General features: G+C 41.7%; 1 protein-coding gene and 1 long non-coding RNA gene across 7 annotated transcripts; one reads left to right on the top strand and one right to left on the bottom strand.

Annotated features, from left to right (window-relative positions):
• The first annotated feature begins 10,952 nt into the window (after positions 1–10,952).
• LOC148223566 (uncharacterized) lies at positions 10,953–13,201 on the top strand. Its single transcript, XR_015804168.1, has 2 exons — positions 10,953–11,114; positions 11,731–13,201. It is a non-coding gene; the product is annotated as an uncharacterized LOC148223566 (long non-coding RNA).
• An 11,404-nt stretch (positions 13,202–24,605) lies between these two features.
• PRR5 (proline rich 5) lies at positions 24,606–113,097 on the bottom strand. 6 transcript variants are annotated; one of them, XM_088164883.1, is made up of 11 exons: positions 112,929–113,078; positions 112,539–112,557; positions 88,435–88,573; positions 74,026–74,139; positions 65,618–65,698; positions 60,017–60,065; positions 59,303–59,360; positions 54,101–54,192; positions 51,852–51,992; positions 28,457–28,595; positions 24,606–25,748 (listed from the first exon to the last, which is right to left on the bottom strand). In XM_088164883.1, the coding sequence occupies exons 4-11, from the start codon at positions 74,127–74,129 to the stop codon at positions 25,198–25,200; spliced, it is 1,215 nt and encodes a 404-aa protein (XP_088021009.1). In that variant the 5' UTR covers positions 74,130–74,139; positions 88,435–88,573; positions 112,539–112,557; positions 112,929–113,078; the 3' UTR covers positions 24,606–25,197. The 6 variants fall into 6 exon arrangements, with proteins under 6 accessions (XP_088021009.1, XP_088021008.1, XP_088021005.1 ...); XM_088164882.1 differs by having other exon boundaries at positions 112,472–112,557; XM_088164879.1 differs by having other exon boundaries at positions 74,026–74,285; positions 112,472–112,557; positions 112,929–113,058.
• Between the last annotated feature and the right edge of the window lie 31,082 nt (positions 113,098–144,179).

Raw genomic sequence — 144,179 nt, forward strand, 5'->3', positions numbered from 1 at the left:
AGGAAGCTCCTGGTCTCATTCAAATCAGGGCAGTGATGACTCTAAGGACCACAGGATTGTTGCTGGAAGACCTCGGTGCCAGCTCAGCTGTTCATTTCAATGAACACAATGTGCAAGATGTGTACCACTTGTGTTATGTTAACTGTGCTGACAGATGATCAGGAATCTGTAGGTAGGACATAAAGCTAAGTATAGACTAGACTTCTGACACTAAAAGCAAGTTTTACTGATAAAATAGTGAGATGGCATCAGGCTGCAGGTTTTTACTTGGCAAAAGATCATCTCTCCTTCCTCTCAGGGTACTGCAGGTTTGCACAGTGTGTCTCTGAGACAGCAGTGAGGCCAGCTGACCTTATGCAAACAGCAAGGTTATGTTTGTGAGCTGGGACATCTCACCAGGTTACCCTTACTAAGTCATTCAATTTTTCAGTAAGAGAGTACTATATGGGAGGGTTCACCCCTTTTGACTCTACACTGTGCATATATATTCTAGCTTTTCAAATGAACCAGAACCAAATGCATGCTATTTGGCATCTCTAAAGCTATAATTTATAAACAGGTATGCTTAAGGAACATAATTCACTATTGCTAAAAGTTGCTTTCTCTGAAGTTGAGAATGAGAGGTCTCTAATGCAAAATGACTTAGTGTGGATCGCTGTGTCATTTTATTAACAATGTATAATGTATCAGCAACATAAACACACAGATCCAGTGGAACCTCCAGTATTCTTTTAAAGCATCTCAAATTTCTAAAATGGCAGTGCATTACTGCTGTATGGATAATAAAGCAAAAACATTATTTTAAAAGAAGAAAAAAAATCCTGTTTCACCACTTAGAGTAAAAAAATATACATCAATAGAAAAGAACTTCTTCATTTCTGAGCTTATTTGTGTGATATTTCCCCCATTCAGGCAACTTTCATTGTTACAAAATAAAAATGAACACTGGAGAAAAGTTGCAAATTAAAAGCAAGGTTCAAGGGACTGAAAAGTTGTTTGAATTTTGGTTTTTGCTCCATTGCTTTGACACATTTATGAACTCACAGTTGGACTTCCTAAAATAGGAAATTCCACAGTAATTATCATTAGTGAGCCATGTTAATAGCAGTCCTGTGAAACCATAGGCTCTTTTTGAAGTCATTCCCCCTTATAAGAAATAAATGCTAATATGGGCCAAATCCTCCTTTGCTTGCTTAGCATCACTGAATTTAGCAGCAAAACAATTCACTCTGGCAAATCATGCATATTCTCATTTCAAACAAGTGAATTATGAGGCACAGGATAACTGCAAGAGTCATGTGGTATGACCCACAGGAAGCACTGCTGTACAAATACCTTTGCTGCTTTGGTAGGTCTGGCTGGTAATTCCTGGAGGGCCCAGATAAGTGATGATCAATGGAGAAAGAATACAGATTTTTCTGAGAAATACTTTCTGCAAGCATAGGCTTCAGAAAGAAACATGCTGGTCCAAAGCAGTGGTACTCCCAGCCTCTCGATTCATACCAGATGTGTCCAAAAAGCCAAATGTTTCCTAGAAGGAAGACATTTCAAAACCTGTTCCTCAGGCAAGTCTTAATGGAATCCATCAAATATCTGGTCTTCAACCAAACTGTGAAACCTAAATCCCTTTCTGAATGTTTTAACAACTGACAAACAATCTCAAAGTCAAGTTCTCGTCACCATTGTCATCAGTCCTTGTCCAGAAACATTTCATTAGTTTCTTTCTACCTCATCTTTATCAGAATTACATCTAAGGTCCTGACTTAAACTTTGCTTTCTGACCTGAGTTCATTCATGAGAATTTGTTCCCATGTTGTGAATAGAGAACTGGCTTGTTTCAGGTTCAACCCGAATTTCTACCAAAGTTTTGCATTAGTTTGTCTCAAGAGCTCCCTTTCAATAAGGACAGTTTAGAAGCATGGCCGTGAATGCAGTTTCTATAGGAAAGTGTCTCAGTTTGGAGACAAATTTAGCAGAAAACGCTCTGAAATAAGTGTTTCCTCTAAAGAAAAGGACTCCAGTACTCCCTTTTGCCAATGAGACATGAATACCAGTGCACGAATACCAGTGAAAGTGAAAAAAACCCCAAACTGTTTACAAACAAAGAAAAAAACCCACAAAAACACCAAAACAACAAAAAGAAAACCAAACAAAAACCACAAACAAACAAACAAACAAACAAACAAACAAACAAACAAACAAAAGGAGCCCACAAGGCACATAAAAGGATTGAATAAAGGCTAGATATTGAAATTTTAAAACCTTAACCCACCAGACCACATGGCCAGGAGGCAATGATGATGGCTGCCCTCTTTGTCTCAGGAAAGGGAGGAAGTGGAGGATTTTAGTGTTCTTTCTCGTGTTGGTTCAGCTTCTCTGAAGTCCCTGGTTCAGGGCAGCCCTCACCAACTCCCCAGACAGACAAAAAAAACCTCACCAAAGCCAAAAAAGTTCAAGAAAAAAATCAAAACAAAACAAAAAAAACCCTGTCAAGAGGATCCCAGGTACAGCCTCCAGGCTAGAGGAAGGGGAAAAAACATAACTTCTTACTTAAAGATAGCAAAAACATAACCCAATGAAAGGAGCAAGGTAGAGTGTCCCGATCCACACTGCAGCCCAAGCACTCAGAGAGAAAGTTTTAATCAAACCATAGGAGCCCAAGGCTCCCCACCTCACCCTTGGGGTCCATCTTAAAGCTACAGCAGCTCTTCTGGGCCTAAAGCAGATGATTAGGTAATGAAGTATCATCATAAATTCACCCCAAGACAGAAAGGACATTATTAGTATCCTAACAAACCAGAGAACAAAAATTCCTGGGTCAGTTTGCATTGTAAATACAACAGTGAACAGTAGAATCAGCACATATGGCAGTAGATTTTTATTAATTGGTTAACAGCTCCAATAACATAGTTGCCTACACATAAACGTTATGTAAATAGAGCTCAGTCACCATATGGAACTGGAACAAGATGATAATGGGCAACAAAGCGAGACAATCCCATTCATTCTCCATGTGGCTTCTGTTGACTTCTGTCTATTATGCTGAAACTTCTCTGTACACTATTATGGAATAATGTGTTTTGTTTTTCAAAATGATGTATTTAATTAGGAATCCAAGTTTGCACTAATGTCCTGGAAAGTATATAAAGAGAACTCAAAGTGGATTTTCTTAATGCATTTTTTTTATTTCTATATCAGTGTCATGCTTGCTTGACTTCATTTTTTTCAATTTGATGAAGATGGTTAAGCTAAACCTTATTCCACTGACAGGAAAACCCTTCCACTCTAATGAAACAGGTCCTTTTGTTACAGCACAACTATTGCAGTATTGCATGTTTTATTGCACAAAGGCTGATGGCAGCAAATGCAAGCATATCTCTATTTACACATTCCTCTATCAGCACCATTGGAATTGTATATACAACATTTATTATTTTCCTCTCTAGCAAGACAAATGGTATTAGATTCTTATTCTACAGTGAAAGGGACAGAAAGATAGTTTGAGGAATTCTCTTGGAAGAAACAAATCATTACTGAGAAAAACCTGATAGTTTTCTTGCTTTCAGTTTCAAAATAATTATAATTTGGAGCCAATAATTAATGGTTTGGACTTTTCAGGCAGATATGCTAAGTACACCTTTAGAAAATCAGACAGACAAGATGGTCCTTGCAGAGTGAATTGTTGATGCAATGCAAATGCTTTTCCAAGTGACATGAGAGTGCAATCAAAGCACAGTGGCTTTCAGGTCCCAGACTCAGTGAGGTGGGGAAAGAGATGAGGAGCAAAGAGAAAGAAGAGCCTTCCACCTAGTGGAAGTTGATTTTTTAACAGCTGATTCAGGACTGTCTGCAGTTTTAACAGCAAGCTCTGTCTCTTGTCAGCACCACTGGCAGCCCTTCTGTGCACCTCAGTATAGAAATACAGAATGGAAAGCTGCACTGAGACACGCTCCAGCCTCAAACCACTTTCTCACCTTCTGTGCCATGCTCAAAACTCCTGTTAAGTAGTCAGTGTTCAAGTCTAAATTATTTCAGAAATAAGGTGTGGGGAGCACGGTATTGCCTTTATATTTAATCCTAAAATAGAAAAGTGATTTGAACTGCAACGCCCGTTTGAACTGGGAGCTTCCCTTGAGAGCATGAGAAGCGCTTAGGGGCTGGTTATTGAACCACATCTTCATACACTGTCAGAGACCTCTCATGATTGGTTTAATGCTGTTGCCCACTATTTTCTCATTTTGATTGGAGTGTTACTGCCTTTTTAGCTGGACCAAAGCCATTTTGATGTCTGGTGTGCAAAGTTTGGGAAAGCAATAGAAAATAGGGCAGCAGGATATTCTGGAATTCACTGACTACCCAGCAAATAGGTTTTATATCCTCCTACTGCTGAAAAACTAAGTGAGACAGCAAAAACCTTTTGCAGGAGAAATTGTCTGCAGTGGAGAATGAAGGAGATATGACAGCTAGCACTGAATCCCATAACTAATTTCCAACTTGAATAATTAACATTAGTGCCCTGCACAGAATTCATTTTCACTCAGATCTGTTGCCCCTCTTATGGTCATGTCAAAAGAAGGTGGGGGTGCTTCTTTCCTTGGTGATCTTGTAACCTGAAGTGTGTACCTGCCAAGGATCATCTCCACCTGGAGAGGCAGGAAAAACAAGCCTGATGTACACTAATTCACACAGCACTGGGCCTTTTCTTCTCTCCCATCAATGACAGCTTTCTGAACAAAAGACAGCAGACGAGGTGAATGTTTCATCTCCCTAAACAGATCTGGAAACCACAGCAACATCCTATCAGGTGCTGAGGTTTGAAGTCTCCCATTTGCCTTTTTTTTCCCTTGAGTAGAGGTAGTTGGTGAACTCCAGGGAAATTGCAAACTTTTAAAGAAAGGGCTTATTCCACCATCTGAAATTCACAGAAACATTAAGTCATTATTCAAATGAAAAGCTAGCCATTAACACATTTTTGTTAAAAACAAAAAAAGCAAGATACTGATATGAAGGAAGATATGCACATTCTTATTTATATAGTAATTGAATGGTCAGGAAGCTTGCCTAAGATGTGGTCTGCATGAATTAAACTATGGTGTGACACTAGAAATCTTTACTGCTTCCTAAGATGTTATGGGGAAAGAGGCATTGAAAGTCAACCAATTTATGCCATCTACTTTGTAACATGATGGCTGGTTTTTGCCTTTCTAAAGACAAAGCAAAATAATTACTTCTCTGTAACAAGTGACAAAAGAATTATTTCTATTAAACCCATCCTAAACTGGAGTAAGAATATTGCTTTCTCTCTTATAAATTTGCATATTTAGACTGTTCTTAGCAAAATGTAGAGTGTTATAATTCAATGGTTCATATTCCATGTCAATCATGCTTTTTTCAAGAGTGAAAATATTTTTAAAAGCCAGTGTACAAATACAATTGTATTTCATCCATGCAGCATGTGTTGATAAATCACAGTGCAAAAAACTCTGCCTTCATTGAGGTGGGATGAGTTCAGCTGATACTGGTGGTGCTGGGGGTGGCCTGAGCTGGATTCAGTAAGTCCAGCAAGCTCCCCTGCAAACGCTTCATTAACACAGGTAATTGTCAGTGTTGATGAAGAACCCTGAGAAGGCATCTCTTACTGTGGTATAAGTATCATTTTAATACCTTTGGTTCATCACTCAAACTGAGGCTGCTGCCTAGTGATCAAGCCTAGGGAGCCATTCATCACTTTTTATGCCTGCCTGTCTCTGGATTTGTACAAATTCCTCAGGGCCTCACCAAAGACAAACCATCATCCAGCAGTGTGGGATAATTAGCATTTTTTGCTGAATATGCTTACACATGTGATAGTTTCTATACCTACTTAGTCTCATCCTGAAAAGGAGCACTTTGAAGTACAGAAGGGTAAATACTTTAGCGCTATCATGAATTGCAGAGGTCAAACCCATCATTTAGAAAGGGATTTGAGGGGTTGTTGTTGAGAAAATGTAAACAGGTTGTCGGAAATTTCTAAAAGGTCAATTGCCCAAGTCTCTAGGTAGCATGCCTCGGTAAGAGAGATGATACAAAAGGCCAAAGCTCAGACACATGGGCTTTCAAGCACATCTCTACTCTAGACGAGTTTCAGCATCTCACAAAGAGGACTGTCAGACCATGACTGTGGAAGACAAATAGCATTAAAAAACACTTGGCATGCTAAGCACAAGACCAATCCCTAAACAGAGACTTTATAATCCTGAAGGGGAGAGTCATCTATCTTCCCAAATAGACTTGTGCTAGGTGTGTATTATGCCTTTATCCTATCACATGTTTTGGCCACGGAACATCTTTCTGCAAATATAATTCGTAGAAGATTTTAGATGTGGGAATAATTGAGGTAGCGTAGCAATTCTGTTTTTCTGGTATGTGTGAAAAATAATGCAGTATTCACATGCAGGTTCAAATATGGATCCCACCTACAGTGTCCTAAAGCATATTCATTTTTTTAATTAAAAAAAGAAAAAAAAAAAAGAAGGCGATTCAGAAGACAAGATGCATTCCTAAACCAGTGGAATAGTGGAATACATGAGCTTAAAGCTAAATAACATGAGTTGGCTAATGCAATGTGAGACAGCCCAGTGATCCTCTAACTGTGCAACTGAAATAATGGAGAACTTTAGAGTGTGCCTGATAAGCAGCTAAACTAGTATGGACAATACCTGAAATCCACCAGGAAAGAAAAAAAGGGCCAAAAAAAAGCTATGCTGGATACTGTGGTTTTGTAGGATGAGGAGGTACAGTGGAGGAAGTCCAGGTATTTGCAAGTTGATTTAACGTGTTCAGAGTGATTAAAGAAATCCTGATGAATGGAGTTAGGACTTCTCAAAAGGATGAGTTAAACAGCCAATTAACAAGTGAGTATGGAAGATGGTGGCACCACTACTGCTCTTTATATTAACAAGAGCAAGTACACAGTAGATGCCCCAGTTTCAAAAGCTTATGTAGTTTGATGCTTTTTATATATATAATATATTCCAAGAAAATGACACATAGTATGTTTCTAACACTAAAAAATGGAACAGTTTTATCTGTATTGATATATTGTTTGCAGGACAGCTACCTAGAAAAAGGGATGCTGATAGAAATAGGAATAAGGTGTTCTGTCCATATACTGCCATTTTCATCAAAAATCAGAATTTCCATGGAAGTTTAGCTTAGTTATTAGGAATAAATTGTTCCCTGTGAGGGTGGTGAGGCCCTGGCACAGGTTGTCCAGAGAAGCTGTGGCTGCTCCATCCCTGGCAGTGTCCAAGGACAGGCAGGGGGTGGAACTAGGTGATCTTTAAGGATCCTTCCAATTCAAACCATTTTGTGATTCTATAATTTGATGATTTATGTATTGTACATATTCAAGAACTCTTCAGATTCTTCTACCCTTCACATGTAGCAAAAGGAGAATATGCAGATTTAAGCTAGGCAGGTAAAAAAAAAATAAAAGAAGAAAAATAAAAAGAAGGTGTTGCACAAATATGCACTGGTGTTAGAATTTCACAAAGTTACAGGACAGCAAAAGTTTATGACACTTAAATTTTTCAATCATAATTAATTGAAAAGCAAACTAGCATTTTGTGTTATTCTTGAAAACATTAATTCTGAGTTGCACACTATTACAGGCATATTCTACTTTTCCATAAGATCATTTTAACCAAAAAAATTAATTTGAAAAGCATTTCACTTCATCTATTTCATCATGATATGAAGATACCACTCTGGAAAAAATAGAATAAGTAAAACCCAAATGCAACAAAATATGTTTGAGGAGCTTTTTTTTTTCAATTGAAATAATAATATTTTTGATCAGGAAGATAAAAAATGCTCTTCTGTGGCTAAGGGAAATACATTTGTTATCTACCTCCTCAAATAGGTAGAGGCCATAGGCAAAGAAAATGTTGGGGCTTAGAGCAGAGCTGGGTGTTGGAACCAATGTTCTGGAAATAAGCCTGCTGATGGCAAGTGCTCATTGATGTCTGCAGGTGGGACAGAGATGGCAGGAATATAGGGACAGAGATTCTATGGCTGAAAATCATCTTTTATAACCAAAGAGCTCATAGGGGAAAAAGAGCTTTTGGAGCAGTAAAATAATTGCAGCTACAGAGCCTGGCAGAGGGGTGGTGTGAGTATGGGGTTGGTACATTTTATTCACAGGAAGGATTGAGAAATCAGTGGAGAATAACAGAGAATCAGGGAAGATAATGTCATAAAGGAACTGAACCCTAGAAATGAGGACTTTATGCTTTTTCATGAACTTTTGCATTTTGCATGTACATTTTCCCTCCAAGCTTTCGCAAGCAGTCCCAGACATCTACCAAGAGAGAAGAAAATGAAAACAATCAAATTTTCCCACCTCAGCCATGTGAGAGAGATTTTTTTTGCCCCTCCTGATTTTACTCCTGGCTTTTCTAATGATTTACTTTTCTCATTCATCATGTATGCCCTGCTGCCTGCCTCTTGTTCGTTTGTGCATCTGATTGCACTGCACACCTTCCACCACACAGAGGTTGCCAAAGTGATGATGAATATTTCTTTTGTCACAAAAGAAGTCATTCATTTAAATAACACACGAAAGCTTGTGCTGAATATTCCCAAGCACATCAGTGCTTGGCAGATAATCATTCTTCTCCAGTCTCTTTGTAAGAAAGTACCGAGTGAAAATTATTCAAAATAGGCTGTAAATGCAAAGTTGTGATTGAAAACCAGCAAAGTCAAGGCAGATGGATAACGTGTAAGTTTGGAGCTCCTGTAGTTATAAGACCCTGTGGATCAATTTTTGGAATCCCTGGTTCCATTATAAATTCCACAAACAGCATTCTACTCCTGGATGTTAACATGCCGAGTGTAGCAAGGAATCAGTTTACAGACGTCCCTGTAGAGAGGGCAATGATATTACAAGCATCTGTTACACTTTGAGAAGCTTTAAGCTGCCTTTTCTCTTAGGGGTTATTACTATGAGCAACCAGCACACATGAAAAACCCAAAAGCCATTGGAAATAAAGCTGGAAGAATTAAAAGAAAGGTGTATAGTGCTTAGAAATTCTTTGAAAATCTCTGTACTTATGCAGAAACTTTCTTCAGAAAGTCCCAAACTGCAAGAGAAATTCTACATATTCTGCAGATGGTATTACTCAATCTCTGGGCTATAGCCTTTTATTTCTTTATATGCAAAGGAGGAATTCAAGCCTTCAGCTTTTCTCTGCTGGGATCTTCACAAATGCAGAAGAGAAGGAAACCAGGAGCCCAAGAAAGCACAATCCAAGAAACATGCAGAAATAAAGCAGCGTGGCAGGGGCAGAAATAAGTCACGTTATCTTACTAGAGAGTCTTACAGAGAGCGGAGGTCAAATACTATTTTCTAGGTCATCCTACCAAAAAATCTCCAATTCAATACAGTTATGACCAAGTACCTTATAAAAAGATTTTTGGCTTAAAGGAAGGCTCATCTGTGTGTCATTAATATTCCTTATCCTATATGTATGCCTACATGTTTCTGTATGATAGCAAGTTTTTTTTTCCTATGGTTGATTCCAGCAATAAAGATACCTGGGGTTTCCAATAACAATAGCTGGAATTGACAGTGATAGCAGATAAGAACAAAAAGCTTTGTAGTTAGCATACTACAAAGTAGTTGAATAGTACAAGTAATAAACATTTTTGCACAGAAGAGAAGGGATTTTGCAAATCTGCTTGCTGCTATTAGGGGTAGTTTCAGAACCCCTTAGGTAGCAATAGGGGACAAACACACACACGGACCTCCTTGTTTGCTCCAAAGAAGATCATCTTGTACCAAACCAAGCCTTTTTATACCTAAACTTGAACAAAACTTAACTGAAGCTTAACCAAAATAAGCACACATTGGCTGTCTGCCACTGAAATGTCCCTGCTCACCCATCTCTTTACTCAATCTGCTCTCTCATCATTTGGTGTCCACGTGTTTCCCCTACCAATCACTGCCTCATGCACAAGCCGACCATCAACCCACTCTCCAGCCATCCAACCTGCAGCTGAACCCTTCCCAGAGTGCTTTTTGGTGAACAAAAGTGAACAGGATTTAACAAAAGTGAAAAAGGTCCTTATTCTGTAAGGCTTTTCTTATTTCCCACACCCTTATACAATGTCCTTACAAACTGTAAATTATATAAATTCCTCAGCACCCAAGAATAAAGGCCAAAACAGAAATCAAGTCTCCAAACTTGTGCAAATAAACCTTCCACTTGGCACCAAAATTCCTAAGCCTATACAGCTAATCGATGGTGAATTTCAAAATTTCAATCAGCTTTTCATTCCAGATTTGCCATGTAGGCTTTGATATTTTTCCTTGTGTGACTTTACATTTGTTCCATCCTTGCCAAGACCATCTATTGGTACCTATTTTGTCTGCTACCAATTGGGTATTGCTGCTAAATAATACATGCACATTAAGTTCTCTGCTTGGGAAAATCATTGTATCTGAGATGTCCAAAAATACCCACTTCTAGAAATAGTGCTACAGCAGCTCCTGCCCAGGAGCTTTATCAAAAGGACAGCATTGATCATTGGTTATCTTGCCATCTCAAAGGGAAGAGTCAGTGCTGTGTGTGCTTTCACCCAGCAGCTGAAACCGTCAGAGAAGTGATTGTCAATTCCCTACTTGAAAACTTAGGTCAAAATCAATGGTGCTTCCAGCTTTCAAGGAATTGCTGCTACTCCTGTAAATTACCATCAGTCACCTTGAGAAAAGCACTGAAAGTTGAAGAACAGACCTAAAGCCAATTCAAGTAACTCATCATCAATTATATTTAGACAGAACCCCCTGTACTGAATTCACCCATCTTTCAAGTAATTTAAGTAACTATGAACAGAAAAGGGTCTGTAATTATTTAAACCTGAAGCGTATCTATTCTTCATAAGTCCTTGTGAAATACTGGGTTTGTCCCATTAATTGATGCTAACACTTTGTCTCTCACTAATGGTTTAAAAAGACCAACCTGCATGTCTCTGAATCTCTTTTTCCTTTCTTAGGATGAAATGTGACTTGCTGAGGACTCCATAGCTTGTGGGAGAGGGCATTTGGGGCTAAGAAAGAGCATTTAGCAAACGAAGTGAGTGCTGTCATTTCCATACTATCAATTTAATTTAGCTTTGCTATTTTTTTGCAAGACATGGGCAGACTTGAAATTTCCTCTCCCACTATGCAAAACATTAATCACTGTTCACATATTGCTGTTCTAGGAATATTCGTTGCTGCAAAATAATTTTAATGCCACAAAAAGTAGCATTATTCTGAAACCTGCTTAAGAAAACTAAATTTCTTTGCTGGAACTCACAGTGCATCATCAGGGTGATCAAAAGTTAGAGGTGGCTTTTTGACGACATTGCAAATGCCTCAGGCAGATGTGAGAGGTTGTAAAAGATGTTGCATAAAGTGTTACACAAATAAAGAAATTCTTAAACATTGGGGACTGTTGATTGCATCAAGTGAAGTAAGCCCAGTTACACCAATTAGTGCTAATAATTACATACTCAGCTGACATAAAATTTTCAATGAACATCAGGATAGCAGTGCCTAACAAGGCACTCACTCAGGGACTCAGGGACAGATCCTTGCCGTGCAAAGTACTTGGCAGAGCACATTTATCATCTAAATAACCTGTGGGCTAAACAGGCGAGACAAGGTGATGGCAAATATCAACAATACGATTTCTCTTTCTCTCCTAGATTTACTGTGGAGGTGAAGTGGTCTATGGAACTCAACGGAGGGGGAAAAAAGAGAACTCTGGAGATATAAGTCTGAAGAGACTAGGAGATATGGTTTGAGCAGCAACCAGAAAGACAGAATACTGAGCAAAAACTGTGGACTGCTGCTTTTTGTCTGGAGAAGAGAAGGTTGTGTGGAGATCTCACAGAACCTCCCAGTAGCTGAAGGCCTATGAGAAAGCTGGAGAAGTACTCTGCATCAGGAACTGAAGTGACAGGATGAGGGGGAATGACTTCAAACAGACAGAGAGTAGGTTTAGGTTATATATTAGGAAGAATTTCTTTCCTGTGAGGGTCTTGAGACCCTGGCACTGGTTGCTCAGAGAAGCTGTGGCTGCCCCACCCTTGAAAGTGTTCAAGGGATGTGGATGGGGCTTAGAGCAACCTGGGATAGTGGAAGGGGTCCCTGCCCCAGGCAGTGGGTGGGACAGGATGGGCTTTAAGGTCCCTTCTAACACACAACAGTCTGTGATTCTGATTCTGTCATTCTTTCCCTATTTCTCTTGAGTGCAGGCACTGCTGGGCTCTCCCCTCTACCACTTCATCATCACCACATGATTGAAGGAGAGACTGATGACTCTAAATTGCCACTGAGCTCTGCAGGGGAATCCCCTTTCTCCACTGCCAGATGGGTAGAGCTGGCACCCTTGTGGCAGGTTTACCCCACTTCTTTCAGAGTGGCTGCAGAACTGTAATGCTGCTGAGGTCCTGTCCCAATAGTGGTGAGACAAGCTCTGAAAACAGGTTCTGTCACATCACCAAGACTGCCCATGCTCCTATCAGCATGAAGCTGGTGGCCTCAGCATCACACAAAATTAAACAGCCTTCCCTGGCAGGGGATGGCCAAAATGGAAAGGCCTTCACTGGCATCTCACTGGACTGAGCTCAGTTTTGCTTGATACCAAAAAAAGCCAGATGAGAGTAAAAAGTCAAGCAGACCTTGGCCTCCAGGGTAATCAAATCAAATGGAGTGCACACAACTCATGCCACAATGGGCCAGTGAAAACAAGTGTCAACCAGCTAAGTGTCAATCAGTTAAGGTAATACATGAGGAAGCAATGTCCAAAACTGAATTAGGAACGTAATGCATGCATTTCCAGGAAGGGAAAATAAAAGATCCTGAACTTCTAGGTAAGCCCTAGAATTTAATCAGATCTCCATTTTCTAACTACATTTCCAATAAAACCTTATAGTGTCAGTAAAAATTAAAGATGTAACAACATATGTACTGCACCTTACATTTCAAGATTTAAAAATGACCAGTTAGAATCCTAAAATTATAATGTCTCAAAAGTGCAGTTTGCTTCCTGTCACTACTATGCATTTCAGAATCAAAATCTGTATATTAATTGAAGATTCTTTTTGTCAATTCATATGTATCAAATTATATTTGCTCTGGGAAGGTTCCAATACACAAAATTTTGCTATAGTATTTTGATGAAGATTTTTTTTTTGTCTTCAGTAGAAATGCTTCTGTGCAAGATCCACTCAATGATTGTAAAGTGAGCTGCTAGCAAGCAATATCACACAGAGACCATTTTTGTGGCTGGAAATGTCACACAAAAATCTAAGATACAAATTTAAAAACACCACACAATTCTGTCCATGTTAGATGTCAAAGCAGCAATCTGGAAATCCAGAGTCTGACACACATTAAGGGCCTGTACTCTGGGGTTTTTTGTGTGTGTGGATAAACTGTAATCACAGCTGCTTGCTTTGAGAAGAGCAAAAAATAATCTGCTGCTCTCAGCACTGAAGCTCACTGAATTTCCTCTCACGCACATGCATTCACATACCCCAGCCTGACAAAGCAGAATTTACACTGTATTAAACAAAAAGATAAGGACAACTGAACTGATCTCAGTGTTTAAATACGCCGTAGCATTTTGATGTCCATAAATCTTGTAAAACAAAGCTGAAAAAAGAATTAAGAGCACTGAATTCAGCTATATACACTGGGCTAAAATAGGCTCAGCTGGTATTTCCTGAATGCAAGGTCACTGGCACTGTGGCTTTGGAGGAGGAAAAAAACTTGCAGGAGTGGGAAGGAAGCATCATTTACTTGTAAGACAAGAACATGTAGGAAACTCTCTCAAGTGGTAAAAAAACATTTAAATTAAAATAATAATACCTATCTAGTTCATAAATACGTAACCCTGGATCCTTCTGTCTTAATTTTCTTCTCATTTTTTTGCTGTTGCATTTTTAGCTTTCCTGTCTGTAGTCAGATCCCAATACTGCAGTCAAATATACTGCAAAGTGTATATTTATCTTTGTGCTTCCTATAAATTGAACACAGATATTTTACCACATTTCTTTCAATTTAGAGGGTTTACCCATTCCTTTCATGAGCCAGAGAGATTACTAAGGGCACAGATCAGACAACAAAATTCTGAACACAGCTGGACATAATGGTAAATCAATTTGTTGTTTCCATAAGCAAGAGTCACTTGCCTCGCCTCCAAAAGTCAAGTCAGCTGTAGCATCCAACACCTTTGGCTAATGGGCTACGTAAGGAAACAGTACAACATCAACTGGATAATTAAAACAGATTTAATATGATCTCTTTTGCATCAATTCAGTTCTAGAAGGCTGTAATTTGTACCAGGAGAATGACAACCAACAGCAACTGGAGCCTCATCAGCAGGAAGGCCAAAGGAAATACAGATTCCTTGTATCATGTTAGACCAATTATAATTTAGATAATTGCTGTTCTGCTCTTCTTCTCTGGAGATGACTTTTATTTGCTCCTTCCTCCCAGTTCTCACTGAGAAAAAACCCAACACAAATCCTCTAAGTGATGAGTTGTCAGCAAGTTCTTTGAGGTTGTTATTTGATGTACACTGTAATACTGACAGAAAATAACTTCCCCTTCCCTGTCATTGTCAAAAGGCACTAAGACATTTTTACCATGTCTTCTATCAATTCAAAAAAGCCTGTACAGAAGAAATGGCCTTACAGAAGGATAATCCCAACACACAGTACTTTGCAGCCAAGGAAAAGAGATCGTATTAAATATGTTTTAATTATCCAGTTGATGTTGTACTGTTTCCTTACGTAGCCCATTAGCCAAAGGTGTTGGATGCCACAGCTGATTTGACTTTTGGAGGTGAGGTTGGAGGAAGGGCTGTGCAGCATATCATAGGAGAGAATCTAAAAGGGCATCAAGCACTGATCTCTCCCCCTCTGTGCAGTCTGTCTACAACACTGTTCCTCCTGGACAGTGCTGTATTATTTCTACACACTTACCTTTGTTTTGTACAGGCGAATTGACATGGACAAGCACCAGGGTGTTCAGTGTGGCAGGCACAAGGCATCATCACCGTGCCATTACTCTGCAGCTGAAATCAGGGAGTCAGCACAGAGCTGTGGCAGTGAGCATCTGTGCAGCCAGAGCCCAGGAACAATGGGAAGCTCTCTGCCCAGTAAGCATGGTGTGCATGGATCCTTTGCACTGCTCACCACATCAGAGCATGAGGCACTGCACTTGATAAATAACATAGAGAATAGAAATTTTCAGTTCTCTCAAAGCTGCTGAATATAAATTAAAGACTAAACAGCAAAAAAGATAAAAGGATGTAAAGGTATGAACATAGGATAATCAACATGGCTGGAACCAGGATAAACTATGGTGGTTTTTTGCAAGTCTTGTAACACAGAAGCAACAGCACATGTCCAAAGAAGAAGTTCAAGGAAAGATCATTTTTAATATTGAAGCATTCGGTGAATACAACCACCAGAGACCCCTTTTTATTACTCTCCAGGACCATAAAAAAACATCCAGTTGGAGGCAGATGCATTCAAATTAGTTCTAGAAAAGTGATGTTTATGTTTTTGATAAAAAGCACACTTTAATGAATATGTGTGATTATGGTGGATATATGCCTTGTTGTAAAGTCTCACCTCACACACAGAATAAGGAGATATTTTCTGTGTGTCCTGCACAGATAAAGAATGGCTGCTTTCTAATGCTTCAAATTGTGTTAGAAAGTTTATTCCAGCCAATTCAGATACCACATATGAATGGAGAAAATGGGAAATGCTCTCTGTTCTGAGCATCAGGTGATGTTTCCAGCACCTAGACTTCTGGTGAAACCCTAAGAATTTTGATAGTAAGGGGGGGTGGGGGAAACACCAAGACCCAAAAAGTTAAAAAGGGAGTGAAGGATTACTGCAGGCATCAGGCTTGGGGATACTAAACATGTAATACAGACTGATTCATCTATTGGGGCACACAGAAAGCAGTCTGAAGCTTCTGTCTCTTCCATCCTTTAGATGTGAAAATCTTCAATCTACTGAAGACATCCCATTCACTTAGAATCATGGAATCATTAAGGTGGGAAAAGACCTCCAAGGTCATTGAATCCAACATTTGACCAAACACCTCCTTGTCAACTAGACCAGAGCACAGAGGGCCATGTCGAGTTGTTTCTTGAACACCTCAAGAGTCAGTGAGTCCACCACTTCCCTGGATAGCCCCATCCCAATGCTTACCTTCCTTCTTCCTCTGTCAGTCAAGAAGGAACTAAGTCCATCTGAATGTTGTGGCCAGCTGTTCTCTCCAATTAAATTATTTTGCTTTTTACTTTATTTCTCATATATAGCAAAATTGAGACTGTGTCCAGCTACGAGTTTTTTAATTTTATGTCTCATTTACTTCATCTTATCTTAGCAGTTTTGCTTTTTATGCCATATAAGAGGGACTTAATGCAAAGTTTGCAGTCAAGTTGACCCCTTTTCTATCCCTGCCACCACTGCTGCTCATTTTGAACGAGGTCTGACACAAGATATGACTGTGTCCTAAGTGCAGGGCACCAACAATCTTCTCCTGTTCCTCTCAGCATCCTGCTCTGTTAAGAGCTGCCTTTTCACAGGACACGGATGTGGCCAGAAGTTTAAGGTATTTCAATGTCATTCTTGCAAAATAAATTTTTTTGCAATGAAGCAGACAAGGGCAACAGGCACAACACAAGATTGTGGTGGGCTTGTGAGATTCCCTGTGCAGTTAGAAATGAGATACAGGATTCACAACTTAAGTTAGTCCAGGTCTCTGAACTGTTCCTTTTTGTCCACTGAGTGTCCAAACCATCTGTGGAGAATAAGCATCCAATTTCCATATTTCTGAGATACTGTACAAGCTCCTGCCCCATCATGTCTTTGCTTTAAACCTTACATGGTGCTCCTGTAAACCTCTGCTGGGAGGGGAAGCATTTAGGAGTCTAGCTTACTCTACAGAGTTTTTACATGTGGTTCAGTTTGGAGAAAAGGGAGACAAGGTGTTGACGAAGGAAGCTGATCACCACTTTTGACTGTATGAGATAGGAAATTGTCTTCTGCAAACCAGGCTGCAGCACAAATATATCCAAGGAAATGCTCACTCTGGGATCATCCCCTTCCCATCTTCACCTCCCGTGATTCTTGGCCATACAAAAAGGAGCCCAAGAAACGGAGCCCAAACCCCAATAAGATTATGGTAAGGGTCTTTCTTTGTAGCTTGTAGAGTCAACAACCTGTAGGAGAAGAGATTGTGGGAAATTAGTAATAGAGCTGTGGCCAAGCCTCACCTGTAATGGGGTGCAGCTGCATAAGACAGGTGAACAGCATTGAAGGAGAAGAAGCATGGAATGCTGATGTGTACTGACCAATCACAAAAGAGAAAAAGGGCACACAGGTGTTATGCATGTGAGAAAGAAAGGTATAAAGAGTCAGGAGGAGAGGGAAGGTTGGTTTGGTGCAAGGAGGAAGGGTCAGGCAATTGTGTAAGGGACAGGAAGGAGTTAGCTGGTCATGCAGAAGGAGGCAGAAGAAGCAACAGAGCAGGCGAAAGGAGTCAGTCTTGCATGACACTGCCTGTGGGAAGCTTACAGAGAAAAGGTATGCAGGTTTTTACCACAGGATAATGAACTGATGGTGCCAGTCAGTTTGAGACCACGGTCCAGAGGTGCCAAGCACTGACACTGACAACAAGCTTGGTCAAAAAAGCAACAGCAGCTAGATTAATGAGGGAAAAAAGAAATTCCAGTGGAAAGACCAAACTGCATAGCCCTTTGAGTCAGCCCTCTGTGTCACTTCTTCAGCATGTAGCATGACACTGACACACTTCTGAAGGAGCATCTTCTTACATAAAGCCAGCTTGTGTCATAGGAGTGTCCCAATGAGCTGGCTAGCAGGGTTACTGTACAGCAGAAGAAATAAAAACAGTATAGTCATCTGTATTAGAAAAGATAGAGGAATGCACTCTGGTGCATGCCAAGGGAAGAGAAGAAAGACTACAGGTTTGATTTAGAGTATCATCTGTGAAAAAAATAGACAAGTAAAAAAAACCCCACCCACCACACACAAATTCCTGAACTCCATTTAACAAGTAGGAGGAAAATATATGACAGTTTCAAGCATAAGGAAAAAAAAAACAACCTTATCTTCCTGTTTGTGCAACTGTTTAGCAGTGACTTGGGGCTATATCTGAATACTCCTACAACCCAAACTAAGACTGACACATCTGCTGCATTTGAAACAATACACTAAAATTGCAGCATTACCACCCAAGAACTCCTGCCCACACACAGAAGTTAAGAAAACAATTTTTGGAAGATGCAAAAGATGTAATATCACATTTGTTCTTCAGTGCAAGCAAGCCATTAAGTGATTCTTACTGATAAAATGTTGGGTTTGCCAAGTCTGCACAGTAACCATGTGCAAGGCCTTTTGATATTGCATATATAAGAAGGAGGCATCAAAGTGCAGTTTCTTCTGATAAGTGTGGCATCAGTTTTATACTTTTCAACGTGATTTGCCAATCCCTGAGTGACAGGGTCAGATCCTGAGCTGTGCCAGTCTCTGATTGCAGAATGCTCCATGGATGAGCTTAGTGGAATGATCTGGATGTATCCATACATTGTGGATGCATCTATAGTACCTTCTAGGGCTTGATCCGTGCAAGACCAATTTCAAAATAATAGAGATTTCTGTCAATAATCAGCAATTACTTGTTTATAGGAAGTCAAAGAGGGACTAGTGCCACCACAGATATGTTTGGCTGCATCCAGATCTGACAGTAAAACCTGGCACCCAAATGCCATTTTGGGCAGGAACAAAGTCTTTGGTGCTTGACTCAAATGAGGGAGAAATTAATCTGGAAAATAATCAACACCCCAAGTTTGCTTTTCTAATCAATGTTCATCATATCTTGGAAAGTGCAGCTGATCTCCTTTCCCCTCAATGTGCACAGGAGAGGCTGGGGAGCTGCAGGAATGTTTGTGCAACAAAGGCCTTTCTTCAGCCTTTCAGTCAACACACCCTGGGGATCTAGAGTTTTCTTCAGAAAGCTTTTATTCACCTGACCACTGCCTGGTTTGTTAGCTGTAATGTGTACTTGGCTGCCTACACTCCTCACTTCTGGAGTGGATGACACAAAAAGCTGATAAAAATAATTTTAAAAGCCAATTTTACCAAAGATTGAGAGCATTTGTATGATAAATCAGGTTTTAAATTTTCAGTGAAACTGAAAATGTTTTCCTCCCTTACCTTGACATATTCCTTCCCTCATAAGTCATAAAATTCTCCACTCAAGAGCTGTTTGCAATTTTTCTTCAGAATAATTTCTGTTCACCCTTCTTCCCCAAGGAGTTTTGAACAAGATTTAAGAATAGAGTCAATTATGAAGCTGCTGGTAAGGATGTGGAGTGAGACCTTAGAATCACAGAATAGCCTGGGTTGGAAGGGACATTAAAGACCATCCAGTTCCAACCCTCTGCCATAGACAGGGACACCTTCCACTATCCCAGGCTGCTCCAAGCCCCACCCAACCTGGCCCTGAACACTTCCAGGGATGGGGCAGCCACAGCTTCTCTGGGCACCTGTGCCAGGGCCCCACCACCCTCACAGGGGAGATGTTTTTCTAATATCTAATCTAAAGTGCATTTGAAGTAATTTAAGTTTTGCCCTCAAATAGTTTGCATCTTCTGTCTGCTCTAGCACCCACATGCCATCCTGCTTCCAATTTTTAGGTGCAGAATTTCCATTTCTACTTTTTCTACTGTATTTTACTGTGTAAAGGGATTACCTCAAGAGTTACCAACTTCTACAGCTTCCTGTTTTGTGTTACCTCCCACATGACTGTACCCAAAAGGACTGAGAATGCAGTGGCTTAATACTTCACAGCCAGTGCAGTTTTTCTGACAGACAGACATTGCTGTCAAGAACTAGAGAGCACAAATACCATATCTGTATTTTAACATATGACTGAGGGTAAGATCCAGATGTTCACAAACTAGCAACCTTTACATCTGTATCTGGAAAAATCCCAGTTTGTGGTCATAAAAACCAGAACATTGTAAACGCCGATTTCTGCTTAACTACTGGAAGTGAGAAGATAAATTTTCCTCTTAGGAAATCAAGCCTAATGTCTTCCAGGTTTTTGATTGGAAAAGGTGAATGAAGCATGAAGCAGAGATACTTGCTCTTGGGGGTTACTGAGCATATTCAGGCCTGCTTGAACATCACAAATTTCAGAGGGATCTGAACTATCCACAGTAATGGGCAATGAAAAGCTCAAAACTGGTAAGAAGAGCACATGGACTGGAGGAGAACAAAGTCATGAAACTGCTCAGAGCTCATAAGGTATTAAAGAGGTAACATCAGAAAAAGAAAGCAAGCCCAGTGACACTGTAAACCAGTCAGTGAGGATTGCTCTAGAGGAGGAAAGCCAAACAAGACATGTAGATAGTTAGGGAATGACTTCGTGGAAAGGTGCAAACAAGACTATGACTGCAAACCAAGTATTTTGTTCTCCTGGAGAGCATGATGGCAAGGATTTATGTATTATTAAAATGGCTACATATGTTCTTCGCAGCACTGCTGACTCGATTGATATCCGGGTTTCTGCTCCCTCCCTCCAGATTTTGGTACTTTTCTCAAAGTTCTGGAATGAGAGTTACACCTCTACAGACCACAGCTCAAAAATAACACTAAAGAATTTCTGACACTTTAATTTTCAAGATGTTCTAACAGCATATTATCCTAGTAAAGGGGCAATCCATACATCTCTAACCAGAACTGTAGAGGTATCAGTTACTTTGACACACTCCTGTTTCTGTATAATGGCCTTAGGAGAAGTTGGCACACAGCTCTTCTGTTACCACACCTCCGAGGTTCAGATTTAGTCAAAGGCATCATCGAAACCAGTGTGCCAGGAGCTAACTGAATAATGAAAGTAATTTTCTCCATTTCTATGACAGAAAAGCCCTCTATTTGGACAGCATTATTTGCAGCCAATTATTCTGCTACTTCCAGCAGCGCTCCAGGGAGCTGTATTACTTCTCCACAGAGCTCAGGAGCTGTTCATTAGGTTAAACTCTTTTAGTCACCCAGTTCCTTTTGCTTGCATAGTGTTCACTCTGCAGTACCAGATGACAGGAGCTTTAAGTGCTATCTACTGCTCTGTATTACCCCTCATAGGACTCTGGAACCTGTCCCAGCCAGGGAAAGAACAGCTTTGGATTCTTGGATTAGGACATGCCACAGTTTATAGTAACAGTGGAAGGGTGAAGAGGAGTAACTGGTATACTCAGAATGCCACTTTAGGGCAAATCTCAAGTCATGCTGCCCTATAGCAGGATTTGAAAAATTCAAAGTCCATAACTTCATAAATATATTTTGGCAAGAACCTGCACTATTCTCTTTGACACATATTTCTCTTTTGTAATGACTCTAGTTTGTCTCTAAGACTTCCATATTCCTGACCTGCTTGTACTGGGATTACTAGTAGGAGGATCACAAATTTAGGTAGCCCCAAATCTGTGCAGAATTAAAAGTCAAGGAACACTGGGCTTGGCCAGTAACACCATCCCATTCAGTTTTACAATTTTCAGTCTTATCTGCCTACACCTTTTAACATAAACTTGAAGAAGAGACAAAATTCCACATTATCACTTTTGCAACAGGGAACTGAACTCTGACTTCAGCTATTTTCATCCTGCTTGAGCAGGAAGGTTGTACCAGATCACCCCACTGGTGGATCCCTTTTAACCTTAATCATTCTGTGATTTTCAGGGTCTTCAGAGCAAGCCTGCTGAGTTTATAATGTTTTTATTTAATTACAAAAGAGCCCTGAAAGTGCAACTTGAACCCTGAAAGTCAAAAAGCATTTATTCCTTATTTACTCATTATCCCAGAAGTAGAGATGCAGCACAGCAGACAAAGCACTTCTGTGAATACTACATTTGTTACTTGTGACCAAATTAATTCAGCAAGCTCTAAACCACAGGTCAACCTGTTCCATTACAGCATCATCAAGGCAACTTATGTTAACTGAAGCCAACTGAGAACCTCTTCATCCTAAAGAGGACAAATATCAGCCTTTTACTTCAGCTCAGCAGAACTCTCAGTTCATCCTAACAATAGGTAATGAATCCCAATAGGTGTGAATGAACCCAACCTCTTTAAATACTCATTTAACCCTACCACAGTTGGTAATCACAGTTTTGGGAGTGAGGCTGGGCTGGATTTCTCTTTCCTGTCCTTCTCCAAGGTAGTCCTAGTGAAGTGGCCTTGGACTCTATCTTCTGAAGAGCCTAAGTGCTGCTAATGAAAGCCTCTAGGAGATCTTTCTCATGCTGCTGCTAGAGCTGTGAGTAAGACCTCACTCTTAAGAGCTGGAAATGTAAAAGCTAATTGGATGTGCTGGGCTGCAATGCCCCAGTACTCCAGGACAGCCAGCTCCCCTAACACTGCATGTGAGAAGGTGAAGTGCAGCAATACTGACAAGGCTGCCTGTCTTGGAAAAGTGTAAACACTGAAGACAAGGCAATTTCCTTCTAGAAGCTTTCTGAGGCATCTGTTAGGAGAACTTCTCTTATGCAGTCACTGTCTTGAACCCAGTCTCTAAATAACCTTCTAAAACAAACAGAGGATTTTCATTCACTCTCTCCATGTGTCCATGTGTGCAAGGTGGGAAATGTTAGTTAACTGCCATCATACCAGAGCATCAAGGTCCTCCATCAGAGCAAAAGGCACTAACCATGTAAAAGCTCCAGTGGAAAGGATCCTAGCAGTCTTCTTTCCTCCATTGAAACCTTCCCCAGTAATTAAGTATGCTTATGACTCTTAGAACATTTAAAGTTCCTTGAGAGAAGGTGTGCAGAGGTCTTGATCCACTGTACGTTTTATGTTTGGGGTTATGTTGTACTTTTTTCTGTAGGGGTTTGAATCTTATCTTCTCCCCCCCTGAACTGCATCCTTAGAATAAGGCTGTGGATACTCTTTTTCTCCAAATAAAATAATAATCTAGGAATCAGAACAGTGTTTCTTAGAAAGAACAAAGGTGGAGACCAAGGGTGCCAGCATGGCGGTTTGTACCACTTTAGGACACTTTTGGAAATCATCACTCCTGTCATATACCATATTAAATTTCAGCAAGAGTTCCACTCTCTCCTGTGGTTTCCAAATGAGGCAAGTCTTCCTTGAGACTGAGGGCTCATTGTGCCCTCCAGCAAGGACAGGGTGGGTAAAGACCCACTGGTAGGAAATAGATAAGCCTCAGATTGAACCAGCTGCCAACATACTCTTGAACGTGCCGTGGATCACCACTGTGGGACTGTGAAGGCATTGCCATGGCTAGGGAGACACCAAATGGATGATCTGCAACTTAAATTTAGCTGCAATTCCAGAAGGATAGTCTGACAGCCTGCTTCCTAAGCCATTTCATTTACTGGACCTCAAAGATCCCCCCAGGCACTGGAATTGCTTCCTCTGAGGGTATATTGTGCCACACCTGCATTTCAGGCATTTGGTGTTAAGACCCTCCTCACTGATTCTGCCCCACATCCTGTGTTCCCTTGGCTGAAGTGGGAGACTTTTGAGTGTAGAAGCAATTATTTATCTAAGAGAAACTTTTAAGTAGACCTACCTTAAATGCCTACCTGTAGGGCAGGCTGTGCAGCTGAACTTGCCAAATATGGAGAAGCAAAACAGGCACCAAACCTCTGCCTCATTTCTGGGGGAGGCCCTCAGATGGCTTCTGAGCTTCTCAAATCTCTGCATTACAGGGAGCCTGCACATCTCTCCAGCACCCAAAATACTGAGCAAGGAAGCAGGGTGGTAGAAAAAGACTGACCTAACACACAGTGAGGCCAAAAGAAATGGAGTGTCAGAAGCACAGCTTTGAGTCTAGAAACATAATCAAAGCATGGGAAAAGAGTGTGGCAAATGCTGGGGTCAGCCATGCAAGTACAGAGCAAAGCTGGACAGTCCCTGAGCAAAGCACCAGGCACTGCCAGACCAAACCAAAGACCAGTGTCTGCTGAGCAGCTCAGGAGGTATCAACTGACTCGTTCCACCAAAGCACAGACACAAAACGGAGTGGCCTTCACTGCAAAACTCCCTGATCAAAACCGTATTGCACAGCAGGATTTCTCCTTCACCTTAGTATTACATGCAACAATCTTCTGCAAAACTACTGATCCAACTCACAGCACCATGTTACTGTGAGGGAGAATCAAAGAGCTGGGTGTGCTCAGGATAAGAAGAGCTGCAAGGCTCACAATGCCCAAAAACATAACTGACAGCAGATGCATAATGGTATTTCTATAAGAATATAAATATATAATGAGGATTTCCCCTGAGAGGCCATATTTTCATTTATTTAGGAAACAAGTAAGTTGAATTATGATGGAATCTGTCCATACAACAGATGCTTCAGGAGTTGACATATTTTTCAGAAGTGCCACATTGAGAGCTAATTAATACAGCCTTGAAAGCTGATTTCAAGACAACTCTCCCAGACACAAGTTACTGGCTGAGGAAACAGTGAAACAGAAAATGAGACACCAGGCATTGTGTGACATCAGGAAGAATATTTCTGTTTATTTGCCTTTCTTCAAGAACTCTAATTCACCATTAGGCAAAGGAGTGCATACAGGATGTACAAGAAAGAGATTAAAAGAAACGTCTTTATTACTGTATTCAGTGGCATGAAAGCCCACAGCGTTTTGTATTTGTTTGTTTGTTTTTAAAAGGATATGTTTCTACTCTGGCTGAGGTGTTACAGCTCAGAAAACAACCCATCATCTGCAGGAAATCTCTTTAGAAAATCAGAAGTGAGCACAGCTATTTGCTGAGCTGGTTTCCTGAACAAACACTGCCAGCTGCACTAATAGTATCTTACCAGACACTTGTGAGTTTGTGAACCCCAAACTTTATAAAAAAATAGGAAATCCATCTGCAAGGTGACAGGGATGGGGAAAAGTGGTTGGAGTTGCTTCCCCCTCAGCAGATTCCCACCTGATATAAACTTGTATTTGTTCAGTACAGCTACGATGACCTGGCCAAGGCTCTGCCCAGGCATAGACAGCTTGCCCATAGTCCAACTCACTTCCTTAGTAACTTTCATATATAATATTAAACCCCACAGTTTGTCTCCTGTAATATCCTTCACACAATGCTCTGTCTGTTCACATCCACATTGTATGCTGATGAATTGGAACAGCCTCGGCCAAAATCAATGAAAATGCCTTCAGAATCAGAGTCGATCGACTCCAAAATCTGATCCACTATGTTCTCAGGGCTGGAAGAGGGAACCGGAAGTAAGGAAGTGTCTCTGTCCAGCTCAAAAGACCTGTGTGGGTCACCAATTGAGTGGAAGAGTCCTTTCTGTTGCTCAGCTGTGCTGAGCTTGCTGGAGCACTGCACTGACCCAGTGCTGGGCCTCTCCTGGTCTCCTGGCAGTGAGCTTTTCATGGCTGTCACGGAGCTCTTGGAACCGTTGTCCATGATGGTGGTGAGGTTGGAGTAGCCCTGGAGCTCCAGGCAGGAGGTCATTTCTGACACGGAGTGCCTTCGGATGCCGGTTCCGTTGGCAGCTATGCTCTCCGTTTCGTACTCGGCCACGGGTGTCAGCAGGGGATTGTTGTAGCTCTTGGACCGCACCACGGGGTTCTTGGCAAGGACGTCACCCGACTTGGAACGTCTGAAGAAACGCTTCTCTGCAAACAAACACCCAGAGTAATATCTGCAAAGCCTCCTATTATGCTACTAATAATTATGAGTGTTCAAAAGAAATGTGAAGTCCTGAATATTCATAAGCTTTTCTTGAATGAAACTTTTCTAGAAGAAGACATTTTGCTGGTTTTGTAGATTCACAGGCTTCAGATTTTCTAGATTTCTTTAGCATACTGAAGACCCCAAATCTATCTTTACAAATAATAACTGAAATTCCCTTATATTCACACAACTTCACCAGCTGAAATAAAACAGTAAATACAGTGGGAGATGTGATACACAGTTGTAAATACTTCCCTTAGACAAGAAGAGAAAATGCAATTCTGTTCTTTTCAGGCTATAAAAGTAATTACTCATTTCTAGTAGCTGAAATTCAACTTTTCCACCCATCCTGGGAAAATAAAGTCTCTTCAAATTTGGAGCATGAGGATTAAGACAGGCAGTTTTTCTACTAATTTCGGAAAAACTTTCAAAGCATTGTTCAGAGACCACACAGGTGAGAACAACACCAAGAGTGTTTGAAAATGTTGACTAGAGGGCAGTGCCCACAGAAACCTCTTTTTGGGGGAGCAAATCTGCACTCAATCCAGCAGTGATTGCCTGAATGCTGGTAACCAAGTGGGATTTTCCCAAAAAATAAGCAGCAGATGGCAGCAAGTGAGCACAGAGCTCCCTCTCTGGCAGTGGTTTAGTGCTGGAGTGCCCTGGCAGTGTGAGTAAAATGACCACCATGAGCAAAACGATCACCACTCAAACTCTATGCAGGTCTCAGTGCTCAGATTCACTCACACTATTGGAGTGGTGTGAATAATAGGTCTCACTTTTGAAGCTTTCTTTCTGCTGCCCTCACTTTGCCATCCCATGAAATAAGCACAACTGGAACAGGGATCAAATTATCCCCTGGAAGTTAACCACAGCCACTGCAAATGAACTGTCTGCTTTAAATCAGGGTGCTGGTCTATGTTTCCTGCAAACTCTGTAAACTCCTTTACGTATTCCAATCTCTTAAAATTATGCTATTGTGTAATTATGTTGCTTACCTGGACACAAATTCCAATCATATGATGTACTACTAAAAAAGCCAATTTCTGTATTTAAGATTGTATTTTGCAGCTGTGTCTGCCTCAGCAGTGAAATCACCTGATCCAAGTTAATTTTTGGACTTTTTCTTTGTTAGGCGTTTGAGCTGGCAAACAGAAAAGGTTCCTGGGGCTATGAACTCTGGTCACAACATGCTAGCAAAATAGTTGAAGAGAATTAGATGCATTAGTTTAAAAGAAACAGCCACTTATAGAGTCAGCTCACTTGGATCCAGGTTCAGTGATTACAGTGAGACCCATTTCAGGAATACTGCTGCATCTACAACCCAGACCACCAAAACCTTCCTGCCTTCTGCAGTCATGTAATAAGACATTTATTTACTAACAATTCGTTTCACTGGTGTTTTATTCTCTTTGAGTGAATTTTTTCTATCTTGACATACAATAGCTTGTATGTCAAGCTATTGACATAAATGGAAAATGTCAATTTGGGGCTCCATTTAAATGTTTCTGGCCTTTTAATGGCAAGCAATGAATACAAAGTAGTAATCTTGAGCCATTTTCCATAAATAACCAGCCTCTTTTAATTCACATAAAACTCATTTGTTTCTTAAACACCTGCTGCAACACAACCATTTTGCCATTCAGCTTCAAGGGAGAATCAACTACTTTATTTACTATTTCTGATAAGAAAACAGATTGAATTCACTGCAGAGAAAATGTGCAGTTGAACTTATTTTCCCTTCTGTCTGCTCTGTTCAATCAAGCCATCCCAGTATTTACAATAAAATACTCAGTTACTACCACATTTCCTTTTTCATTTATGATGGTAGTATCCCCCTTGTATTTTCAACAGATTGCATTGCTATGTAGGATATTCCATCTTTATCCTGGCTAAATCTTGCCATCATAAAAGTCACTGAAGGCTTCACAGCTCCAAGAATCAGAAATTAAGCTGAAGGGAACTCAAGCTGCCACCAGGCAAACCCACATTTCCCCCTTGCTCCTTATGGATATGATGGGTAAAAAATGTCTCAGCAGTGAAGATTCAATAACCTCCAGAGGAAATTCATGTGAAATGAGAGATTTTTCCATCCTGTAATATGAACTCTCCTTGCTATATGAGACTGTATTTCTTATCTCCATTGGGCTGGAGAACAGCTTATTATCTTCTACTCTGCAGAAAGCTTTTACATGCTTGAGGGGCTTATGTGCTAGTCTTCTCTAAGACAAATTCCTACTCTCTTCCCTAATGTTAACAACCTTGCACGATCTTTGTGTACTAATGAACACTAATGAAAATGAACTACTGAGTACTTTAGAAGTGGCCTCTTGCTTCTTCCTCTCACTGTCCATAAAGCATCCTATATTAAAGCTCTCTTGTTAAAAGGCAGAATGGAAATGCTAAACACACTCTGGATTCATTTTACTGATTTTTATTACTGAGCATTCTTATGATGATCTGTTTTCATCTTTTGCCATTGCAAGTTTCATTGTGACTCTGCACCTTGCAAAGAGCATGGTCTTAGAAAAGAAGCCTGATGTACTCATTTAGGCATGGGCAGCCACCTCTTGTGCAGGCCCTGGCCCTGCATGGAGCAAGGCTTTGGGAAGTCCTGTGTGCTGTGCCAAAGAGTCTGTGTTGTTCTTACCCAAAATACAGGCAGAGTGCGTGAAGGGTCCGTCACTGGAGTACAGACCGTACGTGCCCAAGTAAGGAGAAACAACTTTCTGGATCAGGGATTCCAGTTTCAAATAATCTTCAGTCACACCTTTCGACTCATGAACCCCCTGAAAAAGAGGAAATACCCAAGATGAGCACTGCCCCCTCCATTCACAAGCTCTCCTGGCTCACCAGGGCAACCAGAGAAGAACAAGCATTTTCACTGAGTGAAAGCAAAGGTGCCCTGCAATATGATCCTGGTTTGCTGGTACAGCTGATTCCTCTTCTGTAAAGCCAAGAGATGTGAATCAGACCAGAGCTACTTCCAGGACATTTAAACCCAGGAAAGTACATTCTACTTAGTGCACAGCACTCAGGGAAGGATAGAGGACATGATTTGTGAAGAGGAATTTAAAACATCCCTGGACTTTTTGCTATTGAAATCTTACAGTGACTTCCTGAATGATAGCATCTGATACCACATGGTGTCACTGCCATCTTGGCAATACTGACAGCATTAAGAAAAAGGTGAAACTGAGACCCTCAGAAATATTTCTTCCAGGATATTTTCAGCAACCAATATTTACAGTAAAGAAGTTTGTTCTCTTTCCTCATCCCTCCTTGGCACTTATAATTTTCCAGGCAAAAGTCACATTATAATTAGCATGGTAAGAGTCATTCACAGGCAAAATGTTTAGCCTTTAGCTGTTAACTCTGCACTTCCACCCACAAGCACACTTGTTGGGCTGCAGAGGTGACAGAAAAACCTTGCAGAGTTGTATCCTCCCTTCAGTTTACAGCAGCAGAGTGTCTGCTCCTGTGTTGTCTGAGCAGAGCCCGGTACACTCATAAGTAGGATACCTCTTGCAATATAGAGCAAATTCACATTTTCCACGTGCTCAACACATCATGTTGCAGAATTAAGATCCTAAATGCCTACTCAGCAAGAAATTTAGGAGATTTCATTATGTGTTCCTGAGTTATTGTAAAAAAAACCTCATTGGGATGAAAGCCTCCAGAGGGCAATATAAAGATCAGATGAGTAAAACTGCAACACTTCCTTCAGCATATGAAAGGATCCTGACGTTCAGGATGTGTTCACAGCTCACCAACCAGAGTCTAGGGTGATTTCTGAATGACTGATCCATGCACCCAGTTGCTGTGCTGCCTCAGTGCTGCTTCGTCACTTGATAAAAATTTATGAATGGAAAATGAATAATGGCCAACAGAGAATTCAAATTTGGCCAGAATTGGAATTTAGACAGAATCTGAATTCCAGCTCAGCAGTTTTTAAATAACAAATAACAATCTTTGGTGATGTGCTATGTCCTGAAAAACTTTGGGACAGCCACAAATACAAATTTGAACACAAAGGCATATCCAGCGGATCTGAAAGCTTGCAAACATCAAAGGAACAGCAGAATGAGCCTACAGCTACACTGCCAGACAAAAATAACATTGGAATAATTCAGAAGACTTAATGAAGGTGCACATACTATTTCCAAATCATTACTGGCCTATTGAGATCTGTTCCAGGGTTTCTTGCTGGGATTTAGTGAAGCCCTCAGAAAGGCAACATGCCTGCTACCTTACTACATATTCACAATCCCATCATGATCACTTCAAGCAAAGGCCAGGGCTTAAGATATCCTGCATCAGGCTCTGACACTAAATACCTCTGGAACTGGTCTATTAAACATATGTGAGTGGCAGAAGCCAATGATATTTAGCATTGCTCATGCCCAAGCTTTGCTGTAGAGCTTTATTTACTTTTGTACTATTTTAGTATTTTTTATACTTGTGAAAGACAAGCAGCTAAATATCAGCTGTGGAGAAAAAAAAAAAAAAAAAGAACCCAGTAGCGTTCCACTGTGGGGAACTGCAAGTTCTTTTAAAAAGAGATGGTCTGGAACGAAATTAAGTCAACCGAAACTGTTGCAGTTGTTGGAACCAGGCACACGACTGAACACACCAAAGTCAATGAGACAACAGCCCACGTTTATTAATGAGAGCCCCCTTTTATAGGGCTGCAAACTTCCCGTGCTTACACACTGATTGGTTGGGGTCTTAGCACTGCCCAGCTCACTGACCATGATGTCTGCATTCTTGGTTGAATGGAATTGGCTGGGGTCCCCTGTTTGGGTTTGAATCCGACCTATCATTGCCTCACCCTGACTCGTTATTTCAATTCTCTGGGGAGCTACACTGGTCGAGCTGGGGTCTGTTAGGGCCAATCCATCTGTACAACTTAGAGAGCAGCTGCACCTTGTATCCGAGAACTGTTTATTGGTAACCAAAAACAACAACAACAACAAAAAGAAGTTGCCCTACTGAAGAGGGCTAGAAAAGACAGAGGAGAAGGAAGGAAAATGCAGAAGGAATGGGAGGAGAGAAAGAGGGAGAGGGGAGACAGGGAAAGCGGGCATTACCAGCAGCAGGATGCGAGTGCTGTTGGTGTCCCTGTGATGGGCATGTGCCACACTGCCTGGGGACAGGGAGGATGTGCCACAACTGAGGACAGGGATGTGTCACACTCTGCCTGGGGACAGGGAGGATGTGCCCCACGCTGCCTGGGGACAGGGATGTGCCACACCTGGGGACAGGGATGATGTGCCACATGCGGCCTGCTGGGGAGCCTGGCAGCTCTGGGAGAGGCACGGTCCCACAGGCACGGCTCCTGTGGCCGCACACCAGGGCAGGAGCTGCAGGGCCCCGGGCAGGGTCACGGCTGGGATCACGGCTGGGATCATGGCTGGGGCTGGATCCGAGGCAGGCGGGCTTGGACACAGGTGGCTCAGGCAGGGACAAAGAGGCAGGGTGGCAGTCAGGGACACGGGGAGGCAGGACAGGCAGGAACTGGGACGGGCGAGCGGACAGGGCAGGACACAGGCCACACACGAGGCTCAGGGGCCAGCTGGTGTCCTGCCAAGCACCCAGAGGGAGAGAAGGCGAGAATGTGAGAGTGAGCAAGTGTCAGCAGGGGCAGGAGAGCCAAAAGGCAGGCTGGGCCAGGGAAAAAAGGACAAAAGGCAGACTAGGGCCAGGCGAAGAAGCCCCCAGCAGGCTGGAGCCAAAGCAAAAACACAAAACCCGAAAGGCCCCCAGACTCAAAAAGCCCCAACTCAAAAATCCCCAGCGACACCAAGCCCCAAGAAGGGAAGTCTGAAAAAGCCCCCAGAGCTTGTGATGCAGTGATTTTTATACCCCTGGCCCCTCCCCAAGTCTGCCTGCTGGCAGGAGACCATTGGCCCAGTCCAACCTTGCACTGCAGCCCATGGATGGAGACCTTTTGCCATGGGACCGAAGAAGCCTCTCTGGGGGGTACAGTGACTCCTGCTGTCCCATGTAAGCTGTGAAATGGTGGCCAGGCAAAGTCTGCCCAGAAACAAGGCCTTCTCCCATCTTCTTCTAGTTGTCTCCTGATGTGGCACCTGTGCAACCCCTCGCCCACATGCCTCTGACAATCAGTGTTGAGACAAACTGAAACTAAATTGGCTCCTCACAAACCTCAGTAACTCACTAGTGCCATGCTGCCCATGAAACTCCTCCTACCACCAGCAGAACTGTATGAGTAACAGAAGTGTCCTTGCCCAGTGGCACCTCAACAGTGTCTGATTTCCTACCAGCCTTCAGGTCTGAAGAGTTCTATTGATTGTGAATTTTATGTTCTGATGAACTCCTCAAAAGCCAGAGCTATATTCTGCATGGACTGCTGTTCTTGCAGGGATGCCCTTGCTGGAAGGAGACTTCCAGCAGCTCTGCTGGGCTGGGATAGGCTCCTGTGGTAAGCTGAGAGGATGGAGACTCGACCCCCAAGCTACAGCTGCTGGGATAACTCTCCATCCTGGGGCTGGGGAGCTGTGCAGGGCACAGACTCACCTCATCCCCACACCTCTGCTGTCCTGCAGCCAGCTTCTTCTTCAGTCTTGCCCTCAACCTTCATTTCTGCTCTCTCAAAGCAGTGTTAATCTCCACCTCTTTTTCATTTCAGCGTATTTTAGTTGCCACCCTTGAAGTGAAGAGGCCATTGAATTCTACCATCACATTGTAAACCACTCAGTATTGACACAGCCTGCTATTAGTTTTAATCCTTAGCTCTGCATTCCAAGGGATTCTTTTAAAAACATGCTGAAAACTTGTAAAATATGTAGTGTTCTCTGGAGCCAATGCTGACTTCTGCTCTGTGCCTTGGCACAAACATGCTCTATCACCTATGACATCCTTCCTGCACTGACCATTGTTCAAAGCTTTCCTGCAGGGGCCCGATGAAGCAATCCCCTTAAACCTTTTACTTGCTGTGGAGCTTCTGTCAGAGCAGGAGCATAACAAGGTGCAGATCCTGTCCTCATCCTGTTTGACCCTGCAAAACAGTGGCTTTCCTGCATTCCTTTCTGCTGTGCTACTCAATGACAAGCATCCTCTGGGCCTCTATTTTACCTAATACAAGTACATCCCAAAGTTCAGCAAGGACAGTTTTAGCTTTCCCAGTCTAAACTTTCCATATGATCTAATGACACTGTCACTTATCTGTGAATCACCCCAGCCTAGGTAGCCTAGAGAAGTGTCTGCAGGCTCAGAGCAAGCTCTAGGAGCCTGGAAGAAGCTTGTTTTGATTTAGATGCCAGGCCCAAAGATGCATTTAAACTCCTGTCTCCCCACCAGTGGTTCCTAATCCATACCCTGTGCCACATGTGCAATGACCTGTTTGTGTAACACTTCTGATAGAAGTTTAGGAATGGAGGAAAGTACAGTTACTATAAATATTTCATATAACTGCATGTGAAGATAGATAAATAGGTAAGTATGTATAGGCACCTACCTACATCAGTATCTATATGAAGTCCTTGTTAGACCCTTCCCCAAATTTGTAAGTAATTTGTGCTTATAAAGCAAACAAAATGAGCTTTAGATTTAAGCCAACTTGGATGGTTATTTGTGTCACAACAGCCTCTGAAAAAGTGATGACAGGACTTAAAAGTCACCAATAAAATAATAATACTAACAATAACAATAATAATAACAACAATAATAATAATTCCCTGTTATTTTGGCAGCTTATGCTTCTTACTGTACTTACTGCTCAATGCCTTACTAGTTCAGTATGTCACTATGAAGCAATAAAGCAAAAAGTCATAAGGCTGGCTGCTTAGCTTACAAGAAGCTCTGGCACAATTTGGAGCATTATCAGTAAAATAGAGATTCTACCCATATCTTTAATGCAATATTTGCTCTGCAGACCTACCAAAACTTACTTGAAAAGATAACTGTGACCTTTCATGAACCCCATCTCATTTTAGTAGGAGAGTTTCATGCATTTCTGTGAGTGTGAGATGTATCTATTAAATTCCTTTCAAAGGCCTTGCCTGACCTATTTATTTCACAACTGAGGGCCAAAATAGCTCAATATCAAATATCTGGAAGCACCTTAGTACTTTTGGAAGAGTGGAACTGCTGGATCAAATCCTCACATTGGTCACACTGTTTCAAGATGCAACCAGAGTCAGCTCATTATGTCTCCATTTGGAAAGGATTATAATGTAATATTATAACAAGAGTCTGCCCTGCTCTCAAGGTATGGGGATAATGGGGATTTGAGTCCAGAATACGTAACTACTGTTGCAAACGGAAAACATCTATCAAGAACAAAGACAGGTATTACTGCATTAAATATGGCACCCAAGTCCTAAACTTCATTAACCTTAGTTAAATGGTTTTGAAACCAAAAGAATTCTATAGTAGTCCCAATGCATTAAAAGGGCCCTATGCATGACTGGTTTTGATATATAAATATGCAAGCACTCCCAGAAGGGCCACATCCTTAAAGACTCCAGGTTATTTACATATCTACTCTATGAAGGCACTGCCCCATCTGCTGAACCAGCCACATGCATGGGCCCCACTGCTACACTTGAGTGTGGCACTGGAATAAACCTTTCTTGTATTTAGGAACAAAACCCCAGAAGTCAAATGCACAACCATTCCAGCAAGTATGGATGCACCAAAATGCTCAGCTTTCTATCCCTGTTAATTCTGTAAGCTAACCACGATACTGAGCTTTTGTAGGGCACAAAGGCTTCTTGTGAAAGCATAAAGGAAGGAATAAATGAGTAAACAGGTATGTTCAGAAGAATAGATGAGGGATTTATACATAAGCACACAAGGTCACACCCTCGTTCTTCAATATGTACAATTACTGAGTCAGAGAATGGTTTGGGTTGGAAGGGACCTTAAAGCTTATCCCATACCCATAACCTTCCACTAGACCAGGTTGTTACAAACCCCATCCAACCTGGCCTTGGACAATTCCAGGGGTAGAGCAGCCACAGTTTCTTTGGGCAACCTGGGCCAGGGCCTCACCACTGCCACAGGGAAGAATTTCTTCTGTATATAGGATTTCTTTAAGCTTTAAAGTCCTAAAGTGGAGGCCACCTCAGGCAAGCTTTCAAGGATGTAAAGAGTTGTTCTCAAAGATAATCTTAAAAGATGTTCAGTGTTCATTACTTTAACCTTTTATATGCTCTTCACTAAATATGGAGTGCTTTGAAGATTTTAAAATTAACATAAATTTTAACAAAAAAACCTGCTAAGCCATTATTAATATTGTATCTAGGCACAGGCTACCTGACTTGTAAAGCTGCCAAAAACAAAAACTCTATTTTGATAACATTTGCCACAGTTTTTCTTTAAATAAATACATTTGTAAAAATCATCAAATGACCTTGCTTTATTTTACCACAACAACGAAATAAGCACAATCACAAGTCTGTATTTCTGTTTCCTATTACATTAATTTTTCCCCTCCTATTTTTCTCTCAAAGCAGGCAAGTAATCCTGCCATCACTCCAACTGGTGCAGGATACAAACCTGCCTGCAGCCTCTGTGCCTCTGCAACTAGGTCGTCATTGCTGCACCCAGGGTCTTTATTCACCATTGTAACAGAAATACTTTGATTTTTTTTGTTTTAAAAAAGACACCTAACATTTTACCAGATAGCATCAGCACTTCCAAGTAACTGTAAACCAGGCTGCCCAAGCCCAGCCCACTGGGAAGGTGCTCTATGAGTCGAAAAGGAATCCAGAAATTAATCACTTGCCTTACGCCATTTCTCACCTACTCTTGGCTACTTCCTTTCCTCAGGCTCTGGTAAGAAACCCAGACATGAAGCAATCCCCAAAGACAATGACAGCCATGAAAAACAATTTAGGCTGCTGTTAGTTCAGCACATATCATTAGACAGCCTGACTAAATTAGGATACAGAATTTTAGGCTTCCCACACTTTTGTGAGCAGAGGTAGGGTGTGTTATGTTCCTGTCTCGTGGAAACCTGGCACACGGCAGAATGGGAGTTGAGTTTGTGCATCCTATGCTGCTTATTCCTCTCTCTTCTTCCCCTAAAAACTGGATGTGAAGCTGCAGACCTCCTTTTTACCTGTATTAGGGAGCAAAGAGGTGGCAAATCCCCACCATTAATAGCCTGCACAGACAGACCAGTAATGAAATACAGCTGTATTGGGTTTGCATGGCAAAGCTTTGGTACCAGGGTGGGGGGTACAGGGGTGGCTTCTGCGAGAAGCTGCTGGAAGCTTCCTCCATCTCTGGCAGAACCAATCCCTGGCAGCTCCAAAGACTGATGTGCTTCAGGACAAGGATGGGACAATTAGAAATGGCGGTAACGCCTCTGTGATAACATGTATCAGAAAAAAGGAAAGAAGAAGATTTTGCACAATTGTAATTGCAGGCAGAGAAGAGCAGGGTGAGAATATGTGAGAGGAACAACTCTGCAGACACCAAGGTCAGTGAAGAAGGAGGGGGAGGAGATGTTCCAGGCACTGGAGCTGGGATTCCTCTGCAGCCCGTGGTGCAGACCATGGTGAGGCAGCTGTGCCCTGCAGCCCATGGAGATCCATGGGGGATGCAGAAATCCACCTGCAGCCTGTGGAGACCCGTGCCAGAGCAGGGGGATGCCTGAGAGGAGACTGTGGAAGGAGGAGCCCACACTGGAGCAGGTCTCCCTGAAAGACTGTACCCATGGCAGGGTGACCCACGCTGCAGCAGTTTGATGGGAGTGCTGCCTGTGGGATGGACTCACACTGCAGCAGTTGGAAGGGGACTTTCACCCACAGGAGGGGCTCTACACTGCAGCAGTTTGCAGGGATCTGTTGCCTGCGAGATGGACTCAGGTTGGAGAAGTTCATGGAGAACTGTCTCCCATGGGAGGGACCCCAGGGTGCAGCAGGGCAACGACTCCTTTCCCTGAGTAGCAGGAGAAACAGTGGGTGATGAACTGACCATAGTCCCCATTTCCTGTCTCCTTGTGCCACCGGGGTAGGAGGTAGAGCTGAGAAGGAAGGGGGTGAGAGGAAGGTGTTTTTAAGGTTTTATGTTATTTCTCATTATCTTACTCTAATTTTGTTAGCCATAAATTCAATTAATATCTCTAATTAGACTCTCTTTTGCCTGTGACAGTATTTGATGAGTGATCTCTCCTGGTCCTTATCTCAAGCCTTTTATATATTTTCTCTCCACTGTCCAGCTGTTGAGGTGAGTGATAAGAGAGGCCTCGGTGGGTGTCTGGCATCCAACCCACTACACGGAAGCCTGCTCCTGGATCATGGAGCAGCTTGTGCCCCACTGCCCTGGGAATTACAGCCTGTTCACAAGTATTTGCTAGCACAGCCCTATGAAGAACAAAGATGAAATTTTCTTTTCAAGTATTTCTAGTGGCCACCAGCAGAAGAATGATACATTCACCACCCCATCCAACTGCCTTGAAATCTTAGTGATGAACGGGTTACACTGATGGAAAAAATGATTTAGCCTAAAAATCCTGCAGTGCACCAGACCAGAGAACTAAGCACAGAACTCACAACAGCTGGAGACAAAAGAGCTACAGCTAAAGCTATCACATGCTCTGGCCATCAGGCACACCTCAAAGGGATGTCTCATGTATGGCAAAAGACCAGAAACAAGCTTGGTTGGTGGCTGTTCTTGCTACCCAGCTGCTTTTCATTGATGTGTGACTTACGTAATTCCACTTCAGAGCCTTAGCTGGATCCCCATCTGGCCATCACTCTCTCATGCCTGATTCCTTCCCTTTTAACCCTTTGCTTCATCCCTTTGGCATCTGCTGTTTCATATTACCCCACATCCATCCCAAGCTCCTCTTTCAGTCCGTGGCATGGGGAAGGCCCCTGTCAGCTGCTGAGCTCCTCTGCTACATAAGCCTCTCTGCATTCACCCTTACCACAGGCTGCTTCAGTTCTGGCTGGACAGCTGCACATACATTGCCTCAAGTAACTACTCACTCATCTGTGTATGAAAATCATCATAAATAACTACTAAACACCCAACCTGCTTGTAATTGATCCACAGTAACTCAGTGTTTCACTGAGTACCTATAAAAGGTCACAGGTTCTGTGTTTTCCAGTTCTGACTAATAGTACCCACCACCTGTAACGCCTAGAAATGAATGGCAATTGCTTTTCACTTCCCTCTTTAGCACAGACTATAAAAGACCATTTATCTAATAAATTATACATTGAGAAGTACCTCTAGTGTCTAAAGGTACCCTAAAAACTGGATGCAATGGAGAAACTATATGCCCACCTGAAACTTGTGGATGTGCTAAATCAATGACTGGTCATTGATTAAAGGCTGGAGCACTCACCTTGAGCTTTAACACTTCAGCTGATCAGCATGTGTACATGAGTAAGTATTGGTGCAAAGGATTGTCTTCTGCTTCAACTGACAAAATGCTGGATAGCTTTTAAATGAAAAATAAAAAAGAATAAAATAAAACATAAATAAAATCTGTGCTCCTCCAGAACCAGGGGAACAAACAAACCAGACTTTCTGCACCCAAGCCCCAGGCCCTGCCAGTAACAGACACAGCACTAAGGGATGCACAGCATGTCTTGGTGCTTAGGTTACCAACTTCTGAACTCAGGAAAGAAAGGAGAAAAAGGCAAACTTCTGTATTATTTAACAAAGAAATTTCAGCAATGATCACTCTTAGTCACTTAATGGAACAGAAGAGCAAAGTCCTCTGCCCACAGATAAGAAGTGACTGTATGGCTCAGCTCATGGCCACAAACACACTCTGGACCTCAGTCTGCTCGAGCATCCTCTATATGGGGGCACCAGGGGCACCCTTGATGGCCGGACTCACACATTTTTGTCCACCAACTCCTTTTTGTCTGACTCACACCTTTTTGTCTGATCTGATCCTATATGAAAGGAAACACTGCCAGAAACATTTATACGGTCAGTTCTGAAAGCAAAATGAGGTCCTGGCTTCATGTACTGCCCTGTCTTAACCACACAGGTAAACAGCTAAGAAATGTAACTATTTTCTGCTTAAAAGCAGCAGATTCAATGGAGAAAAGGAAAACTCAGTATGACAGAAAGAAACACAGGCAATGGTGATAATCTGACACATACTGGGTAAGAATCGTTGCCCAACCACTCCCAGAGAAAACTGAAATTAAAAGTCACAAGGCAGACAGAATATTATCTGTTGTGAAAGCACATTATTCAGCCACCACTGCTGGTGGAGAATTGATAAGGGTGTGCAGACTGTACTGCACACCCTGGTGACCACATAAACAGCAAGATGTGCTGTTTGGCATAGTCAAAGGGAGAGCAGCAGCCTTGCTTGTGACGCATTTGGAAACCAGTGCCCTTACAGGTCAGGACTACTTGTTATCCCACTTTCACTGCATCACAGCCTCCTGGAACTTGAGTAATACAGACCAGCCCTGCCTCAAGGCAGGCAAGAAATCACCATGGGGAGGAGCTGGAGACAAATGGGACACTAGTCCTTGCCACATGCATCACCAATGGCACACCATATGCTCCCAGTTACACTGTGGGTCACATTCTGGATAGAGATCTGCAGTCCTCCATCTTCCTTAGAAGAGACAGATACACGTACTTTACAGCCAATCATCCAATTCACACTTATCTTCCAGACAAAACCACAGACTACTCACAGACAAACCTATAGCAGTGAAGTTACATTATGGTTTACTTGCTTGAGAAGAGGCCTCAGGAGTTGTTGCCAGATATGTACAACTTTTGTTTGCTCTACAGCACTGTTTCATTCTCTAAATCCATCTAGCATACGCTCTGGAGGAGACCACAGTGGTTCTTGGAGCAGCAAGTGTTGCCCAACAGCTGAAGCCTTCCTCTAGTGCACAGCTGTTCAGCAACTGCTGCTCTTACTGCACCACACAGCATCGTCCTGGCAGTCTCCTGTTCACATGCCCTCCATCTTCAGTGGCCATGCCCAGCAAGGAAAAACTCAAAGATCTCGTTCTTATACCCACTGCAGGAACTCACAAGTAGGAAGACATATGGGGCTCTCTCACCTCCAATGCCCACCCTGTTCCCAGGATATCAGTCCTGCAGAGCAAATCCTGCAGTATTATACAAATTTATACAGCAGTACGGTACAACATTTGTGTAGCAACATCTGGCCTCCATTTACACATGCAGTCAATGCAAACTGGTGAGTAAACCCATGAAAGTATTAGATGTGATAATGGATTCTTCTCAGCTTTTGCTAACTTGACACCAAGGGTAATGCAATGCATAGAATCAGCTATGCAGTTTCAGACCTAAAAGTTAACTAAATGCAAGATTTTCTTGCTAACAGTGGTAAAAGGAGAAATGCACAGGCAAAGAAAGGAAATAGGGCATGCTCAATGCAGGCTTTCTTGGAAAATATGCTGGTGTTTCTAGCAAACAAGGATGTAAAAACTTGCTGCATGGGACTTTGCAGTAGCCCTTAAGCATAAACAATCTGTGCCAGAAATTATTTAAGTCAAGATGAAGATTGTCAATAACTGATAGAGTAACTAGTTTTCAGAAATAAAGAACCAGCTTAGCTACTGAGTCCTCTGAACAGAGGAGAGGAGAGATCTCTTTGGTACTTTCGCAAAGTGTTTTTCTTGTGTGGTTGCAGCTTTCCTGTTTAGGAGGTGGGTGAATGCAATGCTGAATCCTTCTGCTCAGTTGCCCTCAAAGACAATGTTTCCTGATGTTCAGAGGACCTCCCTGTGCCTCAGTCTGTGCTCACTGACACCGAGAAGAGTTTGGTTTCATCCTCTTTGCATTCTCTCTGCAGGTGTTTGTAACGATTGATAAGATGGCCCTGAGACATCTCTTCTCCAGGCTGAACAGCCCCAGCTCTCTCAGTCTTTCCTCACAGTCTTTCCTCCTGTCCTTTTGCCACTTTCACAGTGCTTTGTTGAACTCTCTCAAGGATGTCCATGTCTCTCCTGTCCTGAGGAGCCCAGACTGCACAGAGCACTCCAGGAGTGGCCTCACAAGTGCAGAGCAGAGGGGAAAGATCACCTCCCTGACCTGCTGACTGTACTTTGTCTAATGCAGCCCAGGATACCACTGGCCTTCCTTGCAGCCAGGGCACACTGCTGGCACATGTTCTACTAGTTTCAACACGGCTTAGCATTTCTGGAGGACTCTACATCTGAGAGCTTTAAGTCCTATGAAAGTGCTGAGTAAACTCACTTTGAGGGATTACAAGATCAACTGATCCATTTTGGACAGACATCTCAGTAATGAAATGCTCTGCATCCAAGTAACTGGGAGAAAGGGACAAGGACTGAGAGTTTCCTGTACCTGCTCCTGTTTCTAGCCCACTTGTCCATGTTTGCCAGGCTAGAAAACATTGGGTACTTCCTCCTGGGTTTCCCTGATGATTCATGCTACTTTCATCCCAAGCAAACAACTCTGACATTTTTTACCCTTTAGAAAATAGATTTTAAACAGAATCAAAACTGCTTCAAGCAGGGACTAAATTTTGCTTTGTTGAAGCCTGTGTTGACTAAGCTGACCTGATCTGCTGAAAGTCTGTGTGCCCCCTTCCCCACAGGGCTCCCTCTGCCACAGTCTAAAGGCAAAACAAGAAAATGTGTCTGGGCTGGGAAGAAACAGAAAGTCACACCTTTGCAGACTGGAACAAGCTGGAATAATGTAGTTTGCCCTCTGGGAGTGCTCTTTGAGCCCAATGGAGGGGGCTGAGAACTCACAATGGATTAACTTTTGGTAAACCTCTCAGACTATATTATGTATGTTTAAACAGGCATTATGTCATGGCGAAATGAAGTGGGAAAAGCAGTAACTGTGAATCACACATTTTTATATGCTCTAAGTCAGAATAACCCCTCTTAGGTTAATAATTTTAGACCAGTTTACAACCACAGGAAGCTGTGCCCTATGTTCATGCCTAGGCATTGGTATCCTTTTTGCACATGCTGGACAGATGCAACTGCATAATTTATGGTTGTATTGTTATGAGCCCTCGATAGTGTTGCCTCACATTATTTCTTCCTCTCTTCATTTTATCCTAAAGCACTGGCATATTGGTAAAAGCCTTACCTCTTGCTTTTGTCATAGCAACAGCAGTCACAGGAGGGAGAGGCAGAGGAGCCTGCCATTGCCATTTTGACAGAAGCCAGCACTTCAGATCCCTGTTACTGCCTCAGAAAGAAATATCTTGTCATATTCACTTTAATCTCCAGCAAGTGCCAAATTTTGTCAATGTCACTGTGAGAAGCTGCTCTGTCTCTTTCTTCCTTTCACTGGTGGCACCGAGGCACAGATAAAAGATAAGAAAGACAAAACCCCCAGCCATGGTTTGTGTTCAGCTGGTGAGTTTTTCAAATGGCTTGGCTGCACAAGGATAGACAGCAATAGGATTTTTCTTTCCAGAAAGAACCAAATACTAAAAGCAGGCTAATCTTTGCCTGACTTACAGATATCCAATGTCTTATGTTTCTTTAAACTGTTATTAAACATTTTGTATGGGACTGCAAAAGAAAAAGCAGAAGATAAGGACCAGTAAAATATACTAAATTATTGAAAGTAAGAAAGTAACTTTGAGGCTTTAAATACAGTGCTTAGCATTCTGCAGAAGCTGAGCAGCCAGTTCATTTAAAAAGACCCAAGAAAAATAATAATGGTATGCATTTCTTCCTTTTATAGGTTTAGGGCTAGAGATTGATTCCCACCTAAGTGACTCCCCTGGGCACAGGCCAGAGCAGTCAAATAAGGTCCTGTAACTTTCCAACAACTGAACAAACGAATCAAAACAAAAATGAGCGTATCTGAAGAGCTGTCTATGGAACACATTTGAGCTGGACTTAGTTTATCTGCATTAACAAATGCTTTAGGACTGTCACATTACACACACGGGCAAATGCACACATGCATGGAAATGCACATGCAGCCCCATTCAGAGATCACCTATGAGTTGTCAAATAATAAGATGTGATGTTTAATGCCCAAGAGAATAAATCTTCTCATTTTTTTAGGCTCCCTCCTGAAGTTTTTGCTGATCTATACACTTTAGGCTCATCTGTCATTGCTGGGGAATTGATGACTTTTAAGTCTGAGCATTCAAGACTTTTACCCAGCCTTGGGTGTTTCTCATTTATTTTAAGAAAATCCATCTTACATTTATTTTCAGGCAGCTACTCAAAGAGAAAAAAGGATGCTATAGCCCTCCTTCAGTGCATCCAGACTGTTTTGAAGAGACATCGAAGTAAAGGTTTTGAAGAGCCACAAGCATTAACTTGACTGCTGTTACCCATTTGTGAGGATTTCTGACATTGCCTTTCAGTCACACTCCCCTTTAAATCATTAAAGAGCATCCTCCAAGGTGCTTCACCCTTCCAAGGTGACTGAATCTACTCCAAGAATTTTCTTCTTTTCTGAGATACACCTGAATCGACTGAGCAGACATGTCAGCTGTACCTTCTGGATTTTAAAAAATTTTTGCTATTTCTGGTATCAACACAATTTTCATCACCAGTACTCATCCCTGTGAGCCAGAAAGCAGCAAATCACCTGTCTATCCTGACACTTTGCAGCTCCTCTTGAGGAGGTTCAGCTTCCATCAGCCCCAGAACACAAAAATTCAGGAGTCCAGGAGCTTGGAAGCCTGGGCCTGAGGCAGCCCTCCGGGCTTGTAGCAAAAGCTTTGCTGAAAGCAACACATTCCTACATAACAGCTTAAGTTCAATTAAAAAGCCTTTGTCAAGTCAAAATACTTGGAAAGTAACTGATTGGATCTAGAGCAAATACCCTTTCTCAGCAACTCAGTGTGTGGAGAAAGCAAAGAAATACCAGCATACAAAATCTGAGTTCACAGCCAGTGCACTCCCCAAACACAGTCTGTGGTCTAGGATTAGACATCAGGACTGGCTCTGAAGGGCTGAGTTTCCCTCGTCCATCACCCGCAAAGGACATGCAACTCCACATTCTGGCAAAATTCAGCAATATTCAGAATTCTTACAACAACCACAGAGAGCTACATACAGTGGAAACCAACAGATGCCCTGACCTACCTCTTGGCAATATGACTACTCCTGAAACAAAATTTGTTTTTTTTTTCCCTCAATGCTCGCTAGTGCTTTAATTTAACCCACATAGTATCACATAGCCACCTCCAGGGAACAAGTCTTCTCCTTGCTTCTCTTTTAAACATTATCAACATGGCTATATGGACAACCATATTCTAGAGCTTTTTAGGCAACTATTGCCCAATTCCACCTCTAATACACACGGACTTTAGCAGAGCTGCATTAACTTCATACTGCCTAGACATCCGTTCTCACATGTTCAGAGGAGAAACAATATAAATAGCCCACTGCTTGTTCCAAGGTTTTGTTCTCTTCAACTAAACACGGCTCATGAATGATACAGGAGGAATGAGAGATGTTATTTTTTTCTTGGAGCCCAACAATCAACCTACAAGGAGATGACAAGGAGGCCTCTAGCGGACTTCTGACCACTGAGGTCAGTAATAACAGTCATAAAATCACTTTTATGATATTTGTCTCCTTGTTTCCTTCCATTCCCTTTTCATCCATCCATATACATCTACTCTCTCATGTATCAGGCTGCACAATCTGTAGTGCAGAGACCATGTTTTCATTGTGTTTATACACTGCCCAGTGAATGAAGACTCTTGTCTAGCAAAAGAGGAGGCTTAGAGATACTTGGTGTCCAGTAACAAAAGCAGATGACAGCTCTTAGCTTCCTCACAAGAAATTGGCTTTATGCAACAGCCACTCCAAGTTCAACTGTATTTTGCAAAGCACTTTTCAGCCAGATTTCTTGCCAGAGGAAGTATCCTAGGTTTCTGCTTTGCATTTGGATCAGAAAGCACTAAAGCACAAGGCTCTTCCTAATGACTTCAAACCAGAGGCCTCTGGATCCACTCTCATGAGCAAGTTCCCTCTCTGCATACCTGCCTTGTCCCACCACAGCTTCCACCCTCTTCCTGATGGATGGTCATTCTCAGCCAAATCACAGCCATGGCCAGACACTCTGCTCATGCCAAAGCCATAACTGGGGGCACTGGGCAGAGCTGTCCACATAGCTGGCATGATCTGTCACATCACTGTAACCTTGTGCTACAGAAGTTTTGCTGCCACTGCCATGTAGCTCACTGGTATCAGAAAGATTTGCAACAGATAATGGTTCAAATCTAATAATGTAATCTGAATCCTGTTCTCTTACATGATTATCTGTTTACCTTTTAATTGCTTGTACTAATTAGGGAGTGGCAAATTAATGAATTTCACTGCATAATTACATACGTGTTCACATATCACCCTATCATATAGCTGTGACTTCTGTAGCTGCAACAAAACTAAGGATAAGACTGTGAAATTACTGATAGAAGGCAATTAACAGTGTCTACTCACCATGGAAGACAAGATGCTTCCAAGAGACTCATTCCATCATTCTCCTATTTTTAGCAAATTACAACAAATTAGCCTTTTTAATTTTGGAAGAAATACACCACAAAGCAGTTGCCCTTTGCAGAAGTCCCTGTGTCACCATGCTCTTTGCATGGGCTGCTGATTCTGGCACTGGCAGCCACACATCAGGAGAGGAAAAGCTTGGGGATGAGGGCTTGGTGATATGCCAGAGAAAGCAATTCCATACCTTTCACAATTCTTTCCCTTCTCAGTGCACCGTCTGCAGAGAAGGCCGAAGTTAGACATTTGATATAATTTGTTTCGATCATCCTGTTAGCTTAAGTGGAAACAAGTCTTCCCACAATAATAAAATTCTACAGCATGAAGAAAAACAGGCAAGCACCAAAACTCCAGGAATCACTCCCAGGGGAAAATAAAATTCAGTTAGGGAGGAAAAGAGTCAGAAGGCAATATATGGGAAAGTAAAAGGTGACAATGCAGCCAGCAAGATGATGGGAAAGTAAGCTGTGCTATCAGCAAGTACCAGTGTTCAAAATGCAGGGAGCTCTGTGCAGCCCTTTCTCTGCTACAGGAAAGGCTCATGGAGCAGAAGAATGAGCACATGAGCTGCCTCTCAATCTCCTGGCAGGAAGCTTCTCCACTCACCTTGTGCCTGGACAGAAAGCTTTGGGCATTAAGAAGGTAGAGGCATGGTGGCACCTGTTCAGAGACCAAGCTACTGATACCCTGCCCCAGTTCAGTGCTGGGAGCCAGTGGTGATCTGGCTCCAAAAACCACAGGAAAGACCATGTTTGCAACACTAGGAAATGACCCTGTGCAGCTTTTCTGCCAGAAATCCCTTTTGACATTCTTCTTGTGAACAATGCCTGGTGCATGCCAGCAGACAGAACGGTGAGGTGCTGCAGCAGTGACCCTGACCACAGGCTTGGCTGCCCCTGCCACCTGCATGGACACAGCTTGGTCATGGAGACAAAACCTTTTGTGCCACGTACTGGTAAACACTGCTCAGGGTGCTGGTGGCACCTGGGATGGCTCAAAGCCCGGTGATAACAGTCAAAAAGTGTGTGCCACCTCCTGAGGACCCCACCTGTAGTGCCCTAGGCAATTTCAAAAGCTACTATTCCCTTGTGCCTTTGTCTGCCTGAGGTCATTCAAGGAAATGAAATTATACTAACTGAATTAAGAACAGAAGTCTGTTAAGATAAATTATTCTTAGGCCTCTGATGGAGAATTGAAGCATCATTAATTGCCTCCCTTCCTTTAATTCTCAGAATGAGTGTCCATACAGACTTCTAATGAGGTTTAATTAATTTTCATTAAAAGGTAGCTTAGTTTAACTTTCTTCTACTCCTCCTGTAGACAACTCATGAATTACAGTATTACATCACCCTGACTCAAAGGATTCTTGCACCGTGGGAATACTTCCTGCTCAAGAGTTTTACAACAGTCAAAATTCCTATTTTATTATTTATTTCTATTACTATCTTTTATGGCAGATTTAGTCTACCAGCCCAAATGGGTCCACTAAAGACATCTGTACAGATGAATGCAATTAGTTAAAACCTTCTCCCTCTCTTACTCAACAAAATTATTTGGTCTGCAACGACATGCTAATTCAAGTTAAGAATGATTTTACTGATTTCACTCTGTTTTGGTAAGGATTAAGCACTTGCCTGACAATATACTTGTACTGGTTTTAATAGACTGGTTTCATCACTAGAGGCAAACTCCAGGAGACATTTATTTTAGTTTAACCAACTCTACATCTTGACATACCTTTGGTTAAGTAACTGGCATCCTTCACAGAACTGACACTTTTCCTAATGTGAGGTACTCTTAAAAAGCACCGTGAGTGTAACACTCAAAGGCAATCTGCACAATGCAAACTGCTTTCAAAAATAATTGTGTTTAATCAGTATGGACAAAGTTATGGCTGTACTCCAAAAGACCATCCTTCTGCTAAAGAGGAGGGATAAGATGCACATTTAAATTACTGTGACATGGTGTTCTGAGACACGTTCACATATAACAAAGGAAAACGATACCATTTTATGTTGCTTTCATGTTTTTCCACTGCTTAAGTTTACAAAACTGGCAACACATTGTGTTGTGAAATATGCTAAGAGCTAGTTTTGGAAAGTAGTCGATTTGAAAAGAAAATCTCTTTTCAGGTGGCAACTGACTTCCATTGTCCTCCCATGGTTACAAAGAGGGTCCACATGAGTGCAGAACTATTGAGGTCTGTGGTGCAGAAGCATGGGCTATGTTGGAGTTACTACTGAACAAGCCCCTGCCAGTCAGGAATGGCTAGGAGTTACCACCACTGCTCCCCAACCTCTGCCTCTAGAGACATAACAATATGAAGAAACTCAAAATCAAATAAGACAAGTACTCTTCATCAGATGCTATGCCCTGTTAAAAATCCCAGCAATACAAATTCATTCCAGGATAACAAACCTATGTCAATTTACCTACTGCAAACTGCACTTGCTGACAGAGACAATAAATAAACTAGAAAAAGAGAGAATATTGCACAGAAACAAATCCATCTACAAAATATTCTGAAGTGTGAATCTTGAGGGCTAGATTCTCAGTTTTGCATGTGGGAACACAAAGCAACAGAGGGCTCTTCCCTTTGTGTCCTGTCTGCAAGACTTCTTGCCTGACTCTTTATGGGGCTGATGCAAACAACACAAACAAACCACCCTTTCACCAGGAAGGAAGAAAACATCCAAATTTATGCACAACACAGAGAAAGCACAGGTTTTTGACTTGGTGATTTATATTTAAATAAGGTATACAATACATTTATTTATTGGTTTCCTCTTTTTGTGTCTTTTACACCAGGAACTCAGACAAAGGTAAAGAGAAATTAAAAGTATGTGGAAACCTCACACCCACACCACTTTGTTCAACCTATGCTTCAGGTCTAAGAGACTTAGTAAGAAAACCTCCCAAAAGCAACCACCACTTGTGAAAACCTGTGGCCATAAAGAATTGACTGCAACTGGCATTACAGTGTTACAGCACGTCTATAGCTGCAACTTTCTGATAGCAAAGGGTATTTTGTTTTTAACCACTATGCTGCCCTTAGTATGATATGTGGCTGCTGAGATGGAAAAATAATTCCCTTCATTTCATTTCCAGATCTTACAATGTACTTTTCCATTCCTTTAAAATGGAAGGAACTTTGCAGAAATAACAAAAAGGTCATACTGGGCAGCTTTATGTATTTATTTTGTGTTCCTTAACAGAGAGAGACAACAGGCAAGGGAGTTCAAACGAGGCACAGAGAGTCAAAGAGGAAACCACAGGTTTTATTTTTTTCTTCAGAGCTTACATTTAGTGAGGCCTCATCCCCCAGCATGAGAGATATTGTGTTATATTTTGTGAGGCCCCATCCCTCATCACAAGAGATATTGTTTTGTGCTCTTCTCCTTTTTTTTCAAATATGTCAGGTCACCCTGAGAGATTCTGTGAATTCAATTAATCCTGACATTAACTGAAAGATACAGATGAACACACTTTAATTCTTCTCTTTCAGCTTTCTCAGACCTCAGGAGAGACACCTGGAAGTAAGATGTTCCAGTTTCAGCAGCCAGGGTAATCTCTGACAACATACTTCGGGAAGCAAGTCAGATCGTGGTAGTTTTGCTCTTTGGTTCAGAAAGCTCTTTTCTAAACTCTCCCTCCAGTACTCCCATGTTACCCAGAATGAACTCCTGTGCATCATTCTGTGCTAAAAAGCAATTTTAGCTCTTTTACTTCCTTCACCCAGAACTCTGCTCTTGAACTCCTTGTAACTTAAACAGGAGCATCCTGAGGCACTTCAGCTTGTTCTGCCTGTGAGCAGCCACAAAGGATTAACATTTCAGTTTGTGCTTTGTAACTGAGTCAGGCTATGCTGGCAACTCAGTTTGAGTGATACAAGGCCCTTCTTCCAAGCTGTGATGATGAAACTACCACTGAATGACAGAACAGGAATATCATTCCTCCCAAAGTTCTCTCTTTCCTCCAAGATTGCTGGCTTGTAATTATACCAGGTTATAGCACTGGTGAGATGTAGCTCTATTTAACTGAAGAACCCAAGTCTAATAATTAACCTGAGGACTGATCTCTGCTCCTTTCAACGGAACCGTTCCATTTCCTCTTTAAAAAATTTCCCTTTCTGTCCAATAAGGAAAGTGTCTTCTCCTGACAAAGTATCAGAACTTTTCCCCTACACCATGAGAAGCTAAAACATAATACCAGATGCACCCTACATTAGTTCCCAAAGCTCTGCCACTTTAATCCAGTCTAACAGAGTAGTGCATTTCAACCTCTGACATTACAACTGCTGTCTTAAAGAACATGAGCTATTCCTTAACTACATCACACAGCTGCATGAGGCTGTCAAGGACAGAAACAGGAAATCTCAGTACTAAGCTCAAAACTTGGTCCAGAGCCAATATCACTGGCATCACCTTCTACCCATGGGAGTCTGCTCCAGTCACCAAGTTTCTTATGGAATTGGTATTCACAGTGAACACAAATCAGGATTAGACAACACCCCCATCAAGACATCATCTCTCAGTCCAGGAAATCGAAGCCTGCAGGACCACCATGTGCTCGATGGACAGCTGAATTGCTCTCTTCCAGCCCTATTAACAAATGGAGTTCAACTAAATTGAGAAAATTCCGTTATGTCACTAATGTATAAAATTTGCTTTCGTTTAACATGACATTTGAGTTCAGAAAAAAGTCTTTGCTCTGAATTCCAGCTACTGACTAACACTGATAACTATGTAAATAGCTAATTCCCAGATTTTCTTCTGACTTTTTCCCACAATTCCCATTAGATTTTAAACCACAAGATAAGCAGAGCTATTGCTGAGAAAAGACTTTCACCATCCTCACCACACAACCACAGGCAAAGTATGAAGAAATAAACACCCAGGGGCAAATTCCCTCTCACTTGGTTATTGATTTCCATGAACAGCTTTGCAACAAGAATGGATTTGACCCTTTGCCCTGAACAGAGCATCCACGGTGTTAACACTTCGGGTTGCTGAGGAAAGCAGATTTGCAAAGAAAAAATCAGGATGGTACTCAGTTGCCAGCTCACCACTGAATCCATTCAAAGCCAGATCCTGCCCACAGGCAACACAGACTCCCTAAAGTAATCACAAAAACTTGCAGACCTGTTAGCAACAATGCTGCTGAAGCCTGATTTAGAATGGGCAGCTGACCTCACACCTGGGAAAGGCTGAGGCCTGAGAACATTGCTGTGAGGAAGGTTTTTGCAATGGTACTGTCTCCTGTGGAGTCTCTGCAGCTGGGGTCATGGTACAATCACTGTGCATTCCTTGATGCCTCATTACACATTGCATGCTCCATGCTCCAGCTTTTCCCTGAGGCTCCTCTCCTCTCTCCAGACACTAGTTTCCATGAGACTCCCATACTGCTGTCATTGTGTCACAATCAGCCAGCAGTTTCAAGAAGCTTCTGGAAGGTGGGGGCTATGAGAAGGGAGACAAGACCAAGTAGACATTCCTATATGATAAATATCTTTTTCTGAGACAACCAGGTTAAACACACCATTAAAAACTCCAACAAATGGAGACTGAGATACCCCTGATTTCACTGAGAAGTGAAATCCCATTGCTTGACCCAGCAGACAGAATCTTACTCCTTTCCTCCATTTTCAAAACTGGCCTCATTAGGTTATCCTGCTCTTCAAAACAATTTCAGACACAGAACTAATTCATACTGTGATGAAGAGCAAAGAAACATTTATAAAAAAAGTCAGAAGCCATGAAAATCTCAATTTCCTCACCCTTTAAAAATCCACTCCTGGTTCTCTCTTTCCCTTCTGCCTCATTTCTTTTCTCCACATCATACCTCATGCTTTTCTTTAATTAAGCAAATAAAAATATTTTAAAATTCCCTTTTGCCAGGAATTCCTCATTTTGTTTCTCCTACTACTACACACAGAGAAAATACCTAACACTGAAGGCAAATACCAGTATCTGGTCCTATCACCTATTTTTATATCACCTATTTTGGTAGAATTTGGTTCCAGTGTCCAAATATGACCATGATTCAACCACTGTTGTATGAATTGTATATTGACTTTGATGCCTATTCCAGATGTGAAGCTTCATATCCTGAACTGCTAATGCAGCAACACGCAGCATCTAATGGAAATCATGTCATCACCACACACTTGTCAGCTTGCAAAACTTCCTGTTTCAAGGCCTAATTGCAAAATAAGTCTGTACTCTCACACTCACTGGATCTTATGGCATCTCTACAGTCCCTACTTTTAGATATTAGGATGTTTAGATAATTAGATAGTTTAATTATTATATTACTATTATTATTTTATTATACCATTACATGTCACATTATTTATTACTATATCATATTATTAGATATTCTATACTATATGACATAAGTATATTATTATACAGTTGGATAATTTAGACATTAGGATATTTAGATATTAGAATATTATGATTTAGATATTATGACCACAGAAGCTCTGGCATTCTGAGTAAGAAGTTTTCAATGAATGAGCAAAATCAGAGACCATTCAAGATTTCAGCAACACAATACAGAAAGACAGGCTGAGAAAAGTAACCAATTTACCTGAAGTATTAAGAGCATCTGAATAATAGATGGTGGGACTCTGGCTCTGGAACGGGATAGTGCATCTTCCAATTTTATATTGAGGGTAATTATATTCCTAAAATGCAGAAGAGCCAATTGCCGAACCGAGGGCTCCTTTCCCTTGGAAACACAAAGGAAACAAGACAGATTATGAGCAGTGTGAAAATGAGTTTCAAAATCCTCTGTTCAAATTCCTTCCTGTACTCCTGAGGGATTACAAGAATGGTAAACCTAAATGAAACATGAAGGAAACATTACAAAGGACAGAGAGCAGCCCCCTAAGTCTGCACAGTAAATTTGATTTGGCAGTAATTAACTCTACAGATGGTGACTGAGTCTGACTGCATGTGGAGAGCATGAAGGGTTGGGGTGGGATGAGAGCTGGACAATATATGAATATTCTGTACTTTAACAGTATATCACAAATTAGATGCCTCATAAGTTTAAAAAAAAAGGCAGGGCTGCAAATTGGTTGAATTTCCATTATTTTGCAAGATTTTGAGTACTCCCTGTTTACTGTCTTCAAATCTGGCAGGAATCCTGACTCACCCCACATGTGGATCTTCCCCTCTATACAGTCTGAGGGACTTCACAATAAGGCAGGAGCAGAGCTGAAGTTTCATATTGCATTTTCAAAGCCATCTGTTTTCAGTTCAACAATACCTTCTCTCTGAGGAAAACTCCCAGCTGAAGAATACAACTGCAGCTCTGTCTGCAGAGATTAATGGCACCTGCCAAATGTAGAGCTGTGAAACTGTTTTTCTTTCTGGCATTAGGAGTTTTTCCTTGGGTATACATGGCTGTACATATGGAAGGTTTGGTATTCAACTGGTGTTGACTTAAATCTGGAATAAAGAAGCCTGATCCAACCCATTCCTTTTCACTTTCTAAATTATTTAAATTGAAGTAAAGAAGGCCCCAAATCTGCTTCAGTTGCTAATTAACAGAATTTACCAGAGCACATAAGCACCAATTGGGCTTTTAGAAGAAACCTCAGAACATGAGCAACTAGATCTATATGGATTTACATGGGACTTAGGACTCTTAAACCCCCAAGGTTCCTTTGGAAATTCTAGTAATTATTTCCATCTAATAGGGGATAAGACTTGTGTTACTAAAACATTTTCAAAGGCCTCAGAAACACAACAGAGAATAGATCTGTTTGGTGCAATTTTCAAAAACAATTTAATGAGTTCTAATGTAGTCAAGTGCTTCATAAAAAAAGGCTTAGAGCCTACCTATATCTCTGTGTTCAAATATCTTGGATTTAAATTGCAGGGTACTTAGAAAAATCTCCCATTGTGTTCTAGTATGCTTTTAATAACATCTTATTTCTATTGCTTTAGAGCTTCTACTGGCAGCACGAGTCATTGGGTGAAGCAGCCCTGTATGTTTTCTGAGTTCTTCCCTTTCAGAATAAAATTCAGTGTGAAATAGCAGTTTTCTTCTAAATTCATACCTGTAACTGTCTGAAAATGCAAATGGTAATACTGCTAACATTTGGGCAATCACTTTAGGCATAAAGTCCACCTGAAAAAACGGGAGAAGGTTTCTGAAGTTTCCCCAAATATATTCATGTACCAAGTTCCCACTAAAATCTGTAGGCATCTATGAGCAACTGCAAAGATCACTTGCACCTGTCTGGTACAGACTTCCTTGAGACTTCAGTGATAAACAATATTCTCTGGCTATCACTACATTAGAAGATCAAGTATCTATTGTGTATCTAAAATTACTAGAGTCAAAATCTGTTCTCATCTGAACTGGTCAAACTCCATTGACTTTTGCTGTCCACTTACCATAGCATAAAATTTGATCTTAGAAATACAATTTCTTTTCAAAAGTGGAGATACTTCAAAGACAGAATTCACATTGCAGAGAAGGAAATTAATATATTTAAATCAACACAACTCCACTTTATTTCACAGTGCAACACTTCAGTTTATCATTCATAACCTTTTTTGACTTTTAGTGTGATTGACAGACACACTAACCAGCCTCCCTGCACTCCACTTTTATTTTCAAAGTTCCCCTTCATCTTTTCCATCCAAGCACTTCAAACCATTTGGGTAAGTAACTTATTTGCATGACATGACTAAACAGAACAGCTGCACTGGGAGGTTGGCCCAAGGAGAGAGAAGTAAGGATTGTATCAATCTGCTGATGAACCTGTAAAGTAGCTTTTTCCAGTTTTTCAAGATTCTATGATAATAGAGTAATTTTTTCACCTGCACGGGATAGAAAATAGCCTGCAGCATGGGCAGGACGTCACTGAAGAAAAAATCCCAGGTTTCAGCTAAGGTATCCAGTAGTTTCTGCCCTGCAAAAACACAAAACAAACTAGTGAAGCGTTTTGGTTGTAATCAGCTAGCTGCAAAAATTAAAGCATGCAGGAAATAATGTGAATCTGCTACTATATGCTAAGATGAATCATATAGCAGCTGCTATTAATAATATAGAATTAGTTTTCCATAGTGGTATATCAGATCCTTCCGTATTTGTGTCTTTTCAGGTGACTCATCTAATGCTCTTAATAAACTCAGAGAGTCTGAGGTTACTCAGGAAAACCCTGTGAAGAACAAATAGCCCAGGTTACGTCCTCCTCTTGCAGTAATATTTGCTGGACAGGACTGTGGAGGAGAGCAGGGGGAGGACACAGCCAGTTAAATGTGGAAGCATTCCTGCAGAGGAATTCACCCCACTGTGCTCCCTCCTGCCTTTCAAGCTGCACGGCAGTAGAGCAAACCACACTCTGTGGAGATGCTTTGTAAAGCATCCCCTCAAACTGATCCCTTGTAGCTTTTCCACTGTTCCCTTTTTCACTTACACAGAAAAACTCATCCAAGATCCGTGGAAAAGAACAATCATGTTAGGGCTCTAATTTTTACTCTAACTTTCAAGCACTGCAGTTAGAATTTGCTATGGGGTGAGCTCCCTGTGGTCCTCACAACGAGGCCACCTTCATGTCCACTCCTTCCTAAGCTGCAGCCCCTGGAATCCTCCCCAGTGGAATCTGGAAAAGCTCTGGCCAGGTTGTACAACCAAGCTGGACATTGAGTTCCTCACAGAACATTTAACACAACACAGAGGCAAATACAGGAGCCAGGATCCACAGAGGAAATCTGGTTCAATAGGTGAGTTCTGGCTTCAGATCCCTGTTCCCCAAAACGGCCCAAGTGACCTTGGACAAGCTCTTTACCATCCTATGCCCCCAACCCAACTGCGAGAGGAGAACAGTGCCCCTGCACCTACACCAGCAAGTGTTATGGAGATAAAGACACCAGAGATTCTGACCTATTCAGACAAGACAATATGACTCACCAGGAGGTAAGTTCAGTAGCAAACAATCAATCAATATAGCTATTGGTGTCAGGATGTGATACTATTCTCAATTTTTGTATTAGAGCACTACTTTGAGCCTCAGTTAGGGAGTACTTTGCCCAGAATTACACACATATCACAAAGCAATTATGTACGAAAGCATTGACACTGCTAACCACACTCAAAGTTAACCAACTCCCAATCTTTACTACGGGATACTTGATCCCCTTGCCTTTTTAAACACATGATAAATAGCATCAGCTTTGGTGAGCCTGCAACTCCTGAATTACTCCCAGGTTGATGACTGTAAGTGCTTTCAGTGACTGATGTGGATCACTATGCTATACTGCAGCTGCTGGCCTGTGGAACACACCAAGATTTTATTTTCAGCAGGTGTTCTCTCTGGCATGCACACTCATGTGGAAGACTGAAATGTTTACATTTTTAACACCTTTTAAAAAAATCTTGTTTTCATTAGTTCTAATTAAATACAGCAGGGAACCAAGTCCAAAAATTTCTAGCAGCTGTAGCAGTCGTAGTAGTAATAATAATAATAATAATAATAACAACAACAACAACATAGCAGTAATAGTAATAGTAATAGTAAATAGTAATAGTAATAGTAATAGTAAACATGTGTTGGTTTTGGCTGGGATAAGTTTTATTTTCTTCCCAGCAGCTGGTAGTGGCTGGAACAGTGCTGATAACACAGGGATGTTTTAGTTACTGCTGAGCAGGGCATGCACAGAGCCAGGGACTTTTCTGCTCCTCTCCCACCCCACCAGGGAGGGCCTGGGGGGCACAAGGAGATGGGAGTGGACATGGGTGGGACAGCTTTTCCCAGCTGGCCACAGGGACATCCCAGACCATAAAGTGTCATGGTCAGTATACAGAGCTGGGGAGAGAGGGAGGAAGGGACATTTGGAGTGATTGTGTTTGTCTTCTCAAGTCACCGTGGTGCATCATGGAGACAACTTTTCTGGGATGGCTGAACATCTGCCTGCCCATGAAAAGTGGGGAATGAATGCTATTTTGTTTTGCTTGTGTGCATAATTTTTGCTTTACCTATTAACTTGTCATTATTTCAATACACCAGTTTATTCACTTTTACCCTTCCAACTCTCCCTGCCATTCCACAGAGGGAAGTGAGTGAGTGGCTCCATGGGGCAGAGCTGGTGGCTGGGGTTAAATCACAAAAATAACTTTGCATTTTAATATCCAATACCAGCGCCTGAAGTACCAAACTGCTTCCAAGATATAAATTGGATCATGAAGAAGCCCAACCACTACACCCTGAAGGCAGAGTTTTAAAGAATTAAATTTAGTTTGAGTTAAATTTAGTTCTAGCTCCCAAAAGGTGAGGTTAAAAGCCCTTATAAATCTGTCTTTTTCAAATCTTACTGCTAGAATAGTATAAAGTAAATTACTCTGTTGAGGTAAACATACTTTACCATCACACTTATTCCATCTTGTGGGCAGCTTGTTTTGAGATGTAATGGATTTCTGCACAGCAACTCAGAAAGGCTGCAGAGTTGAATGACTTAGGTGGGAAGGCCTTTTATTGAGGGCTGTGGAAGAATTCCTATGATTTGTTGATGATGAGCATCTTTCACATGAAGGAATGTGACTTACATGTGCTATCAAGGATAGAACCTTTTCTTACTGTCAGGCAAAGATCTCTACATTTAGCATAAGCATTTGCTGGATTCCTGGAAACTGGGTTACTCTAAATGCTCATTTTTATGAAGCACAATATAGTCAATTTTGTATGGCATAAAAATACATTTGGTACTTTTCACAGGGCTTCTATAAGTTAATTGAAGCTCATGAAAGAAATATAAGAAGAAAATTCTTTCCTTTGAGGGTGGTAAGGCCTACCCCAGAGAAGCTGTGGCTGGCCCACTCTTGGAAGTGTCCAAGGATGGGTTGGACAGGTCTTGGAGCAACCTGGTCTAGTGGAAGGTGTTCCTGCCCATGGCAGGGGGTGGATCAGGATGATCTTCAAGGTCACTTCTAACCCAAACCATTCCGTGATTCTGTGATTTTCAAAATCTTCTGCAGGACAAAATCCCTCTCCAAAGTGTGGATTTTTTTCTCTTAGGAAAACTTCAACACCAAGTGGAGAGGAGAACTCAAACCATGGGATGGGGACAGCCTGAGATCTGAGGGCAGGACTGCTGCTTCTGCAGACCCAGGAAGCAAGTCCTGCTCAGAATGGGAGCTCCAAGACTTCCATGCTTCCAGCTCTGTCTTGGGTATTTTGGGAGCCATGGGGCCACTGACTACAGGATGGACGCTGGGGCAGGGCTGCATTTGCTGCCAATAAACATAAATTCCAGCCTTGGAAACTCAAGTCCACCAGCCCAGCAAAGCTGTGTGTCAGAAACCCCTCTGCCTCTGAATCAGATGCTTGAATTACTGCTACCCTCCTGTAACTTGCCAGTTTTAGAGAGATAACATCTGATCACAGACTTGGAAAAAACATCACCAGTTGAGAATTAAACTTACCAGAATTTCTGACCATATCTTAAGGGGCAACCACAAAATGATACACTAAATAAAAAACCAAAAGAAGTTTAAAATCAGCTGCTTGCTGAAATTTGGTATTTCCTAAACATGATCCTATATTCGAAAGCCCTTTAGTGGTCTCACATTTAAGGATTTCATCTAAGCTTTGATCTCAAACATCAGATACAGTATTTTTGATTTTCAAGCTGGTAATATTAGGGAAAAAAGGATTGAACTTTTATAGGTCTGTATTTCATTTGCTGACTTGATACTTACGAAACAACTTCCTTTGTGATTTACAAAGCAGCTACGAAGGCCTTGCAATCCCTACAGCTCCCCTTGTGCCCTCCAAGCTGTTATTTTATATAACTGTGGAATTTGGTGGTCAGCTTAAGGACTTTCAGTACTTTATTTGTGGGCTTTGGGGTTTTTAATGCAATACTGGTTCTCTTTTTGTGGTGTTCAGGGCTATTGTTTGTTCATCAGAAAAGCTTGATTCCATAACACTACCTTAATCTGATCAACTGTACTGTCAGTAATGAAAGGTCACATCCAGGATTTATAGACAGCTGAGACTAATGGAAACAGCTGTCTCCAAGCTCCTGCTTAAGTAATATATTTAGACTAAGTGACATTATGACTACAGCTTTGGAAAAGGAAATATGCATTTCTTTAAAACTGCCTTCCCTACCCAAAGATCTTTAGAATGTTTACATGGGCAGTAATTCTTGAAGATTTTATGAAACTTTTTCATCATCTCATGTATAGAATCACAGAATTGTTTAGGTTAGAAAAGACCTCCAAGATCATCAAATCCAACCATGAACCCAGCACTGCAAAGGCCACCTCTAAGCCATGTCCTCAAGTGCCACACCTACATGGCTTTTAAATATCTCCAGGGTTAGGGACTCCACCACTGCTCTGGGCAGCCTGTTCCAATGCCTGAACAACTCTTCTGGTGAAGAAACTGTTTTCTAGCATGCAATCTAAACCTCCCCTGGCACAACCTGGATACCAAATCTAGGACAAGACAGCATATTTAACAACACATCTAAACACCACATAATGGCATAAGACAAAATATTGGTGACTATAAACCAACACACCAAGTGGAGGTTTATCCTTGGTTTTACTTCCAGAGGTGGCACCTCCAGGAGGTGTAGACAGTTAAATGGAGCCTTGCCTTTAAAACAAGGGAGACAGTGCCTGACCTGATTTATGTCAGCATGATTCCACAATAACTCTTAAAACAAGCTACAGCATTATTTTGGACTCAGATATTTAAACTGACTGGGATCTTTGCGCTTAGTTTTTTGCTTATTACATGTCTCAATCTATTTTCACTTTTCCTGAGCAGGATATAGCTGAAGGAGAAGGAAGTGTCTTTGCTGGAGGCAAGTCACTTCCCTGACTCCCTCAATGCTGCTCTAGGCAACCACCTCCCCTTTATGAAGGTTAATGGCTCAAGAACAGACTGTGGGAATGGATTGAGACATGCTAATTCATAGTCCCAGGAAGACAGTGGAAAGCATGCCAGTGCCTCCAGAGTGCATTTGTCAAAACACCTGTGACATACATAGCCATGCTAAAATCCAAGTTACCTTCATAAAACCGGATCTTGTCCCTTAGGATCACCATGCCTTTTGTGAGCAGCTGATTCTGTAAATAAAATATAGACTACATTTACTCCATTCTGTACTACCCTAGAGACATCATATTTCACATTTTGTTCATTCTTAACTTCAGACAGTGAAGGAGGTCTTTTATTTTAAAAATTAATCATTAAAGGACTCTTGCTGTGTCCATCTTATTTAAATCATTTGGGACACTTGTGAAATGATGCTGTAATCACCTGCTGTTCTTAGGATAAAGGATGTATTTTGTGCAGTACAGAGTGCCTCTCAAACTTCAAATGAATGACCTACAAAACATGTACTTAGAGAAGCAGGAACAATATTGCTCCAACAGACAGTGGTACTTACATCTAGAAGTCTTTTCTAGTAATTCTACTACAATGAATTTCACTGGTTTACTCAAGGACTTCAATTTTAAGCTAAAAAACTGTCTGAAACTTCAAGAAAGACAGCAATGACCTACAGAAACACAGTGACTGGTTAGGCTTTCACTATCTAACTACATGAATGTATATAAAATCCAAATCTCATTAATCCATTAATTTCAAAAACAGAGAGAACATCAGTGGACATCTCTGAATGGTTACAAGGGTCTCCAGGTCATAATTTAGAGTGGGCAAAATTATTTTTCTCAGCAACATAAAACACAATTGGATTTAAATAAAGAAAACACAGGCTTACCTGTAGATACTCAGTGAAAAATGATCCCAGTTCTGTTTTCAGTAATTGCCTGTATTAAAAAGAGCAAGAAAAGAACCTGTGTAATCAGCAAATCACATTGGCATGAATGAGGGGAAGTCACTAATAGCAAATTACTTTTGAAGCAAATTTTGTAGCAAATACACTTTTTGTGTGTGAACACGGAGACTGTCATTAATGACTATGTGCAATAAGAACAAACAGGGTCAACAATACCAAGACTCAAACCAGCATTTTTGCATGTTGAAAAATATTTGCATTTCAGGCATTTTAGATGCCTGAATTGCACATCTGGAAGGAAAATAAGTTTTGATGAAAAGAAGATGCTTTCCATCCTATATCCACTCAGGAGACTAAAGACTGCAGGTTTCATATGGTTTCAATGAAAAGGCAGGTAGGAATTCAACAGTTTAGCTCTGCCTTTCATGATTCCTCTACACTAAAATCTACAAAGCAACCTCAGAGAGCAATTGAAACTCCCATGCAAAACAAAATCCCACAAACACTCAAATTCAGAAACTGAATTCAACTTAGTCCATATAAGCCTGTTTGTATCCAGGTAAAATTCACCACATGGCTAAAAAGCTTTGTTATTTAAATCTCACACACTGGATGCTAAATAATGCTTCTCTTCAGTCAGGTCACTATTTATGCATAAACAACAGCTTGGACCTTATAGAAATATAGCCCCAGGTGGGTTTTCTGAACACATCTAAATCTCTTTTGAAAACTTGTCTGCGTGACTATGTCAGGTCCCATGAAGTAGTGATGTCAAATGTGACTTAAAATCTAAACACTCACTTCAATTAGGGTAATTATGTGAATTATACATTCAATAGCATGTCATCTATCCCTCTGTGTTATATCTTCAACTGACAACTTATTAATCAAATTATTTAAATTATTTAACTAGTAAACAAAGAGACATCAAACCAAATCCAGCATATCCCTACATTCTGTGAAAGTCTACAGGACTTGATTCTGATGTTCTTATAACACATGCTTCAGCATAGCCTCTTGAAATCTCCTGAAAGTTCAGGAAAGAGACGAGCATGTCAGTCTTGACAAGGCTGAAATATGGTATTTTGGTTTATTTATCCTTAAGCACATGCCCACACTGCTCACAGCTCTGGAAGGCCTAGGCAGAAATTAAACAAAAAATAAACAGAAGGAGGGGCATTTGCAGATGCTCCTAAGCATCAAAGTCCTTTTCAGCTAGAAACCTGATTAATTTGGACAAACTATTAATGGACAAAAGTTCTGAAAGCCATCTGAGGCATTACCCATCGGGGTCCAGCTGTCATGAAGAGCTGTCAGGTCACCAGCCCCTCGGCATGTGGCTGCAGTGTGGGGAGGAGACAGCTCCGGCAGTCCCTTGGCATTCTGACAAGCCCTTGGCAGGGGTTAAAACCCACCTCACTCAGAGGCTGCTCAAGTTCCAGTGCCTTAGGAGCAGTCAAGGAAAACAAGGCTGTGACAGCCAAATTGTAGCATGTTCACTCCAAGTGGAGATGTGCTGTCCAGTGAGGTGACTTTTTTCTAGATCAGAAGTGATGACACCAAAGGTTCATCTTACTTTGAACATGGATAGACAGACCATTTTTAGGTTGAACTAACAAGAAATTTGCAGATTTGAATTCTCCTACGAGAGTGACTATTTATTCTCAGGTCTCTCTTCATGCCACTGTTTCAAAACAGTGTACTTCATGCTGACAGATTTTGCTTAATTTTCTACCCTCTCCTCAAGCTAGCAGCTCCAGATGGATTCCTCACACCTTGAAGAGGTGATGTGCAACTACCTTCTCTTTTAGGAATTTAGGTTCTACTGATAAATTCTGGTAGTTAGGTCAGGAAATAAAAATGTATGTTCTACTTATCCAATAGCCAGCTCTCTGATAAAACAAGATTCCACCACATTTCCATTTTTTCAACTGAAATCAAACAACCAGCTTGTAGGTAATTAAATGCACTGGACTGCACCACACCAGGCAGCTCTACATCTACATTAACATCTCTGTTCACAGGGCAGAAGAACTGACAGCACAATTCATGCATCTGGCTTTTTGAACCCCTAATAATACAGATATTTCAAGCTACTTAATTAATTTCTAGTGAAAGTGAGGCCCTTAGGCCAAATCAGAACACTGGCGCTTGATATTATTTGTATATATTCATTTAAAAGAGATACACAACAAAACTGGATCCAAGACATTGCTTGCAATTTCTTTTTCATCGCTCCTAACTTCCTTTAACAAACAACAGTTAGGCTGTCAGATCCTGGATAATTACTGACCAACCTTATCTAGATATATGGACATCATGATGGAATACAGGTAAAAATCTGACTAAACCTAAAGGAGATCCCTGACCAGAGAGGAGATCTTATTTCAAGTACATCTGAATTTTAAAGCAGGTATTTTGCACTCCTAAAGCTTCTCTATCACTGATATCAGGTCTTCATTGCCTGTTTAATGACTTAATAAATTAAGATGATAATACAAATTCCCTTAAAACGTGCTAAAATAGCTCCTGACTTTTTCTCTTCCCTGATGCTGCTTCATTGGTTAATTTTAAAATTAACTCTTGCAACATTACTCAGAATGGAAAGTGTAACACTGCATAATAGATGTTAAATAGAGTTAAATGAAGCAAACAAGTGATTTTACTGGGTTTGAACTCCGGCTGCAAAAGAGGAAATGCCACTAAAATGTGCTTTGCTTGCATCACATCAGTATCCTGAAACTCAGACAACAGGCAGCTATAAATATGCATTAGCTTTAATACAGGATATTTAGCTTCCACTGTGTTTCCCTTTGCTTCTTTTTCTTCTTTGTTTTAAAAGTGGTCAAAATAAACACTTTGAAATTACATATGGTACATGAAATGAAAAAGGAGAAAACACAATTTGATTATTAATATTGCAGACGTGGACCAAGAGAAAACGAAACATATGCAGGGAGATTTTTATTTCTAGATTTTTGACTCAATCTCCCAATAAATCACGCAGTAAGGGCCCAGAAGAAGGAATGCACAGGCCGCATACTGGTGACACTCCAGATGCTGGGACTTAACTGTGCTTCATCAGCTTTAGCAGAAGAATTCAGGAGTCCCAGTAGTGTGAGAAAAACTCAACTCCCATATTGGTTTTACTGCAATAGGGATCCTGAGGGCCGTGTATGCAATTCCGTATTCAAGGCCACTTTTTAATGCCACAGGAATGGTGTAAAGGCATTGGTGTAAACAAGTGGCAGCTCTTACGAGCCAAACTTAAAAGCAAATGGTATTGTATTGATTTGTACCCACTGATGTTTCCTTAAATAATCAGGGTTCAAAACCTTGAGATGTGTGTTCAGAAGTTTTACGTATTTAATTGCATGTACGTGACACACATACGTAACATTCCCGAGTCAAAACAATGGTGTGCAAATATTGTTCAAGTATTTACACTTGATCTGTGAGTCAACTTGGATATTCAGGGGGTTATTATGAAAAATATTTCAGAATCTGTTCTAATCAAAGTGGTAAAGTAAGATAACTTCTTTTACTGTCCTGTAACTATTCAAAAAAGTAACTAACTAATATTAACCATTTACCTGAATGCTTCCACACCTGAATTCTGCCCAGTGGAAATAATGGATTTGCCTCTCAATTTGTACTTGTGGGGAAAATGCATCTAAAACAATCCTAAGGCAAGTGTACACTTGTTCCACTTCTCAGGTCATGTTTATGTATCAGGTATTTTTGCACTCGATAATAACATTAACCCAAATAAAGTTATTTTGAAATAAATAACAAAAGCAGGAAGACAGGTACTTCTGGCATGTGTTAAATCAGTAATTTCAACATCAGCTCAGGTTTGAGGCACCAGGCATTCTCCCTGAAGTGAGCCATCAGCTGAGATACCAACAAAGCAGCATTATCCCTACCCGAACAAAAAGAAATGGGCCCATCAAGTGTCAGCAAAGCTGTTCATAAAATGGAAAAAAAAAAATCAGTGCATTTCTTGTCAGCTTGCCTGTTCAGCCACATGAGATGCTGCAATAAATTCAACTCAACTATGTTACCAAGCATCAGCGTGGTGCAGGGTTTATAGCCAAGTAAATTAAAGCAAAATTTGGGCACATTTCCATCCATTTGTTGGTTCACACCAGATTATATTTGTCTGACACATCAGCAGAAAAATCTTTCCTCTCCTGTCTCTCACTAGTAGATGAACACATTAAGGAAAATGCATTGGGCCAAGAAATCTTAGTCCAGAAGTACCATTTTTTGTCATTTAGATAAAGCTGAAGAATGCTAATGGCACCTATGATAATAATTATTAACCATTATTCCAGTAAGTAACTCAACATGATTGACGGATCATGCTAACTGACAGACATCCTAGAAAAGCTATTCTTTGTATCATTTTCTTACCAGCAATGAAGTAACTGAAGAGTAAGTTCATTTTAATTTCAAAAAGAGCGAACACAGGCCAAATATCATCTGGCTGGACTTTTCTGAAGATATTTTCACAATTAAAGGAACCAGACTGGCCAACTATCCCAGACTGGGAATCTGACAGGGGCAGATAAACCCAGAATATCTAGGTATTCTGGGGAATATACTGGAGAGTCAGACTCTAATGTCCAGCCAGAGGAGCAATAAGCAGCAGGGAAAAGGGAATAACTAAGGATCATATCTGAAGACAGCTAGGGAATGTAATAAGACGTCTTTTGTAAGTGCAGATTCTTTTCCACCATATATTTTATAAAGCATTGGACAAATTTCTATAAGGAAATCTGTTACCTTGCCCTTGCCAGTGAGAGGGTTTGGTAAGTAATAGTAAGTGCTGAAAAAGCAGTAAAATGTGAATGTAAATCCAGGTATCAGCTTATATCTTGTAAATTCTCTTTTCAACTTTAACTTAAGTCAAATGGTAGGATTCTGACTTTTTTTTAAGGGAAGAATTACACACCTCACTGGCCTACAGTTAGGCGGTTGCAGACAGTATCATCAGAATATGGGAAAAAAGTTGGAAGCATAAAGAGTGTTACTCAGGCCATGGTGTTTGACAGGACAGCTTTGTCACTTCACATACGTTCATGCTGGGTGGAAGGAGCAGTAGATCTAAGGGACCACCAGGCAGGACATCTTTCCTGGTCATGTCCCACTGAGTGCTTGGAGGCTTTACCTCCTCCACGGATACAAGGGAAGCACCCCAGAGTGGCACCTCTGGAAATGGCAATATCACTGCCACACAATAGGGATGAATCACTAGAGGGGTCCAGGTTTTCCCTTCCTTAGTTTTAAACCAGCACATCAAGAGAGACTCTGAAATAAACCCTACTGCTCAGGGCTGAATTCCTGCCACAGAAGGAGGGATCAGCTCTCGCCCACAGTGAGATGTTGACACACACCTCTGCAGCAGTGACTACTGAGACAATATGGACTGTGCTGGTCAAAACTGCCACTGGGAGAAAACCTTAATGCTCTGCAGAAGCTGTGGAGGGCGAGGGCTGGCAAACAGCACTGAGAACAGTACTGAGAACATCTGTCTGAGAACATCTGGCTGAGAACACCTTGCGCGGCCGAGTCTCTTACCTGACTCCTTCATTGAGGTTGTAAAGTTCATGGTCTGGGAGACCCTTACGCTGGAATACTGCTATCACTCCATTGTGGATACTGAAAGAGGACATGATGAGTCATTAGTGCCCGGGAAGATGTCAGAAGGGTATCACCCCCTATCACTAATCCGCTATTAATACTTCAGACCGACCCTTACACCCCCACAAGTAGTCTAGCATTTCTGTCTAGACACTTCAGGACCTTTTAAAAGAAGTCACAGATGACTTCCAGCACTCCACCCATCCCAGATGCCTAAAAGGAAATTGAAAATAGACAAATCATCTCTGAAAATCAGTTCTCTTTGATTTGTTCAAAATCAAAGTTTGTTCACTGTTTGAATTCGGTGATTTCAACAGCTGCACATCTGAAAGCAGTCATTTCAAAAACTTAGGCCAATATTTTTAAGGACTTTAAGTATGTCAACTGTAACTTTTAATACATTAATATATTCAATATATTTGAATTATTTCGAAGTATTGTTTTTATCTCTATGGCTCACTGCGGAGACAATTAACAGCTTCCACTGCACTGGAGTCCGTGCAAAGCAGCAGCAATCAGCTTTAGAGCTCTGGAAAGCAGGACAAGGACCAGATCTGCCCATCCTGGAGGTATGAGGTGTGGGGTTGCTGTGTCTTATCAAGAAGAGCTGAAGGCAGTTGGTATCTGTCCATAAGGTCTCCAGGGGGAGTAAGCTTCATTCCTGCAGGTGGAAGAGCTTATCATGGAATCACAGGATGTCCTGGGTTGGAAAGGACCTAAAGATCATCCTGTTCCACCCCCTGCCATGGGCAGGGACACCTTCCATTAGAGCAGATTGCTCCAAGTCCCATCCAGTCTGGCTTTGAATGCTTCCAGGGATCCAGGGGCAGCCACAGCTTCTCTGGGCACCCTGTTACCACCTTCATAGGGAGGAATTCCTTCCTAATATCCAATCTAACCCTACTCTCTGTCAGTGTGAAGACATTCTGCCTTGCCCTGTCACCACGTGTCTTTTAAAAAAGTCTCTCTCCTTTCTTGTAGGCTCCCTTCAGGTGCTGGAAGACTTGGCCAGCCCTGGCCTGATCCAGAGCCAGATCCAGCTGCATGGGGCTGCTTCCATTGCAAGGGGATGTCACTGCAGGAGCTATGCCAGGCAGCAGCAGGGTGCCTTGGGAATGCCAATGTCCATGTTAAACTTTCCCAGGCCCATGATAAGACAGCTCCTTTCGATGCCAGCTGGGAGCAGACTGATGCCTAGAAGAGGAGCTGGAACAGAGGCTACACAGAGTTAAGGAGGATAAAATGGGTATTTATTGAGAGGCCTACAAAAGGCCACACCCTAGCAGTATCAGTGCCAAAGTCGTGGCCCTTGCCTGGATGGCTCCAAGATGGAAGCAAAGGAGGGGTTGGTCACAAGATCTCACACTTTTATAGGTTTTGGTTCATTTGCATGAACCCGCCCTCCTCTTTCCACGTCTATGCTTAGGGCCTGAAGTTTGAAGAAACTGTCCTTGAGTTCTCAACTGGAATAGGACTCTTTTGTCTTCATCACCCTAGCACATCAGAAAAGCACATCCAAGGAGAATAGAAAAACTGAAAACTTAAGGCATCAAGAGGACTGGCTGGAAGGTAAACTCAAAACTGTTCACTGAGAGATTCAAAATGCAGGCACACAATAGCAAAGAGATGCACTGCCAGAAAAGCTCAGCCACCTCCATCTAAGGAAAGAGCAAACTAAAAGTGGCAGGTGAAGGTGTACTTCTCCTGCTGTGGAGAAATACAGATGCAGACAGAAATAAGAACCACTGTCCTCTTCTCTCTTTTGTTCTTCTGAAGATGTTTCCAAGGCCTTACACACAACTGCTTCCACAGCAGTCCCTCTTTCCCCCCTACATCCACAAGCACAGACATACATTCACGATCTAACCCAGATTATTTTGGCTGGCTCATGCAGACACACTCAATTTACGATTATTTGAAAATCGGCAGATAAATGTCTCTAGTATACAGTGAAGTGACTTGGGTATTTTAATATTATGAGTAATATGGGAAGTAAGATTAATATAGTGAATAAAACAAGCAGTCTTTTCACGCTCTTCTGATTCAGAAATGAACTTTGCAATGTTCCCTGCCAAACTTCTGAAGAGATGAATGACTAAATACCTCTCCCAAAAGGCAACGTGCTCTCTCTCTTTCTCTCTGGCACTCCTTTGTAAAGGAGGGAGAGGTCTTCTCTCTCCAGGTTAACAGGTCCATCATTATTCCTCAAAAAAAAAAAGGGAGAACAAGCTTTTTTAACCAAAATTAAAGGGGACAGGTTGTGAGCATTGAACTTATTGTCTGTATAGTAGAACAGCATCCACATAAAACATCCTAGCAGGGAACTTTCAATCTGCCTGGTATCTCCCTTGTAGTGAGGGACACTATCCTTGTCTGGAAAACAAGTCTTGGCCTCATTAAGTTGACCACCTGCCCTTCCTTCCCATCACAGACAGCAGTGCTTGTATGGAGGGTGCAGGATACAGGCCCTGCCTGCAGGTTACCTGGGAATGGCACTGGAAGTGGCCCTCCACGCTTCCTTAAGAGCAGACACAGAGGAGTCAGAATAACTGGAATGCTGCTGGTGGCCTCAGTTGGTGTCAGGATAATAAAAACTTTGCTTAAATCTTCTAAGTTACCTTAAGCTAATGAAAAAAACAAACCCAGACCTTGCTTAAATCAATGGGTTTCTCTAACAAGTGATTGTTTAAAAAGATTTGGTCAGAATGGTTCAGCCTTTTGGTGTAAAGCAAATCTGAACTGCTGCTTACACATAGAAGTCCTGCAAGATGCTTGAGGTGGTGGATCACTTTACCTGTGCCTGCAACCAGCTTTCATTGAGGCTTAAGTCAGTAATGTACATAATTAAACTTATATTGCAATAGTTAACCTGAACTGAAAATGGCTTGTAAACTCCCTTCTGCACCTCTTTTACAACATGAAAGTTAATAATGGATGCACTCATGCACTAATATTACTGTGAACGCCTTCTCTGTAGTTGCTTTGTGTGTAAGTGTGTGCACAGGAACACGGTACTGCAGGAAACAAAAGAAGAGTCCAACAGAGCCCAAACAGCTCTACAGAGCAGGCTGGCTGGAGGAGGGGAAATCAGGATGTAAAAACTGAAGAGACTGGGTTATTTGGGGGATTGCCTTTAGAATGACAACAAAATATCAGATAGCTCCAGCAATGTATTGTACTTATCTATCCCACCGGAGCTACAGATTGCCAAAGAAAACTAGCTACAACCAAGGCAGCACTCACAGCCACAAAAATCAACTCAGCAGCCTCAGAAACTTCTCTTTCGAAAGACAACTCATCCCACATTTGACTGAAGCTCCGGAGGAGGAGGTCGCTCCAGCTGACCAAAACGTGGGGAATGGCAGCTTCAGCACACACAGCATAGACTTCCCCCACCATCAGCTTCACCATGAAGGGATCTGGAAGGTGTAAATCCCTGGAGCACAGAGCTGGATGCTTGTTGATGGCACTCCCAACCAGCCCAACAGTGGGCAGGGTCAAGGTGGGCAAGGCGGGGTGGATTATTCTGATTTTTGCACAGTATAAATCTATTATTGGCTACTGCCCATTTCTGGCAGAGAAATTTTTCTGGCAAAAGAGCAGGACAACCTTGACATTCCATAAACATCACACAGATAATTTTAGTCTCTAAAGCAGTCACTGCCTTTGTGTGCAAACAACACAGGTGAAAATATCACCATGATTTTTATCTAGTGTTTGCAAATTCTCCCCTGCCCAGAGTTCTGGTGAAGTCCAGAAGAAAAAACAATGCTGTGTGAATAATCACACCCTCTGACTATCTACCAGGCAGTTAAGGACAATATTTTCACTTTCAAAAGGGACAAAATTAGTTAGGGCAAATTTCCTCTGCACAGTTACATGAACAGCTAATTAACAATAATTCACCTGATATACTTCCACCAAAACCTTCTTGACGACACCCTTGCTCCAGAGTAAAACGTTATTTTTCTGAATTAGCTTAATCCAACTGGGAAGAGCCCATTTTCAGCACAGCTTCAGTACAGCTGCAACTCCACCAGCTTTCCATGAGGAAAGGACCCTTCCAAAATAACCTTGCAGATGCTAGTTCACTTACGTTCCTGGAATTTCTACCCAAGGTAAGGCAACCTGGAAAGAGGGACAGGCTGCAATTAAGCACTTGGTCATACAAGTGAAATAAGCTGAAAACTCCCTCTTCAAAGAGTTTGGGAGGCATTAGTTCACTCACTTCACCAACTATAATCACTGCTCTTACACACCAAGAAATTGAGACAGAGAGGTGAGGGGATTTCCTGGAAGTGTTACTAACAGTTAATATCTCCACGGACTATAGGACAAAGACCGGTTTCCTGCATTCAAGGAAATGCAAGTTATTCTGGAGGGCTCTGGGGAGTAGCAATTCCCTACCACCACCACCACCCTCTGTTACTGTAGTCATGGCTGGAAGATGCTCCATGGAGAGCAGTGGTGCTGGGCCCATGGAAGTCTCCCTCACCAGCCCTGTTCTCCCTCCCACCCCACAGTGAGATCCTGTCTGCCCCCCATGCACACAGAGCACCAAACACTCCACAGAGGGCTTCAAATAAAGGGTCAGAGAAAAAAGTGTAATCCTAAGACATGCAGAAATATTAAAAAATATTTCTAAATAAAAACTGAATAACAGAAGAAAGAGGAAAATATGCTGGTCTGGAATATTTTCTCCATGGGGAAAGCCTTCCTGTGATCTGAAAAAATATTAATCTTAAAATAGGAGATGAAATATGGTTTTCATAACTGTAAAAGTTATTTTACAGCAAGCTGTTGTGCTTATTACAACCCTGGAAAAAATTAGCCCAGACCATAAAATCCTTTCAGATCTCCTCGGATTTACTGCTGATCTCACTAATGTCACAAGCAACTCACCTGTTTTCTCCACCTTTTCTTTGCTATCTCCTACTCCTTCACGTCTCTGAGAATGCTCTGTATTTTCTTACATCAAAGAGGATCTAAGAGCTTTTGACTAGAGGCTTTCCCAGAGCACAACTCAGACAGTATCAGCTCCTGATTAGGAGCTAGCTCTTCCAGAATGAAAATCCTGCCATTTATTTGGCCTGAGTGAGACCCCTGGCACATGAGCTCAGGATTAAAACCCCTGGATTTCTCAGCCCAATTGGTTTAGTCAGCATTCAGCCCTCATTTTTTGCCTGAAGCAGAAATGGGGGTTGGGGAGGGAGAACAAGAACTGAAGACAGTGCTAGTGAAAAAAATCTAAACTATTTTAATCCCATGCAAATTCTGTGAGCTGTACTGAAGTGTTCTGCTGTGTTGCTGTTGGTTGCTAGAACTGCACCGTGTTTTGCTGCACAGATCTGGGGTTCACGGGAAAGCAAGCTCTGAAAAAGCCATGATATAAAGTCTCATTTGCCTAATAGCAGACAGCAGCTTGGCACCAATTTCCCTTTGATGTAATAGTGCTGTGAAGTTTCACTGCATTTTAGTTCCGACGTGGAGAGAAGTCATCAGGGAGGAGGTGACCTTCCTTGCTACCAGAGTGACACCCCCCCAGTAAGCTGAGTTAGGTTCCTTCAGGTTGTCCTCCCCAGGTGTCAAAATGCAGAAAGAATTCTCGGTATGAACAGTGTGAGCTGAGCCTGGTGTGAAGGGGGCAGAGGGGACATCACTGGACTAGGCACAGAACAAGTGCAGAAGGGCAGCCATGCATCCACCCCCTGCTCCGAAAACACCTGCAGTGACGGAGCTGCTGTCCTGCACAACATCCCACTGGCAGCCCTTCAGCTTTTCAGCCCCTGGCATGGCCAGGGGCAGCAGCCCTGCTCTGCCCCAAAGATCTGCCTTTCAGCACAGGATGGGCCAGTTTGTGCAGGGCTGAACCTGCTATGTGCTGCACTTCAACTCTCCCCACTTCAGCTCTCATGAACTTGATTCAAGGCTTCTTTGAAAAGCAGATACACACATGCCACACCCAGGCACAGCTGCTAACATTAGGCAAGAAAACAGCAGACATTTAAATATAGAACAGCCAGGCTTGGTGAGAGAGAAGAGCCCTGCTGGTGCATCTTGACTTCCTTGATCAGCCAGCTATTATGCTTACACAGAATGAAACAACACAAGCAAGCATTTCATTTGGAATAATATTCTGTAAACCAAAGTATGCAAAGTGTCCTATGTTGAGTTGTTTCAGTTTTGCAGCAGAAAAATAAAAGAAATCCCACAGCCCAAGAGTTCAAAAACCCAGACCAGATTCCTAGTGAGTCAAACTTTAGACGTCCAGGAACATTACAGTCTCCCCAGGAGAGATGAACAGATTGCCTCAAGACTAGACCATGCTATATATGTCAAGATGGGCATGCACTGGTGATAGGCAGAAGCGACAGTGGATACTTTCTTGATCCATCTAATTCAGTATCATTTAAGACCTGACCTTCCTCAGGATAAAGACCCAGTTTTACAGTAGAATATCTGAGTTTTTTAAAAGCAACAGATGATACAAGTCTTTCTGAGCCTAAAAGAATTACCCTCACTCACTCTTTCACTCAGGAGAAAGCCTTGCACTGTTAAATAAGAAATAAAGGCCTTCCCTTTGCCCATGCAGTGCAACCAGCTCATATCTGCAATACCTGCCACAGCTCTGGGAAGCTGTTCATGCAGGCACACTATGCCCACTTGAATTGCACCCACACGACAACCCCACTAGTGCTCTCAGGCACTTCAGGGCAACATGCCACCAAAAAGGACAGCCTGGCAATCCACACACTGGGAAAAGGCAACCCAGGGGTGGAAAGCACAGTTAGGTCTGAGTTCATGCAAAGCAGTGATAGGACGACTCATAGACACCTGTTCAAGGAACAGGCAATGGGACGGTTGTGTAATTGTTTGGATGAAACATGCAGATGTCAAGCTCGTTGACTGGCAAGCACTTCTGGCCAGAGCTGTACCTGTCTTGTCCAAATTAAAAGTAACAAACTCTTGCTTCATCTCATCTAGGAAAATCCTCGAGTTTGAATATCAGCAGCCCCAAGCCTGGAACTCTCTGCCTCCCAGCAAGCTGAGTGCCTGATCTGCTCTCCATTCCAATCTGCTTCCACAGGTCCCTCCCCAAATGCAAGACCTGGAAAAGTTAACCCCTGCCAACAAAATCTGTCATCACAAAAAAGGCTCTGTCTCCTTGATCCCTACCCAGGAGTCTCTTACTCCCTGCTGCTTTCCTTAGGGCTACTGGCCAAATGAAGTCCCAACTGGCACAACTCAAGATGGCCCAGTCTATCCCTAAACTACCATCACCATCCATCCACGCATCAGATACAACTCGAGGTCATACAAATAGCATGATATTTGAGAAGAAACTCGGTCTCTTTTGTTACCAGCACAGTTTCAGAGTTTAGTGCACTGTTGGCATTCAGCAACAAATTCTTAATACAGACATGAAACCACAAATCAAGTGGTGAGAAGGACAGAAGATATGGTATTTTATGTATTTTATTTTTCTCAGAACTTTAGCAAATGCGTCTGTAGTTCACTGGTATTTTTCTTCCATGGTACAGTTTATAGTTTATGATACAGTTGTACCACCATACATAAAATACTATAGATGACACTTTCCAAGCTGTGATCCAGGAAGTGACATTTCATTTTCAAAAATGACCTAAGAACATAAATCCTAACAGTTTAGAGACTTAGTTTCATCTTTTAAGATTGTCACCAAAATGGACATTAAGGTGCTTTCTGAATAGCTGAGCTAATTGATACATTCACAACATAATGTTTGCATAGGTTTTCTTGTAAAACAGCCATAGAATTAAAATAAACACAGTAAAGAAAACAATCAGGAGTCATTTTCCCTGTCCAAAGTGCAGGTGCTTGCATGCGTACATACACACATGCACACATCTATTTGTACTAACATGAGTAAACTTAGTAGATTTGTCATAACTATGTCAATTACCAGCAATAACCATAGATATATGGATAACAGCACACATTTAATAGTTGTGCATATGTAATTTAAAAAAAAATAACCTAAGCCAAATAAACTTTGAATGAGAATATCTAGACAGACACAAAGATATATTTGTAGCTGGACCCTGTGAAACAAGCAGTTGTCTGTAACAAAGACTGAAGGGAAGACAAGGACGTCTCTTTGTTATCAGCCTTCAGAGAAAGAGTAAGAGCAAGGGTAAAAAAGGCACTCCTGTATTTATCTGAGTGGGAGCCCCAGTGCCTGTCCCAGGACAGCCTGTGAGCCTGTCGAGGCAGGAGCCAGGCAGCCCAGCCCGGAGCAGCCGTCAATGCCAGCGCGGGAGCACGGGGACACTGCCAGGAGCCAGCACACAGCTGTGCGACCTTACCTGTTCCAGGTAGCGTTGGAGCAGGCCCGGCGCTGCTGGGTCCCCCGCTCATCCAAGGCTGCCTGCTCTCTCTTGCCCAGATCACTGAGGCTGGGCGAACTCATGAACTTCAACCTGCGAAGAGTCCTCATGGTCAAATGTGTGTCTGCGTGTGGCAGCTACAGATACACCATCCTGTTTACACACATACACACGCAGCTGGAGCAGCGGCAGCAGCAGCAGTGCGAGCAGTTCCCTCCGTTTGCTGTTCAAAAAAGAAACTTAAAAAAAAAAGAAGAGAGAACCAGTCTCTACGGAGCACACCTCTGCCAGCAAGAAAACAAACCTTTAATCAGATCAACTCTGACGTCATCAACTGTGGTTAATAATTTCTCCAGTCCTTTCAAAAAATAAGTCGAACTTCTGGCTGCTGCTACAGCACTTTGAAGGGGCCCCTTGTAACCACAAGCTGCCCCAAGTGTGAAGGCTTCCCTTCCCCGTGGCCCCAGGCACCACGTCCCGGGAATCTCGCTCAGCACTGCGGTGCTCCACCTGTCACGGGAACTGCTTGGCTCCTCCAGCAGCCTGGAGGGGTCTTGCAGCACTTCCCAACCTCTCCCCCCTCTTCCTGCACTCATAAATGGAAATGAAACTGGAAGACAAAGGACAGGGGAAAAAAAAAAAAACAAAGCAACCAAACCCAAGTAACCAATACTGACGCACTGAGGCTTCACTGGGAAGTTTCATAACTGCCTATGCCCTGCCACCTTACGACACTGAACCCTCTCACTCATACATCCACATCCACACCCTCAGAGGCTGCTCTGGCTCAAAGCCTCACACAAAGGATTGGCAAGCAATATAACTGCAGAATGAAAAGTGATGGTCTGGGGTTTAGCATTTGGATGAATTTTTGGTGGCATACAGAAAAGCCAGATGCTTTGCCTTTCTCTGCCTTTTGTTCGTTTTATTTTTAAGTTGCAGTAACAGCTGCACAACTTGGGGCATACCAGGTTTCTACAAAAGCCCCAGGTGTCTTATCTTCAAAGGAAAAATCTTTTTCTTCCTGACTGCAGCAGTGGAGCTGAAGGATATGCTGCTACAAGACTCCACCCCATGCTTAGTTCGCTGTCATTCACTCACAGTTCTGTTTTAAATCCAGGACTGCCTGGCTAATCCTTGGGATAGTTTGCAACAGACTGAGCCAGAATGTAAGAACTGTTCTTCTGTTGCTACAGCATTGATCTGCAAATAGTCTGGTAAAAGCCACAAAGGCTCCTCGCAGAGTAACCTCAAACTCACTGCAAAGGGGCTACAATAGAAGAACTTATCCTTTCTTTTTATTTTTTTCTTCCTGTTTTCTACTTGATGGCCTGTTGTCTAGATTCAGGCTATTACCAGATTTATTGGTGTCCAAATAACATGACAAAGCTTCCATTACAAGAAAACTCAATTTGTCACAGAGAGCCCTGCCCTATGTGCATCATATACTGACATGTTATAGTAAAAAAACAATTCCTCTCATTATTCCAATGAGGTTAGATAAGATTATTCCATATAAATATTTACTTCCAAAATTTGTATTTGGTGTTAGCTCCATGGGAACCAGTTGCAGAACTACTTAGAGAAATAAATCTATTTTTACCTTGAGCCAGTTTTAGCCATAGTGGTTTTACCCAGCTGCTTGAATTAGCATTGCATTAATTGCTCTTCCCACACCAAAATTCTCAAGTATACAAATAAACATCACAATAGATGGCATGTAACATTTCCCTTTAGAAGGGACCTGCAGCCCCACATTTAACCTATGGACAAAGACATGACTATCCCCAGTCTCTTCCAGATGTTTAAATCCTTCAAACAACAATCCATTATGTATATATACAACTACATAAGTATATATATATATGTCTCCATGTTTTAAGGGATGAAATGTCTTCTACAGCATAAAAATAAGGGAGCAAACAGCTCCAGCACAACACTACGTTATCCAAATAGGATGAAGGGCATTCCATTTCTGTGGACAATATGGCTGGGGAGAGCAGCAGAACAAAATTCAGCCTAAGCTTCTGCTTAGGGGTCAGATAAAATGTTTGTCTGCCTTGTTCAGTGAAACAACTAGTTAGATAAGTGGCAATATAATTCCCTTTAATTTCATTTTCCACCTAGCTCAGTTGCTTTTCTGCTTCTCACTTTCCGTGAATTTGATAGGTTTTGCAAAATGCTATTATACTGGATTAGATCCTTGGATTTTTAACTCTGATTCCATCTTTATGGTGAAATACTACACTTGTTGAAGTCATTCTATTTATATGGCACTCCATCAATCTCAGTAACCAGCACTAGACTCAGAGTCAACACATGCACCAAAAACACAGGTGAGCCAGCATTCCAATCTCCTGAAAAATTTGTAACAGGAGACAGGCTTTCTCTACACTCCTTTCTCCTTTTTATGATTACACCTGACCAAATGTTGATTTATGATAAAGGAAATAATTTTCAACAAGGGCTACCTCCACCCCTAATTGCAGAGTAATAATACTTCATATTTATGCCATGCTTGACTTCATGTCATTCATTAACTTGACCTAAGCAGCTCTTGGGTTTGAAGGAAGAAGATAAAATCTGCACTTCAGCATTACAAGGGAAGAAGAGAGAGGTGGTGTGACTTGCCCAGGCCACCCCCATAGGCAAGTGGCAGAGACATCAGGAGATCCTGGACCTCTGTTTCCCATTCCAGCAGAGGAACAAGTGGATGCTGCAGGGAATAGGTAGCTGGGGACTTCTGGGGCCCGGGTGGCCAGAGGGCAATGCAGGAGACAGAACTGAGCAGGGCTTGTGCTGTGGCAATGCTTGTGCAGCCCCTGGTGAAGAGCTGTCCACACAGCACTGCTTCCAGAGCAGCCCAGCAGCACACACTGCTCGCCACTGGCCATGGAGAGGGATGGGAGCACTGTCACTTACTGGGAGGGAGGGGAGCACTGGGGGCTGGGAGGACACCTCCCAAAGGCTCAGTAAGGAGCACTACAAGCTCCTTAAACAGAACAACTGTACTCAGCACAATCACAGAGCTGAGACTGTAAAGTGCTGGTAGGTTAATTCATTTAAACCCAGCATGCTGTACATGGCACTAATACCACTACTTAGCTCACACAAACCCTGCAGCTCAAAGGTTAAGGAGTTTAATCAGAGCCACACCACCACCTCAGCGAGGAAGGCACTGCCAGCCCTAGCTCCTTCTCTTCCCTTCCAACATTTCTCCCTGTAAAAACAGGCCTGTCTCTACTAGAAAGAATTATTTGATCTGTGGGGCCCACATCCTGCGAGTGACTGCACAGCAAGTCCCAGAGCCACCAGAGTGACAGAGTCACAGGGGAATTTCTGCTTACCTGGACTTAACTTCTATCTCAAGGCCTAAAACAATATATAGGTAGATAAATACAGGCTGGAAGTTGAAGAGGATTTATGCTCTCACTAGAAAACCATGTTAACATACAGATCCAGGACCTCGTATCAAACACTGCTCTTAAAATCACAAGGGTTACTCCATAGTTACCTCCTGATATGTCAGTTATGACTGCAACATTCTTGCTGGGACCTGGTTTAAAGACTGCATTGCTGTGCCTAGAAAATATTAAAAAAAACAATCTGGGCAGCCCTCCCCAAGCATACACTTGGTTTCAAAAAAATGAGATTTGCTGAAAAAAAAAACCCAAACAAAACACCAAACAAAAACCCCCACAAACAAACAAAAACACACAAAACCCCCCCCCACAACCATACATTTTATTTACTTAATGCTATGTTAATTTTCAGTTTAATTTTACTGTCTACTTACAAGTTTCTCTTTGACCATGACAAGAGGGGAAAATAAGTAAAAAGTAATGTTCACAATGGGAAACATTAAGAAATTCACAATACATGAAATTCATAATAAAGCTGTGACTGGTATAGGTCAACATGATTTAGACTACACCACTTTGCTACTTCAATGACAGGTGAGCACTGCAGTGGTATCAGTACCAGATAGAAAGAGTAAGAGAATTTGCCATCTCAGCTTTATTCAGTCTTCAGAGCTTTGCCATGAAACAAAACAACTCAATAAATAAAAATTCTAATTGGAAAAGAAAAAAGCAGCCCACTACTCCACTTTATCTCCCTATCTCTTTTGGAGAAGAGAGCAGAACTCCCTACAGTGATGCTGAGTGGTGTACACTTTGCAACCAAAGAAGAGAATGGTAAAATGTCTCTGTGGCAGGAAGGAGTTAAAAATCTCCCTAGAAAAATGCATTTTACTTTTTCATAAACTACACCACAAAACTTAGGGCATGCCTTGACACATGCCAAAGCTCAGGAATTAATCTTCTGACAGAGCAGCACAGCCTTCTTAAAGGCACAGCACATCCTGCCACGCCAGCAGACAAGGGGCGAGACAGAGAGGAAGGAGATGCAACCACCAGGAAAAAATAAAAAGAGCCAGGAGGAAATGAAGTTGTAAACCTTATGAGTCATCAATTCCTTTGCTACAGTATCTACAGAAAGTTCCTTTATCATCAGACAACAAAGAATAAAGAGAGTAAAGAAAGTATGAAACCAAACAGGGTCTATTTACCCTTCCTCCTCTATCCCACTGACTCTCTGCAACCTCTGGAGATAAAAGCATTCTTAAGGATGCCTTTTTGTTTCCTGAGGTTAGTCCTAGATAAACCCTTGGTTTTTCTAGTCCTTTATCTTATTTCTGCCCTCATCACAGCCAAGCACTGATTTGTAAGAGAGGACTTGGCTTTATACATTTTCCCAACCTTTGGAACACCTCCTGTACTGCATCCCATGACCAACCATGCCTGCATGACCACAGCTGCCTCCCTTTGGACAGAGATGAGCTTCCTGCCCCTTCACCTCCATGCGGGATTCACACATGGCATTTGTCTTTGAGGCTGTGACAAAGAAATGCTCGTGACAGTATCTTCTTCCTAAGCAGTCACAAGGAGACACCCAAGAGGAGCCCTTTGGGCTCGAAAGGGATGCTCTGCCCTGTCTCTACTCCTGCAGTTAACAGTCCATCCTGCAAAGCTTCAGACCCGACCTGCAGGCGACCCACGGTTCTGCAGCTCCACTGCCTGCCCCAGAGACTCACACTGGCTTCCACCAGACCTGGCCATCCATGGCATGGAAACCTGCAGACAATCAGGGCTCATTCCCTGGACCTTCCCTTCCGAAGTTTTTCAGTGTGAGGCAGAGCAGCATGAGTGTGCCTAAGAGATTTTCTCAGCAGAGAGACCTGCATCTGAGCAAAGAACCATCCAGACAGCAGCAACCATCCAATTGTAGTTTCTTTTCACAGTCTGCTGATAGATGGTATTTATTACTTGTACACTGAACTTCTCAGCCTCCCCACCTTGCTCCCTTCCTGCTTCTCCTTCACCCTTGGCTTTTGTACTCCTCCTTTGTTTTTTGTCTTTCTTGGTTAGTTAATTCTTCCTCAGGCAGTTTTTAAATATAAAGGGAAAGGAAAAGTTGGTACTAACAAAAAATTTGCAAACCACTCTTCAACTGGCTCTCAGGGAATCAAGGCTTCAGTTTGCTCGTCTGGACTGTGAGCTCTTCTTTACCCTTTTTAGTTTGGGGATTCACTCTGTTTTTCAGCCAGCAAAACAGGGCCTTGAACTCAGATATAGACCCCAGTCCCCAGCATAATTAAACACAGGTTGTGAATTAAGCAATACCTGCTGAAAGCATCCATGAAATCCCACCCCCTTTGTCAGCAGTTTTTGGTTTTACAGAACATAGCAATACAAGCAGTTCTTAAAATAGAGTACAGCTACATCTTTTTTGTCTTGTTCTTCAGGATAAAGGCACTAGGAAAAAATTAGGATAGGAATATGCCTTTTATACCCCCATCCAAAACATCAAGCTTTCCATGATAAATCTACTCTCCTGGCTTGTAGTATTGCTCCTAGTTATCTCTGTAAAGGTTCTGGGAATTAAAGACAGAGCAGTGGTCTAAAAAAAATGCAACGGTTCTGCTGGAGAAAGTGAGGACCAATGCTCTGGATTATATGACCTGTGGCCTTATCACTTTCCACTCACATGCACTCAGGGAAGGATATGGGGTTCTGAATGCCAAATGTACCTGTTTCAGGTATTACTGGTGTCCACGCAGTGCACTGACAACCCACTGTAACCAGTGTATACTCCAAGACAAGCTCACAACTTTGCTTTTAAATGGAAGTCAAATATTACATTTTGATTTAGAAAGTAAGGTCTCAAGAATTCTGATCAATAAGTGAATCAAACATTTAAAATACTTTTTACTCTTATTACAAGATCATGAGACAGTGGAAAATTTTACAAAGCAATTGAACTCATAATACACACGATTTTTTGCCTTCCTGAGCTCTATGGCAATTCTTTCCTAAATTGCTATCTTGCATAATTTTAATTGGCTCCCAGAACACCATGACCTTGATGCAGCAGCTACAGTATCTCAGTGCTGTCTTCTACAGTTATATATGGCACCGTGCCTTCCAAATCTGTGAACCCTGAGAGAGGAGAAGTGTGTGCTGCACAGTGCTATTTTTCTTATATCCAAACATTTCTGATTCAAGGTCTTCCAAGAAGGCTCTGATTGCCTTGGAAGGTCACCAAGATAAAGAACCAGCCCACTTCAGCAACTCACTGAGTTTCTAATGAAGTGCACTGGTGGGCAGCTGTTAGATACAAGTAATATCCTGTCTTTCTCTCAAAGCCATGATATCACTCGTGTAATGCTCTCTCTGAGCATGGCTAGAAACATGAACTGTGCCTTGAGATTGCTGTCCCCTCCTCTGCCCAAGTCAGGGAGGTTGCTTCAGACCCGAGCAATGCAAGAGCCAACTCTGCAAACCTGGGGGGTCTTTGGTGGTATCACACTGTGTTATTTGCATTGTACTATAGCTCTCTGAAACCAATCCTGTAGTCCTGCAAGAATCAACAAAAACCTGGTATTCAATACAAATGGATTCTTTCAGAAAATTCATCATTCTCCCTTTGCCTCACATGGATATCCTTCTGAATGGAAAAACTACCAGAGAGATTTAAAAGACAATCCAAAATTGCAATATCTATCTGTACACTTGGACTCTGCAGCACTCAGCCTGATGAAACTTTCACAGGAACATAAAAATGGGGACTTTTTGCCATCCTTCACACACACATCCTTCACACTTTCTCATACTGAGACAGTCCCTGCAGACTGAGATATTGGGCAGTGGAAGCAGCCAGAGTATAAAAAGCCTTAATTGCACAAATTATTTTACATTTGTACCTTTAAATCTTCATTTCACCAGGTCAGCAGGTCCAGTACTATGACCTCTCAAGTATGTATCACATTTTGAGTGTTTTCTCAGGATGCTCTGGGAAATCATTTATCTCAAAGGGAATTTTTTAGACTCCACAGCAAGGTTTAGAAGAACTCCTCACTGTCACTGCAGCTCATTAGCCAGTCTCAGTCTTCAATCAGACACAACATGATATCAACATCTGAGTTATCACCTAGGAGGAATGCCTCATTATCGAGGAGGTAAAGCACATTCCACTGCATTTCCTTACAGGAAACATTTTTCTCCCCACGAGGTAGCAACAACTAGATACTTAATTGAGGTACTCCTCCTTTTCTAAAGTCAGCTTAAACACCAGCCTCCTCAAGCTGCTGGGGGATGCAGTGGAAGAACAGAGGCATCAATCACAAGATCTGTGTGTCTTCATCTGTCCCTTGTCTCTGTCTCCTGATGAGTCCTGCTATTATGTTCACCAGGCTCCATTTCATAATTTCAAATGATCTGTTCTCCAAACTTGAGCAATAGTAACTTTACATTGCAAAACAGCTCAAGCTCTATAAAGGCATGCCTTTTTTTTTTTTTTCTGGGAGCTCTGAGCCATCCAGGGATTTCCAGGCTGGCTACCCTAGAGCCACCAGTTTTAAAGACCACTTGGGCTGAGCTCCCACACTCTGAAACAGAAAAGCTGAAGGACTTAACTTAAGCAAGGCTCTCAGATGTTCTGCTGGGATGCTGGTATAAAAAGCAATGTTTCCAGAAAGCACAACTCCTTCATACAGACAGCTTTAGGTTAGCTAGTTCCAGACTTGCAGTCAGCACTTGTGTGAACTGCTTCCTGTGGAGCATGCTCCATTTTGAGAATATCACCAGAAAAAGAAAATAAACTGAAAACCTTTAATGGGTGGCGAAGCTGGGAGTGTGGTAAGCTTCACGTTCAAATCTCTGTCTCAAGACCTTTTGAGATACTTTGGTCTCTATAAAGAGGTTTACACCGAACTTCACCAACTTCACAGTGAGGGGAGGATCACGGGAGGATGGACAAAGCTTGGTCCTGTGGAAGAACTGCAGCCTTTGGTCACCCTAACTCTTAAAATCTGGCAAAACCATTTGTGTCAACCTGCTTTTTCTAAAATTTCATTTCAGTCCCATCTGTGTGAGGCTGGAACACAATGACACCTGAGGTGATGAGGCCACGTGGAAGGGCAGCTGGGCTGGGGCTGTGTCCCCTCAGGTGAGTGGGGAGGGAGCCCTGAAAACAGCCACGTAAAACACAAAAACCCCAATAAAACATGTGCCTTTCTGTGAGCACATGCTTCCTAGGATATTGCCTCTAACTACATTTTAACTCTTTGATAAGCCCCTCACAGGGCAAAACAACTCCCACAAAGGTTTATAAACCAATGGCTATTCATCACATGTGGGTTTTTTAATAAAAGATGCTCCTCTTTGGGTTTTCCAGCAGGCATGGAAGGGGCAGTGATGGCAGGGCAAACACAACAGGAATCCCTGCTACTCTCCTCCCCTAGGCAGCCTGAGGGAGCAGCTCAGTGCCATCCCCTCTTTAGAGGCAACAAAAACCTGCACCCCTTCTTGGTGTGAGATGCTTCCCATGGGATGCTCTGTGACCCTGACAAACAAACACAACCTCTCTGTCTTGCACTTTTGCTCTGTCTTCCACATATGGAACACAGGGTTTCTCCAGCCACACTCCTCACCCACACCTGAACAGCGGTTGCGCCGCTGTGAGTCTTCCAGTTTTGCTGCATCATTCAAGCTTTAGTCCCTGCTGTGATATTTTGGTGCTTTCAAATTGTAGGGGCATCAGTCAAAAGATAGAAAAGGGGGAAGTAACATTTCTTTTTCTTCCTCCTCAGTCTCAGAATGGTCAAATTGGAATTAATTTTATCCTGTATAATGTTTTGGCTTGGTTCATATTTTTTCCAAGTGAGTTCATGCATTTCTAGTTGCAGAAGTAAAAGGTCACGAAACCAGTCCATTCTCTCCTAAAAGGAGTGAATCCCTTCTAAGGAGTGAATCACCAACACATGGAAAGAAAAAAAAATAAAATACAAAAATACCTTCTATGGGACTGTACTCATAGCTGCATCCAATTATAAAATGGACAGGGGACTTTGGATGCCATTTGTTTGCGTCAATTTTTAGGTCATCTGTTTAATTTGATTGATGAACATGGGGAAGAAATTAAACCAAAGCTTTTATCTTCTTGCTAAAAATAAATAAAACAGTCTTGCTTTCTGCAGTGTTTATCTATGCAGTACAAACATTTGAGCAGACTGGAGGAGTTAGGGAGGAGGACAGGGAAAGGACTCAAATCACTTTTTCATAAAATAAGGATAAAATGATCCTGGCCCTTATCTAATCCTCCACATGTTGAAAAGGAGATATGTGCATGAATATATGTGTGTGTCATTATATTGGTTTTATTAGTCATCTGTTACAGAGATTAGTTCCACAAGAAAGTTTTGGATCCGGATCTGAACTCTCTGAGGAAAGAGAGTATACAGAATTGAACTTTTGATGACAACTGGCATAAAGACAATTTGAATCCAGGCTTTTGATTCATTGACTGAATTTGGATTTCCTTAATTTGTTTTTTACAAGAATTTAGCATGTCAGTTGAAACGTAAACATGACTTATTCTGCTGGAATAAAATAGAAAGTTTCAGTGTTTTTTTACTGTAGTGTATTATTTCCTATCCAATGCTTTCAACAAAAAAAATCGTCTTGGCTCAAGTGTTTTCAAGCATTCATTTTAAAAAGGCAAAAAGCTTTCCAACTTATTGCTGTTACTCGGTAGTGTTAAAAAAAACCCAAAACAACAAACCAATAAACAGTATAGAAGCCTTAATTTTAAAGGCTGTATAATTAACAGTATATAACTGTCCTTCCCTATGAGAGGGACTAAACTTTTGTAGTCAAAACATTAGATACTTTAAGACCTAGTTGAGAGGTTTAATGGAAATATAATATGGACTCACTTGCATTTCACACTTTTCTTAAACATTTATCAAGAAATGCTATCTGGTTACCAGTACCAGGCTTTGAAACAGCTAGAGGTCCCATTTTAGTTCAAATGAAGAACACAGGTTCTAAAGATATTATAGAAAACTCAATCAATTTTCAGGCCATATAATGATTTTTTTTTTTTTTTCAAAAAACCCTATTTTGGTAATCCTCATAATTTAACTTCTGGAGGATTATTCAGACCTCAGTGATGATGACCTGAAGAAAATGGAACTGGAATGAAAGGCACTACTTTTATCTTTCTTTACTTACCACAAAATTCAATGTAATAGAAGTAAAACTTAAGCTGTTATATGGTAGAATTATTTCACACAGTATTAACAGATAGAGCTATAGATAGAATATTTATGCTTGTATCTATACTTTACTACTGCATTACTTTCTTCCTTTTGATTAAATTCTCCATAGGAGCTATGAAGAGAGACAAGACACTCATGACCACAGCAACAGCAGCACAATGGCCTGGGAGGTCAGAACAGGAATGTGCATTTAAGACACTCTTGAGATAAAGTTCTGTCATTCCAGTTTGATCTTCCATTTTTTTTAAGCTCATTCAGCTCTAGCTACTAGAAAATGTAAAGGAAAATTCAGATCTCATTCTGTAACTGCTGGAGAAAGCTTGGCATATTCAGGGTGCAATGCATTGCATCCTTTAAAGGATATTTCAACCTGGTCAGGAAAGTAATGGTGCAAATGTGCCTGTTCTCTCCACCGGCTATAAAGAGATTATAATGTGAGTAGTTCAGATATGGTATGGTATTTCAAGTGTAAATACCTAAAATCAGATTATATGAATGTCATCCAAAGTTTTTTTGCCTGATTGATCATAATACAAGTGTAAAGAATCTGGCATCCAATTAACAAATGTTTAATTTCCTCAAGTACATGCTCTGACCCTGGATGAAGAAATCTTCAAGAGCTATCACTGGTATAAGTTCAACTGGTATTTCAAGTTGGGAGATATGAAATTAGTATTTCTAGGAGAATCTGCTGCTGACCAAAGGCATTGAGAGATTGAAACAAAAAGGACAAAGGCTTTCATGAGACAGCCTCAACAGAAAGACCAGCTAAGAACATGTGGCTAGAGAATCAAACGAAATTTTAGGGAGACTTCAGCTCAGAGTTACACCCTCCAGCAGTGAACAACAATTGAACAATAAATGAAAATACTGCCAGGTTCTCCTCTTTGTATTTGGAGGTGGCAAAAAAGGGAGCAAACGAAGAGTTAAATTTTGCCAGGAATTTCCCATCATTACTATAAAAATGAGAGCTCCTCTGCTGTGACACAGTAAACCCTTCTAACCTCCTTTATTACCTCAAGACTCTCCTACTGACTTCTGTCTCCTCCTGAGAACAGCATGTGTGTCACTTTGCCATTTCTGACTGGCCCTGACATGCCAAGGCTTCTGCATGTGCTGGGTTTGAAACCTGTGACATTTCCATGAAATAACACAGGACACACCCAGAAAGGAACATACAAACTTATGTACATATTCTGCCTATGTACAAACATTTACAAAGGCTGTGGCCTGCAAATGTAAACTAAGGGGGCCTGAAGCCTTCAGTACCTGTTTCCTATGGCCCCTGTTACAGTACAGCCAGACTCCTAAGATCTTCAAATTATAGCATACCAAATGAAGAGCAAGTAATACTTATAACTACAAAAATACGTTGGAATATAAAATTTTAATACAATAAAACCAAAAGCATTGCTTAAAGTTTGCTGTATTGCCAGCCAAGTAATGCATATTTGCAGAGAAAAAACCCCAAGTGGTTATAAAATACTAGCTTTGCAGTGGGAAGGCAGTGATTTTCCATAAAACATTGATATTTCCAGTCAGCAAACACTTTGTCAGGGTGGCAAGTTGCTCAAGGTATAATGTTTAATGATGCCTTCTTGCATGGTGGAAACTCTGATCTGACTGTCTGTCACAGTAAGGTTACAGATTACATGGCAATCTATAAACAGTTTATAACAGATAGTTTGTAAATGCTTCACTAAGAACAGAGGGCTTACACATGTGTGTCTGTTTACTCTGAGTTATTTAGAATACCAAGAATAAAAAGTTTAACAATGAACAAACCAAAGACAGATTGTACACAGTGAATGTTTAAAATATTTCATTGAACCATGAAGGCAGCTCTTAGTTCTGCTGGCAGTGGCTGAATCCTCCTAGGAGCTGTATTTAGAGTTGCAGCTGACAGAACTCATGTTTGGTAGCAGATTAATTGGTAGACTGTTAATTTAGCTAAGAGCAGATGTAGGCATTTATTGTTGTAATGTTCAGGAGCAGAAACTTTCTGGGTATGCTTGAAATAATGCAGGCAGAGGTAGCAGGGGTTTCCTGCCTGAGTAATTCTTCCCTCACCTTTTCCAGATGAATCACTTATGAAGAGAAAAGTGATGCTCCTCATGACCTGGGACTATCAAGTTCCCATTGTACAATATCCCCTCTGCGACTGACATCTTAAACTCAGGTTAGGGAAAGAAATTCCCTCTGGAAGGCAATCCAGAGTGGCAGTACCAAAATAACACCCTTGAAATCCTAGGGGACAAAAAGTGCAGCACAAGGAATAATGAGTGGGCTCATTTTTCTCTCCATTTGAAACATCTGTGCCCAGTTCACAGAACACAATAAATTCTGCTGTAGGTTTCAGCCTTGCATACATCCCTGGAAGTGTTTAAGGCCAGGCTGGACATGGCTTGGAGCAACCTGCTCTAGTGGAAGGTGTTCCTGCCCGTGGCAGGGGGATTGGAACAAGGTGATCCTCAAGGTCCTTTCCAACCCAACACCGTGACTGTGATTAGAATCATGCAAGGCTCTGGCAAACTGCAGTTTACAGGAGACCATTTACTCCTGAAGCCTGGGATGAGACAAGTAACACTGTAGGAAAATGCAGCTACCACTGCAATAAAGTAGCACAGAACAGGAATTCCCACCATTCCCACTCCATACACATTGGGAAGAAAGCACCAAGTAAATCGAAATAGAAGTTTTCAAGAGCTAACCCTTTAGAAAAGACCTCCTTCCTTAAAAAACAAAGGAAAAAAGCTAAAGCCATGGCAGAGGTTAGATTCTGCAGTTTAGTAATAAACCTCTATATGTTCAGAAAGAAAATTCTTTTGCAGGAGAAAACTGACACTTGTTTTCTGGGAAAATTTCTAAGTTGTTTTGAAAAAAACAAAGAGTTCTTACATGTGATGATAATGTTAAAAGGAAAACAGAACAACATCAAAGAGTAAGCACATTTACTTTCCTTTCACATAAATGCACTTGCACACCACCATACACACTCTCCTTTTGATGACTAGCATTTAACAAAAGTGATTTCAAGAAATCGTTAAAAACGTTTTTCATCCTAAAAACCTTGACTCTCAAACACAAATCCAGTTCTAACAATGAATATTAAGGGTTTGGCCAGGCCTCCCTGCAGAAAAGCTGCAGCTGTGTAAGACATTCCTATAGCTCAGCTGTTCAGTGTCCCTTCTTGCCACACCCATATATATATATGTATATATATATCAATCATATATGGGTCATTTGAGAACCCCTTGATGCTTTAGTGCACAGCCAGCCAGGGCAGTTATATCTGTCTCTGCAACACTGACTTGATCTTGGTGAACAATAGCTGAATGCTCTTGTTCAGCTTGAGGGCACTGTGGTGGGTGACACCCCAGCTTCTCCATCACCCACTCTGGCTCTCCTCCTCAGGGCTTTTTTCCTCAAGTACACAGAGTTATTTAGAGGCTTCTCTCAGACAGCAACAATTCAAGCAATTTTCTATACTGCTCGCTCACAATCCTGATTCAGCTGTAAATAGATTCCCAACAGAAAGTTCATGCACAGCATTTTTTGAGATGCATTAAAGCTAGATGGATGCAGACTGACATGCACTGATGCTAAATACTTCAAAGTACTGCACCATTATTCAGGTATTTTCCTGTTACAGGGAATTTTGGAGGAGAGATGTTAACCCTACTGAGTCCAACAAAACAAACTCTCCAGGTGTCTGAATTTGGAAACATTTTCCAGCTGGAATTAGTATTGCAGAAACACGTGCTTACCTGCTAAAGGAAGAAGGAAACAGGACTGAATAGTAAACAGGGAAGACTCTGCAGCAGGTTTCCAAGAGTCACCATGAAAATTCTTGATAGGCAATACAAGCTGGTTGAAAAAAGTCAGGCCCTTGCAAAAAAGTCACCTCTGCAACAAAAGATGAACAAAAGATCAGCATTACAAATAATGCTACTCTACAATATGTTTTGAGAGTGCACTAATAAACTCATAATGACACACAAGCACAATAATCAGCGCTTTTCTACCTCACTGCTGACTCAAATATTTCTTCTTGCACTCTCCCCTCTTCTATTTTCTTCATGGGGAGCAATTCATTGGCACCAACATTAAAAGCTACACTTATCTCTAAAGATGGCAAGAGAGTTTCCACAGGCACAAACAGTGCAAGCAGTTCTGTGTCCCACCATTAAGGAGGTGACAGAAAAAGGTTTGAAATACGCTGCACGATCTACTGTGATCAACTTTGGGGAGCAGATATCCTGGAAGGTCCAAGAAAGTCTTAAATACATCATTTAGAAATACTGGGAATTCTTTCTTTAGGGCTTCAAATGATGGGTACAATATCACTGCCTGCCCTGGGCTGGTCTTGAAGTGCCCCTCTGAGGTAACTATGAACACAGTTAACAACAACAAGTGGATAAACAGGTGAAGCACAGAATTAAAAATTATGTGACTTCTAACCCAAACATAAAAACACCTTCAAAATCTGAAGATTATGTTTCCAAATAACTGGTCAATAAATATAGAACACCATTAGGAAAATCATATGTGTGCGTGTGTGTGTATGGGTATACACACACATATATACATACACACAGATACATAGTGGTATTCACATGCATTCACATTCTGAGTACAGTTCTTCATGCCTTACACTTTGCACAGTCATTAGTAACAACTCCAACACACTGCTAAATTTAACTAAAAATACATATATGTCCTTTTTGGCTTAGCTCATCCTGGGTATAAACCATTCTTGCTTTTGTTTTGCGACATTTCATACTCACTTTGCAAGGATGTAACTGCATGTGTTTTTAAATAGGTATTTTAAAGTCAATCTTTGCTGCACTTGAGAGACCTAAATAATCCCCTTATACTCTCCCTTTTGTCTGCTCCACAGGTACGAGCTTCATTCTGTTACCACTAATTTTAGGCAAACTTAGAGGTGTTAGCTTAATTCAGAGCGTTGGGCAAAGTCAGGGCATTTTGCCTGCAATGTGTTCAGGAGCACAAACACAAGCAGCTCAGCAGAGAGCTGCAGAACTGGAGAAATCACTCCCAGCTTGGAGGCTGCAGAGCCTTGAACTGATGTCCTGAGCACCTGGGCTAAAGTAGGGAAAGCAACCTGTCAGCAGCCTGTGGGAGACAGCACACGAACAGAACCGACAGGAGGGATGTGGTGAAAAAACACAAGGTACAAACACAGTCACGGCAGAGCACCAACAGCTAGACACTGCATGAGGATATGAAAAACTGCTCTAATTGTATGAGAAATCCCACTGATGTGCTTAGGCCTGAGCAGCGGGGGCCTTACAAGATGGACCCTGGGCAATATGTGACTGACACCATCAGTATTATTTAGCTAAAGATAGATGACCGAGACACTTATGCTGCTTAACACCAAACCGACTACTTTAGAAACTTTCACATGACCTTTGTGTAGTTATCTGCAAGAAATGTAGCATTTTAAGAAATTTTCCCAACTGACATGAACAGAGACTTGGTTGTAGGTTATTTTAGGGGAAACCCTCCCATTCGAGGTCTGGGCTCTGGCCAAGCCCTGGCCCCTGGTGGCCAGGAAGTGTGCCATCAGATCCAGGAGTTTCTGTGCTAAAAACATAATCAAGCCACTTTGACTTGCTGATTGGGACCTATAAAAGCTGGACACAGCTTTTATGGACACATTTGGAGACCTCACCTGTGGGTGGATGCACTGTGTAAGATTTTCCCAATTGCTGGGAAGGATTCTCCAGGTCCTCACTGTGAAACGGGGCTCCCTAGTGACTGGGATGACTCCCTAGACTCTGGATGATGATAAAGTATTTAGGTAATTGGTGATGTATCTATCTTTCTCAATCACTGCCCTTTCTCTTTAATTCTAATGATTAGGTGCATTACCTTGCTTTATTTTTGCTTGTTGCTAAAGCCAAGTGTGTAGTATTATAGGATCTATCATTTTACTTTTGTGTTGTCTTTACATTCATAGTAAAATAAGACCATTCTTTTCATTGGTATCTGTGTCCCTTAAATGGCCCCACTGATTAGCAGAACACCTCCTGACTTCAGGCAGATATTATCAAGAGTACAATAGCTAACTGGTTCTCAAAAAATGAAGTGCTTTTGGGTATGAAAGAAGTGTTTTGCTTGGAGAACCTCCTTTGACATTTCTATGCTAGCAGACTTTTTAAAAATCCTCCATTTTGCCTATAATCAGCGATAATTTGATCAGCCAGAATAATAAACCAACATCATAGTGCTTTAGGATTTAGTAAAATTACACTGCCTTTTTTACTTTACTTTGATGATTAAAGTTCAGCTATTCCATCAATGTAAGCATGAAGTATAAATTACCTTTTTTTTTTAATTTGTGAAATATATTTATCTTGCTTTTATCTAATATTCAGTATATCCTAAACTATGTATAGGTTCAGGAGAAAAAGAGAATGCCTAAAAAAACCCAACCCATGATGCTGGTGCAAGAAGTTCCAGGAGACTGTAATTAAATATTCCTTTCTCCAGCTGAGCAATTGGTACATTCTTTGGCAGATAAAGCAAATGAAGAATTCATTTGTCATCAAGTACTGATGTCATCCCTTAAACCAAGCATTTCCCAGAAGTGGAATTTCACAGTTGCATGACAGTTTTCTCAGACACACACTGCTGGCCTACCCCGCCACTTCACACCAGGGATAGCAGCAATGCAAGGCTCTCAGAATAATCCCTGTTAATGATCCAAAATTACCTTCAGGCTGTAGCTTTAGAGATCTGACCAGGATGGAAAGAAACATGACTCCAGAGGTCTTTGGACTCTAAAGCTGACACAAAATCCAGACTCATCTCAAACTGCTCTAAGCCACAGGGCAGTACAATTTCCAGGTAAATTCTATGTGTGAGGAAGAGGAGGAAAAGATGTAGTGTGGTTAGTGATCCTCTTTGGGAATTTGTTCGAAACCAAAATGTTACTCCTGGCAGAGATGATAGTTGTCAAGGTGTTACTGAACATACAATGTTATATGCATTCAAAAATAAAGACCAAACCACAGGATCACTCCTCACAAGTGCATTACAGATAATACAACTGTCCTCCTTTTCTAAGTGCCTGTATTATGGAATTAACTGATTTCTGTGGGTGAAATTGATTTCTCATACAACATGAACTTGCTCAGTGAAGGTAGTATCTATTCTTCCTCAGTACTGACAACAAGAGCTGCTGTAGATCAGTATTCCAGTGATGCCCAACTCATCATCTATTGCTCAGCCAGCTACAGCCTGAGAAATCAGTCACACAGACTCTAATTCCGGCTGTTACTGTGGACGTCTTTCAATTCAGCCAGCAAATAAGCCCTATGTCTTGTTTTGAAATATAGGTGTCTTCCAAGGGAGGTGGGAACTTCCTTTGGAATGGAGAATTCCCCCTTCCCATGGAATTATTACATCTTTAAAATTAGGGGGCTTTCAGGCAAAGATACTGGAAAAGGAATGACAGTTCTGCACTAGTATGTGTGTGTAACCAGACAAACAAACAGAACCGAATCCCAGTCCCAGCCCCTCTCTTTCCCTTGGTGCAGTTCCGGGCACAGCCAGCAGGGGCGCTGCTGGCTCCCGGCTGGGCAGGGCAGGTGCAGTGAGTCCTCTGCACCTGCAGGAGGCGCTGTGGTACGGGCTCAGGCCCCACACGGTACTGGTGGGCGGGCTGAATGGTGAAAATGGGCTGCAGCAGGAACCTCGGAGCAGGGGCCAGAATGGCAGGGCAGACTCACCATGGGCAGCAAGCAAGAAGCAGGGGGCATCAGCAGGGTCAAGGGGAATCTGGAAGAAAACAGTCTTTTATATCAATAACTGCTAAATTGCAATTCCAGTTTTGGGGGAGCATTGACAGGGAGGGCATTCCTGGTTGAAGAGGTCCCACGCCTTCAGTGACTTTGTTAATTTCTCTGAGGTCGTGGAGGAGCCACCACTTTTTTTTTTCCCTGGCTTCCTGCTAACAAAATTGGGGAATTCCAAGGGCTGGTGGTTAGCACAATGTTGCCTTTTGCTAACTGACGCTGCAGCCACTTTGCCATTATGGTCCCATGCCTAGAGTGGGTCACACTCCAGGAACGGGAGGCCTTAGATGCGCCTTGAGCTATTGCTCCATGGCCTTTTGGCTGTCAGATGGTGTTCAAAGGAGACAAGGAGGAGGGGGAGGTCTTTTGTATTGGATAAAAAGGATTTATTACTTTGGGGAATCCGTGGGGCAAGAGACAAAAATGGCGAAGGTGCAACAACTTAAATATGGGAGAGGTTCAGGGGAAGGTACAAATTCTTAGCAAATTGGAGAAATTCTGAGAAGGGATAAAGGGTAGGATTTACAAAGGCATTGTCCAATGAGAAAGGTAGGGGGGAAAACCGTGTCACATGAGACCTCGAGTTTTAGGGGATTTCCAAAGAGGAATTCCAAGCAGGAGGCTGGCACAAAGCAGGACTGACAGGTAGTTTAGGATAGACTGACAAGGTGGGTGGGAGGGTAAAATTTTGGACTAAACCATTAGCTTAGGCAATAACAGAGCATACCATTAACAGGAAACACACTGCAACACGCGGGGGCATCCCAGCAGGGTAGGGAGTGAAGAGCTGCAGTGCTGCAAAAAACCAGAGCAGTAGTGGAAAAGAAATGGCCAGGGCCAAGCAGCGGCAACCCGGCTTGGAGCAGGGCAGGGAAAGGCTCCCTGGGAGGGGGAGCGGGCTTGGGATGCTGGGGCGTTTTCCTGGGGCACCCTAGCAGATGGTGAAAGTCCTTTTTTAGTGAGGTAGGTAATACTAAGGTCCCAGATCAGTGGCTGCTCTCATGAGCAGAGACTCAGCCCATGGCAGAAGAAGCAGGATCGGGATGAGCTTCGGCAGTGGCAGCAAATTCCCTCCCCAAGCAGCAGCTCCGACCGCCCTCCTCAGAAGCCACCAGAGAGAGCCAGCAGCTGCTTCAGCCCCTTCTTTTTCCTGCCCAACTCTTGTGGTATCTCTGCCCCTCTGAGAGAGACCCTCAAATAAGAGAAGCTCAGCCACATGCCCTCCTCCCCTGAGCCTGGCCACTTCTTTTGTCTCTCCTAAGCAGCCGGTTATTGTCCATTAGCAACAAAATGGGACAAAATTCCATGAGAGAAAGAAACAAAAGGAAGTATCTTAAACCCCAACACCCTATCATTTCAGTGACTGCATTTGACAAAAGGTGCAAGCCAAGAATCAAAGATCTGGCTGCAAATGGTGATTGCAATTAAACTCTAATCAGCCTGGCAGGCTGATGTGATCAGTGTCTGTTGTGTTAAAACCCACTGTGGCTCTATTACAGACTTTCCCCTACTGCAAAATTTTCATTTGGGGCTGCAATGACAGGGCAGTGTATTGATGGCTGGGGACTGAGGAGGCCTTGGTCGCTACTTATAAAATGTTGCCAGTTCAGTTCAATCAACCGTAAGTGTGGAAAAAAGTGCATGGGAAGAGTGAAGTGAATATAAAATCATCAATATAAAATGCACCATCCATACTCTTGGCTTTATTTTTCAAGTTACATGCACATAGATTTTCCTTTGGGCTAGCTGAGCTTTATTTCAATGGCCTTTTGTACTCCCAGCATTCCCCTTCCCTGCTATTTAACTAGTCAGCCTACAACTGGTACCAACAAAAAACCACATGGTTCAGCCTATGCTTGGCCTCCCAAGCACCATGGCTCACTCTTCTTTCAAACCTGTGAAAGACTTATTCTTCTCTTTTTTTTACCATCAATAAAAAGATGACAGTATGTCTTCTGGGCTTTACATCACTGATCTTTCTCCCTCAAAACAACACTTTAATGGAATTAAAGTTCTCACCATAAATTCAAATTACAACTAAAGGATGAATTTTGATGAGTTCTGGCTAGAGAAGATAGGAAAGCCCCTGTTGACTTTCCCTGGGGCAACATGGTACCTCAGACAAATAATTAGATTGTTTTTAAGGCTGACATTTCATAGCAGACTTTTTTTGCTGACAGTCTGTTTCTGTTGCATGTATTCTGACTTTGTTTTTTATTGCATTAATGACACTTAATCTGCTTTTGTATTTCTGAGGACATAAACTAATGAAGAACGAAACCTAAAGGAAGTAATTCTTCCAAAAATCCTTTGTGCTACTTTTAAAAGAAGCTGGACGAAAACGTTACAGAAAGCTCTGCATTAAAAAGTGTCAAATCTAACTCTGGAGACAAAGAGAAAGCTAGAATGTACTAAAAACAAAAAGGAAAATTTAAGGGGCTGATTACAGAATTAACATGGTCTAAAGGCATCAACATATCCTCCCTCATCTCAGATTATGACTTTTTCCAATACGCAAGGCTCCTGCTTAAAAGCTCTCTTCACACTCACAGCACCAGGAGTTCATATTATAATCTCCCTCATTCTCCACTTCCCATGGACTGACTCCTAAACATCAAGGACTAATTGACTGCAGGAACAATGATGCACAGATCCCTGCCAGCCCTTACATGGGTGAGAGTGGTGATGTTCCACTTTGCACAGAGCACCAAGTGAACTGCATTTCACAGCATCCCAAGTTTAATTCATATTCAGCTAAGTGAAAACACCTCGCAAGCAAAGCTTTCAAATGCAACTGCATCACTGCCAGCATTTTCACACTGCAAGCAGGCTGTGAATTTAATCCTGGAGGCAGAAAAGTAGCATACTTTTCAGGGGGTGAACTTGGGAGAAAAAAAAAAAATCATTATGGCAATGTTCCTCAAATTCATAAATGTCTTTGAAGACTGAGATTTTTAAATCTTTCTGCACTGCCTTAGCTCCACCTTAATGAAAAACATAGAAAAATACTGAACAATTTCAGCAGGAAAAGACTAGAAAAACCTATTCATAGTATGCATAATTTGAAGTTAAATTCACCTTTTATGTATTAGTGCCTTGGTTTACAGGTTGCCCATTTACAAGTCTCACATTAAAATCAACATCCCACAGTGATTTAAATAAAACATTAAAGCTTCAGGTTAACTCAAGGAGAAGAGCTCTTGGATGGCTGGGCACAGCATAACTAGACACTAAAAGTTCCCTTTGAACTCTCCATGAGTTCTTTCAGGACAGAAGAGAGAGGTCTCTCCTTTGCTTCCATTAAAGCACTTGAACTCATGAATTTTTGAAGCAGCATTTAAGGGGTTTTACTGCTAGAGGATGCAGTAAGTGTAAACGAGGTCATTTCGTAAGAATTTCACTTGAGAACCCACTGGGTCTCCTTTACTGGCTCAGTCACTTTAGGAATCTCAGAGACAAAAACTGTCAACTGTTTTCCCCCTGAATTTGAAAACAGAACAAATCCAGGTAGGATTTTTTGTGCAGCAGCCTAGCACTACCTCTGCAGCAACGCTTCTCTGCCCACTACAAAAAACCAAAATCAAAACAACAAAAAAAAACCCCAAAAAATAAAACAAACAAAACAAAAGAAAACCAAAACACAACAACAAAAAGGCATTCCACTTTATCTTCCTTTGCTTTTGACTGGAATGCCAAATGCCAACATCAACATTTCTTATTGGCTTCCTTCCTCATTCCCAAGAAGTGCAGGAGGTAGGAGAAGAAAAAGGGAACATATTAATTTGTCCTCCTGTTTATAAGCAATTACTGCATGGTGGGGAGGTCCTGCCTGGAATCATCCTCACCCAATGAGCCCAGTGCTCAGCCTGTCTGCTGAGTGCCAGACCCCATGTGGAAAACATCTTCAGGAACAGCAGCTTCCTATTAGCAATAACAGCAACCCTCTAAGGAGATAAAGACACTGATGGATCCTGGGCAACTTGGACTTACAGCCAGCTTAGAGAAACAAATCTCACCCTTCTCATCCAAGCCACTGCTCCTGGCATGGCCAGCAGCAAGCAAGCTTTGGAAGGAGCATGAGGAGAGGGGGAGAGAGGCATCTGACAGTAGAGCAGAGCCAAGAGCGACTTCCAGTGCAGAAGGAATTTATAGTCTGCATGGCAAAAAGGAATTACTAAGTCACAACCCCCCTTGACAATTTTCTCTCTTTTCACAGTTCGGTAGACTTTGCTGAACATGCTCTATGGATCACCAAGGTTATCGTGATCATCTCTACTCAAAAAACCAGACTTCTGGCACTCCACCTTTCAGGAATTCACCTCTCACATGGCTTTATTTTCAGAGCAGAGCTGGGCTTACTTATTTCCATGGTCAGGATCACAGAGTCTGATGATACCAGCAATGGCACCAGACGGACATATGCAGAACTTGTAGTGAAGTTTTACAAGAGATGCTCACAAGGCTCCAGTGGCAAACAAAAACTCTGAGTGGATGGCAGGGATTGGGCAAAAGGAACTGAAAACATTGTAATTCTCAATTTCCAGAGCTAATATGACTACAGGGCAATTAAAAAAAAAAAAAAAAAAAAAAAAAGAAAAATAAAAAGAGTTCAAGCTTTACACAGACCATACTCTACCATCATGAATCCTGAAAACAGAAGTAACTCTCACTTGCATTCAACAGAATGAGGGAAACAGGAAAAAAAATAAATAAGAATATTAAGTAGGCAGTTCATCTTAAGCTCATTAGAGACGGCTTTCAAGCATGATGCCACTACTATCCCTTCTGCCCCTCCTCCTGCCCTACCAAAGCAAGGATGGTCAAAGGGCTGTGTTTTACTGTTGCTGTGTAAATCCTGAGTGGTATCAGCTCTGCTGCCAAGGGAGGTGAAGCTTCGCTGAAGGTGCCAGATGAAATAGTAAGATACTTTCTACTCCAGCGGCCTTGCAGATTTTGAAGAAAGGCAGCAAATAGCTGGGGGCAGCAACTTCTTATATTTCCTCTGACATTTCTACCACATTCTGAGACTCAGATTCTGACTCTGCATGAGATGGCAGCTGCTTAGTCAAAAGCTTTCCCAGGAAACTCAGAAATATGAGAACACAGCCTGCATCTGCTGCCATTCTCAGAACACACTACTGCCTCAACCCTTGAGAATAACAGGAGAAAAGGACATAAAAAAGCTTTTGCCTCCTCTCCAGTGAGGATGATATGCCTGGACATCAGAGAACAAACTATTGTGGGAGGAGACAGAGCAAGTCTCTCACTTCTTAGCTCACAAAGTCTGGGGTGGTGTGAGCACAGGGCTTGGACTTACACAGAGGTTGGCAAGTTCATGGCTCCATGGATTCTCCATAACTGAAACCAGCCAGAGGCTGGATAAGCCATGCACTAAAGTTAGGACTTGGCGTGCAGGATGGAGTATGTAGGGAACGGTTTTGTGTGAAATAAACTAAAAAAAGAAGAGCTGAATAGAAGCAGCAGCAATTACAGGGCTATCACAAAAAGCACATGGATTTAACTCAGTTTGTGCTTTTTTTGCTTCGTCACTAATTTATAGCCCTACACTGTAATTATATGTGACGTAAAGACTGCCATCCCATCATGACCTCTCTGAACAGCTGAGACACCTTGAGCCCATAAACCATATTCAGATTTTCTGCAATGACTCAGTTGCAGAGATATTCTCAGGGATTAACAACTGCCTGAATGGTCCTTCAGGCTCAAGAAGGGACACTTGCCAGCAGCTCATTTCTGGAAAGTCTTTATCATCATTAATAACATCAGGAGAGGAGTATCCAAAATTGTGTTGTGCTGAATTTTTCTTTTTTTATGTTGGGTACACAAAGTATTCTTCTATGGATGTCAACACTACTGGATAGGGACCCAAGGTGTCATGAGACCACCTCAAAGAGCCTGTGGCTCTGGGAGAGAAGTAAACCCCACATTCCTTGCCCTGGCTGAATCTCTCAAACACCTCTTGAGTGCCCAGTTGATATTTCAACAAAGGTATTTACAGCCATTCATAAGAGCACTCTATACCTTTGGAATTTTTGTTTAGTTTTGTGTCTGTTACCTTGCAGTTCATGTTCACCTGTTTTCCACAACACTTGATGCAAAGAGCATTTTCTTCACAACTAAAAGGAGAGCATCTTCCTCATATCCCGGGAGCACTGGCACTGTCAAACTGTGCAGCCCAGGGTAGCAAATGGACGCTGAGCTAATGAAGCATTTAAACACATCCTTAACTAATTTTAAGCACAGTAGTAGTACCACTGTAACTCCAACTGGCCATTCCCCTTTGTTTCCAGATAACCTAAAAATGTTCCAAAACTGACTGTGCTGCAGACACAGGATTTCATCCAGAAAAAGCATGTGCACTGAAATGTTTGGCTCCCAAATTGTGTGTCTTGAGGTGACTTTATGCCCTAAACCAGGACAGTAAGTCTCTGAAAAGAAGTCCAAATCGAGAGAGAGAGAATTCTTAAGGTTTTCCACCAGCTAGAGGCTTTGCCTCGGGGTAGACTTTGTGACCAGGCTATTTAATAGCATTAGTCTTCAGCTATCCGTGTTCACATACAAGTCATTTGTCTGTCTGCACTGAGCAGAGAAACAGCAACTTGTCAATGGCAGAGCAGCTGCACCACTCCAAGCAGACAGATGGTGAGGATGCAGCTCATTTCTTTCCTCCCTTTATTTCCCTCCTATCATCTTATTTTATCCAACCCCCCTCTCTCCCTCAGTTCTTTCAGCAGGGGAAGGAGATCTACTTGGACCTCAGTGTGCTTAAAGAGCAAATTATGTTTTTGATCCAATTACTGCCTGAATCTCTGTAGTAGCAATCTGTCCTCACCCCAGATGGAAAGCAACTGCTGTTGCACAGCTGGTTTGGCACCAGCAGTGCTGGCAGATGAATGGCAGGCAGGTGTGATGTCACTTTGGCTCACAAGCTGCAAAGAAATCAAGGAAGAAATCCCTGCCTGCTGCAGAGGAGAGTGCGATTTGGAAGTTTTTCCTGCAGAGTGGCTGGTGGTTTAATCAGAGAAAAGCCTAATGGACGAGTCCACTAATTCTTGGATTGTGCCAGCTGGCACTGGACATTTATTGGAGAACTGAAGGAAGCTCTCAGATCCTCACTGGCATCTAGCTGCCACGGTTGTGGGCACACAAACACAAATGCCCCAGGATCATCTTGAGGGCAAGACTGGTATTAGATGAATTAAAGATAAATAACCTTACCACAAAAAGAGGATAATAAAAGGAACCCAAATTCATCAATATAAAGAACATTAAAACTTCTTCCCTATTCTCCTTCACTTGATAAAGCAACAAGTTATCCTGGACCACCCAACAGGTTGCCAGCCTGGCTGAAGCTCTACACAACTTCAAGTTTTTTAAAGCAAAATCCTTTTCAGTGTGGGTGGTGGTGTCTTTTGCTTCTCCATTTTCATTTGCCAGGTTGGCCTCAGAGACTTCCACTGTCATGTTGTCATTCCTACCAAAACTTCCAAGACCACTGAAATTCTCACACATGAATGGATGGATGAGTTTGTTTCCAGCAAAGGAAGAGTTATGACCTCCTGAGAGAACACAGGCCTCCTGCTACTAACATGGAACTCTGTGAGCTTTGTGAGCCTGTACAAAAGCACATGGACAAAAAAGACACTCAGCCTCAAGCATCAGCTTCTCACCAGGCAAAATAGAGGAAAAGAGCTGATAGAAAAACAATACCATTTGGAGAGGAATGTGAAGGTGAACATTTTGCAGACTAACACATTATCCAAGGTCACAGGAACCTTTAAACAGTTAAATGGATTTATCTAAACCAGTCTCTAAGGTTCTGTTGGACACTGCCACCCTGTGCAATCAGATCCCTTAGTGGGTGCAAGCAGGAGGGTTAAAGCAGTCACCAGCACAGGGATCCCTCCTGCCTGGCCAAAAGAGGAGCAGCCACAGCAGAACTAAAATGCCACCCTCACTGAAGCATCTCCTATCCATGGGTTAACCTGTGCTTTTTGATTTTACCTCAACTGGCTCTGTTCTGCTAAGCAGACACATGCAAGACTAACTGCTGGCAAAGGGGCACTACCAAGCAGCCAAGGCAAAAGGGCCTCTCCATATTTTAACTGGAAGCAGCAGTTTGCAAAGTGGATGGCAGTGCAGCACCTTTGCTGTGCTTTATCTGAGTCATCCATCAAAAGCCTCAATGTAATTTTCTGATGGGGCAAGAAGAACTCAAACATATGAGCTTTTTAAACACTAGTTCCACTGCCCTGTTGCAAGCAGGCGACAACCCTGTGTGAGTAGTAGAAGTCACTTAAAACCTGAACAAAACTGTTTCTTCAACAAAAGACAATAGTTGAAGAGTTTTCAAGCTTCCATGAAAACAGAGGAAACACTAGAGATCCAGTATGACAAGTAACTGAAGAACAACACGATTTAGACTTTAGATCCAGTGGTACAACCCAAACAGAAGATTTTGCTACATATGAAATCAAAACCTGGAAAATCTTACACAATTACAATAGCAAAAATCAGGTGATAACTGAAGAGGAGGAAGAATCCGGGTATCAAGGAATACTGGGGAGCTTGTTGAATCTGTGATGGTGGACAACACCAACCAGTAAGAGCTCTAACCCTCACAAAATGCTGTCCCCCAACCTTTGTTGAATTAGAGCACTGTTTCTCCACTCCTTCCCAGCAGGTCAGAGAATAATGCTTGACAAGCTGCCAAGGGTTCAGGCAAAGCAAACTAAGAGGGAAAATCCCCCCAAAACTAACCCCAAATCTGAAAGATGCTCAAAAGCCTGCACAAACCTAAGCACCATTTCTTAGACTTTTAATTCAGGGAAAGCTCTTTCTGACCTCCAAGGGCGATCACATCTCAGTAAAACTAAATACAAGTCAGGTAATTTTTCCCCCAGGCTTTATTCAGCAGGCTCCTAAGCATTTACCAAATGCATAAAAGCAGTTGTATTGGAAGATTTAGAATTTTTATTTCTTGGGGGTTTTTTGCATTATTCTCAAACTGTGGAACCTCAGTCACAGACTCACAGACCAAAATCCGACAGAGGTAGATGATGTGGAAGGCAGAACAAAAAAGATAGTTAAGTATTAAGCAAAAAGAGAGGCACATGTTCTCCCAGGATACACTCTAGGCACAATCATTTACAGGTAACTAAAGAACAGTGAAAGCATTTCCACAAAATCTCACAGCAGGAAGCCAGATGACTCAATAATAAACCTCAGAAATCCTATATCCCTTCATTTCCAAACGGTGAGGGAAAAAAAGATGTCACAAAAGGCTGGTGGACTCCGTTTATGCCATGCTGAGTCAGCATCTCACTAAATACCGAAGGAAAGATCCTTGGTGCTACATTCTCCACACAGGGTCAGTGCAGCTTTTTTTACTCCTCAGCAGCACTTTACTTAAAGGTAATTTAAAAATTAGCTCCCTGCCTCAAAACTAATTCTGAAGTCTTGGAAGAAGCTGAAAGACTACTATGAATACTGTATGACTGCTATTAAATCCTGGGCTTTCCTTCGATTTGTTTATTCTCTACACACACCAGAAATACCCTGATTTTGCAGAAATATTGATGGGATGATCTTTGGTAGCTCTCACCTGCTAATTAAAGGGCACGAGAAGAGAGACAGCCTTTCTAAAAGGTTACATTTCTGCCATGACAGTGATGCTCAAGGAAATTAAAAAAAAAACCCAGACAAACAAAAGGAGCCCTCAAAAGTGAAAGACAAAATCGAAGGGAAGGGAACCACTCCCTCCCTCCCAGCCCTCCAAGTCCATTTTCTGCAGGGATGGAGCAGTCTGTAGGGAGGCCTTCAAGGGCTGATTTAATATGCTGCCTATCTAAGGTGGTGGGATTTGACCAGATATCTTCAAGTTTTGGTAAAGAAAAAAATGCAAGAGCCCCTCTTGCCCTGCCTGTCCTACTACAGTAACAGGTTGAGCTGGATCTGGCACGATAATTTAAAAAATCCAACCGAATTAAAGAAGAGTGTAAGTGCACTTTATTCCCCTACTTAGTCATCTTCAAGCCTTGAAAACTTGGGTCAATCCCTCTTATATGTATTTGTCTCTAATCTTCACCAAATTTTACTTCCACCTCAGGACAAAGCTGAGAAAAAGGAGGCAGATAAAGACTGGCAGAGAACGTGAAATCACCTGCAAAATGAGAGATTAACACAGATGCCTCTGTGCTCATGGAAAACATACAAAGAAAAGTGAGAGGAGATGCTGCCAGGGAGCCGGGAAAGCACAGCTAACAGCAGACTGCAGGAGGCAGTAGGCAAACACACAGAGGGAGTCAAGGATTTTTTGATTCAGTAAAAAGCTCTGCTCGTTTCTGTTTGAGCACAAATACTCTCCGTGGAACCAGAGGACCTCCAGGCTTGGTATTCCCATAAGAGGTAGGCTCTTCCCCCCAGATGGCATTAGCCAGACTGGCTTCAGGCCCAAACACAAAGGCATTTTGGTAGCTGAACCAGAAATAACTGAAACAAAGGTCAGATTTCTGTTCTCCACTAAAGGTGGTGGGTTGAATTGGTGAGTTTTTAAAGTGCTTTACCTTAATGGTGACTTCAGAAGACTCACGTTTTCTTGGGCATCCTTTCTGTCCTTGCTTCCTGCTGCCACTGTCACCTACTGCCTGACCTTGCTGGGACAAGGTACAAGGTCACAGTAAGATGGATCCAGCTGTGCTGTGCCAGTATCCATCTTTCACTGAGGTACCAGAGAGAGCTGCAGGGCACTTCACTTAGGTGAGGTAGAGCAAGGCTGGCCAATCTGCACCCTTCCCTAAGTTATTCCCTGCATAGAGGATGTACTAAATATTTCCCTTGTATTTCTTCAGGCTTCCAATATTTGCTCTTATATTTAGTAGAAAGTAAAAGCCTCCAACATGACCTAGTACCTTAATTAATATGATTTTATCTTTTCGGCTGTTGCGCAGTTCCATTCATTAAAATCGGCAACAGAAAAGCAAAACCCCAGAGAGTAATAGGTTTACTGTAGTAATTCACAGTTCTTACATGGAAGAAACTGAAATCTCTAATCAGAGAGAGCTGGGGAAGAAGGAGGGATGGGAAGCAGGACAGTGCCAAGACACGGTTGTCAGTGCTACTGGATACAGCTACAGCACAGGATAGCACTGTCAGCATGGAAAAGCTCCAAGGAAGAAGGCACATGGTGCTGCTGTACCTAAAAACTCAGTACTGAATAATCGACACCTTTGGCTATTCTAAATGCACAGGCATCACTCAGCTTCTCTTCACTCACTGATTTCTTACCCATGTGCTCCTCCAGAATTCACCCAAGTCTGCAAGAGGACCCCAGTCCATCACACCCCCTCAGCAGCTACAAAGCAAGACATGAACACTGAGATCTGTTTGCATCAGGGCTGGAGTCACAATTCCCAGACATCTCCTGTCACCACCCGAAGAGCCACAATACATTTAACTTCCTCACAGTAAGCCAAAGCCATCATAAATTAAGAACAAAACAATATTGGTCTGAGCAGGATCTGCAGCACTCACACGTTAAAGAATTCTGTTCCCAAGGTAGGAAGATAAGGGCTTTGCTATAGTCAGCAAAAGAAAGTGTTTTTAAAGCATAATCAAAGCAAGTCTCTCTCTCTCAAACAGCTTCAAATGTCCCCTGTGACTTTGCAAATCCTGACCAAGGGCACCATCTTGCAGCACTTTATTCCAGCACAGCATACTGTGCTGCTCACTGGTGTGAATTGTCTTCAAATTCCACTAAATCCACTATTTTTCCCATTCTTTATCAGCTTAATAAATCTGCTCCACTGCTGTCTCATTCACAGAGGCAGGCAGGAGATTGTGCATCATAGCAGATGCAGGAGTTAAAAAAAAACCAAAAAAACCCAAAAAAACCATGAATGGGGGGGAAACGAAAGCAAAGGCTTTTATTTGCTTATATTTGGGATCTTTGAATGCATGCAAGGAACTCTGCAGCCACCCAAAGCAGTAGCAATGACTACCCAAGCTCCCTCATGCACCTCCAGAAGGTCTCCTAATCACTGGGGCCATCCCAAACCACAACCCACTTCCAGACTATATGGGATCCCATAAGGAGTTGGGTCATACCCAAAGATCAGATCACTGCATCAAGTTATGTATATATTGCTCAGTAGGGCCCGTGGATAGAAAGCCATTCCGAGCTCTTCAAGGCTCTACCAGGTATCTCTCACCAGGTTTTGCAAAGCTCAGGTGGATCAAGCAGGAATCCCAATAGATATGGCAGCTATTCCAGTGGCTTTCACAGCTATGCATCATTCTCCACATTCCCTGTGAGACTGCATCCAGCTCTTCCCAGCAGCTGATGGCCACCACAGAGAGGCCATCCAGGCTCTGGCTGGACACACATTCTGAAAAGAACAGCAAGCCTCATACACGTTTTTCACCAGCTCTGTCAGTACAAGAAACACATCATCTACATACATAATACATAGCTACATAAAGCATGCTGCTGGGAGTCATATTCCACTCAATTCCCCAAACAAGGTTACAGCAGGCCCTAGGGAGGACACACTGCACACCCAGCAGAGCGCTGGCCGTGGCTCAGCTATCGTGCTCAATCTGTAAACACCGTGTGTCTGCATGTTTATCCATGTACATCTGTGTCCCCGCATGGAAAACTAAAGGAAAAACAAGGAATGCTTAAGAAATGCTTAGGAAAGAGCATAGCTCATGCCCTAACATCCACAAGCTCTGTGCCTCTGAACCTCTGCTGCCCACAAAATTGCACTCCAGGCTCAAGTCTTCAAAGAGTTCAGAGTGCTGCACACACCGGGGTGTGTGTTCAGCAATGCAATGATCTGCAATTTCAGTGTGCTTTTTATCATTCTTCGAGCCATAACAGACTTTAGGACAAGAAATGAACCTTTCTAGTTTAACCATCTGTGAGGGAAGCAGAATACCCTTCTCCACATGATTACATGATATTAGAGTATTTTCAAGTGTTCTTCTGTTGTTTAAAACTGTGAATGGAGAAGCTGTTGAAAGAAGGCAAGCAAACAAGGAGGTTAATAGGAGGGACACTCAACTTCCAAGCATCTATCAGCCCATTTGCTTGAATGAGAGGAAAAGCAAGGAAGAAGAGAGGAAAGAGCATCACATTTTTGCCTATGCATATAGATGATAGGTAGTTTTTATAAACTTAAATTCTTGCATCTTCCAACAAGCACAAGAATTTTTTCAGCAACAGAGGTGCTCAGTTTTAATTATTATTTCCCTAAGCTGGAGATTTACTTTCTAAACGCTGCTGAAGTGGCAACTAAGTGTCTGTAGAGGTCTGACTACAAGGCAGTTAAGAGGAATCTCCCTCATTTAGCCATAAAACGAAAGTGTTAATGTGCAAGGCAGGGAATGAACTTTGCTTTGTGTTTATACTCCACCTAGCACACGGTGGTCTTAGTGCCTCAACCCAGGGGTTTAAAGGCAGAAAAAAAATCACCAATAAACAATAGATACTAAAGCAGATAAATGAGGAACTGGAACTATTTGTTAAATAAGCATGACAAAAGCTAATAGAATTAGCATCTGTGGGACGTTCCATATGCTACAAAATAATTAGGAAGGCCAGGATTAAAGTGTGAATGATCAAGAAACCTTCATGAGAATTCAGGGAAGATCTCGATCTATTCAGAGGGAAGTAACAGCTCTGCAATTCAGTTACATCTCTCATTAAGCATTGTTAAAAACTCCATGAAAGGGAAATGAAGTTAATCGAATTTAAATCAGCTAATAAACATTCTTTTGCATACTCTTTTCCCAGCAAAAAAATTTAAAAGAAAATATGCCAGGAGTGTATTACCAATGTCAAAAACAGCAAAAGAAAGAATTTCTGTACATGAGTACAATAAGCTAAGCATAAATCTTGTATCTTATTCGTGGCTGGGACAATTCTTCAAATCAAATATTCAGGTAAACTGGGAAATGGTGACTGAAGCACAGCATACATAGTACACGGGAAAAATTTACCTTTTAACCTAGATTAATATTTTCTGTCTGTGTAACTGCAGACAATTCTGGTAGTCATACAAGTACACACTTAAGCCTGAGTATCTCCAGGAAATAGCTTAATAATGATAAATGAACAGAAGTCATGCAGAATAAAATAGAAAATCAACTCACACTGAAATGATACATGACAGAATTAATTTGGGAAGCATGCTGTAATGCCAAATTAGATTCATGGAAGCAAATCTCACTAATCGGGCCAACATCTGGCTTCTTATCTGAACTTTCCAAGCTGCTTCTCAGTTGCACAAAACTGGATTGGATATTTTATAAGAACAAAGTCTCTCTCAAGTTTTCCAATATTTTCTATCGTCAGGGATGCCAGAATTACCACAAGAATGTATTTTTCCTGGCACTGTGAACTGGGCTTATTCAGACTTAACTGATAGGTGTCCTGGTTTGAAGGCCAGGTATCTGTCAAGGAAGGTGGACTACACTACAGGATAATTTACACCAGGAACTTTAGGCGTAGTGGTTTTGTTGTGCCAGTCCAAACAAATAATCTATTACATCTGATAACCCACTGACAGCAGCCTTTGCCTAGCCCTACAAATATGAAAATATGCAAATATTAAAATAAATTTTAAAAAAACCAAAACACCACAAAACCCAGCAAAACAAACAAGCAAAACCACGCCAACAAAGTCTGGTAATCATCAGTGCAGCAGTCAGGAGTGCACCGACATTCTGTACTGTAGTTCTTAGGGCCCATATTTTAAAAACTAATTGTTTCTGTAAAGCCAAGCCATACCTATGCACACATCAGTGGGGATTCCTGTTAAAAGATAAATTAGGAGACAAAATTTATTTACCTGATAATCACCAAATCAAATCAGTTTTCTAGTATTTCTCTAGATCAGGTTATAGCAGTTTAAAAAAGGAAAAGAAGTGGCCCTCCACTCTTCCTAGAGAGAGCCTTAACAGAGTATTTTACAGAAAGAAAAGTTAATACAATGTTGAAAGGAAAACCAGCAGTACTAGCTTTCAGAGGGGCTGGATGAACACATCCAAGCTGGGCTAATGCAGTTCCTGGAAGTTGTTTAGCTTCTCTCATCTTTCTGATTTCCTTTGCAACCAAGACAACGAAATCTTGGAATTTCTTTTCTTCTAAATCTTCACTACAAATGGATGATGCCTGGAAAACCTTATTCCAAGTCACCAGATGAGGAACTTCTGTGACTCAAGTTACACTTAATTAAAATAGGCTCATCCTCAAATCAGGGTTGTAAATGCTTGTCCATGTATTACCTGCCTGCCCTTCAATAAACCATTCATGCTGAAGACACAAACTGTCTAAAATTAGAATAAACGTACTCCTCCCTATCTAGCAACAACATACCATCTTGGAGCCCTAATAACTCCACCAGTTCTGTAGGAAAAGCATTTATATAGACTCTTAGTTTATTGTGGGATACAAGAAATTTAGTGGAGGAAAGATTGCCTGTTACACCATCACATCAGCCAGGAGACACAGGTTATCACACATTGTACTTCTCAGTGGTCTGATCAGACTTTTCATGAACCGACCCACCTCGTATCTGAAGAGGGAAACAGAACAGTATCACGACTGTGCAGTAACACCACAAAACCCAGAGCTGCACAACCCTCTGAAATGGCTCGTCACAATTCAGCAACAAGTTGTGCCTATTGCTGGGCTTGGCAAAGGAAGAGGCAACTGCTGTCCAAGACTAGCCATTAGGGTTTTTTGCCAGTAATGGCTGTAACTTAAAACAGGAAAACACCCCAGGCCTGTTGCTTTTCAGCTTTTATTTAAGAGGAGAATTCAGCACAGGTCCAAGAACACAAATTAACAAAGTCAGTGCAAACCCAGTAATATTTCAGCCTGCTGTGCTCACCACTTCCATCACTTGCCTCCTCCCATATTCCTTCACCACATGATCAGAACAGAATGCAAGATGCTCCAGCATTTGTTTTACAGAATAACAGCAGACGTGCTAGCTGCCAGCAAATGCTCATGTATTTCCTGGATCAGAGGCTAAAGATGGAATGAGACCTATTAATTCATCCCTACAAATCCAAGCTACCAGCGAATGACTGCCCTTCCAGGAGACTACAGAAGGGGGTTTAACAGCCAACTCCCAACAGAGGACCTGGCAGACTAAAGAGCTTTGTTTCCCAAACCTCCACCCTAATCCCCAGGCACAGCTCAGCCAGGGAAGATATGACTCCGAATGACCAGCCCTGCAGAACATTTTTCCCAGTTCTATGTGGGTGTTACACAACACCAAACATTACCATCATTTAGCACCGTTGCAAGCAGCTTTTCTTGATGTTCAAGTTACCTTCTCTTCTGCAGCCCATGATGTCAAATCACACCCTCTTGCAAAGGCTAAGAGATTGTGTTTCTTGAGTAATCATACCTGGAATCAATGGCGTCTTTACTTCTCAGATAATCTATATTAAGTATTTATAATCATTCCTCAGAAATAAGTCACTTTGCTCTCCTCATCAGCTCCTTCCGTTCCCTCAGAAACTTTCCAAGTGCAAGTACTTACAGTTATGCCAGGGAGCCAAAAGCATCCACACTGCATATGTGAAGCCTTCTATTCATAACTGGGATATCATGGACCACTGTGCTGTCAGTACTAGTGCTGCACTGCAGCAGCCACAGCCAAGCACAGGCCCTCGATTCGTTCCAGCCCTGTGACTGCAGGTGCTCTTTCACACCCAACACACACATTGACCTATCAATCATTTTCTTCTCTCTTTCCAACCCTCAGTCTCCTCAGATTGTTCTGCATCGTTGGTCTGTCTGCACAGGGACAGTTTATTTCCAGTAACTGCAGGCACCTAAGTTTGACACATGAAAAGGTAAAACTCACCAATCTCTTCTGATGCTTTTCATGGTCCCTTTCACATTCCTTCCCCAGCTGCCATCATCCTGGCTTCTACATCTCACTACTCCTGAGCAGAAACATGTCTTACTCTTGTACAGGAACTGCATTTCCACATTCCCAGAAAGAGCTGCTACTTTGTCTGCTCGTGTCTGCTCGCACAAGCAATATAAAGGGACCTCTGTGGTGATACCCAGTATCTTTGGGATCACAACTGTGCCCCAACCTGCCTCCCCAGCAGATTGAATTTCAGCCTGAGCTACACAAAGGAGCACACTGCGGCTATCTGATGGGCAGAAAGGGATTTGGAATTTCCAGTTTCTGTGAGTTTTCAAGCAGTTGTGGGGTAATGTGACAGAAAGTAAACACCTTTCAAGTGAAAATATCTCAGAATAATAAAATTAACGTCCCATTTGTTTCCAGAACCAGTGTTCATTTCAGATCCATAATCATTAAAAGAAACAATCTTCAACTCAATTGTCTGAGCAGAGGAATGCCCAGCACCACTGTGGCGTTTCCAGTTAGCTGTCAGGTTTCATTTAGCATTCTGCACTGGTCCTACAGATTAGTTCGCCTGGAAATTTTAAATGCAAATGTATTTCCAGGATGGCATAAGAGAACAATATCAGAATTTTACCTCACACGACAGCTCGCTCGGTTCCATTCAACTCCCTTTTCCTCATTCCCACATACAGAGATTTGCTGCTACTAAAAAAAAAAAGGCTTAAACAAGAAAATCTTTACCTACTATTTTTCCTGTTGAAAGACTCTTCCTCACTCTTCTGCTTAAACAAACCTAAACCACAGCTTAAATAATGCTTTAAAATTGCCTACAGCTCCAACATGAGACACAGAGCAGGCAAGGAATTTCTTTAATAGCAGGGAATAACAGCACTTAATTCAAAGCATCCCCATACATTATTTTCCATCTTCCAAGCGCTAAATACACACCAGCTAATTAATCAGTCTTTCAGCCATACCTCAAATTCATTAGTCTAATTCTATGAAATGAGGAGAAAGCAAACACCTCTGAGAGAATGTGCTGCTGGACAAGCATTTGTCATTTTTTTCTCTTCTTTGTGCTCAGTGTCAATGAGTCTTGGGCCACAGACATAGGCAGATAATCACCAGCTCTCATAATTCAACAGTTCCTTGAGAGGCTGTGACAGGGCTATTGAAGAGGCAAATTTTTCACTGACTTTTTTATGAAGGCATTTATTGAGCAGTGACACTGAAGCACTTCAAACAGTGTTAAATGATCAGAACCAGACCTAATAGTTCCACCCTGGTGCAAAGATGTTGTCGCCCACGTGTGAGACCAGCCACTCATGTAAATGGAGGCACAACCTCAACACAGCTCAGCAGTTTGTGCTGAGCTACATGAGATCAGAACACATTCTAGAAATTACAGTGCCTTCATGGTGCAGCAAAACAAGCTCCAATTTTCACTTTAAAGAACAGCTTTTCCATTTGCATTTGCGATTTATTATCAAAAATATTCACAAAAGTGATACTTTAAAGGAAAATAAAGAAGTAGGACAGGTCAGCAAGCATGAATGATCTGAGCCTCCAGCTCTGGACCAATCTATCTTGCTGCAGTTAATACCCATATTTAACTCTACTGTTGAAAGAGGAAATACTATTTTTAGACATTACCTATTACTTTTGTTCAGAGATTAAGTGCCATATACAGTTCTATTACTGTATTTACAGAGCTATTCATCAATCTACATTACAAAAAAAATAATTTGAAGTCATTTTACTGACGTGGCTTATTGTGGCTAGATTTTACAACTGTAATCCTATCTGTTGTAAAAATTAAATGGAAGTGCCTTCAGCATGGAAGTGGTAGGACTTATGACTGCAACCCAAGGATCAGATTTTTTTAAGTGCTCAGGGTATGATTTTCTTATGTGTTGATGACTGAGAATTTGGCTTACAACAGACACATTTCCCTGTCTCCCAAAGCACTCTGGATATAAAAGTTTGAATACTGAAAAGAAAGACCTGAAAATCTACGAATTAACTCTGGAGCCTAAATACAAGCTAGGAGTGCTCAAAATCTGGCTCTGCCTTGGGCAACGAGTAAGTATTTCTGGAAATTCTTCTTACACTCTGTCTGCTCTGCAATGTCTTTTTTACTGAGTTCCACAGAGACTGTGTCTTAATTCCATATTCCTTCCAGAGTTTTCCCCTAATTAGATTATTAATAAGGAACTGCAAGATGAAACATTAAGTCACTCAATCAACGATGTACATTATAGATATGAAATCCCTGTCAATACATGTTTCATTATAAGCCACTATCACTAGTCTACCACAGGAACTAGATTTATACACTGTATTCAGCTGACTCCTAGAATGAAGTTTTAGCTCTGCTTTGGCTACAGGAGAAGTTACAGACAATGAACAGTTTTACCAGGCGGTACCACAGCTCTACATTCAATTACGTACTAGACGACAAGTGGGTCCATTATTCTATAGCTGACCTATAGTGAACTATTCCTTTAATTAAAGTTGTAAGAAAGCTGCCTAATCATCACCTAATAATCATCCTTTCCTAAAAGCTAACAGGTGCAAGAGACAGAAGAAATGACAAGAATTTATTTTAAATGGAGCATCAAAATTTAGCTTTAGACCTACCTTCTATTATTCATCAACCTGCTAGAAAATACAAAACCTGATTGTTTCCTGCAATTTACTATGACTTGCTTACAAGTATGCCAGCTGGAAGTGATAAGCATTAAGAAAACTAAACAATTTCATTTAACCTTTTTTTAAGGCTGTTCTCTCTTGTTGCTTCTGCAATATCAAAACACAGGCACACATCCAGCCTAATACATTCCTGAACTACACGAAGACACCCGACCTTTACCAATGATCACTTACAGCTGCCAAAACTAACAGCGACGGCGCACACACACACACACACACACACACACACAGACACACTGAAAGGGACAAGCCCATCTCCTGCAGGAGCCATCGGAGACTGCACTTCAGGGTGGAAACATGCAAAATCATTCTGCAAAAAATATTTTACTCATGCATGGAGGTCTTACTTGCGTGAATAAAGCTTACAGCAGTTAGACCACAGGAATCATCACATTTACAGCCAATTCCAGTTACCTGAGATCGCTATTCCAGACTGGAAGAGAAGGAGAGCAGTGTCTGCACAAACACCGAATATTCACGCAGGGAGTAAAACCTGCGAGCTCCAGCTCCAGCATTCCCAGGGAGCTTCCGAAAGCCTGGCAGGGCTGTGTCTCACCGCAGCTCACAGCCATAAACAAAGCCCGGAGCCCCCCGCTCTCACCGAGAGCCCCGACCTTCCGCCGCCGCCCGGCCCGGCGGCGCCCGGAGCCGCTCCCCGAGCCCCCGCCACTGCAACCTATCGGCCGCGGCGGGGGAGCCTACAGACCTGCTGCCCCTTCGCCCAGCTCTGCGGGGCGAGCCCCGGCTTGACAGAGCCGGCGGCGGCATCACCCGCTTCCCCCGGACCGCACGGCCCCCACTCACCGCGCCCGAGCCCGGACGGCGCCGCCGAGGGAAGAGCCGGAGGCGAGGCCCGACCGGGGATGGTCGGGGGTGCAAAGCGACCACGACGGCTCCCCGAGCTCCGCCCGGGGCAGCGGCAGCCGCACAATGCGCGGCCGCGGTAGCCACGCCGGCGGGGCGGGGACGGGCGGGCCGGGGGCGGCCCCGCGCAGCCGGGAGGGGCGGCAGGGCGGAACCTGGCTGAGAACCGGGACCTCGGAACTGCCAGGGCAACCGGGGTACCCCCACCGGGGCGTCCTGTGCCACGGCCGGCCAGGCACCGCTGGGCTTGGGGGGCAGCCCCCGGTTGGTCCTGCGGAGCAAGCCGGGCTAATGGGCCCCGTCCCTGCTCCAGGCACGGGGAAGCGAGGGAGCAGCGGCCAGGCAGCGACACAGACACTTCGTGCACACGGAAAAGGTGCGGGTGTAGGCAGCAGCGCATTCACGCGTGTCGAGGAGAAATGATGCTGCTCCAGGTGCTCCAGGGCTGGAGGAGCCGGAAGGCCATTAGGAAGCATCGCACCTTCTTCCAGTGGCGCGCAGATGCGGCCGTGCCGCGGCCCCGGCGAGCGTTCTGCTGGAGCAGGCGGTGCCGCGGGGACTGGCCGCAGTGTGCTTCACGGCCCCTGTGCCATCCCAAACTGCTGGTTTCGCCAGGGCTGGAAGGGATAGTTGTGATCTGAGTTATGGGATTTTAGGTACCTCTTGCAAGGGTTTAAACCAAAGGAAGATTTATGAAATCAATTCCACCTTGACTTTCAGCCACATCAAATCACAGCTTGGTTGGGATATCTGGCAGGCACTGGTCTCATACCTGCTTCAGGTGTCCTGCTTGAGGGAATGACATTGCCAAGAAGCAAGTTCAAATGACAGCTGTATTTGCATGTTAATGCCGCTGTATAACGTCACAGGACCATAGGTTTCAACCTACATAGTCTTCGGGACTGCTCCTGCTTTGCAGTCTTCCAGTAGAAGCTGGACATCACTACTTACCGTAACAATTTGATCCAGAATGACTTCAAATGGTGACGGTATAAGAAGGAATCTAATAGAGGAGAAGTAAGGATCATATTAAGGAGTCCTCCTTGGCAATGTGCAGGGCAAATTATTACACTTTAATTTAAAAGGAATTGTTGTCTATTTCCTGACTGGAAAGAAAACAGCAGCAATGTATGAGTTGTTACTGGATCATCATATATACCAGCCAAATTCTTGATGTCTTTCATGATTAAATGGTGAAACAACCAAGTTCATGACTAAGTAGTCCAAGAGTCATGTAAGCCATAAAGCTACAATCCAGCAAAAAAGTAAGCCATGTTTTTTTATCAGCTTAAGTGACCCAGAAATCAGAGAAAGACAACTTTGCCCTTCCAAATATTCAGTGGAGGGATGAGAGGAATTTCCCTGGTTGCCCTTGTCCCTGAATGCAAGGAAGAGTTAATCTTAGAATCGAGGAGCAGTTTCTTCTCCAAATCTGGCATTTTTTTTGAACAGTAGGTCCCTAGGACAACCTGAAGTTTGTGGAAGAGACATTTTCATCACTCTCTGTCTTCTTTTAAGTGTTTCTGTTTTATAAAATCCAAACCAAATTATTAAAACGCAATTATGTTTTATGTTTTATTCATACAAAGGAACCTGAGTCTCATCTTTGGTCGAAGTGTTACAGAATCACTATTGGGCCATACTTTTTTGGTAGAACGAGTATCTGAATTTGTCATCAGAAGCCCCAAATACATTCATCTGTTTATTCGACAAAGCAAAAAGGCACAGGTTACATTCTCTCTGGAAGTTTTCCAAAAGCTTTGCTTTAAAAACTGCAAATACACAAAAACCCAAGAGAAATTGATACTTACAATGAACTTTAGTGAGGACTACAAGATCATAGCTAGAGCTGAATAAGCTCTGTACTTCTCCTCAGCTCAGTTGGCTTCCATCAACATGAAGCTTAGCATAACTAAACTTCTGTTAGGAATCTCTTATGGGATCAGAGCCTCACTTTGCTGGATTAAGTGGTGATTATGCTAGGTAGGTGACATACCACCCTGATATGGTATCTTGGTGTGACAAATATTTAGTTTTCACAGCAGGAAAAAACACTAAAGATTTCAAATAATTCTTGGTGCCAGATAGAGTCGCACCAGTCAGAAAACTTTGCTACCAGTCAAATGAATCCAGCTGCATTGGAAAAAAATCATCACTAGCAATATCTTCCTGCTTGGGTCTAATCTGCATACTCACACTTCTTGCTATTGTAAATGCAAGAGATGATGGGCAGAGTTTAGTACAGCAGAGCTACACTGGAAACAGTTCTAACATGGAGAAAATGGTTCAGAGAAATCATCAATTGATTTTATTACTCCTTGTCAGTTCCACACAGATATAAATGCATCAGGAAGCAAGACTAGGAGTGCTATAACTGTAGTGAGCCCCAATTCCCAGGGCAGTAAAACTGGCTGGTGGAGAGTTGTCTGTACATAGGAACCAAGCATTAGTTTTTCCCCTGCCAACTGTGTTAATGACCAGGAAAGCTTGAGTGGCAGCAGGGAGGTCCAAGGTGAACAGTGAGAACATCTGTAGAAGACATTCTGGGCTGGGCTGCCAAGCTTAAGGCAGGTCTTCAAGAAACACCATCATCCATGCATTGTTGGAGACCTTGGTGCTCATATTCTCAGGCTGACAAAGAGACAGGAGATTGGTAACGTTAATTTTAAGCAAACGTTTCCTGATGCCTTCTATGCTGAGGCACATGTTTTTCAGATGTCTAGCTATGTCAGCAGAAAGAGTTTGTAGGGCTTTGGGAAATGAAGGGTGATAGCTGGTAGTGCATTTTTATGTCCTCAGCAGTTCCCAATTATCAAAGCACAGGCAAACCTCTTGCCTCCTGAAGTAAAACCTGCATAACAAAGCTGTGGATGGTAGGAAATTCAGACCAGAACAAGCACAGGAAACCAGAGAGCTGCAGGAAGGACAAGTTAATGGAAAAAGGTTGATGTCCTGGGTAAAGGCTGTGGAGAAGTGCCATCTCACACTGTGGAAGAATGTGACTGCCACAGTGGCCTTGGTTAAGCTGCAGCATGCTCACTCCAGGCAACTTCATTCCACAGGTATTACTGGAGGCAGATATTTCCCTCCATCTGCAAGAACAAAAACTCACAACCAATCATTTTTTTAAACTCTTGAAGTAAGAGCAGAGACAGCTCAGTTTTTACCATCTGGTTAAAATTAATGTAATATTTACTTTATTGGACACCATTACAGTGTTTAGGTGCACACTTGTTCTACATGTCCCTGCTGTTGCATCTAGGGATTGTTGTCAGGGAAGCTGAAGATGGGAAGCTCAAAGGATGTCAAGATGAACCATAAACACAACATTTTAAATAGGGATTGTAGTACAAAGGTAGTGGAAAAGGAAACCCACTGAGGCAACCATGGCAGAAATAAGTGATTAAATAATTTTCTCAACAGTAGGACAAATGAGATAAAAACCTCTAACTTCTAGCTGCTAATGGAGCTGTAGGCCTTTAATTTCCTCCATAGCCTGAATAGTTTAGAAACTGGATGCTTGTCTCAGGCTTCTTCCCTTCTCTAGCCACAAAGTAATTACCACCTTAGAATGGAAGCCTCTCTATTGTGTTTTGGCTAGTGAAATTGTTCACTACAGAAGTCTCTCTTTTTCATCTGAAGAGGAAAAATCTCTGATCAAGGATGCCTTCAGGCAGCTTTGTCTTGGTTTTTGCTATTAACCAAAGATAATACAAGTATTTAGGAACAGAGTGGAATTTTGATTTGCAAAGGGATAATAATTTATTTTTCTGTAGTGTCTTTTATCCAAGAATACCAAATGCTTCACTAATGTTAATTAATTGGCTTTGTCATAGCATCTAGCTGAGATGCTGATAACTATTTTGCAAAATAGCTGCAATGGCAAAAACATCAAAATGGATGTAAGGTTACTTTCAACAAAAGAGGTGGTGTGACTTGGTGAGGGATATGTAGCAAATCAGTGATGTACCACTGATGTGTCTGAGACATCCTGTATCACACCTCCCATTGCTTCTCAGAGGTCCAAGAACTTTCCAGCATCAAGGTATTTCCAAGTGTCCTGGTAAGTTAAGCATAAGTACAGCAGTAGATGGCTGCCACCACGGGTTCAGCACAAACATGCTTGAACATTAGAACCACTTTTATTTTGGAGTTGTTTTGGCCAACATTGGAGGATATATGAAATAAGCCGGGAGTTTCAACTTGACAGTCAGCAGAAAAAGAAAAGAAACTGTGGTTCAGCTGGCATTTCAAAACCCAGCATCTTTGACGATGCAATTCAGTGCAGTGTCAGCCTGAGCAAAACTCCTGGTAACAGCACTGTGGTACTCTGCAGAGATGCTGGCTGGGATCTCTGCTCTTTTTGCACATAGCACTGCTCCACCCACTCAGTGAAGTCTGGCAGGGGCCCACAGCCACAAATCCACCATCCCAGACAGGAGCTGACTATGGACCACAGCGGGGAGAGAGATGCTCCTATGTTCAATCTTGTCTTGTAAACTAACTGGTACTGGGTAATTTTTGAATGATGTGTTAGTTAGGAAGATCTGAAATTTTTTATACCAGTCACTGAGTCTGCCTTGAGAGCACACAATGCACCTGAGGGCTGAAAATGCTTGACCAGAATGCCCGGGACCCAAAGTCCTGCTTTGATTCAGCTGCTGAATTTGCAGGCAGGTCTCACACAGCGTCTGTAGGAACAAAACTACAACAGTGACTGGCTGCTTGAGGGAGGATCCGTCTCCATCTTTTCTTTGCAACTATTAATTTTGGTGTGAATTGTTCACTATGAACTGGGCAAAGAAACAGGCTCTTGCCCCGTGACATGAGACAACTGCACAGTGACAGTGCGAATCCTGTGAGTCCCTAGCACAAGATACACCAGCAAAAGGAATCTACCACAGGAGCTATTGCTGCCCTCTCACCCCATTCCCACCCACACTGGCAGGGCCTGTGGAGAGAGGGTCACTTTTCCTCACCCTGCACTAGGGCTGCACACACCCTTGTCCTTTCATTTCCCAAACCTCCCTCGTGCTCCTCATAGGTCTGCATGTCCCTGCCTCTCCCAGGTCAGCAGGTATTGGGACTCTGCCAGCCAGGACGCTGTCTCATGATCTCCTCAAAAGCAGAGCAGCTCTAATAAAATCAAACTAACAAACCAAAACGGACCAAATAATTAAAAAAAAATTTAAAAAAAAATAATAAAAGAGATAATAATTTGAATTTTGAAGTGTTGCAGGAGGCAAAAGCTGTGTCTGCAGTGTTCTGCTGTGCCTACTGATGCAGGTAGTTTCTTGCTGTCATGCTCTTGCCCTTCCAAATCAGTCACTTACTCAGATCTGGGGAATTGGTTAAAGGATTTCTCTAGGCATCTTTCTTAGATTTTAGGTGATTAATAAATTTGGACTGCTGTTTGTCATGCTACTAAGGGATTGCTACATTCCATGCCAGTGTTGGCTGCATTTCTCTGATTACAAAAAGGGATTCTACCATCTCATATCATTAAAAGTTTAAGTGCTAGTGGTCTCTTCAGTTAAAGAGCCCACATATATAATTTGCAGAGATTTCAATTTTCTACAAAAAATACTTTAATATTTTTCATTTTATATATATTTTTTTAAACAATATTTTATTGCTGCTGAGGCTCTTCTTTAAGGGAGTCTGTTTTCTTCTTTAAGTACTGTTTCTAATACCCTGAAGAACAAACTTACAGTAGCCCTATATAGTAGATTTTAAATATTAGTTGCAGCACACTAGTAATGGTGTAGGGAATGACAATATCTTCTTTAAAATCCATTCACCAGAATGACCTTAATAAATAACATTATGACTCTGATGCTAGACTAAAAGAAATGAAATCATGAATCTTTGCATATTTGCTGTTTGTTGAAACAATTCTTTCAAATTTTCTTTCCAAAAAATACCATAAAAGATCTGAAATTTCAGTATGACTTCACCAGCATATCCTTTTTGTCTTTGAACAGCCACTACTTTTTCCAAATTAAAAAAACCCAAAACTCAGTATTTGATCTCTCAATGTATCCAGATATATTGCTCCCATAATTACTGGGTGCCCAAAACTGTTCAGCTCTGTTCTACCTCATTTATCCTTTGGCTAACATTTGTTTGCAGCAGCACCTGTAGCACCTTTTTCCAACAGCAAATACAAATCCTATATATTTGAAGGCTAGAAGTTTTTTGAGCTTAAGCTGCTGGCCTCTGTTTTCTCTATAAAGCAGTGAGGCATCAACACAGACACCTTTGAACAACTCATTGAGAGGGAGAGGAGCAATAATGGAAGATTGAGAAAATTCCAGCTGTTCAGACAGCAGCTGAAGACTTTGGAAGATGTACAAAAAAGAATGGCAGTAGGTAGCTTAATACTCCATCAAGAACCAAAGTGTGTAGGTTTTATATTTTCAAAAGGCCAAGTCATATCCATGAAGATAAGTACAAACATAGATAGGAATGTAGCATTCCTGCCTAAAGGACAACTTTGCCATCATAAGCAACTCAACTTCCTGGTCAAAACAAAAGGATATTTGCAAAGAACAGCTCTCTGTGAAATATCCTTGGAGTGTGGTGCAGTTATTAAGGCATTTTTTTGTGCTGATGTCCTGCGAACAGATAATTCAAAGAAATTTAAAAGAGAAAAATGCTTATCAGCACAGAAAAATGAACAACCTATCCAAATAACTGCAGAAAAGGCCTGTGTGTCATCAGAAATGCTGCCTGTGTAATTTGATTTCTTTGGAGAAGGCCTTTGCTCCATAATATATCTGTTATCTAGCAGCCAAAACATACAAGATTACAAGTGTAACCTTCCTGCTCTTATCTAAACTGGGTTTTTCAACCTCCTTTTACCCTTGCAATTGAAACATCTTCTAAGTGACTGACTCTGCAGCCTCCTACATGCTGACTGTAAACCCACCTGCCAGGAGGATGGCTTTTGTATTTGTACCTTTGGGTGGACCCCTGAAAATCAAACACTTGGGAAAGAAGTGAAAGGTACTGATTTAAAAAGCTGCCCTCGAGGAGCAGCTGAAAGTTTGCTGCATTGAGCATCCAAGAAAAATGAGGTAGAAAAGCATCCCAAGAGCAATATCCAGAGATGAATGAGGTGGGTGGGAGCAAATTTAGGGCACTTGCTGGCTCCTACCTGTTCCCATGGTGGGAATCCTGCACCTATGCCTCAGGCATATGTTGTACCTGCCATTCACACAAAAGCAAGGTGTGTTCTAAAGACTCGTTAGAGCTCCTTTCCTCTGCACTGGAGATGTTATCTGTGCCACATGCTGCTCTAATAAATACCTTTGTTTAACGAATAATATGCAGGGGAAGATTCCATGATGTAGAAGACTGGTTAGAACAGCTACAAATCCACTGAAGAGTTTCAACGGGATTTTTATAACATTTTTGAAGTTCAGCTGTGTACTATTAATGTTTGGGGTTTTTTTCTGTGGGAAGTACCTATTTTCCCTTTACTGTGGCTCTTTCTCACAGTGCAAGACAGTTCGTGCCCCAAGAGATGCCAGTGGAAGAGAGATGGAGAGGAGAAAAGCCAGGCACATAGGATGGAAAAGCACCTTATCTTATAGTGAGCTGATGATTCAGTGCCATGATTTTTAAAAATTTTGGTAACAGGAGAACAAAATGTCATTTACTACTAAAAATTATTGTCAATCTGGTCAGATTGCTAACTCATTTTATGAAAATCACTGGATTGTGTGATTGGATTACAGACTAGATCTAGGTTTTATACAAATCCATTGACCTTTTCTTTCACAGGGAGTTGCTCAAGACAAGTTAGAAGATGTTCAAATTTAGTCTTCCCTACACCAAAAACCTGACTTGTTGACTTTTTAGATCAGACGATGACAAGTGTCTAGGAGCCACTTGCACAAAGAAATAATTTAAGAGGCTTAGAAATACATCTCTCCCTGTCCATTGTGTCCTAGAAAAGCAGACCATTGCTCTCAAAGCTGTCTTTTAGGGGTTTTGGTGCGTTGCAGCTGTGCACACTCAGCTCTCTAAGATATTTTCTCTTACATAAGCAGGCTTGGAGTGTGCTTACAGCTTTGCTCAGCAGTCTTTCATTTCCCCACTGTGCTGCAAATTGCTGCTTTGCTGCTGCTGCTTCTGGTTTACCCCAGGATCCAAATATCTGTCTCCTTTGGCCAGATTCAATTGCTCCCTAGGGGAAGGAGCATCCTTTATTTTTTCAGACACTCTTTACCCACCTACTCTCCTCTTACAGTGAGATAATCTACAAAGCCAGGACAATCAAAATACATACTGTCTGTCACACAGAACTGTCACTCTTAGTCAGCAGATGGCAATAATATTTATTACTCTGTGATCACCACATGGTCCAGCCTTTGCTTGTGGCAGCTTCCAGGACCAGCACCAGCACCAAGAAACTCCCTTTCCAGCCTCATTAATACCCCTAGGCAGGCCAGAGAGGTGAGTGCAGAGGAGATCAAGGCCACAAGGCAGCAAACATTGATATGCTACAGATGAAGATAAAAAGAGAGGACATCATCAGATCCTCCCACAAGCTAGACTTAATGCATCTGAAGAGGAATTTGCAGCATCCCAAACTTGGAAAAAGGGCATTTCTAAAGAAAGCCACCTGCTTTGACAGTATTTTAGGGGTGGTGGGTGTTAGATTCAGAGTGTTGAGACATTGCATTTGTCAAAAGATTGGGAAGATGCTTCAGCCAAGAAGCCCCAAATATCTGTTAGGAACAGACTTCTTTTTCAGATCTGATGGAAGATATCAAAGGAGTCAGCTTTAGAATGATGTCACCATATCTGCTGCTAGTAAATGTTCTGGGAGTGTGCTATAAAACTAAAACTGGACTTACTCTATTAGATCTTATTTTCTATCACAGTGGGCATCAGATAGGACTGCAGAATCACACGCCAACACAATCCTAATTTTTTCAAGAGGTTGCAAAAAATGTATGGTCAGTCACTGTGTGTGTGTGTGTGTGTGTGTGCGCTATGCATGCCAAAATAATTGTCAGCAAAAGCCTGATGACTGAAGAAGTAAAGAACAGTTTCTTCCTTGTTCTGCTAGCAGTTCAGCATTTCAGTACTTCAGAGCACATTTTTTTCCAGAAAGCACCTTCTTTAATTTATGCTGTACTTGTGCATGAGAAAATAATTGCCACACAGGCATCCACATCTCAACTATACTGTGGAGATCTCTGGAGCTTCACCATGATAATTACAAAGTGGGTAAAAGCTGTTCCACTTGCACAAGCAGTGTGTTGTCTCATCTGTTGTCCTCAGAAAAAAAAAAACATTGTCCATAAAAAGATCTTTCTGCCCAGGGGAAAAGGTTCTTATTCAGCCCCAACAGTGCAATTTCTGCAAGGTGCCCTTGAAGGAGCAGGAAGACACCAGAACCCATCACTGCCTCCCCAACAGTCAAGAGTCTTTCCACATGAGGAGGCTCCTTCTGCAGTCCATGGAGAGAGTGTGTTACAGCCATGTGTAAGCCAGGCAAGGTCAGCAGCATCTGAAGAGAAGCACCTGAAGCAGCCAGGGAAAAGCTGCCCAGTTCCCTGGGATGGGGTTTGATGACAGACACTGAAGGATAAAGCCTCTGGATTCTTGCAGGAAAAGTCTTCACACATAATACTACCTCCACAAGCCATCACTCCTCAAAATTTATTTCTCCTGTGCAGGCACATTATTAATGAAGGCAATAAACTCCTGGGACTACCAAAGTGCTGTCACCTTCTGCCTCTGTGCTCATGCAATCCTCTGTGCCTCCTGTGGGTGTGCAACTTTCCAGTAAGAGGACTTGTGGTTGTGTTTTTAAAGATGCAGTCAACTGTCTGCAGGCCCAGAGCAAGAAACCCTATAACTAAATGAAGACCATTCCTTCCAGGAAGTGGACACACCCAAAATTGGCTGAAACAAGTTGCTTCTGTGAGTTCTGCCCATCTTGCTAGCATTTTCCCCCAAAACTACTAGATTAATTAAGAAAGTATCTGCAAAAAGCCTCAGCAGCACACAACTTCACTGCAGAAAATTATTCCTCACTCACCAAAAAAAGGAAAGTGACTAAAACAATGCAAGTGATTTATATCATTCCACTTCAACAGCTTTTCAAAGGGCTGTGTGGGCATGCTACAATTTTTCATTTTTTAACTGTACCTCACTACTGTTGTGGCTTCTGTGAACTGTCTGGCTGAGGCATTGCTGGCCCCTGATATCCTCCCCAGCCCTGCAGAGACCCGTCACAAAATCTAATTACAATATGTATAGTTTTCATAGTAAAGGAAATTGCTTATCCGCAATAGCATCACAGCTGGAACAATGATCTGGGGGAATCCTGTGTGCAGAAGCACTGACTCAGCTCTCACAACATGCAAATTCAGCGTTTTGTAGCAGGTGGCCGCAAAACATAGAGACACAAGGTGAAGTTTGTACTCTCAGAACTTCCTCAACCTACCATACTGCAAGCATTCAAGATATCAGTATTAGCCCCTATGACAGGGATAACACTGGGGAAAAACAAAACACTTGAACAAAGAAGAAAATGCCCTTGAAAAACCTTTCTCTTAACTTGCCATATATTCATTAAGTCACACAGGTACAATTAAGCACACGTATGGGCAAGCACGTGGACCCAGAGGATTTGACTCTCAGTGAAACCAACATTGGAGAACATACTCACCCTTTTGAGCCCATTTTCAGTTCTGAAACAGTGCTAAATAGCCCCAGTGCAAACAAAAGTTCTCTTTTTCTGAACTACTTGGGCAGTAGATCACAACCTGTGTTATGTGAAGTGTAGCAAATATTTAATTTTCCTCCACACAGCAGTCTTGCATATCACTCATGGGTGTTTCTGCTCCTTCATCTGGATTTTGGGTAAGCACCCTCTAATGAGCCCCTCTGCTAATGCTGTGCAGTTGTCAGGCATACATGAAAGAACTGATCAAAATCTCAGATTTCTCCTTGAGCTTTAACGGATGTTTTCCCTAATTAGAGCATTCTTTTGTTTTTCAATCCTTTTTTCCAAACGTCAAAGCTGGTTGCTTCAAAGGATCATTTCAGTCACCCCTGCAAGAAGAGAGAAAATTGCTTGGGTAGATTAAAGGGAGCATGGGAGAGGGAAGTGCAGACAGACAGAGCAGAGAACAAATATTAACGAATTCCTGATCCTACTCCCACCACAGTGACTCTGCAGAGAAAATTGAGAGAACAAATAAGATTTTTGCATCTAAGACACAATTATGACAATATACTAGAATAGTAAATGCAACTTTTGTGACATTCAGGGGAGATTTTTTGTGAAGTTCCTCTACTCCAATAAGGCAGGTCCTGGCAGTTCCCTACTCCAGGTATCATATTGCTGGTACTCATTCCAGCTCAGAAGAGCTTCAGAAAAGCCAATTTTAATTCTTCATTCTCGGTTCTTTTCTTCTTTCTCACAGCAATTTAAGTTAAGCAGGATAGGCCTTAAATCACAATGCCTCATTTTCCAAATATACACCACGTAATGCATTAAAGCTTTAGGATAGAAATGTCTTATTTGATGTATTTCTAATATTTTCATGCTCTGCAGTTGCTCCAGTGTGTTTCTGTTGTAGTGCATATTGACAGAAAAATGTGTACATGTAGAAGAATTCAGAAGAATGAAGTACAGCTGCATTATTGTGCACATATAAAAAATAATAATATTGCTTCAACTTAGGCTATAGTGGATATCCATGTTTTTAACAGCCAAAGGTGTGGACCTGATGTTTCAAACAGTCTGTAAATACAAACCCACTGATTTCAGTAGGACTCTGGATTGAAATAAGAATATCTATATACAGCACTGCACCATTCCATGCAGCCGTATCCAGAAAGGAAAATTCACACCAGCTTCCTCAAGCATTCAGCTTAAGCTGCTTCCCTCTTTGGAGTGATGCTTATGCTGCCTATGCAGCTAGTGAGTAACAGAGGCTGCATTTCCTGGTGGGGAAGGGATGACTCAAAACACCAACTTTTTGTGTCAAAAGCAGCCAATTTGATTAAACTTTCCTAAAAACCTTCATCTAAAGTGGTGTGAAGGCCCAGGAAATTTTGGGACACTAAATAGACCCAGACAGCTCCTCATTCTTGTAGGAAAAACCTACCCACTTCTAAAAATCTTCTTAGAAAAACGTACCTGCATTGTATGACACAAGTCTAAGAACCATGGATATTTCTAGTCTCATTCTGGTATTTTACAAATACACAATCTCCAGGAAAAGACAAATTCAATAGCAAAAACGAAAAGACTCAAAGATCATGGTCTTTCAACTTTCCCCTTTCCCATTTACAAGCCAGCAGTTTATCTGCCCATGACCACATTTCAAAGAAGCCAAAACAAGGTATAAGTATGAAATGTGTGACTTGAGGACTGGAAAGCCTGTCCTCATTCCATCACAAGAGATAAGCACTTGAGCAGACCTGATAGTGATCTAACAATCTCCAGCAGAGGAGACCTGTGATATTAAATGGATAATTATCCTAGTAGCAAATAGTTCAACAAAATGCATTGATTAGAAGTTGAAAAAGTTCATAGTTAGATGGAAGACATCTCTTTTTTTGAGGTATCACACCATTAAAATGGTGACCAATGAGGGAACTACTACACTAGAATCACTTCCCAGGTCCAGCTCTGCAGTGACCTAAACACACTCCAAGCCCAGACACACAACTGTCATGTTTGACTTTTTGGATGCATTATAGGCATAAACGTGTGTGCAGTCACATAGGTACATACCCAAAAATGCCACGTGAACCTCGTGAGACTACTGCTTTTCCCAGCTCTAGCCAAGAAATACACAGTCTAGACAAAGTAATAACCCCCCTAACCATCCTTGCCTCGTTTTCTTCCTCTCTCTTGTTCTTTAGTTGGGACCCAGGATCTCCTATTCAAACGTTTTCTTTTGACCCTTTGTTCTTCTCTTTCACCTGAGTATTCAAGATAAGTGGCAAAAGCCTCAACCCAGGGAATTTTTATTTTGTTCCATTTATTGTCTATTGACACAAATTTCATTAATTGAGGTCAATAATTGAGGGGAAAGAGTAAAAATACTAGAGACCTTTTCATCCTTCTAAGGGTGTGCATTGTAGCAATCTGAACATAAATTTACTACATATACCACACCTTGCTCCTGTCAGCTGGTTCACTTAATTTTGTAATACCAGCTGCAGACTTTGCACCTTAGCCCTGTAGAACACACAAGCAAGATCATAACAATATAAACTGCTCATTAAACCTTAGCATAAAAAATACAAACTTTGTTCCAAGATTAGTGTAACTACAAGAGACAGTAATATGTCTGTATAAATGATGCACTGAGGGGTGCAGCTCTCCTGGAGCTTCCTTCATGTACTGTGGCATTAACTGATATTCTCACCTTGTCCCATCACTTGCAATTCCTTAACCCTCACCTCAAATTCTGTGGAGCTTTTTCTCGTACTTCATCAAACCCTCTCCCTCTTCAGGAATCCACATAAGTCCCTACAAAAGTACTAGAAGTGCAAAATATTTGCTTGCATTTACAACTCCAAGCAAAGAAGTTGAAGAGAGCAGCTATGGTGTTCCATTTAGATTTTTTTCAGGCAAATCTGGGCACAAGATGAAGTCTGGGATTCCTCACATGTCTAATCTTTACATCTCTTTGGCCTCAGAAGGAGTTGTGTAGAATGTACAGGATAGTCTGCTAGTTTTTTTCCTTCTGCTAGTCAAAGGATATGGTGCTCATCATAAACTAAAAAAAAAAAAAATACATGGAAAAAGCTGCTTAGATTATTGAAGTATTAGCTGTGGACATGAAAAAGAGGCCTTTTGATCCATTCTCTCACTGCCCTGCCAAAAACTAGGCTGTAAGATCTTAAACCATCTGCAGCCAGGGTGGAAATTCTAATGATATCACAATGAAATAATAATTTGCTCCATATTTACCTGCTTTCCTCTCTCTTAAAGAATGAGACAAGTAAACAGTGAGGGCAGTGGGCTTCAGAAATAATTTTCTAACACAAAGAGATACATAAATAAATCTTCATGCTTGAAAACTCAAATGCAACAGGAGAGAAACCAATTAAGGTATTTGTCCTAAGCCTCCCTCACAGCAAAGAAGGCAGAAACACTCTGATGCATTTCTTTACTTGGCATGCCCATATGGCAAGTGACAATCCTAAATCTTTGCCACACTTACGAGTTCTTTACATGTGCCAGGTTTTGCTTTTCACTCTATTCACAGACATTCTCTGAGGCAGCCCTCTTTCAGACAGATCTGCAGAGGAAAGAAACAGGACATATATTTTTAAGAGACCTACATCACTTCATGCAGGGGTCATCCAAACTCTCCTAAGTCAACGCAGTTGTCATCTGAGCTGTTAATCATGAGATTATACAAAAACCACAAACTGAGAAAAGCAAAGAAATATGATCATGAATGGAAATACTGATATTGAGCTGCTTGCAGAGTTAACTTTCATGCCTTTTGATGCAGACATGCCTCCTTACCTGAAGAGAGGTAAGTTTGAGATAAATGAAATCAAGATAGCAATAAAAATACTGGCTGATACAAAACCTTCAAAAATTCCAGAAAGAAAGGATTGCTTTTTACAAAATGAAGTAAGCCTTATGTTCCCTGTTTGAAATTAAAATTATAAAAGATACATGTTTCGTACAATGAGCTCTTCAAAAGAAATGGCATACACTGTACACAATCTTTCCTTTTATTGCCTAGTCCTATCTTTGACTTAAATTTACATTCTGGAAAATTTTATTACAAGTAAGTAAATAATTACATTAGTCACTTGTTATTAATTCTTTTTCCATGTTCTAGTCTCCTATTCAAGGATTTAGGAGCAACTCATCAGAACAACCGCCTTTAAACCTACCAATGATGTTAATGATTTCAGTGTGACTCAATGATGTAGTTTAATATTATTTCTCACCTTTTCCTTCCACTCTTGTCTGTATCCTCCCACTATTTTCATTGGATCTAATACAGATTTTGCAGCCATGGGCCGAATCAGATCCGTTTGCAGAAACAAGACAAAAAAACTCATTGTCTTTGAGATAAGTGAGGTGGTGTCCTGCCAGAGAGGCTGCTGACCAGCACATGGGATGTAGAGAGGCCAGCGAGGACAAGGCTGCCCTTCTCAGCACATCAAATCAGAGGATGGATATCCAGGGAGGGAGTGGAAATTATGTGGCTTGGGTACCACGGTTTTTTTGTCCCCACGAAAATAGCAATGTAAAATCCAGGTACAAATCTTTACATCAACACCCAGTAAAGACTAGGCTGTGAAAGCTGCAGAAGGGATTTGGTGAGCAGTTATGAACCACAGAGACAGTGCTCTAAGTTGAATTCAGTTTGTGAAATATTTGGAAGCCAGAAGGGGAAAAAAAAACAAAACAGAGCAAGAGTGGGTTACTTTGGAATGCAATGCAGTGACTATGATTGTCAACCTATTTTCAGTTATAAATTCCTTAAGATATCTCATATTTCTTGTCCTATTTACAACAGAGCAGTGATCATGCTATTAGGTATCAACAACTAAATGATGAGCATGAAATTCAAGCAATGAGTAAAGAGTGAAAACTGGAATAACAACTGTAATTGCAAAGAAATAAAGAATGAAACAACTGTAGGTAGGTTGTCAGGGACAACTCATGTTTCCCATGTAAAATGTGAACATGTTTTAAAAGGGAGGAGTTTTAACACACTATGAAATTGAAACAATTAAACAGATGAAATATTCACAGTAATATGTAACTGCTGAGGAATAGCAACTCTGACAGGCCTTAATTTGGCAGGGTGAATAGGGATGCCTTATGCATATAGTCACCAATACACATATTCTGAAGGTTTTTGAACTGTAGTCTGTGATCCAAACCTGCCCTTATTTGGCTGCCACTCTGAGCTACACACTTAGAAAATAAACTATTTGACTGTGACTTATAATAAAAATATTAAATACCTAGGTTAGGGTCACAGAAAAAATGGTTATAACAAATCCGTATTATTGATGATAAATTTCCATGTCATTAATTTATAATTTGAAATATATAATTACAGGTCCAGTGCATTTCAGAAGAGTTGCATTAAAAGTAAAGTGCTACATCTGTTTTATGAGTGACCTGCACGCAATATATGCAGTTTTTCTTTTATTTAAAAAACCCAACTTTCTAGAAATGCCTTTTTTCACACAGATTTTTCTGTGCATTATTGCTGACCAAGCACATTCTGAAAACTCCTATATAAAGCACAAAGGCACCCTGACAATAGACACCCATATGTACCTGATAAATTTCACATGACTATCTAATCTGTTACTTGCATTAATTATTGCTGATTTGCACTGAAGATTTCCAGCTGTCCAAAGTTAGAGTGCTGAAGAAAGCAAAGAGATTTTACCCACTTTTCTTAAAAAAAAAAAAAAATTACAAGAATAAAAAAAAAAAAAAAGCAAGCAAAAAGCAAGTCGGGTAACAGGCATTCATGAATAATTCAAGTTTTCTGCCTTGGCTGAAATTCAGATGATTTCTGAATGGGTGGCCTGCCTCCATCCTACAGAATGCTTCAGCCTAAGAAAAGTATTCCCAGGACATAGAATGGAATGCTAGTTTGGCTGTGACTGCATCAACTACATCAGATTTCTTTCCTGTATTTTCCTGTATCTGTACCTATGAGAAGGAATGAACACTAGCACTGTGAGAACCACCTAGCCAATATGCAAAGCCTGTAGATTATCTAAAAAACATATTCTCCAAGGATAAATCTATTTCATTGCATTTTGGCTAGTGATAGGTATCTGCGAGATTTCAAATTCTCATTTTTCCCTCAAACATTTTCCAATTTTTGGGTGCTCTGTGAGGGTCATCAGGATGTGGATGAAAGTTTTGGAGTTGGCTGGTGGGACATAGCCCTCTGTTGAATTTGTGAATGTTACTATTACTATGTAGAGGAGCAGTGGACTAGAAATCATTTAGTCCACCTCTTGAATGGTAAAAACAAAAAGATGTCAGAACAGCAGGTCTGGCCATAGGCTCAGTAAGCTCCCCAAGACAAAAGCCAAATCAAACACAACACTTGGGTGGTGAAGGTGAATCATTAAAAACCAATATAATAACAGACAAAGACCCTGTAACTAATTAAAGTTAGACACTGGTATGTTTATTCACCGGGGGGTGGCACGGGAGTCACCTCCAAAAGGCGTGACCGCCCCAAACAAGGTTCTCTGCCCTCTATTTATTGCCCAAGATCTTACATACAATACAAATTCATAACCCCAGCACCTCCCATCCCCACCCCATATTAAAATGAGCCCATCAGTCCTTCACGTGTGCACAGTTCTTCTCTTGAATTGGGTCAGTGGTCTGGAAATGGGTCAGTGGTCTCGAAGGATGAAGTCAGGAGAGTCTTCATCAGGTCCTGGTGACCCTCTGGCACAATCCAAGCCTCGTGCTTCATGGTTAACAGTTTATTTATGTATTTTACGTTCTTCTATACGTAAGTTCATAATAGCAGACAATTATAGCAATTAGCTCTAGCTTAAGAATCTAGTAATTATTAACCTACCATTTACCTACCTAACTTACGTCTTGGTCATGGAAACTACCTCTACCCTTAGCAAAAGTCTTAACTCTTTAAAACCATGATTCAAAGGGACTGCAAGTGATGACCACACTCAGCTCATTGAGGAATAGAGTAGTTAAAGAGGTAAAGAAGATTTCAGTTACAGCCCTTCTGAGTGAGAGTAGACTTCAGTCTACATAAGGGAGAAGGAAACCTGGATTTGGTTGCTTTGAAATTTAGAATGCTGCAAACTAGCACAAGTGTGGCTCTGCCTCACCCTTTTGCTCATTTCAGTACATCATCACACTTCCCTACTCTAACACTCCCTTTATTCCTATATTTACAGCAAGTAATGAAATATTCCCAGCATTCAGTTGAATGGAGCATTCTGCCTTTCTGACAATGTCTCCAACAGTCATTGGCACTTCCTCCCAAAAAATATCTGGAAAAGCATTTGGCTATACATCAAATTTAATGTCTGCCATCACTGAGACAGCACAGTGGCTGCTGCTTTCACTGCTCATCTTGACTCCCATGGTTTCATATCATGCCTACAGCTGACCTCCACCACACACATGGGCCTGTTAGTTGCAACACACAGATGGATTCACTTCATCTTCTAAAGTGTAAACAGTTACTTGGAAGGCAAAAATGAACAGCAGTGGCATGAGAATAAATTACGGTTTTGTGACTCGGTACAGAAATGTCATTTGTAGCAATAACATTTGTTCTAACTGAACATATGGAAGACTGGGGAGAGTATTTTTGCATTGCATCAACATTAATAACAACATTGGTACCCTAAAATATTAAACCAGTGTGAGTTCTTCTGAGTCACCTATGTAAGAGTTAGTCAGCAATACTCAGCAGAGCTGGCTTGAGTAGAAATGAGTGTGGGAAGAGCACTATCACAGTGACAACAACTGACAAGTCCATCACTCAGGCAATCATCTCTTTTCTAACATGATAGGAAATGTAGGAAGCTTTGAAGTTTCATCATGCCTCGAACAAACGTTTAGAGAAGCCAAGCCTCACCATGGTATACCGTCTTCCAATAAAGATCAGGAGTATCACATGGGGGCTGATTCTCCAGGGCCTCTCTGTAGGTAGGAATTGGTTGCAGAGAGGTAATGCAGGCTGTTCAGGCCACATTAAACATGATTGATGCTGGAGAGTTTAAAGGAGAAAAGTAGGAGCTGATCATGATCTACATAACCAGTTTGCACTTGCTTCACTGTTCATGAGGTGCTTGGCACCTAATCACTTTTAACACCTCTAACCGTTCTTTTCTAGATAAATTGTTTAAAAGCTTGTCACAGCCATTGTTGAAAATCTTCCCTTGAAGGAAAGTCAATTGTACAATAAGATTTGTAAGCTTTACTCTTAGCACACTGAACACAAGTTTTTGCCAGGACTTCATTAGAGACAACAGCTGTAGATCAAGTTTTAAAGCATCACTAATACAGTGATAACTAATACCACACTAGCATCACTATTAGCATCACTAATAACAGTGGTTCAAGTCTCACCCAGAGATCTGGAAAAGTTGAGGTGAACATTCCAGTTCTAATGATTTCATGTTTTACTCGAGGGCCAGTCCCAACCTCCAAGGAGACCAAACAGCCTGATGTAGAAAACCTAATTCCTCGGTAAGCATCCCACACCTCTCTCCTCTGGAGAGACAGCTGCTGTGACCAGGCTGCTTCCTTCTCCCAACCTCACCTGTGGGAATTCAGTGCTCTGCAGTTTGGGGCTATCAAGTGGTACTTGGTATCAAGACCTGATCCAAGATAGCAGTGGTCTGGTGGCCTGAGCTATTTCTCCTGTGTTACTCCTTATTCTGCTAGCCCATCTCTCCCAGAAGCACCACCAGCTGCACATCCACAGAGACAGAACAGGTCCCAGGCCAGGCCAGGAATTCAGTTCCTGGGCTAGGATCCAGATCAGAGGTGACAGTAACCTTAACTGTGGATTAGCACTTCTCCAGTTCAGATAGGATATATAGTTCAAATGGGAACAAAGACCTCAGAGCTGAGTTTAAATAGCACCCAAGGGTGTGGGTGGAGGCACTATGGGAGACTGATCAGGGTGATTAGGGTCTACTTTTGTCCCCAGTACCCTTACAGAAACCGTCTCCAGTACAGTAGAATTTCAGGTTTTCCTATTTTCCTCCAACTGTTCAATTTTGGGCAGATGAAGAGGACATCTCTTTTAGGCTTCTGAGGAGTACTTACATTTTTGTCCATCCTACCATCCATTGATCTGTGTTCATATGTTTTGGAAATGATTGGTATTGCTTTGCCATGGACTGGTAATTCTCATGGAGAGAAGATGAAACTGAGTGCTGCTGGACATGGAGCACAGGAGCAGCTGGACTGTGCTCCTAGTTCTAACTGGATGAGGAACATCAGTCCTTTTCCTCTGGGCTGCTGCTCTGTTTCAGATTTAGACCTACCTGTATCACCAGGACTAGTCAGAGAGCACAGCACCATCCAAAACACGACTGAATCATTTGCATTTAGAGCATGAATCCCTGTGTCCCTTCCTAATGCAGCAGGACAGCATGTCCTTGGTGCATCCCTGTGGGACACCTTGCTGATCCCCTTCATTTGCTCCAGCCATAGCCTGTCCCTGGATGCAATAGTCCTCTCTGCTGTGACTGCCTTTGTACCTAAAAAACAGGAGTTTGGGCAGGAGTCCCTTTGGCCACAGAATAGCTGGTGCTGTCACTGGTGAGAAAACAGGAGAGCAGGTGAAGGATGTGCACTCACTGCTTTACATGTCCCTCAGCTGAAAGTGCTACCAACCCCTAATCTGCCTTCCTGACCACTGAGAAGAAGAGCTTAACTCTAATGCTGAGATGAATGATAGTGTGCCCAAAAGGGAGTGGTGGTGGTGGGAGGAACTAATGCCCTTAATTAATTACCATTAATGTGCAAATTATTGGTTAAAGACCTTTTATAAAGAAGTGGTTTATCTCTTTTTCATCTCCATCTTCTGCCTTTTCTGTAGCAGGAGAGGAGACTAATGTGCAGTTTTTGACATGGTTGCTTTCCTTTAAAAACCTGTTTTCTGTATCTTTTCAGTTTTTCTGCCTGTATTTTTTCCCTTTGCTTAGCAGTGTGCTAAGATTGGGAAAGGATATATGGAGAGATAAATAGCATATGAGAGAGGGAATACTAGAGGAAGACAAAAGACTTTCACATGAAAATTTTTGCAAAGTGTGACGGACATGCAACATTACTTACTTAGAAAATCTGTAGACTGAAAAGGGCTTTAAAAATACCCCATTTTAAAAATATTGATTCTTTTCTACCAATTTTGTTATCAATGTTTCCAGGGATGCATTTGTGTAATAATGACTTTTCAAACTATAAAATCCTGTGAGAAGTAGCCTCATCTGATCAGAACTTCTGAGAAAGGTAGATAATGTCTTCATTGTGCTCAGGTTCCTATGTCCCAGCTGTCACTTTCAATAAACATGTCTCAGATCAAGTCTTACAGGGTGTGAAATACAGGAATAGTAAAGGAGATGAAATAATCACTTGGTTACTTTTGAATATAACCAATCCACATGAAATACTGCACTGCGACAAGTAAAGAAGGGGTAACATGAAGGCAGTTACATTTTTTTTAATAAACCAGCATTAAGGTACATGAAAGCAATATGAGTTATATTTGCATGAAAAGCAATATTATCATGCAGAGTTACACTATGAATACCAGATATGTATTTCTTCTCTTTACTTCAAGGTATGTTCAAAGAATCTTTGACACATGAAGCTTGCTTAAAAGGCCTAGAGCCTCAAGCAGCATAAATAGAGATGCCTCCTTGCAATTAAGCTGTGCCAGATCTTATCACAGACTGTGTGACCTGTATTTTTTGTGAGGCGTGAATAGAAGCTGAAATTTTCTGTCTGCAGTTCTAGCATGTTGATCTATTTCTGCACAAAGAGCTACATTGTGATTCAGGAGTCCCGAATCCTCTGAAGAGACATGAAATAAAGCTCCTGTTATTTGTGCTCCTTGAACATTCCTCAGGACATTTATTAAGAAGTCATGTGTGAACCAAACTACTGTGGCCCCTGTCACTTTACACGAAGTCTCCTCCTCTACTTGAACTCTATTAAAGATGTATCTGATGACATTAATTAAAATCACATTTCTGCTGCACACATGTCATAGTCCTGCTGCTTTATAGGCGAGGGTAAGGAACTGTGCACAGGGCTCTGCACAGGTGCAATTTTGCCTTTATTTGTACCCTCACTGACTCAGTTGACACGGGATTGCCTGCAGGTCTGAGCTCTGTGGTCACTTGTGACAGTCCTGCCTTCTGTGTGCTTCAGGACCTTCCAACATGAAAGATGTTAAATGGTATAAATAAATTGGTCCCTAGATTATTATGGGCTCCTGAGAGGGATAAAGGAATGAACACTGCACTCTCCTGAGCTTGCAAATGAAAAAGATTCCACCTGAAGAGTAGGAAAATCCACACCAATCTGCTGAGGAGCTGCAGAGTAGGTTTGCCTGGCACTGCCATTGCAACTGGAACTGCTACTGAACATCTGAAATTTAATGTGAGTGACTGAGACCTTTTAACATGGATTATTGCCATTCATACAGAATTGCATAAAATGCTTTGAAATGAAAGCTAATTGAAGCTAAAGGGAGCAGCAGAGTAAACAAATGTATTCTATTCCTTACCAAAAGGATTGCTCTGTTTTTTTGGTCTCATTTGAGTTCTAATTCAAAGTTTTGTTTAACTACAATTGCTATTTTTAAACCAAATTTCAGACTGCATTTTAACAGGCATTGAAATGTTGAGCATATTGTTTGTGTAGGCACAAACCATGAGAAGCATCAAATGAATTCCTGCTGGTGAGGAGAGCAGCTTACATGCAAAGCAGCCAAGGACACTTGGCTGTGACAAAAATGGAAGCATATCATCAGACAACTCGAAATTGGATGTTTTTCCCAGCTGAAGGTATGCAATTCCCTTTCCCTTTTCCCACAGCAGCTCCATGTTGATTCAACAGATTTGATTTATGTGGAGTGGCATTTGCCATGTTTGTGTGCAACTTTTTAACTACTGCCCTGGGTCCTAAAGATTAAGGAAAGTCTTTCATTCAAGATCTATGTCTGCTCATCTTCAGCCATCAGATGTGGTTTTGGTGCATTCAATTGATATACTCAGGTATTTTCTTCTGTGATCCTGGCTTCATGGTTCTGTCCTCAACAACATATTTTTCCTATCTTGAAGAGCTATGATCTATCTCACCTTAGTTGCTGAGATCTAGGTTTCTCAGCTGGTTTTCCTCCCCAGGACAGTGAAGCAGTGGATGCACAAGTGGATGCCTGTCCTTTCAGGAAAAGTGAAAGGATTAATGAAAGTGAGAAAAGGGAAGGAGAAAGACGTCCTAGTTGCTAAAATTTTGTATCAAAACAGGTACAGCCACCCTTGAATGTAAAAATAGGGCATAGAAATAAAAAAGTCAGTCTTTGGTCCAAACTGAAGTGTTTCTGCAAACAGGGCAAAGCAAATATATGAGAAAGATGTTGAAAAGAAGATATGATTTTAGTCCTAGGAACATTAATCATGCTTGGAAAAGGATGCCAGAAAGATTATGTCATAGAGCTCAAGCCAGGTATTAAACAAACTCAGCAACACTTGGCTGAAGGTACCACTCTGCTGAAAAGAAGATAAAGATTATTTCCAGGGTAATCTAGCCATGGTCACAGAAATGCTTTTTGTTCAGAAGTAATAATATTAAAGCAAAGATTTAGGAAGCAAGAGTCATTGTAGGCTTTAAAAGACACACAGAAATGTTAAATTCTTTCTGGATTTTCCTTAAATCCCAAACAAGTGTCCAAATCATGTATATGCTTTTAAATGTGGTCAGTCTTATTAATCATGGTCTTACAGAATACCAAATTGAAATGACCAGAAAGTTGAGCATAAGTGTGGGGAAGTGGTTTGGCTTTTGCCATGGCTCCTTTCTTCACTTGATATGATGGCTTAGAGGGTTCAGAAATAATTGTGATCACAAAAAATCATCCTTCCATTGCCTCACTGCTGTAGGACAAGTATTTGATATTGGTCTGTGTACCTTCCTGGATTCTCCTTTTCTGGAAGCATTGCTGAATAGCTCAGGATTGTCTTCACTGTATTTGCCTTGGGATAAGTCACCTACACAAGCTATTATGAAGTACAAAAAACAACTGTTACTGCTGGGAACAAAATTATGAGCTATTGTCATTGTCATATTACAAAGGTACATTCTGCAATAGCCCAAATTATTCCTTGGTCCTATAGTGTATAAGGTTCAAGCTCATTCCAGCCTATTCAGCTGAGAAAGCCCTGCCTCTGTCAACAGGGGTGTCATAAGTTTAGGATTAAATACTGGAACAATAGGGCCAGTAGAGACAAGCCTTACAGCTTTCTGGCAGGAGGCCTTGGACATTTTCAAATCCCTTCCAGAGCTACTGTGGGGTTATTCCAGAGAATAAACCCACAGCCACTGGGTGTGATAACTAATGCTGCTGAACAAGAAAATCAGCAGGGAGTTGGAAGACACACTGCTTGCTGCAGAGGAAGAAAAAGAGCCATGAAAGCCACAGGCATTTGCTCATAGCTGAGCAAATGAGAGCCTAGCTAAGAGCAGCCAAAGGGAACTGGTCACTACCAGTTGGACACTAGCAAAGAGAGCAAAATAACATATTCCCATTCCATTCTCTCCAGGATTGGAAGTGTTGTAAGTCCTATTATCTGCACTGCCGCCAAACTTCAAATCAAAATCGGTTGATCAAATTGATTAATTATTCACCAAAAAAAATAGTGTCACTGAGTTTCTTCATCTGTGCCAAGTGCTTATATTCTTTTTCTAAGCCCATGGTCAGGCCTCTTTGTTATCTCCAAAGCATGCCAGCATCCTACTCAGCTTTGAATTTTCACCTCTAAGGAAATATGAGGCACAAGCTGCCATACTATGAGGCAGTTGCTGGGCTCTGGAGAAAACCAAGGCAGTATCTCATATCAGTTGCTACTCCAAGGTGAATGTCATCATGGACACTTACCATCAGGGCTCTTCAGGCTCTTCCAAGTAACTCTTTGTTGTTATTGCCTTGCTCACCTCAGCCCTTACCTTTGTTTGGGGATAACCTTCCCTTGGTCCAACATGCACTGCTGGCACTGCCTGTGGGACCTCTGGCACCCCAAGATCTGGGGCTTGAAACATTTGCCAGCCATGGCCACAACAGGCCCATCTATCCTCATGTGGCCACCTGGCCTTGTGGCCATACCAACCCTGAGACCTCAGGTTTGAGCCCTGATGTTTACACAGGGAGGTGGATGCATCTCCTTAGCACATGACCTGGCTGGCTGGGTCACTTTCAGCTCCCTCCCGGGCTCCCACACACAATGCCAACAAAGAACAGGTGGCTTTGTCCTGCAAAGCAAAAGCACTGTGAGTATGTCAGGTACAAGCCTCGGTGCAGATGCCTCACTTGCTGTGTCTGCATCCAGGAGCAGTACAAGTGTTTGGAGGAAAAGAGGAGAGTGTGACAGAATTATATGAGAAGCAGGCAAGGAAATGCTCTAATGCCAAACACTTGTCTCAGCCTTAGGGTAGACAAAATGGAAAGCATTTCACAGGTAGCCTGATGAAGGTATTGATGCTCTTTGCTTTACCAGACCTGCATAAAGACCCAGGAGCTCCAGTCCCTGTTTCTGAGTCCCAGTGACATGGTACAAGGTCTTTTTACAGATGAGTCCTTGGGCCATGTTGCTTGGTTGAGAGCAGTGCTATGTCATTGCTCCTGGACACCCCTGCAGCAAATGCTGAGGGGAATGTTTCTTACCTGCCCTGATGCCCAGTTCCAGTGTAAAGCACCATGTTATTCCAGGACATCTAATTTTGTCATTTATGGCCATGCTTTTGAATCTTACTCCTTCTCCCTCCTTACTGCCCCAGGATTATTTCTCAGCATATGCAGAGAAATAGTGGATGGCTGCCACTGTGGTTCACGGTTCTCACCAGGGTGTAACTATCTTTTCCCAGTAAAGGTAAAAAATAACTCACTGCTCAAGTCCTTTTCCCAGTATCCCTCATTCTGAAATGATGCAATGAAGTGACCTCATATGACTGACTGTCTGGGGAAGCCCTCTCATTCCTGCAGCCTTGTTTTTACATGGTGTTAATTCAGACCAGGTAACCCACTATGAAGGCACTTAACCTCAATTCGAATTGGCCCAATGACATTCAATGCATTTTTATTTACTGAACACTGGAAGTAAATGCACATTTGTGTTATTCAGACTGGCATCGTATTAAAGAGCTGGGGAAAAAAGATCATAGCTCTAATGGGAATAAATTGAGCCTCTGTCACTATTAGTACAAAGACAAGATATTATTTTTCACTTACTCACTTTTAGTAACAGAGCAATCCACAGTAAAACCTATTCTTGTGTTTGCAAACATCTGAACAGCTCTTCTGAAAATCCCAAAATTGCTTATGGTGCATGCAGTCCCGCTCTTTTTTTCTCCATCCTTGCATGCGCCTTGTGATCTGGACAAACAATTTCACACACAATTTCACAGTCCAGTCATTCTGATTCCAAAAAGAATCCAGCTATACTTGCAGCCTTATTTATTCCATAAATTTTCTGTTCATTTTCCTTTAATTCTAATGCTCTTAACTCTTCCTCAGGGGGAGATCTTTCCTTGCATAGCACTGAAGTCAGGTGCATATTGTGCATAGCGAATTCCAGGACACCATCTGGCTTGCCAGTACAAACGGGCTCTCAGAACACAAGAAGTAACTATAAGCAAAGAATAATGCACACTGGTAGCCCTCTCTCACTACAGGCCCTGGTAAAAACTCTGGAAAAGCAGTGATACAGGCTTGGTTCCCCAACTCCAGGGAGATGCTCCTGATCTCTGACCCGTGGGAACATGCTCAAGGGCAGTGGGTGCCCTTCACTGGGAGTGGGGGCTGAGCCCAGCATTGGCTGTGCCACACCCTCACCCTTGCTTTTGGAAAAGTCCAAAATCTATTTTTTCTTAATTAAATAACATACCTCAAGAAGCCAGGCCCTTTTATTTTTTGCTTTCCCTAAATTTAAAAGTATTTTTTTCTGGGCAGTAAAAGCAACACTTATTCCATACAAAATATTGACTTCACTACTCCTACTTCAATTGATGAATTGATTTTTTTCAAAGACATTTACCTAACTATAGCTTTTTAACTAAATCCACAATGTAGCTGGATAATTACAGTACAATGGATCTGGTTAAGTCAGAACATCTAAAAACAGTGCTGCTGAAATCATAAAATAGCAAGTTTGGAGATGCCTTCTTTTTTCTAGTCAAAAAACAAGTGAGAAACCCCCTATTCTGGGCCCAGTAAACAGCCTTTAAATACAGTCCTGAAGAAATGGCTGTTGATGACTCTACCAGGAAATGAATGGAAGAATGACAAAATTCAGCAACTCAGAAGCACAGGCACTTTTACCAAGTAAAATCATTAGCTGGTGTTATTTTAAAAGTGAGTTTCTATAAACACACAAAAAGTGGATTTTTCTGCCTCAAGAGGCTGTAAGTGCTGGCACGAGCAGGTATTGCCCACTTTATTCTCTTTACCACTGCTTTGGTGCTCAAAAGTCCCACCAGCAATCAGAGAAAGGAAATCCACAATTTAAAAAGTCTGTGCTTTGAAAGGTTAGAAAAAAACACTGAGATCAATTCCAACCTTTGACTGATCAACATCTTGTCAACTGGACGGTGGTACTTGGTGCCACATTCTTTTTTCAGTTTTGATTAATTCTGCAGAATCTTTTGTGGGAGAAGTACTGCTGTGACTGCGAACCTTCTGCAGCATCTGATCCTCTTTTCCCCCATGTTTTTATACAACAATGTGATAAATGATGATGCTGATCCCTCTGAGACTTAGTATCATATCTTCCTGGCAACCCTGCTATTCTTCTGCTGGCAAGTGATCACTAAACAACACTCTCAACCATCTGTCTCCTGAGCAGTGTCCAAATCTGATGATAAAACAGTACTTTTTCTGAAGTAACACTTTGGCATGTTCTCCTGTCAATATATCTAGGTTAGGCTAAGTTACAGTACTCCTCCAACTTTTGGGAAGGAGAAATGTTCTTTTCCGTTGAAAACTGTCCAAGTGTTCTCATTATTTTACTTTTCTTCTCACTCATTATTTTACTTTTCTTCTCAGAGGTCTGTGAACCATGAGTTTGAGTGTCAATGACTATTACAGTGATCAGTTATTGTGAACTAAGGAATGACATCCTGGCTGATGTCACCCCAACCAGAACAGTTCTACAGGACAGACAGGGGGACGGAGGTTTGGTAGTAATTTCTGGGAAGTAGGAGATAAGTCAGATTCTCACTTCTGCTTGTTTTCAGCATCCACAACTGCTGTCAAGTTTCCTTGACATCTCAAAGATGTCAGCCAAATAATTTCCCTAAGTATTTCTGATATATATCTGTTCTTTAAGCCATTTGATGTATAGACAGCTGTGGTCAGATATGCAAATATAGGGCAGAAGGGTTGATGGGCAGGTAAGGAAACAAGTCAAAATACTTTACCCAGCTTTCCTCTTGCTATGGACTTATTGTGCACCTAAAGATTCTGATTTTGTTCTGCCAGTATAGGCTTTATTCAATAAAATGGGTAAAATTAGGTCAAAATATATATCTAGATTTATATGCATACAGAACAATAAAAATCCTGCTGCTGGTGTTGATGATAAAACCTATTTTCACAGTCCTAAGTGTGGCACCTCAATTGACTTCTTCCTGCTCATTCTTTTAAATGCCATGGGATAATACAGCTTTTTCTATTTGTTGATAAAATCAAAAGGTTTTCAGAGCTCCTCGGGCTCCCTGTACAAACAGTGCTATTTCTGATCCCTTCCCTGCAAATAGCATAAAACCTCAAAGAAAATGACATCAAAGTACTGACTTCATAGGACTTCCCTGATTTCTGTCAAAATCACATTGTTCTTACCAACAAAGAGAGGAACTTCATTACAGCTGATCCTACAGATGCTCTACTTTCTACCTATGGAGAAATATATACATTTTTATATATCACAGCTGCAGTACAGAGGACTGACAGATGTCCTGCATGGATTTAGGTGACCTATTTGAGCTCAACCATTTTTTGTAGGTGTATAATCCAAATTGCATTATGCATATAAATGAAGCCATATAATCTGGGAACTGCACTCAGTATTAGCCATATTGGTCCAACAAAATGAAACAAAAACAATGCAAAAGGCAAATGATAAATCAGAAGAAAGAATGAGAATTGTTATATGGAGATGGAAGATACCAGTTTTGTAACGTCTTATATGAACACTGTGCTTCCAGGCTGAATAATTTCTCTATACAGTCTCAGTAGGAAAATCTTGATTTTGAATTATGGGAAGATGAAAATACTATTCACAGACTGCCTAATACAAAAGACATTGTGATATCATATCACAAAAGAGGACAATTTGAAATGTGTTTAGTAAGAGGAAAATCAGCTAAACCAGTGTTCTTTCTAAGCATTTGTCTGATTTTTTGAAGGATTAAACCTTTCTTTGTTTTGAATTCATACTTGTGTCTGGATGTCGTTTATAGAGCTGAATAAAGGAGAAGAAACCCACAGATTACTGTGGGTTACAAAGTTTGCATCAAATGACAAAACCTATAGTTTTAATTCAGCATGTTAGAGAATTTCAACTCCATCAGAAAGTCAGCTCCATTGAGTTTTGGGGTCTGAAGCACTTCTCAAAGCTGTTTCCTTTTGGCATGCTAGTTGGTGGCTGGTACTTAGGCCCCAAAATTTTTTTAAGTTGGTTAAAGGAAAAGTTTTAAAATACAAATTCATTTTCGTCTCAAAAACTCAAATGTTCATGAAGAATATTTTCAAGGGGTAATTTAAAGTAATTTAGCTTAATTGGTATTAAATCTGACTATTATTAGGTGTTCTCATCTTCTCTGGGAATCCATTCAAACAAACTTTCATTCTGCTGCAGAACAAGAACATATAGAGATACTCCAGATCCTAAAAATCTCATTGCAAACAGCTTGTTACCAAAGTTTTCACTCATCAGGCATCAACAGAAGTGTGTGTTATTGATTCATTTTTCACATTTTTGGGAGCGTGCAAGTCCAGCTGGTTTGGAAAATGGATCAGCCTGTCAGAGGCTGTGGCACCATCAGCCTGAGTTGTTATTATCCAAGATCCCTTAGCTTTCCAGCGAGTTTCCCAAAGCCTCAAGGTCCTTCAGACTCCCACTTAGACCTTCTGCCATGTGCCAGCAGGGAGACACCCTCCCGGCCCTGGGCTCCTTGGAAAAGGGCTCTCTCGTCCTTTGGCACCTGTGCTGTGGAGGAAGCTTAGCCACCTCTTGGTTAAAGGATTTTTCAATGGTTTTCTGCTTTCAGAAGGACAAAATTTGGGATTAGAGGGCTAAAAGGAAGAAAGAATGTTACTACCATCAGTAATTAATCTTTTATAACCTTAAAAATGCATCAGGAAATATTTTACCTTTGCTCTTTTTTTGAAGTGGAATTATGGCAACAAGGTTATTGTACTGCACCATCCACTCCGGAGAACAAATGCAATTTTACCCATTGCTTTTCCCCTTAATTTTACCTTTTCCTTTAAAGCAAAGTGCAAATTAAAGTATTCAAAGGTTGAATATAATCAGGGTTTTATTCTCTGCTACATGAAGGACATAATCACCACTTCTTGAAAAGTATTTCACTGGCCAAGGTTTTGTTACTATGGTGACTTCTGTCACCATTTGCTTTGGTGTTTGCAATATGACAGTGTGTCAAAAGATTAAAAAAAAAAAAAAAAAGAAAACACCAATTCTGTCACTTTCCTAAAGGAGGTTTTCTTTCTCCTATCTCCTGCCTTAAGGACAACTTATAAAGGAGGAAATGGTGTTCTTAGTTTCATAATAATCCATTTGTAGTGAAGAAAAGATATTTCATGTCAACAAATCCCACTCCAGCAATTTCTCTCAGGTATTTGCTTTGGCAGGCACAACATTTTCCAGGGCACACGGTGGCAAGTGAGACTGCAAATCCTGAAGGGCTGGGGCAGCAAAGACAGGACAGGCATTTGTACTCCAAAAAAAAGGAAAATAAAAGAATAGGAAGATCTCCATTAGAAAAAGGGTTTGATTAGTACAGACACAGATGCAGTGAATCCATCTGTGTTGCAACAGGGAGACGTGGGTCTGATGGCAGATTTGACAGAAGTATTGTGACAGGTCAGGTCAGGTTTCTTGTTGTCCTGGCACACAGTGGCACCTCTTTCAGTGTAACAATTTTGATAACAGTGCAGGTTTTCCCTGTAAAAATGTGATGCACAGGGTAGAAGCAGTTTTACTGGTATACTATAAATATCTAGTAGAAGATACTTTTATTTTCTGATCTATGTAACTGATGCTTAATTACGAGATGTAGGAATAGTTGTACATTTTTTATGGCAGAAAATAATCAGAAGGAAGGACATACCACTGAGCAGTCAGGATGTTTTCTTAGATGTGCCTCAGCCCTGCACAAGGCTTGCTAAAGGT

Source organism: Sturnus vulgaris, chromosome 5, assembly GCF_052056855.1.
Source record: "Sturnus vulgaris isolate bStuVul1 chromosome 5, bStuVul1.hap1, whole genome shotgun sequence".
NCBI lineage: Eukaryota > Metazoa > Chordata > Aves > Passeriformes > Sturnidae > Sturnus > Sturnus vulgaris.

Coding starts and splice junctions, on each gene's coding strand:
- PRR5 (XM_014880263.2), bottom strand. CDS start 74,156: ATGAGGACTCTTCGCAGGTTGAAGTTCATGAGTTCGCCCAGCCTCAGT. Junction 60,066..65,617: donor AACCTCAATGAAGGAGTCAG/GTAAGAGACTCG, acceptor TTTTTAATACAG/GCAATTACTGAAAACAGAAC. Junction 54,193..59,302: donor CAAGATCCGGTTTTATGAAG/GTAACTTGGATT, acceptor GTGTTTTTGCAG/GGCAGAAACTACTGGATACC.